This window comes from Coffea eugenioides, chromosome 8, assembly GCF_003713205.1.
Source record: "Coffea eugenioides isolate CCC68of chromosome 8, Ceug_1.0, whole genome shotgun sequence".
NCBI lineage: Eukaryota > Viridiplantae > Streptophyta > Magnoliopsida > Gentianales > Rubiaceae > Coffea > Coffea eugenioides.
Genome location: NC_040042.1, coordinates 1,439,269 through 1,581,010, shown reverse-complemented (window position 1 = coordinate 1,581,010; position 141,742 = coordinate 1,439,269). Strand labels below are relative to the sequence as shown.

The 141,742-nt window shown below is 36.5% G+C and overlaps 17 protein-coding genes and 1 pseudogene across 19 annotated transcripts; 6 read left to right on the top strand and 12 right to left on the bottom strand.

Moving 5' to 3' along the window:
• Positions 1-14,529: 14,529 nt before the first annotated feature.
• On the bottom strand, positions 14,530-16,474 carry LOC113779411. The gene is made up of 4 exons (XM_027324982.1): positions 16,367-16,474; positions 15,294-16,104; positions 14,943-14,995; positions 14,530-14,655 (listed from the first exon to the last, which is right to left on the bottom strand). Exons 1-4 carry the CDS (start codon positions 16,472-16,474, stop codon positions 14,530-14,532), a joined length of 1,098 nt encoding a protein of 365 aa, XP_027180783.1.
• A 17,357-nt stretch (positions 16,475-33,831) lies between these two features.
• LOC113779836 (60S ribosomal protein L37a) lies at positions 33,832-35,955 on the top strand. Its single transcript, XM_027325576.1, has 5 exons — positions 33,832-33,902; positions 34,667-34,706; positions 35,239-35,327; positions 35,446-35,528; positions 35,628-35,955. Exons 1-5 carry the CDS (start codon positions 33,900-33,902, stop codon positions 35,689-35,691), a joined length of 279 nt encoding a protein of 92 aa, XP_027181377.1. The 5' UTR covers positions 33,832-33,899; the 3' UTR covers positions 35,692-35,955.
• Positions 35,956-37,671: 1,716 nt separating this feature from the next.
• On the top strand, positions 37,672-40,584 carry LOC113779279 (pentatricopeptide repeat-containing protein At3g16610). Its single transcript, XM_027324824.1, has one exon. The coding sequence runs from the start codon at positions 37,722-37,724 to the stop codon at positions 40,152-40,154; it is 2,433 nt and encodes an 810-aa protein (XP_027180625.1). The 5' UTR covers positions 37,672-37,721; the 3' UTR covers positions 40,155-40,584.
• An 816-nt stretch (positions 40,585-41,400) lies between these two features.
• On the bottom strand, positions 41,401-45,987 carry LOC113779042. The gene is made up of 3 exons (XM_027324449.1): positions 44,540-45,987; positions 42,446-42,704; positions 41,401-42,086 (listed from the first exon to the last, which is right to left on the bottom strand). Exons 1-3 carry the CDS (start codon positions 45,754-45,756, stop codon positions 41,898-41,900), a joined length of 1,665 nt encoding a protein of 554 aa, XP_027180250.1. The 5' UTR covers positions 45,757-45,987; the 3' UTR covers positions 41,401-41,897.
• Positions 45,988-49,603: 3,616 nt separating this feature from the next.
• On the top strand, positions 49,604-51,026 carry LOC113779410. The gene is made up of 3 exons (XM_027324981.1): positions 49,604-50,191; positions 50,382-50,570; positions 50,796-51,026. The coding sequence occupies exons 1-3, from the start codon at positions 49,934-49,936 to the stop codon at positions 51,024-51,026; spliced, it is 678 nt and encodes a 225-aa protein (XP_027180782.1). The 5' UTR covers positions 49,604-49,933.
• Positions 51,027-55,689: 4,663 nt separating this feature from the next.
• On the top strand, positions 55,690-57,461 carry LOC113779409 (ankyrin repeat-containing protein NPR4-like). Its single transcript, XM_027324980.1, has 2 exons — positions 55,690-56,160; positions 56,619-57,461. Exons 1-2 carry the CDS (start codon positions 55,690-55,692, stop codon positions 57,432-57,434), a joined length of 1,287 nt encoding a protein of 428 aa, XP_027180781.1. The 3' UTR covers positions 57,435-57,461.
• Positions 57,462-64,395: 6,934 nt separating this feature from the next.
• Positions 64,396-65,178, bottom strand: LOC113781747 (annotated as a pseudogene).
• A 2,870-nt stretch (positions 65,179-68,048) lies between these two features.
• LOC113781370 (ankyrin repeat-containing protein NPR4-like) lies at positions 68,049-70,103 on the bottom strand. The gene is made up of 2 exons (XM_027327289.1): positions 69,399-70,103; positions 68,049-68,905 (listed from the first exon to the last, which is right to left on the bottom strand). Exons 1-2 carry the CDS (start codon positions 69,915-69,917, stop codon positions 68,096-68,098), a joined length of 1,329 nt encoding a protein of 442 aa, XP_027183090.1. The 5' UTR covers positions 69,918-70,103; the 3' UTR covers positions 68,049-68,095.
• A 4,585-nt stretch (positions 70,104-74,688) lies between these two features.
• LOC113779407 lies at positions 74,689-79,640 on the bottom strand. Its single transcript, XM_027324977.1, has 5 exons — positions 78,790-79,640; positions 77,268-78,094; positions 76,258-76,714; positions 75,822-75,888; positions 74,689-75,682 (listed from the first exon to the last, which is right to left on the bottom strand). The coding sequence occupies exons 1-5, from the start codon at positions 79,417-79,419 to the stop codon at positions 74,967-74,969; spliced, it is 2,697 nt and encodes an 898-aa protein (XP_027180778.1). The 5' UTR covers positions 79,420-79,640; the 3' UTR covers positions 74,689-74,966.
• Positions 79,641-86,783: 7,143 nt separating this feature from the next.
• Positions 86,784-88,963, bottom strand: LOC113780954 (ankyrin repeat-containing protein BDA1-like). Its single transcript, XM_027326746.1, has 2 exons — positions 88,203-88,963; positions 86,784-87,750 (listed from the first exon to the last, which is right to left on the bottom strand). The coding sequence occupies exons 1-2, from the start codon at positions 88,800-88,802 to the stop codon at positions 87,010-87,012; spliced, it is 1,341 nt and encodes a 446-aa protein (XP_027182547.1). The 5' UTR covers positions 88,803-88,963; the 3' UTR covers positions 86,784-87,009.
• Positions 88,964-91,508: 2,545 nt separating this feature from the next.
• Positions 91,509-93,648, bottom strand: LOC113781134 (ankyrin repeat-containing protein BDA1-like). Its single transcript, XM_027326998.1, has 2 exons — positions 92,962-93,648; positions 91,509-92,736 (listed from the first exon to the last, which is right to left on the bottom strand). Exons 1-2 carry the CDS (start codon positions 93,646-93,648, stop codon positions 91,957-91,959), a joined length of 1,467 nt encoding a protein of 488 aa, XP_027182799.1. The 3' UTR covers positions 91,509-91,956.
• A 2,276-nt stretch (positions 93,649-95,924) lies between these two features.
• LOC113781547 (ankyrin repeat-containing protein At5g02620-like) lies at positions 95,925-97,729 on the bottom strand. The gene is made up of 2 exons (XM_027327504.1): positions 97,265-97,729; positions 95,925-97,040 (listed from the first exon to the last, which is right to left on the bottom strand). The coding sequence occupies exons 1-2, from the start codon at positions 97,727-97,729 to the stop codon at positions 96,249-96,251; spliced, it is 1,257 nt and encodes a 418-aa protein (XP_027183305.1). The 3' UTR covers positions 95,925-96,248.
• A 7,808-nt stretch (positions 97,730-105,537) lies between these two features.
• Positions 105,538-107,508, top strand: LOC113781342 (solute carrier family 25 member 44-like). The gene has a single exon (XM_027327260.1). It carries the CDS (start codon positions 106,275-106,277, stop codon positions 107,301-107,303), a length of 1,029 nt encoding a protein of 342 aa, XP_027183061.1. The 5' UTR covers positions 105,538-106,274; the 3' UTR covers positions 107,304-107,508.
• Positions 107,509-110,336: 2,828 nt separating this feature from the next.
• On the bottom strand, positions 110,337-114,351 carry LOC113779721 (PHD finger protein ALFIN-LIKE 4-like). The gene is made up of 5 exons (XM_027325419.1): positions 114,089-114,351; positions 113,872-113,904; positions 112,151-112,379; positions 111,272-111,404; positions 110,337-110,836 (listed from the first exon to the last, which is right to left on the bottom strand). The coding sequence occupies exons 1-5, from the start codon at positions 114,183-114,185 to the stop codon at positions 110,573-110,575; spliced, it is 756 nt and encodes a 251-aa protein (XP_027181220.1). The 5' UTR covers positions 114,186-114,351; the 3' UTR covers positions 110,337-110,572.
• A 231-nt stretch (positions 114,352-114,582) lies between these two features.
• Positions 114,583-115,515, top strand: LOC113779405 (subtilisin-like protease SBT1.5). The gene has a single exon (XM_027324974.1). It carries the CDS (start codon positions 114,583-114,585, stop codon positions 115,513-115,515), a length of 933 nt encoding a protein of 310 aa, XP_027180775.1.
• Positions 115,516-119,090: 3,575 nt separating this feature from the next.
• Positions 119,091-124,880, bottom strand: LOC113781232 (nuclear transcription factor Y subunit A-3-like). 3 transcript variants are annotated; one of them, XM_027327134.1, is made up of 6 exons: positions 124,542-124,880; positions 123,432-123,778; positions 122,385-122,497; positions 121,221-121,292; positions 119,959-120,129; positions 119,091-119,872 (listed from the first exon to the last, which is right to left on the bottom strand). In XM_027327134.1, exons 2-6 carry the CDS (start codon positions 123,682-123,684, stop codon positions 119,495-119,497), a joined length of 987 nt encoding a protein of 328 aa, XP_027182935.1. In that variant the 5' UTR covers positions 123,685-123,778; positions 124,542-124,880; the 3' UTR covers positions 119,091-119,494. The 3 variants fall into 3 exon arrangements, with proteins under 3 accessions (XP_027182935.1, XP_027182936.1, XP_027182937.1); XM_027327135.1 differs by having other exon boundaries at positions 123,432-123,528; XM_027327136.1 differs by having other exon boundaries at positions 123,432-123,521.
• Positions 124,881-130,698: 5,818 nt separating this feature from the next.
• LOC113781278 (pentatricopeptide repeat-containing protein At1g62720-like) lies at positions 130,699-133,540 on the bottom strand. The gene has a single exon (XM_027327186.1). The coding sequence runs from the start codon at positions 133,283-133,285 to the stop codon at positions 131,612-131,614; it is 1,674 nt and encodes a 557-aa protein (XP_027182987.1). The 5' UTR covers positions 133,286-133,540; the 3' UTR covers positions 130,699-131,611.
• Positions 133,541-133,914: 374 nt separating this feature from the next.
• On the bottom strand, positions 133,915-135,786 carry LOC113779403. The gene is made up of 4 exons (XM_027324973.1): positions 135,420-135,786; positions 134,782-135,041; positions 134,352-134,582; positions 133,915-134,232 (listed from the first exon to the last, which is right to left on the bottom strand). Exons 1-4 carry the CDS (start codon positions 135,784-135,786, stop codon positions 133,915-133,917), a joined length of 1,176 nt encoding a protein of 391 aa, XP_027180774.1.
• Between the last annotated feature and the right edge of the window lie 5,956 nt (positions 135,787-141,742).

The following is a 141,742-nucleotide window of genomic DNA, read 5'->3' as shown; positions in this document are numbered from 1 at the left end:
TCTCCAATTGTTCCCTCCTTAATGCCCCACTTTTTTCTAAGTACCTTTTAGACTTTTTGGACTTACTTTCTCAGCTGTTAATGAATTAGTCTCGTCTGACATCATTCATCCTCGTCCCATCTACTGCCGTCTAACTACCCCAAGACCAATGTTGTCATCTTCTCGCATTAACTCCTTTCTTTTGAACTTAAAAATTATGCAGTTCTCCCATTCAACCAAAATCTATTTTTTTTTACAATCGAACTATAACATCATACCTGTGCATTAACTTCTTTCAGCACTTGAAGAATAAATAGTTCCCCTATTCAACTAAAACCTATTTGTTTCTTATCATCGAGCTATACGATATTACCTATGGAAACCCCCTCTCAATTTGTGAGTTGATTTCTTCCATTAAATTTTGTTTTTTAGTACTCGATTGAGAATTCAAGAACTATTCATCTTTCTTGTTAAGGGCAACTATCTTAGAGTTGGATCATATTTGCATGAACTTATTTTCAACTTGATCATGCTTTTGGTACTTGTTTATATATGTTCTAGATGCCTCGTGATTAACGATATCTAACCACATCATGTAGGTGCCTCGTAAGTAACGACACTTAATCATATCACGTATCCTTTTTTGTGTAACTTTTCTATATATGGGCTTTTTTGGACCAAGATTTTTTTTCTACGTTTTGTCTTTTTCTGCATGTTTATCTCTATTATTTGCCAGTGGTTTTATGGGTGTGTTTATTTAGTCCCTTCATTTTCAGATCGCCGAGACTTAGAACTTGTTGGACGGGAAAAACTTGTCTTGCACCTGCTCATGTAAGGTGCGTCAACTCACAATCATAGGATTTGAGGTTTTATATTTTATTTTTATTTGTTGAGAAATCTGGTCTAAAATTGTTGAGCTAGTAGATGATTGAATTGACCAATTTATATGAGTATAATTGTATGAAGAGGGATGATTAAAAGTGGACAATCTTCTTTCATTTATGGCCTTCCCTCTCGCCACCCCACAAAAATAGTATCTTTGTTCTTTTAAGTACTATTACTCTGTATGTATGTGTGTGTGGAATTTAATGCTTTGTGAATTGACAAGTTTGGTTTCGTGGTTAACAATTAAATTTTCTGGCATAAACTAGAGTTAGTACGAGGTTTATTGGGTAAGAATTAAGGCAAAGAATTGCTATTATTTCTATGTTTTGTGCACATGACTCATCGTTGATAGAATTAAATGTTAAAGTTGAAATGTACAATGCAATTACAACTTAGGTTTTGCATGGTTGTTCTTTTTGATGGAATTTTCTACAGTTCTATCCTTGGTTCAAATGATCATTGTCTCTTTTACGAGGAAAAGGGAGTCTGTAGTTTTTTATATTTGGATTTGGAACTAGTGTAGAATTTGAAGTACATAATTATTTATAGGTATTAATTGTAACTGTATGAAATAGATCACTTAAACTAGACAATTCTCCTTTAATTTAAGGCAACATTAAAGTTTTCTATTCTAAATAATATCTTTGTTCTTTAAAGTGCTGTTACTGTGTGAAAAATATGTGTGTGGAATTCAATATCTTGTGAGCTAAAAAATTTGGTTAGATGAGTATGCACTTTGTGCGCTCTCGATTTGGATGGAGACCTAGAGGAAGAGAAATAATCAAGGGAACTTTGATGCAGATGCAAGTGAATAAAGTAAAGCACAATAAGCAACCAAAAAAAGGAAGAAAGAAAACAAAAAAGAACCCTTCAGAGAAAACATGCACATAAAAAATACAATCATTCACCATGAATAATACTATCAAGACAAGGTAAAAATTTCGTGAAAATGAGATAGTCAAATGTGGAAGATTGAAGAATGTTCAATTTTATGAAACATCTAAAAAAAATATGATAAAGATAATGTTTATGAATCGAAAAGCCTTTGAGCCAATAAGGAATGGACACAAAGGCAACCTGGTAGATAGATGGTTAGCAATACCATGTAACATATTGTAATCAAAGCCAAAGATGATGACAAGAGAAAATTTGCTATGTGACACTTATTAGTTTGCCTTTTTTGCTTGCTTCAGAGAAGGCTTTTTCGAGTTTCTTGGAAAGTTCAAGTTTTAGGAGTTTTAGTCCAATTAATTCCGTGGTCTAAAGGCTAATCTATGGAGATATTGGACCACATTTTGACATGGACAGTTGTGGATTGTTTTCATTAAAAAAGTGGAAGGCAAATTTTTTTATCATAAAACTAATCATATGTGCAGAAACTTGCTTTCAACTTGATCACCTTACATTTGTGGTTTAAAGTGGTATTGGGTTGAAAATATATTTTTGAATCAAGAGATTTTTCAAAATTCTTTCCTATTTTACATTTATATCTCTATCATTTGTTAGATTAGTCGCATGTTCTCCTGAGTAGTCTTTTTTTCTGTTTCTTTTGGAAACTTTTGCTATGTTTTGGTGGACTTTGATTCCAAAAATCTATAGAGGATTAAATGCATAACTAATTTGCTTCCAAGTGATCTTGGAAAGATTCTCGATTCTCTTATTAGATGTATTAAACTCCTTTTTCTCTCTTATTTAATGGAGACTATGCTATGCAGTTTGTTTTGAACAATTTTGTGTTTTAAATGACTTGTATTAAAAGTTGCTAAATGTTCTTTCGGTCCTCTAGGTAGGTACTTTTAATTTTCTTGTATAGAGAAAATTTGTATTAGTGGTTCTCAAAACATGCTTCTTTATGGCCTCGTGACAAATAAGGAGGTTAATACTTTCATTATTGTTGGTTAGGAGTTAAGTACGAGGCTTATTGAGTTAGAATTAAGGCAAGGAATGCTTTTGTTTTTGTTGTTTGTATAGAGGTTCTGCATGATTTGTTTTTTTTATGGAATGGTGCTGATCTAGCATCGGTATAAGTGGCTATTGTTAGGTAGTCTGTGGTTTTAATGCTTGCTATCCAAACTTGAAACTAGTGTAGGATTTGACTTTTTATTCTTTTGTTTTTATTTGTTGAAAAATTTAGTCTAAGATTGGTGAGCTAATAGATGATTGAAATAACCTCATATAATTTGGGGTTGGATGCAATCTACTTCAAAGCAGATTTAACAGAAAAGACACATTAACCAAATGCAATCCACATCACATGATTCTCTCTATACATTTGCTACAATATAGAATCAGGAGTAGACTCTTGAAACTCTTGCACTATTGCATTAAACCTCATTCCTTTGGGTTAGGACCACCTTCCATCCTTCATCAGACCATTTACCTTAGAGGTAAGAGGCAGTCCTAAATTCTTATATAAATATTCAGGATATCTTAAATGTAAAAGCCCAAGTGCATGCCAATTATCAAACTAGAAACAAGTGCTCTTTCTATCACCAATGTCAATTTTAATCCATGGCTGTGCAAGGCGCCTAAGGTGTAACAACTTTCTCCAACACCATGAACAATCAGCATGAATTTGTACTTCCCATTACTTCCCTTTCAGCATCACAGAGTTTATCCGTCTAACCCATGAAAGATTTTTTTTTACACAGATTCCGAACGAGCTTAAGGAACAGACACTTATTCTAGTTGGCTATGTTCTGCACTCCAAGTCCACCTCTCTTTTTTGGTTTGCAAACATCTTTTTACTTTACTTTTGTTGTATAACTAGACAATGGAAATGAGGATAACAGGCTGTCAATCCTTTTAAGTACTGCTTTGGGTAATGTGAAAACCTAGTTCAATAGAGGTAGATACCATTAAGGACAGATAAGATAAGCTGCAACCGACCTCCACAGGTAAGCATTTTTGTTGCCCAACTTTATATCCTCTACTGAATCTTTATAAAGACATGTTGGCAATTCTTGTAGCTGAGTTTTGTTGAAATAAGAGGCAAACCTAAGTATTTAACTGGTAGTTCACCCCTTGGCGTCTCTAATATGTTGCACAGCTATTGTCCTACTTCATCACTCACACTCGCTACATACATGCTACTCTTATGAAGATTAGGCTTCAAACCAGATAAACTTCCAAATTCAGCAATAGTGTCCTTGACCAACAAAAAGAATGCTAAGTAGCTGCTGATATTAACAAATTATCTGCAAATGCAATATCGGATAATTCCAAATTTGAACAATAAAAATGAAATCAAATCCTCTCTCACGAATATTCCACTCTAGTAATGAAGTGAATAAAGTTAAGCAGGAAAAAAATGAAAGAGGAAAACAAAGAAAAGAAGAGAACCCCTTAAGAGAAAGCTACATATAAAGAAAATAACAATTCACCATGAATAGTACTACTACGACGAGGCCAAACAATTTTTAGAACGAGGCCGGCAAATGTGGAAGATTGAAAAATCTCGAATCTTATTATAAAATTTGGACTTTCTGATATAGGTCAATGTTTGTGAACGGAAAAGCAATTCGGGAAATAAGGAAAGAAGACAAAGGCAACCTGGTAGATAGATGGTTTCTAATACCAAGCAGCATTATGTAAGCAAGTCCAGAGATAATGATTAAAGAAAATTTGTTCCATGCCATTTTGCTTGGTTCATGGAGGGGAGGGGGGACTTTTCGAATCTCTTGAAAATTCTAAGGTTTTAGGAAATTTAAAAGAATTAGTTCCTTTGTTTGAAGGCTACTCTATGGAGGCATTGAACCATGTTTTGACATGGACGGTTGTGGATTTTCCTTTTTTTTTAAAACTAATTTTATTAAAATGGAACATAAGTTCTTTATCATAATGTTGGATCATACCTAATAGAAAGTTGCTTTCAACGTGTTCTGCTCACAATTGTGTATATGTAGTACTACTAGGCTGAACATGTTTTTGGTAGTTGTTTCCATAAATATGTATATGCCTCATCAGAAACAAGAGAGTAGCATCTCCACGTCACATACCCTTTATAGTGTGTACTTTTATAAACATGACATTTCTTGGAATCAAGAGATTTTTTCTACGTTCTATTTTGCATTTATATCAACATTATTTGCCAAATAATTTTTTCAGTTTTCGTGTTTAATTTCGTCTTGGTTTCTATACTACCTTTTCCCTATCTTTTTTAAGAAAGTTTGTCTTGATTTTGGTGGTTTTGATTCCTAACACCTGCAGAGAACTAAATGCATGTTTAGTCTACTTTCATGTGATCTTAGAAAGCTTTTGTGTTAGAGGCAATGAACCATTTATTTTGTTGTTAAAAAGATTAAAAATTTGTTACACATTCTGTTTTGAATACTTGGTGGTTTAAAACACACGCATCAAAAGTTGCTGAATGTTTTCTTGGCTCTTAGTACAAGCATGTTAACTACTTTTACTTGGTTAACTTGTAGGACAATGCTTAATTTTTCAATGCTTAGAAAGCTTGTGTTCAAGCTTCTTTCACGTCTCATTAGAAATAAGGCATATTAATACTCGGTAGTGTAGGATAGGATTTTCATTTTTCATCTTTATTTGTTGAGAAATCTAGTCTAACATTGTTGAACTAGTAGATGATTGAATTAACCAATTTATACATATAATAATTGTATGAAGAGGGATGATTAAAAGTGGACAATCTCCATTCATTTAGGGTCGCATTAAAGTTCCCCCTTTCCCACAAAAATAGTGGGAATTTAATTAAAGAATAGGGCCGCATTAAAGAACAATCTTTGTTCTTTGAAGTACTATTACTCTGTGTGTATGTGTGGAATTTAATGTTTTGTGAACTACAAAAGTTTGGTTTCACGGTTAACAATTAAATTTTTCAGTATAAGCTAGAGTTAGGATGAGGTCTACTAAGTAAGAATTACGGCAAGGAATTGCTATTACTTCTGTTTTTGTGCAGATGACTCATCATTACATGTTTTAGTATAGTGTTAATAGAGCCTTACGTTAAAGGCTAGAGTTGGAGCGTACAATGCAACTAAAACTTGGGTTCTACATGGTTGTAAGGGAAAGGTAGTCTGTGATTTTTTATGCTTGCTATTTGGATTTGAAACTAATGTAGAATTTGAATTAACAAATTATTTATAGGTATTAACTGTAACGGTATGAAATGGATTGCTAAAACTAGACAATCTTCTTTAATTTATGGCAACATTAATTTTTTTTTCTAAATAATATATTTGTTCTTTAAAGTGCTGTTACTGTGTGAAAATGTGTATGTGGGATTCAATATCTTATGAGCTAAAAAATTTGGTCAGATAAGTATGTGCTTTGTGCACTCTCGATTTGGATGGAGAACTAGAGGAAGAGAAAGAATCAAGGGAGCTTCGATAGAGCTAGAAGTGAATAAAGTTAAGCAAGAAAAACAACAAGAATGAGGAAGACAGAAAAAAAGAGAACCAATTCAAAGAAAACATGCACATAAAAAATACAATAATTTAGCATGAATAATACTATCAAAATAAGGTAAAAGATTTGGGAAGATGAGGCAATAAAAAATGGAAGATTGAAAAACATTGAATTTTATGAAGTATCTAAAAAAGTGTGATAAAGATAGTGTTTATGGATGGAAAAGCCTTTGAACCAATGAGGAATGGACACAAAGGTAAACTGATAGATAAATGGTTAGCAATACCATGTAACATTTTGTAATCAAAGCCAAAGATGATGACGAGAGAAAATTTGCTCCATAACATTTCTTGGTTTGCCTTTTTTCTTTGGTTGAGAGAGGGATTTTTTGAGCTTTTGGAAAGTTCAAATTTTAGGAGTTTTAGTACAATTACTTCATTAGTATGAAAACTACTCTGTGGAGACATTGGACCACGTTTTGACATGGACAGTTGTGGATTGTTTTCATTAAAAAAGTGGAAGACAAATTCTTTATCATAAAGTTGATTGTATCTGCAGAATCTTGCTTTCAACTTGATCACCTTGTGCTTGTGGTTTAAGATAGTATTAAGCTGAAAATATATGCCATTGGTACTTGTTTCCACAAACATGTACATGCCTCTTCAGAAGTGAGATAACGTCTCCACATTACATACCTTTTTTATGTGTACCTTTGTGCACATGATATATTTTTGAACCAAGAGATTTTTTAAGTTCTTTCCTATTTTGCATTTATATCTCCATCATTTCAGAGATGGTTTTTTGTGTTTTTTTGTTTAGTCGCATGTTCTCCTGAGTACTTTCTTGCTTCTTTTGAAAACTTTTGCTGGATTTTGGTAGACTTTGATTCGTAAAATCTACAGAGGACTAAACGCATAGCTAGTTTGATTTCGTGTGGTCTTGGAAAGATCTCTTGTTGGATGCATTAATCCTTTTATTTCTCTCATTTAATGGAGAATACACTATGCAGTGTGTGTGTTTCGAATAATTTTGTAGTTTAAATGACATGCTTTAAAAGTTGCTTAATGTTCTTTTGGTCCTTTGGACAGGTACCTTTAATTTTCCTGTATAGACAAAATTGGTATTAGCAATTCTCAAAACTTGTTTCTTTCTCACCTCGTAAGGTACATAATACTCTTGTTATTGTTGGTCAGTAAAGATCACTAGTTTATGACTAAATTTTCGATTTGTATCTTTACTTATAGAAATTTGGTCTAGGATTGCTGAGCTTGTAGATGATTGAACTGACTAGTTTTTATGGTTATAATTGTATGAAGAAGGATCATTAAAGTTGGACAATCTCCTTTACTTATGACTGCAATAAAACAATGTTTGACTAGGATTTGGTCTAGGATTGCTGAGCTTGTAGATGATTGAACTGACTAGTTTTTATGGTTATAATTGTATGAAGAAGGATCATTAAAGTTGGACAATCTCCTTTACTTATGACTGCAATAAAGCAATGTTTGGTCAAATATATATTTGTTCTTTGAAGTATTTTGCTGTCTCCAGTTGTTTGCGTGGTATATAATTCTTGTGAACTAAAAATTTGGGTTCATGGTTGATATTAGCATTTTCTAGTATATGCTGGAGTTAGTACGAGGTTTATTGAGTTGGAACTAATGCTTAGAATTGGTTCTATTTTATTATTTGTGCAAATGATTTATCTTTGCACTTTGTACAATAGTGTTATTAGAACATGATAGTAAAGGCTATGTAGATAGAAATGAAGTTTATAATGCAATTATAACAAAGATTCTACATGATTTGTTTTTTTTCATGGACTGTGGTCTGTAGGTCTATTCTTGGATTAGATAATCGTTGTCTCTTTTTACCAAGGAAAGGTTATTAGTGGTTGTTTACGCTTGCTATTCGAAGATGAAAATAGTGTAGGATATGAATTTTTTTATTAAAAACTTTATTTGTTAGAATCTAGTCTAAGATTGTCGAGCTAGTAAATGATTGAACTAACCAATTATTTATGGGCGTGAGGGTAACTGTTACTATTTGAAGAGGATCATTAAAAGTAGATAATCTCCTTTAGTCTAGGGCTGCATTAAGCATTTTTTTCTTTCAGCATTGTATCTTTGTTCTTTAATGCATTGTTATTCTATGTGTGTATGCGTAGACTTCAATGCTTTCTGGATTGAAAATTTTGATATCATGGTTAATAATTAAATATTTTGGCATAAGCAGAAGTTAATACGAGGCTTATTGAGTTAAAACTAAGGCAAGGAATTCTTTTATTTTTGTTGTTTGTGTGGAGGTTCTGCATGATTTGTTCTTTTTGTGGAGTGGTCTCCTGGTCTAGCATCGGTATAAGTGAAAAGGAATCTTTTGGGAAAGGTTTTCTGCTATGTTTTCATACTCGGATCGGGCATCGGCTCGGTTGAGTTCAAAGGGCAGGGGTCAATGGGTTCGACCGGGTTCGATCGGGGTTGAACTGGATGACGTCATAAATAAAAATTATTTAAAAATTAAAATATTGTATGTAAAATACTTAAGAACATGTTAATATTAATAAATGTATATTCATATATATTTGATATTTCAAATATATTTAACAAGAAAATACAAAGAAATTAAAATGATTAAGTAGCAATTTATATTATTCAATGAACATTAACAAGTTTAGAATTAAAATTATGGATTTGATTGAAAGATAACACCAAACTTTAGGACAACATTTATAAAGTATGAAATATTTGAAATATATTAATAATTTTTAACAACATAGGGGCCAAAATATAATATTGAAAATGTTTTGACCTTTCAAAAAAAAATTAGGCTACAGAACTGAGGTGGAGGTCTCCAACTCTGCTGCGCATGCCATGTCAGGTATCTGTTTCAATTAAGAAGGCTGCTATCGTACAAATATTCATGGCCTAGGTGCAATCAAAACAAGGGGAGTTGGTGCCGTGGTGGGGTTTCATGTTTTTTTTTCAGACGCGAGGCGATAACAATATAAATAGATGACGGGATTACCTCGTTAAAATCATTTCTTGCGTCCTCAAAATCTCCAGCTGTCATGTGGGCCATTCCACGTCGACAGAGAGCTTTCACATGAATAGGACTTATGTCCAACACCTACATTATGGATCCGTTGTCAGACTAAAGTTTGACTTGGAATGAAATGATCTAGAGCAATCAAACTCTTTGATATCAGACCGGTTCATCCGGTTTGTCAAACCCGATTTTTGACTAGGGTTGACCGAGTTTTATTACATCCGATTTTTTAGAGTAACTCGGACCGGACACTTGGCTGGTTCCCGGTTCGATCGATCGGACCAGTCGATCGGTTCCGAGTTTAAAACACAGATTTTCTGTCTATTCATGACCCTCAGGCCCAAAATATATACAATCAAAAGGAAACTGGAAAAGGAAATTGATCCCTAATCTACTGCAACTACCAAAAAGTAATCAATCCCTACTCTTCCTCAACTACCAAAAACAATTATTAGAGAATAACTACCAAAAATAACTCCTATCTTCACGCAATTACAACCCAAATATATACATACAACATTCTGCAATCTGCAATAACCCCCTCAAGTTGGTGCGTGGAGATCTCGAACGCCCAACTTGCAAAGAAGATACTCGAACTGTTGTTTTCCAAGCGCCTTGGTGAAAATGTCGGCTAATTGTTCTGAACTGCGCACATATGCAGTTTCTATATTTCCATTTTGAATTTCACTGCGCACAAAATGACTGTCAACTTCTATATGATTTGGTTGTTCATGAAACACCGGATTTGCCGCAATATGCATGGCTGCTTGACTGTCACAATAAAGTTTCATAGGTCCAGAATGCATTACCCCTAGAGAAGCCAGCAACCCTTTCAACCATTTAAATTTACAAATCATGGTAGCCATAGATCAATATTCCGTTTCAGCAAATGATCTAGACACGGTATGTTGCTTCTTAGTTTTTCAGGAAATAGGTGAGTTTCCCAACAAAACAAAATATCCAGTGAGTGAACGATGAGTTAATGGATAACTTGCCCAATCAGAATTACAGTATGCGCGCAACTGCAGGTTGCAGTCCGATTGGAGAAATATACCTTGCCTAGGTCTACCTTTCAAGTAACGAACCATGCGCAAAGCCGCTTCCCAATGTTCTTCTTTTGGCTTTTGCATAAACTGAGCAAGAACATGCACATCATAGGACAACTCAGGTCACGTAAGTGTCAAATAGATCAATCGTCCGACCAACTGTCTATACTTTTCTGGGTCTGTCAATAGCATGCTCTCTGCCATTGCCAAGCGATGATTCTGCTCTATCGGAAAATAAGTTGGTTTGGAACCCAATAACCCAGCTTCAGTAATAAGATCCAACGCATACTTACATTGACAAAGAAAAATGCCATTCTTATTTCTGGCAACTTCCATATCCAAGAAATATTTCAATACTCCCAAATCTTTCATATGAAAGCACTGACATAAATATTTCTTGAATTTCTGAATTGCAACACCATTATATCCCCCAATCACAAAATCATCAACATACACCAGGATACATATTTGTATGTTGTTTTAATTCAGAGTAAACAATGAACAATCAGAATAAGATTGAGTAAAGCCATACCGCTGCAAGGTATTAGTGAGTTTAGAGAACCAACACCTTGGAGCTTGTCGCAACCCGTAAAGAGACTTTCACAATCGACATACGTTTCCTGGCTGGGGAGTTGTAAAACTAGGAGGCATCTTCATATAACTTCCTCTACTAAGTCTCCATGTAAAAATGCATTGTGAACGTCCATTTGGTGGAGTTCCCAGTCCTTCGCTGCTATCACAGACAAGAAAGTTTGAACTGTTACCATTTTTGCAACAGGAGCAAACGTCTCATTGTAGTCAATCCCCTCGACCTGATTGTTGCCAAGAATCACCAAACGTGCCTTATACCGCTCGATTGTTCCGTCAGAATTATATTTGATTTTGTATACCCATTTGCTACAGATCGCTTTCTTCCCCGGTGGTAGATCTTCCACCGTCCATGTCCCATTTTTCTCAACCGCCTCAATTTCACTTGCCATAACTTATCTCCATTAAGAGTCATTCACTGTTTCACCATACAAGGTTGGCTCTCTACCAGTTGTTACCGCTACTAAGAAAGATCGGTGACACATAAAAAATTAATCACAATTCACATAATGCACTATAGGATAAGGAGTACATAGGGATGGAATTGATTTGGGAGAGCATGCAGAAGGGCTTACGCATCTAGTTGTATATGTCACATAATCTATCAAACGACTAGATGAGCGCTTTATTCGATGATCTCGCCCAAGTTGTTCATCAACCGTCCCAATCTCTGCACTTGTGGTGCCCCATTTCTTCATTATTCTCATCACTGTGAACCCGGTTTGTGATTTCTGATACTTCACTTGGAATATCCACTATTAGAATGTCTACTCTTTCATCAACCACTTCCTTTTTGGTGCAATCAGAGGCTTCAAAAAAATTTAACCTCGAAACACCTCGCGGTGCATCTGGTGCACCATCATATGGAAACTCATTCTTTGAAAATACCACATCTCGCGAAACAAAGTATTCACCAGTATCAAGATCATACAATCTCCATCCCTTCTTACCAAAAAGATATCCCACAAACAAACAACGCTGACTCTTGCTTGCAAATTTATCCTTGTCTTGATTCAAGTCTCGAGCATGGCACAGACACCCAAAAATTCGAATATGCTTGTAACTGGGTGGTTTGCCGAACAAACATTTGTAAGGCGTCTTATTCCCCAGGAGTTTGGATGGAGTCCGATTTATTAAATATCCTGCGGTTAGCATACATTCTCCCTAAAATTTAATGGGAAGATTTGCTTGGAATCACAGTGCTCTAGCTACATTCAGAATATGACAGTGTTTCCTCTCAACACGTCCATTTTGCTGAGGTGTTCCCACACATGAAGTCTGATAGATCATCCCATTTTCAGCAAAATAATTATTCAAACAGGTGAATTCCTTGCTATTATTACTTCTAACAATTTTCACATCCCTGTTGTATTGACGTTTGATCATAACAAAGAAATTTTGTAGTATGTGTTCCACTTCAGATTTAACCATTAACAAATAAATCCACATAGCTCTTGAAAAATCATCAACAATGGTTAAAAAATATGATGCACCACACGAAGCAGGAGTTCGATAAGGTCCCCATAGATCACAATGAATCATCTCAAAAATCTCATTTGCTTGATTTTCACTAGAATAGAACGCTGCTCTAGTCTGCTTGGCCCTTAAACAAATATCACATGATTTTTCTTTAACTAAACTATTACTACCAGAATTAACATTAAAAAGTAACTCTACTAGTTTCATAGATGGATGTCCCATTCTTCTATGCCACAGGTCATTGGTATCTAGACGATTTGCATTACATGCCTTAATGTCTGCCATAGACTTGAGGTAGTAAAACCCTTTGCATCGTTCACCTACTCCAATCACCATCCTCGAAGCAGGGTCTTGTATAACACATAATTTTTCAGTGAACAGGATAAAACAATTCAATTCATCAAGCAATTGCGACACTGAAATTGAATTGCAATTCAAGTTTGGGACGTAAAGCACATTTTTTGACTTTATATGTTCGTCCAAACGAACTGACCCTTCTTTTAAGGCTATTATTTGGTTGCCATTGGGCAACCCCACTGCACATCCTAATAATTCTTTTAAATTAGTCATATATGCTAAACTTTCCGTCATATGGTGGGAGGCGCCTGAATCAATTATCCAGTTCAAACAATTCTTACCAGACAATTTCTCACTGGTACCCGATTTGCAAGGATTCAGCAAACTTAGAAAGGCTGCCCACTGTTCACTGCTTATCAATCTATGCACCGCATGTTCCCCTTCTGCAACATCTGCCGACAAGGAGGATTGACTAACCATCTGAGTAGAGTTAGCTTTAGGCGCACTCCTACGTCCCCGTCCTGAATTCTGGTTTTCGCGTCCACGTCCTGACCTGCTTCCAATCTCCTTGGGCCAATCACCCCACCAATCAGGATATCCGATAAATTAAAAACAGTTTTCAGCATCATGTCCATCACGGTTGCAGTATGAGCATAATGCAGGCTTATTCTTTGTCCTAGTTCCAAGTTTCCTGCCTCCTGTGTTGGCATGAACGACAAAGCTGATGGGCTCCCCACATCCCTCCTTTTCTTTTGACATGTTTCGGACACGCTCCTCGTGACATATCAACGAGTATGCCTTACTAATGCTAGGTAGTGGTTCAGTGCTTAGACTGTTGGAACGAATCGTTCCATACATCGTGTCGTCCAAACCCATCAAGAATTGATGGAGTTTTTCTTCCTCGCGCTTCTTGTCAAATTGGACTGAGAGATTGCACATGCATCTTCCACATTGACATGTTGGAATCTGATCATAGTTTGCAAATTCTTTCCATAAGTGCTTCAACCTTCCATAATAGGTCACAATTGGAAGTCCTCGCTGTTTCCACTCCGCAAGTACCCCTTTGATCTGTTGAACTCGAGGCCTGTTAGCAATAGAAAACCTCTCTTGGATATCTTCCCACAAATCCTTTGTGATCTCTATATAAGTTATGGTAGATCGTATAGTTGGTTCTATTGTATTGAGAATCCATGATACCACCATTGAATTCACAGTCCACCAATCCTCCAGATCGGGAGAATCATCATCAGGTTGTTTCACCGTTCCATCAATAAAGCCACACTTCTTCTTGGCTCTCAATGCGGTTCGCATCGCTCGAACCCATTCGTCGTAGTTGTCCCCTTTCAATTGTACCTGGGTGATAATATTTCCAAGATTGTCGTTCGAGATCAAGATGTATAGTGAGACAAGTTTTCTTCCTTCAATATTCTTTTTCTTCGTATCGTCGTCCATGGCTCTGATACCATGAAAGGGAATCTTTTGAGAAATGTTTTCTGTCTATTCATGACCCTTAAGTCCAAAATATATACAATCAAAAGGAAACCGAAAAAGGAAATTGATCCCTAATCTACTGCAACTACCAAAAAGTAATCAATCCCTACTCTTCCTCAACTACCAAAAACAATTACTAGAGAATAACTATCAAAAACAACTCCTATCTTCACGCAATTATAGCCCAAATATATACACAAAATATACACACAACATTCTGCAATCTGCAATAATAAGTGGTCATTGTAGTCTGTGGATCGCCACTCTACATAAGTTTGTCTATCTATAGCTACTACTGCAACTATTACATCACACACTCTATTCACAATTCCCAATCGATCATCAACTGCTAATTCTCTTGAATCCGAGGAGCTTTAGGCCATGAAACAACCACAATTTGGACAACTTTAGTGATAGCTGTAAGAAGTTGTCCAGTACTTGTAGCAACATGTTGTAAAATCCTTCTATTCCTCTCCTGCCAAAGATACGTACTATACAATGATAGTAAGAGATAATTTTCTAATCTTAGTAACAAAGGAGTTTGAACCACCATGGTGACACCACCAATCCATTTCCTGTTCCCAAGGTAAGCACCCCATATATAGCAAGCACAATTTTTGCATTTTATCCCATATTCAGTGTTTAAGATATTCAGTGTCTTGATCGCATAACACACATCTATGAAGTATATCAGTCACACCTCACATGGTAAGTCTATCTTTAGTCATCAACTTTTGCTTTAAAATCAACCACAGTACAAACGCATAGTTGGGAACAAAAACTTTTCCTGAATGCCACTTCACTTTTCTGTCTGCCTGATAAAGTTTCTTCAAAGCAGATTTAACAGAAAAACACCTAAACCACATACAATCCACTTCACATGATCCTCTCTATGCATTTGCTGCAACATAGAATCGGGAATAGACTCTTGAAACTCTTGCACTATTGCATTAAACCTCCTTCCTTTGGGCTAGGACCGCGTTCTATCATTCACTGGACCACTTATCTTAGAGTTAACAGATAATCCTAAACTTTTATATAAAGATTCGGGATATCTTAAATATAAAAGCCCAAGTGCATGCCAATTATCAAAACAAGAAAAAGTGCTCTTACCATTACCAATGTCAATTTTAATCCATGGCTGAGCAAGATGCCTACGTTGTAACAACTTTCTCCAACACCATGAACAATCAACAGGAATTTTTACTTCCTTAAGACTATGTCCTTTCAGTATCACAAAGTGTATCCATTTAACCCATAAAGTATCATTTTTCTGACATAGATTCCAAATGAACTTAAGGATCAGACACTTATTCCAGTTGGCTATGTTCTGCAGTCCTAGTCCACCATTCTTCTTTGGTTTATAGACATCTTCCCACTTTACTTTTGCTACATAACGTGATTTAATTTCACCAGACCATAGAAATGAGGATAACATGTTGTCAATCCTTTTAAGTACTGCTTTGGGTAGTATAAAAACACCAGTCCAACAGAGGTAGATACCACTAAGGATAGATAAGATAAGCTGCAACCGACCTCCATAGGTAAGCTTTTTTGCTGCCCAACTTTGTACCCTCTGCTGCATCTTCATAGAAACAGGTTGGTAGTCCTTGTAGCTGAGTTTTGTTGAAATAGGAGACAAACCTAAGTATTTAACTAGTAGTTCACCCTTTGGCATCTCTAATGTGTTGCACAGTTGCTGTCGCACTTCATCACTCTCACCAGCTACATACACACTACTCTTATGAAGATTAGGCTTCAAACCAGATAAACTTCCAAATTCAGCAATCGTGTCTCTGACCAAACAAAAAGAATGCTCAATAACTGCTGATATTAGAAACAAATCATCTACAAATGCAATATAGGATAGCTCCAAATTTGAACAATACGGATGAAAATCAAATCCTTTCCCTCCAATATTCCACTTCAACAATATTGAAGTGAATAAAGTTAAGCAGGAAAGAAACAAGAAAGAGGAAAACAAATAAAAGAAGAGAACCCCTTAAGAGAAACTACATATAAAGGAAACAAGAATTCACTATGAATAGTACTACTAGGACAAGGTCAAAATATTTTTAGAACAAGATAGTCAACTATGGAAGATTGAAGAATCTCAAATCGTATGATAAAATTTGGACTTTGTGATGAAGATCAATGTTTATGAATGGAAAAGAAATTTAGGAAACGAGGAAAGGAGACAATGACAACTTGGAAGATAGATGGTTTCTAGCACCAAGTAGCATTATGTAAGCAAGGCCAAAGATGATGATCAAACAGAATTCATTCCATGCCATTTATTTGTTTCACAAGGGGACTTTTCGAATCTCTTGGAAAGTTTGGGTTTTAAGAAATTTATTACAATTAGTGCTTTTGTTTGAAGGCTACTCTATGGAGACATTGAACAATGTTTTGACATGGACAGCTGTAGACTTTTTTTAAAACTATTATTAAGGCGGAACACAAGTTTTTCATCATAATGCTGGATCATATCTGTAGAAAGTTGCTTTCAACTTGTTCTGCTTACAATTGTGTATGTACAGTACTAATAGGTTGAGAAAATTATACTTTTGGTACTTGTTTCCACAAATATGTATGTTGCTCGTCAGAAATAAGGGATATTATCTCCATGTCACATACCCTTTATAGTGTGTACTTTTAGCATGTCATTTTTTGGAATCAAGAGATTTTTCTATGTTCTGTCCTATTTTGCATTTATATTGCCATTATTTACCAGATGATTTTCTGGGATTTTTGTTTACTATTGTCTTGGTTTCTATAGTACTTTTTTTTCTATATTCTTTGAGAAAGATTTCCTTGGTTTTGGTTGTTTTGATTCCTAAAATCTATAGAGGATTAAATGCATAGCTAGTCTACTTCCATGTGATCTCAGAAAGCTTCTGCATTAGTGGCAGTGAACCTTTTATTTTGTTATTAAAACGATAAACAATTTGTTACACAATTTATTTTGAATACTTTGTGGTTTAAAAGACACGCATTTAAAGTTGCTGAATGTTTTCTTGGCTCTTGGGGCAGATACTTTAACTACTTGGCTAACTTGGAAGACGGTGCTTAATTTTCCCGTGCTCAGAAAGCTTGTGTTCAGGCCTTTTTCACGTCATATCAGAAATAAGGTACGTCAATACTCAGCAGTGTAGTATATGTAGGATATGTTTGTCATTTTTCATTTTTATTTCTTGAGAAATCTGGTCTAAGATTATTGAGCTAGTAGATGCAAAAGGGCCATGTATTGCTTCCAAATGCTAGTTTGTTATTGGCTTCATCTGCAATGGAAAGTCATCAGGGCAAGTAGATTGATCTTATCAATATCAATGGGCTATCATAGAAAAGAACAAAGTAGATCTTGGTTAACATTTTTGTCATGGGTTTTCGCTTTCAGGTCAAATGCTTGCCTGTGAAGTACTCTGGTTCTGAAAAAGACAATTAATTCCCCCGAAAAGATCGATTTTCACAATATTTACTTCCATGATGCACAAGTCACGATGAAGCTGTATCGAATTTTGAGAGCATGTTTCTCCTTTGGGTCTAAGATATTTTTATCTTTTATCTTTATCTGTTGGCAAATCTGGTCTAAGATTTTTTAGCTAGTAGATGATTGAACTAAACAATTATTTATAGGTGTAATGGTAAGTTTATGAAGAGGATCATTAAAAGTGGACAACCTTCTTTAATATAAGGAGGCATTAAAGCTTTGTTTTTCTTTTCTCCAAAATAGTATTTTTGATCTTTAAAGTATTGTTACTGTGTATAACTATGTGTTTGTATGGAATTCAATGCTTTGTTGAGTGAAAATTTTGTTTTCATGGTTGACAATCAAAGTTTTCTAGTATAAGCTGGAGTTAGGATGAGGTTTGCTGAGCTAGAACGCAAAGAATTTCTCTTATTTTTGTTGTTTGTGCAGATGACTTGTCCCCTGCACCTTTTAGAATAGTGTTCCTAGACCCTGATGGTAAGGGCTATTTAGCTAGAGTTGAAGTTTATAGTGCAGCTATAGTTAAGCTTCTGCATAATTTGTTTCTTTTTCTGGGAGGTCTGTAGGTCTATCATTGGTTTACCTGATCATTGTCGCTTTTACCAAGCAATGGTAGTTTCTGGTTTTCTATGTATTGCTATTTGGGTTTATAATCTTTGCTTTCTTTATTTTCAGGTAATATGGAAGAAAAGAGAAGCACTGTAGTGAAGAGGACAAAAGCTCAAATAAAGCACAAGTTGGAGAAGAAAGGGGAAAGTGAGGGAGCCCATGGTTCTCAAGAAATGAACGCTACTGAAGGGAAAAAGAGGGATGAAGAAATGATTATAATTAGCAGCAGTAGCGGTGATGAAGAGCAAGAGGGAGAAAATGTACACCGGAAGATGTTCAATAGAAAGAGGAAAGGAACTGCTAAAAAGATTTTTTATGATGATGAGAGCAGTGGAAGTGATGTTAGGATTTTGGGGGAAGAGGAAGTGGTGGAAGAAGTGAAATTGAAGGAATTAGATAGGATGAGGAGGAGGAGGAGGAGGAGGAGGAGAGACACTGTTTACAAGGGAAAGAATAATGATGGTGGAAGTGGAAGCGATGTCGTGCTTATGACTGAAGAAGATATCCCCCGAAACTTGAGATGTAATTATGTCAAGGGTAGGAAGCATTTTCCATCTAGAAGAAAGAGGGGTAGAAGTGATGGAAATGCGACAAATGAAAGGATGACCATGGAGAGTGAACCTTTAGGGAATCGAGCTCAGGACAAGGGAAAAGGTCTTCTAATTAAGAATCTTGATGCTCTCGACTCACAATCCTCTAGCTCTGAAGAGGATACTGATGATTCTGATCATACAAACCATTGGGGTTATTGTAGTGAGGATAACCTTGAAGGAGGGATAGGAAAAGATGATGGCTTCATTCAACTACCAAGTCCAAAGTCCAGAAAACAGGAACCAAGACTCGGAACATCAAGAAAGCGCTGCCTTCATGTTTCTGAGAGTGAAAGTTCTGATTCATCAGATCAGGTGCCAAAGAAGAAAAAGGAAGGCAGTAGAATATCTAAACCCTGTAAGAGAAGAGAAAGAGACGTGGATTACATGAATATTCTTCTGGGGTCCATGCTGAAGGATGATGAGCAGACAAAGGAAAATCCATTTTCTTTTGAAGACAATGGTCCTACTAATACACTGCCATTAAAATTCAGATTTGATGACGAGGATCTAACCCCACCGGAGAAAGAAGACTGGCAAAAAGAAATTGATAATCTTTTTACTGAGATGGAAATATGCCTTACATTACCAGATTCTGACTTTACTGAATCATCCAATTCCAAGGTAATGGTGCTTTGTTAATTATGAGAGATTTGACATTCTCTGATTACTACATTGTGATTTCAGGATTTGGAGTTACATAAGTATCTACATAGTTTCCATGACAGGTTGAACAGTTTAACTAATCCTAGAGAAACAAAAAATTGTTTCTTCAGTACGTTACTGCTGGTAATGTTTAGAAAGATAGCTCATTATTATGCTGCTGCCGTATTCCTTTTGTTAGATCCATTATTTGTCTGTCGGCTGATTTTGGAGATTTTAGTCAATCTGCTAACGTTTTGACTTCTTCCCCGGAATAGTGAAGTTGATGCCTTAGAACTTTGAAATGCTTTGGAAACATGCAGTAGGTATCATCTCATGTTGGTCATCTAATATTTGTTTCTTTCTCAGTTATTATCTAATAATCTATGGTGAACAAGATCATATATGGTTATTTTCAAATTGTTATAGTTTTGTTGACTGTATGGTTTCAGTTCTGCTGCAAGAAAAAGGAGTTAATGAAATTTAAAATACTAGTTTTACTCTGATATTTTAACTTGTCCATGCATGAAAATTTGGATTATGCGGAAGTAGGCAATTTTCTCCGCTCTTGTACAATAACTTTACAATATTTGGATTGTAAGACATGTTTTCAATTTCCAAACTGTACAATATTTTGGATTGTTTGATTTGTTTTTCGTCATCGTTGTATTACGTAAATTTGTTCTAGAAATTTCATAATTGTATTCACAATCACATACAGATACTCCCATCTAGTCCTTTGCGAGATCTCAGTCATTAGACAGAAAGACATAAAAGTATTTTCTGTGTGCTATTTGTGTCATAAGAAACCTCCTAAGTTTTTCACCCTTCTGGTGAAATTTACCATTTGTCTTAGATTTGCATCGTCCAAATAACGTTCTTGATATTTTTTGCTGGCTTCGCTGTCAATTTCCAATGATGTTTTTAGTTTCCACACCTTTTGGATTTTAAATTTCTGGGTTTCATTCCTAGCACAAGAACATTGATCGAGTTTTCTTCTTATCATGCATGTTTTACTCTTTTTAATCATCCGATTCTCCAAATTGAAACTCAAGTGAGAAGATTTTGTGTTCTTGTGTTGTTGATCATCAGGATGGCACTCATCATGTCACTGCAACGGCCAAGTGCCAAGCAGAATTATGTCTCTCAGGGAAACATCAGCTGATTCTTGAAGAACCAATTGGAATCGTATGCAGATGTTGTCAAATTGTGCATAAGGAGATGAAGGACATATTTCCTACACTGGTATGTATTCCAACTTGTCATTTGCATTTATATTCTTACTTGAATTCCCTTCCTTTATATATGCTCCTTATAGATGAACTTAAATGAATGAACTTCATATTCCTATATATATTTTTTTTCGCTAAGCTCCTTCTTTTATTGGCTCAAAACAGAAGCGAAAGCATGTAAGATGGGGGAACACCCTGACAAAGATAGAGATATAAGAATTTCTGTTCTAAGTGCATAACAGACACTAGGCTATTCTAGAACTCACTCTAAAACTTTAGGAGAAATGCCCAAGTCTAGGCACAGGCTCAAATTTTCACTAGACTGAAAAACCTAGCCAACCACTAACCAAACCACAAAGGTCCTGCAAAATTTGCTTGCAAACATAGTAAGCTGGATACAACAGACTTTTGGATAAATTGCAACAACAAATCTCACCCTGCACACATTTCTATCAAATGAATTTCTAGCACAGTGTTGTTCAACCTATAACAATTCAATGGACCAACTCTTAGCAACTGTATATCTAGCCAGTTCGTAGCATGATTCAAAGTCTCAACCGAGACCGAGACGACTAGGCCAAATCATCATCGGCGAGAAATCGGCCGAGAAATCTCCGATATAGACAGTCTCAGCCGAATCGGTCTGAGTCATCCCGAGTCAAATTGCAAATTTATATTCTACACATTTTCTTTTGCTAATTTTTTTAATTATTTTTGTTTAGCATGTTTTTAAATATTATTCACAATTTTTAGAATATTAAATGTTTCAAATTTTACGTCTCGCCGAGATCGATGTGAAACGGTCCGGACCGTGACCGAGACTTTGAACCATGGTTCTTAGAGAGTACGGACAAGAGTGTATGCTCAGAGATTCATAGTACCACAACCATGTTCAACAGGCATACCCCGAAACAGTAGCCTATCTTTAGTACTTAATGTCCACTCACATGCATGGTTCACAGCCGCAGTCGTGGTCCAAACCGTTCTACATCGGTCTCGGCATATCGGTCACTGTCTCGGTGAGACGCAAATTTTGAAGCATTTAATATTCTAAAAACTATGAATAATATTCAAAAATATGCTCAACAAAAATAATAAAAAATTAGCAAAATAAAATCTGTAAAATGTAAATTTGCGAGTTGATTCGGGATGACTCGGGCTGAATTGGCCTAGACTATCTGTATCGGAGATTTTCGGCCGAGTTCTCGACGAGTCAAGTATCTCGGAGTCATTTTATCTCGGTATTGTATCGGAGATGTCCGTTTCGATGACGACTCGGCTTAGTCATCTCAGTCTCGGCCGAGACTTTGAACCATCATGTCAACCTTGAGATACAGGAATGTTTAAGCATATATTTCTTTCCACAGACAACTATATACCTTGATAACTATTAGACTGAGATTGAAACTTTTTCATGGTTGATCTGGTAGTGTAGAATCCTGAAGAATCAGGTTTCGATCTACCTAATTGTCAAAATCTACAATAGGCAGAAAATAAGGAGTATCATGTTTTAAAGCAGCAGCACCTCTTAATTTCCTATCAGAGAACCAAAAACAAGCACCATACTTAATGGTAGTGGCCACCTTAGCATCATTTTTACTAGCAAAGAGCTGAATAATCTGGGCTGAGTTGTGTAGCGAAATGGGACTTTACGCAATTACCAGAACTTCATGTTGTTACTTGCATTCCCAGTTATTTTTTAAATTTTATCTAAATTGCTATTGCCCGCAGAAAAAGGAGACTCCACGAAGACGGGATTGGGTTGACCTTCGCAGAGGTGAATGCTTTGGTATTCATGAGCTTCATCTTGATGACCCAGGCTCTGGAAACTATTACACCTCCGTTGATGCTGAAGGCTCTGTACTGGATCTTATTCCAGATCACATTAGGATGTCAATGTATAGTCATCAGCTGGATGGATTTGTCTTCTTGTGGAAAAACATAGTAGGAGAAACCTGCATCGAGAAGCTGAAAACTGAACTTTCTGATGATGGAAGAGGAGCCATAATATCACATGCCCCTGGCACCGGGAAGACCTGCTTGACAATTGTTTTTATTCTGTCTCTGTTGAAAATGTATCCAATGTGCCGACCCGTGATTATAGCTCCTACAAGCATGCTGCTCACCTGGGAAAATGAGTTCCGAAAATGGGGATATAGAATTCCTTTTCATAACTTTAATAGCAAGGATTTGTCAGGAAACGAACTCAAAACTGATGCAGAATTTCTTCGGAGAGTAGGAAGCCGAATGACAAAGCTGTACTCGTGGACAAAGGAGAAAAGTGTTCTAGGAATCAGCTACAAGTTGTTTGAGCAGATTGCTAGTGGACAGAAGGGAAAAGGAAGCGATGAAAAACTTAAGGAAATCTTTCTTCAACTGCCTGGTCTTGTGGTTCTTGACGAAGGGCACACGCCTCGCAATCAACAGAGTCTTGTCTGGAAGGTTTTGACAGGAGTTAAGACAAAAAGAAAGATAATCCTCTCTGGAACTCCTTTTCAGAATAACTTCGAGGAGTTGTATAATACTCTTTGCCTGGTAAACCCAAAGCTTTCTGGTTCAATGAACTCTGAGAGTCGCAGCAGAAGATGGCAGCGGAAGAGCAATGTGGAGAAAGAGAGATGGGTTTCCTTGACCAATGCCATTGATAAGAACTCTGGCAACGCAGTAGAGGAGCTTAAAGCCATGATAGATCCGTTTGTACATGTACACAGAGGTTCTATACTAGAAGAGAGTCTCCCTGGTCTGAAGGACACACTTGTTATTTTGCGACCAACTGATGAGCAGAAGGGCATTCTTCAGCTTATATCGGATGATTGGAGCAGGTTTGACCAAGTACATTTGGTGTCACTCATTTCTGTCCACCCCTCATTAGCTGCTTTCAGCAAACGCTTCTCTGGCGACAAAGACAGACTACGGGTACTTGAATGCAGTCCTTATGCTGGAGTAAAGACGAAATTTGCCATTGAGCTCATCCGATTATGTGATGCATCGCATGAGAAGGTTATAGTTTTCAGTGAATTTATTCACCCTTTGAGATTCATAATGCAGCAGTTGATAGATCAGTTAAAGTGGAGGGAAGGCATAGAAGTGCTGTATATGGATGGAAAACGTGACGAGAAGAATCGCCAGTCATCAATTAGGTCTCTGAATGATCCCTCCGGTAAGGTGAAAGTTCTTTTTGCGTCCACAAAAGCTTGTTCTGAAGGAATAAATCTTAGTGGGGCTTCAAGAGTTGTCCTGTTAGACGTCGTTTGGAATCCAGCAGTTGAAAGGCAAGCAATAAGCAGAGCATATAGGCTTGGCCAAAAGAAGTTTGTCTATGTTTATCATTTGATAACCTCTGGGACCTTGGAGGTTGAAAAGTATGCTCAACAGGCTAACAAAGATCGGTTGTCTGAGTTGGTATTTTCTTCTCGAGACAGGCAAAGGATCAAGTCCAGAATCTCATCTGTTTTCGAGGACAAAATCTTGGAAGGAATGCTTGACAACAAAATGCTGAATGATATCTTTGAGAATGTTATTCACCAGCCAAAGGAATCAAATGTATTTGCAAACTTCAATTATGTTGAGCACAGGGATTAGCCAAAAGACCTTTCGCTGCTGCATCTCTCATCAGTTGTTGATGCTGTCGCCTTTTGTTTGGGAGCTCCAGCGACCTTTCTTCTGATAGCTTTTGAAACTTGCTGCACTTTGTCATTGAGTATACTCTGATAGTGACATGAAACTTGTTCTATGTTTTAAAATTGTTGCACAGTGATGTGTTTCTAAACTTTCATCAAAGGTTTTTCAGCATTGTTTTACAGAATGGTTTTTGGTAGTTTTTCCAGCCATGTCTTTTGTTGCCTGAGAAAGTACTTGTTCTATGATTGATCAAGTAATTGTACTGTTTTTCATTCAATGTTATCACTGTTTTTGCAGGGAATAACTACTCTGTGCTACAGGCATCTAATGAAAACTCAAAAAGACAGCTTGGTTTTGCTCACAGCTGTTTTTATTTACAGGAGGTTGGTGATGCTGTTATTAGTTACCCAATGTTCTACCTGTTTTTTTTTTTTTCCAAAAGACAAATTAAAATTGCAAACAATGGGAGCTCATCCATATATTTAGTATCTATTCTCTTTTTTCTTTTCGGTATCAACTGCATATCATATCGTAGTAATTGTTAAAATTGATAGCTTATGAGTGCTAAGTGCAAATTTATGATAGTTCAAGGGTGCAAATTGTAATTAACCTTTCCTCTTTTTTTTTTTTTACCTACTTTCAAGTTTCACCCCTATCTTCCTGCTCTCTACTCATGCTTTTTCTTTTTTTTCTTTTTTTTCCCCTCTCACTCTTGGAGCACATTCTAACCACCAATGATCCCATAATTCCAAGGTATATTATATGTGCAATTTACACTTTTCTTTCAACTATTTTCCTCTAAAGTTTGGAATATTTGAGGAAGGATTAAATGAAATAACAGGGCCTTATGTCCCAAAGGCAGTATAGGAAGGTTGAAGAGATTCAATCTCAAATGAGTACATAACAACCCCCTAGGAGATCTAGTGGACGTGGTCATCCCAACTTGGCTGCCGACTCACATTCGCCGGTGGATCTCTTCTTCTCAGGGTTGCGGATCCGTGGTGGCGGTGACAGTGCGGGCCTCCCACCTCCTCCTTGCCATCCTCACCAATTGCTTCAACAACGTGGTAATATTTTAATTAATTATGCAACGTTCTGCATGCATGCATGCATACGTGCTTTTTCATTTTTTACTATGATGTACAAGGTAAAATAGGGTTAAAAATGGAAAATTTTGAAAACAATCCTGCTTTCTTTAGTAATAGGGGCATGCCTTGCTTAGAGGGTTTAGTTCTGCTCTATTTTAATAGTTGAATGGGAAGTAGTAATATGAAAAATTCAATGCTTCATATATATATAATGGTAAATGCATGAATTCTAGGGTGTAAATTAAATGAGTCTAATTATGCCATACGTCTGTTTTATATAGTAGATGAAGCTAAGCGAGCTATGCATCAGCTAACTTGTATTTGAATTTGTCTTTGATTATTTTTTTCACTTGAGCTCAAATACAGCTCAAGAATCTCGATTAATGTATACAGAATTCTAATTTTTTGCATTCCAATTGTTATGCATGCTTGAGTTTTGCATTCCAATTGTCACTCTTCACTTGGCATAAGTAGAATGAGAAAGTACTTTGGAACATGTCTAACCTTTGGATGGTGGCCTCTTGGGCAGTTAGATAAATTCTTTGACAGAATTGAATTGTCCATAATCTAACTAGAGTGAAATTCCTGTAGATACAACACAATTATTGCTCCTTTCTTGCTTGGACCTCTACTTTCTCTGTTAGGAAGCACAACTGGAGAATGGTTATATTTTTTGTAGCTTGACACATCGTCCAAATTGGCAAGATATATATGTTTCTGAAGGGTTTTCAATAACCAAGTTTCGAGGGATCTAGAAAGCAAAACTGCAAGCTGGTTTGATTATATTAATAGTACTCGATTTTGTATTCCTTTTGGGGTTATGTAGTCAAATTAAATCCTTGCCTTTTTAAATTCTTTAGATGATAATAGTTCTTTTTTGAACGTTTCAAGAATGAAATTCCTCATCTTCAACCCGAAGCTAAAAGAGACATGCCTGTTCAGGTGGCTTCTGTTGCTCCAGCTATCAGTGGTACACGAGCATTTCTCTTGCTGTTCGTGGGGTCTCAGTGGCAACTTCCTCATTTCAGCAACTAGATTTTCAGTTTAAATTTGGCATGTCTAGGCCAAACGCATGGTCTCAAGGAATAGCATCTGAATCAGTTCAAATGTCCATTCAATCTCCAATTGCAGGCTCTTCCCAATTTCAAGAGTCTACATATCTTCCCAGCTTCCAGCCATATGTTTTGCAGCCACAAGTGATGCAGAATGGTCAGGGATTGAGCTTTTCTACTACACTTGGTCATCATTTTGGTTCTCCATCTGTCAACAATGATGGGATTCTTCTATTGCATGCGCAAAATGATTTCAGCAATGCAAAGCGTAAAATGTCCATAAAGATTACTCATCCAGAAACTAAAGAAGAGTTAAAACTTGATGAGCTTGCAAAACCAAAGCATGATAGTGGTTCTGCTGGTACAAGAGCACAATTTACCATGCAGCTCCAACCCCAGCCTTTCACTTGTGGTAGCTCTCACTTAATGAATTATTTTCCTTATATGCAGCCATATCCCTTTTCTTCGCCCAGTCCAAGTCCAATACCTTTTTCAAGCATGCAGATGCTTCCCGTGAAGTCAAGGGTTAACTATTTAGGTAGGGAAGGCTCTATTTAGTTGATTACAGCTCATATTATGCAGATAAATGCTAGTAGCAGGGAGGAAACTATATTTTTCTCTTAACATGTTTTTCTGCTGCAGATTATCGTGCAGATTTTCATGGTGCAGTTATAGAATCTAGGTCGGAATATAGTTCCTCATTCTCAGTTCCTACTAGTACTGAGTTAGCTTTTCTTTCTGTTGGAGAAAAGATTTTATCTCCAGTGTCAGTCAATTCAGTTGTGAATGATAAAAGTGAAGCAATTAAGTCAAGGAAACCTCAAAGAGTTGGCTCTGGACAAAAGAAATCAAAGATTCATTCAGAAATCGCTGTTAAACCCCCATCTGAAGTGGTTATTAAACCAACGACCTCAATTGTATCATCTCATAGAGCTATTCCTTCTTCTGTATCTGTTGAGGGGGATCTTACTGGGGAGCGCGCCAATGGTGATGGTAAGAAGTCTGTGCCCATGGAAAATTCAGAGTACCTTAGCAAACCCAAGGAAGTGCAGCCTGTCATTGAAAATATTCACAAAAAGCAAATTGTGGATGAGTTTAGATTGCCAGAAACTAGTAAAAAAATGGAAAAAGGTAAACCGAAGGACTGGAAAAATTTTGCTGATATTTCCACTCCAGAATTGCATATTTCAAGGAAAGTTGAACTGCATCAGAACATGAGCAATGCTGCTTCAGATAGCATTATAGTTCCAGGGAAAAAGAGGTATTCAAGAGATTTTCTCCTCACACTTTCAAGTCAGTTTGTTGAACTTCCTACTGATTTTGAATTAGTGGGTGACATGATAAAGGGGATTTTGGTTTCCAAAGTTCTGGATGATTTAGGGTACAGAGTTGAGGATGGTAGCAAGCGGATCAAAATGCTCGCTCCATCTGCATTTGCAGAGGAGCTACAATTTGGGAATACGCAGGGGAATTTTGGTGTTCATTCCAGGCCAGGGACCTATAGAAGGAACTTGCATGGGCAGACTCCTGACCATTGTGATGGTGGTTTTGCAACTTCATTTTTGCCACGGTCATCTCATTCTAGAACAAGAAATAAATGTCCTGAACCTGACCATTGGCAACAAGATGCATTCTTAGATATTGGGCTTATTTCTTCACCTCAGTCTCCTCTGCAAGTTATGCACTTAGCTGAGAAAAAATATAAGGTACACAAAGGGATTGATGGTGAAGAGGCGAAGCAAAGACGGTTGAAGGCTATTCTTAACAAGCTAACGCCTCAAAACTTTGAGAGGCTCTTTCAGCAAGTGAAGGAAATTAATATTGATAACTCAATCACTCTTTCTGGTCTTATTTCTCAGATATTTGATAAAGCTCTTATGGAACCAATGTTTTGTGAGATGTATGCAGATTTTTGTTATCATCTTGCTCAAGAGCTTCCTAATTTTGTTGAGGGTCGTGAGAAGGTTACATTTAGAGGACTTTTGCTTAATAAATGTCAAGAGGAATTTGTGAGAGGGGAAAGACAGCAGGCAGGAGCTAATATAATAGAAGAGGGTGGGGAGGCCAGGCTATCTGAAGAGAAAAGAGAAGAAAAGAGGATCTGTGCCCGAAGAAGGATGTTAGGCAATATAAGATTACTTGGGGAACTCTACAAGAAGAAAATGTTATCAGAGAGATTAATGCATGATTGCATCCAGAAACTACTTGGAAAACATGATTCTCCAGAGGAAGATGACGTTGAGGCTCTCTGCGAGCTAATGAACACTGTTGGTGAGGTTATTGATCATCCTAAAGCTAAGAAGCAAATGAATGCATGTTTTGAGGTGATGAAGAATTTGTCAAACAACAGTGAGTTGTCGTCAAGGATGAGGTTCATTTTGAAGGATGTTATTGATCTTAGAAAAAATAGATGGCAGCAGAGGAGAAGAGTTGAAGGCCCAAAGAAAATTGATGAACTACATATTGACGCAGCTCAAGAACAACGAGCACTTGTCAATCGACTGACTAGTGTTTCAAATGTCAATTCATCAAATAAAAAGTTTTCTGCAAATTTCAGTCCTAGGCAATCAAGTTTCCAGTCTCGTAGAAATATGAGAGTTAGTACATTTCATGCAATGAGATCGCATGTTCCTGGATTCGCAAGTCAGGATGTCCGTTTGGAAGACAAAAATCTATGCAAGCAAGGAACACTACAAGTTCCCTTTCCACAAAGATTGAGCCGGGGTCAACACCTTGGTCATGCCAAGAAAGTCTCTCTCAGGGCACCACCAATGGTTGATGGTTTACATACTGATTTAGGCAAATCTAGGAGTACAGCGGCTTCTCCAAATGGTTACAGTTCTAAATCGGAGCAGAAGCAGTATAACACGGAGCAACATTCAGCGCCAAGAAACGCAACCAATATTTTCAGGCCAGCATCAGGTTATGACCAGCCAAACAAGCAGAGAAATAACCATAATGTAAATAGAGACTTTTACCAACCAAAAATTGTGGAAAACTAATAGCAGCTACCGTGATCATCCATCCCGTTAAACCGATTCTCCTCTCAACTGTTCTATCGAGAAAGGTTTGTACTGTAGAATGCTTTGAAGAAAGATCCGTGGCTGCAATGCAAGATTTTACAGGTAATATCTTGGATCTGATTATGCATTTTTGATTTAAATTGCTCGAAATGTATTTTGTTTTCCACGATTTTATGCTCATATTTGTCCATCAAAATGAGAATGTCGTGTGCTATTTCTTGGTACTTGAATATACACTCAGTTATTTTGCTTAATGTGCAAGGGACGAAATGAGGTTATTTTGTATGTTAGAGGCCTGAACTCAACAAAATAGCATCCATTAGTATTTAAAAAAGAAAAAGAAAAAAAAAAGAGAGAGGAGGTTGAGAATGGATGGAGATAAAGATCTTTTCTCTGGCCTCCTTGTCAATCTGCTTGACTCTAAAACTGGAGATTCTGTTGTCAGTTAGCTTATTAAGAGGCAAGCAATTGTTTATTTAACTTGAATGCTTTTGCACACAGTTGAGGTTATAAACATACACTGCATTAACCTTGATATCTAAGAATACACAATTTATCAGTCATCACCAGTTCTGTGGCCTTAACTTCTATAACTTTTTCAGAGCTAACCTCCTCCTTTTTTTTTCCATGTCTTGGTTCCATCAAATTGTTTGCATGATCAGGTTTAAATTGGTTCTAGCAACCTTGGCAGGGTGCTGATACTGATGCACTGAATGCTGTAGCATCACTGTTGTAAGGTCCTCCCATTAGAAGAGTCAAAAAGCTAAAAAGCCAAAGCGGCAAGGAACTTTTGCGGTGCTGAAAATTGGAAGTTGGGAGAGCGTCTGCTGAAGGAGTTTGAAGGCGTTCCCACATGCAGTTGGTCCATTTTCGCCCGTGGGGTTCTCTCAAGTGACAGTTTTATGATCATTTGGCAGAATTTCCCTGCTATCATATGAATTAAGTTTATAGCACTATCAAGCTTATTGTAGTTCTTAGGCAGAAATGTTTTGTTGCAGATACAGGTATGGTATGTGAATTTTCCTGCTGCTGTAGAGTGCGTCTCTTTTTCAGCTAAATTATACCAATACTCTTAATTTTTTTAGCACGAACTTAACAAATTTTTTTCTCGTGTGCGTTTGATAAAACTAAAATCTGAAAGCTGAAATCTGAAATTTGAATCAATTAAGTTATTAAATTATTAAGTGGATAACTTATCACTTAATTTTGAAAGCAAGTTTTGTTTAGGAAATTTAGTATCACTTAATTAATTCAGATGTTCAATTTTTAATTATCAAACGGTTTGAATGCGTTAAGATTTGAATCTATTAATTTTTGTTCTTTGTTGCTGACAAATCCCTCAATATAGAAATCTTTTTGGTTTATTGACCTGCGTCCTTAGCAATTAGCATTAGTAACTTGACCGCCTCTGCTGGGCCAATGGCTCAGTGGCTACGAGGGGGACTTAAGTCCCTCCTTGGACAGTTGGTGAGGGTTCAAACATCATCAGCAGCGAAAAAAATCTAAGGGTTGTGCCATAGCACTCCCTTGATCTAGTTGGGTCAAATTTAAGGGTTGTGCCATAGCACTCCCTTGGTCTAGTTGGGTCTAGTATACCCACTAGCCCCTATCACAGCCTCCTTAGGCTCCCCCTCCCCTGGATTAGGATAGAGAATGTTATACTCCCTCCGTCCCACTTTAATAGTTCTGGTTCTTTTTTCACACAGTTTAATAAAAAGTAGTTAACTTTGTTGGAACAATCAATTTAGGTAACTATTTTCCTAAAATACCCTCACATTAATTAGAGTACAACTTTATGGGAACTTGAATTGATGGTAAAAAAAGAATCAACTCTCATTAAATGGAGTAGGTTTATAGTAACAACAACTTACATTGAATAAGGGTATTTTAGGAAAATTAAAATACAACTACATTTTTCAATTGGAGAGTGGACTACAATTTGGGACAGACAAAAAAGGAAAACAGGACTATCAAAGTGGGATGGAGGGAGTACAAATGTATCGTTGCTGAAAAAAAAAAAAAAAAAAAAAACTTAGACCGCCTCCGCGGACGCTAGGCGTTTGAAGGACTAATGTTGAGCAAAGAAACCTTGGTGCGATTTCTTTCCTTCCTATTTTATTTTTCTTCCGTGGAACGAAAGAAAATGAGGAGTGCCACTTTTGAAAGACCTCTTTTAATAAGGTCAACATTTTTCGTGCCATCACATCAAAGTTTAGCATGTTAATGCCTACCATCTAACTACAATAATTCTTTTTAAGTGAAATGTTAATATAAAAAAAGATTTAATTTAGCCAATTTTTACCGAATTTATTGCTGCATTATTCTAGTAAACTACTGAATTTATCAAAACTAAATTGTACTAATAGTACACCATTAGATAGCACATTTCTCATTGGATAATAAGTACAAATTCTTTGAATCAATCGAGCAGGCATTAATTTAAAAAATCAAAAGAACTTTGCAAGTAAGAAATTACCTATACAGTTTTTTTTTTAAAAAAACAAAACATTTAAAGCAACTCAGAAGACAAGAGGCCTTCCAAACATATTTTACTAGAATTACTTGGGGGTGAAAATTGTACCTAGTGATAATTTAAGGGGTAGTTTTAGATTGACCTTAAACTGTAGACAACCCGTGCCCAAAAGTGTTCGCCCGGCCGACCCGATCCAAAGTTCTTGTAAGAAAATAGGCATAATTTTAGAAACCTCCTCTAAGGTTTTTAATAATTTTACTAGCCTCCTCTAAAGTTTATAAAATTATACAAACCTCCCTCAAGATTAAGGTTTTGATATTCAATTAGAAAAAATAACTGTTTTGGATTGTAAATTATTTGAGATGATTTTGTGAAAAAGTACTGTAGCACTTTTTTTATATGATGTATATGAGATAAAAAGGTGATTGAAAAATGTATTGATGATGCAAGCAAATCAGTGTGTGTAAATAAGGTGTAAATAAAGTGAAATAACACACAATCCAAACACACTCAATTAAAAAAGTACTTTAAAGAGAGAGATGAAACTTTTATTCCATAAATATCCCTTATACACATATATGAGTCGTATTAGTAAAAGAATAAAAATAATTAAAAGTTAGAAATAATTAATACATACATTTAATCACTCAAAAAGTTCATATTTAATAAATTAAACAATACAAATAAGTAATAAAAATACACTAATGATTACAAGATTTAACAAAACAGACTAGTTATCTCTTTTAATATGATGTTTGCTATAATTCTTGTGATTTTGAACAGAAAATTTTTTTAATTTTGCATTTTTTCCCTCCTTTCAATTTTTTTTGAAACTCTTAAAGTTGTGACAATTGCAAAGTAATTTCACGGAAACAAAGGAGAAAGGAAAGAAAAGAAAAGCAAAATTTAAAAAAAAAAATTGTTCAAAATCACAAAAATCATACTCCCTCCGTCCCATTGAAAGTGTCATGCTTTCCTTTTTGGGCTGTCCCAAAATATTTGTCACTTGCTAAATATAGTAAAGACTTTTCATTCAATTTCACTCTTTTACCCTTTTGGTCTTCACAATAATCAAGTGAAGTGTGCCCTTTGAGCCCACTTGTTCAGTATTCACGTGCTTCAAAACTTCATATGAATATATGCGTGGAGTGAAAAACCATAAGGAACTTGGTTGAAACTTCAGCGTGCAAAGCACGCACAAGACATATGCAAACAAAACAAAAGTTCTGGTCCTGCCTCCAATAGTTCTTTAGACTTTTAATTTGAATTAGCATCAATACCGGATTCCCAGTGCATTTACACGAGAAGCTTAGGCGAGGGACAAAATGGTAAGCAACTCACCTGTGCTGGAACTATTCATAAAAAACACAGTTTTCTAAGTGCGACGAAATTTTTGGGACGGAGGGAGTAACAAATATCATGTTAAAGAATATGGCTAGTCTGTTTTGCTGAATCTTTTGATTATTAATATAAGTTTATTGCTTATTTGTATTGTCTAATTTTTTAAATGCGAACATTTTGAGTAGTAAAATGTGTGTATTAATTATTTCTAACTTTTAATTATTTTCATTCTTTTACTAATTCAATTTATATATTTGCATAAGGGGTATTTATGCAATAAAAGTTTTACCTCTCTCCTTAAAGTACTTTTTTAATGTTACTTTTTCTAATTGGACCAATTTGTTAGGTAAAGCTTAACCTTGGGGGAGGTATGTGTACTTTTATAAAATTTAGGGAGGCTAGTGAAATTATTATAAACCTCAGGGGAGGTTCTGAAATTATCCCAAGAAAATAAAACAGGAGAATTAGGGCTTTTTAGTCAGTCAGTCGTTCGTCTTCCTGTTCAGCAGCCGCTCTCTTCCTCTCCGCTACCAGACTTCAGTCACCAATCGATCAAAAATGGTAAAATTTGATCTCAAATTTGCACCACTAGATTTAAATCTCTGTGCATAATTTTGTTTTCGTTTGACTTGTAGATCAAACATTTTATGGTCTATCTTTTGGTCCGGAAACTTTAGTTTGTCGAAATATTTTTTCCTTAATTTCTACGAATATGGATGACGTAATCCTGTTGTAGCTTGTAATTTGTGGTGAAAATGTAGTTTTTCCGTAGATGATATATTTTGTTTGGCAGCTATGGCATGTAAATTCAACTGATTTTTGAAGAGGAAAGGTTTTGTGAAGTGGATACCTGGGATATGTAGTATGAAATAAAGACGGAGATTTAGGTATTTTAAGGTTCGCAATAAACAAACAGCATGATGCTTAATTTTGACTATATAGATTGGCAAAGGTTGCGATATTCGAGCTTTGGCCTTCCCTTGAATTGTCGAAGGACATTTTAATATCTAAGTTTAATTTGGTTTCTTGGGGATGGCATGAAATTATTTGGTTTGCTTTTGGTTTACTGAGCAAGGAAAGCTTCTTTTCGGCTATCTGATGCCCTTGTGGAAAATTCTTATGAACTAGTATTCTGCTTGCAATTCCAAGATTTCTGTGTCTAACTGGTTTTCAAAGGATGCTGAGAAATTAAGAATTTCTTTTCCATGTATGCGTTTTCTGCTGTATTTACTTGTTGGGTTCTTCAACTCATTGTGGATAGAGGAGTAATTGTTCATAACTCTGAGAGGATTTATAATTGTGGAAATGCATTATCTCTGGTGCAGACGAAGAGGACAAAGAAGGCTGGAATTGTTGGAAAGTATGGTGAGTTTAGCTCCTGTCCTCCGCAATTATCTAATCTTGTGATTTCTCACAGTGGATTGTGGTTTTTTAAGTTTGCATTTTCATGCGGATGATAATAGACTTACAGGATGTCATATAGCGTGTAATGAATGAGGGTATAAATGGCATGCTGCAAGAGTAGTCTCACTTGTTTGATGAGAAGACTCTGCATCTAACTTCAAAATTTGGTAATTAGGAACATGTTGACGAGAAATAGCCAGTGTAATTTTTAATATAATCAATATATCAATTTATGCTGTTCAAAATGGTCGGTAGATTCTTTTTCTATTCAATGAATATGGTGGCTTGACGTTCCATTAATCATTTACAGTTATTTTCTTAAGTTGCTTTGACTCTGTGTTTTTGAACTGATGTTCATTCTGGTTGTGGTTGACCGTTGCATTTTGATACAACTTCAGCTCTCTTACGATAGCCTGTATTTGTGTGCTGAATTTATAGGTGCAGGTTCGAGTTTAAATTTTATGTAATTGCTGACAGCTTTTTTAATATTCAGGTACACGCTATGGTGCCAGTCTGCGGAAGCAGATTAAGAAGATGGAGGTTAGCCAGCATAGCAAATACTTGTGTGAATTTTGTGGAAAGGTTTGGCTTTTCTTGTTGATACGTGTTGATTAATTTGGAAGACAGTTTGGCTATCAAAATTTGAAGTTTGTTCTATAGGATGCGGTTTAGTTCTAATGAAACGTTGATGATCACGCAGTACGCTGTGAAGAGAAAGGCGGTTGGAATCTGGGGCTGCAAAGATTGTGGCAAAGTTAAAGCAGGAGGAGCATACACATTGAAGTAAATTCACTGAAACTGACATGTTTACATTTTTCTTTTTCCTCTTGGCAATTAACTAATTATGTTTTCTCTGTTTTTCCTTCCTTTGCTGTGTAATAGTACTGCAAGTGCTGTGACAGTCAGGAGCACAATTCGGAGGCTGAGGGAGCAAACCGAGAGTTGATCTCGAGTCAGATTTTCTCATGCTGATTGTAGTTCTTTTCCCAGTTTTGCTGAATATGTGGCTGTAAAAACAGCTGGTTAGTTGTCAACCAACTGTTGGAGCTAGATTTTGTTAGACAAAATTTCTGTTATCTTACCATTAATCGATGTTGAATTACTATTGTGCAATTAAATGGTTTCACGAGGTGGCTTTTGGAATTCTTATTTTCACCTTTGTGATGTGTACTGTAGCTGTACTGTTGACAAAACTACCGCGTGAAAGCAAGCTCCAGTGTGAAGCAAATCTTGATTTAACCCCATAACCATAAAGCACACTACTATTCTGCTAAACTAGGCCTGTCTTGAAGCTCAGAGTATGGATGTCAAATAGCAGAACTGCCCTTAAAGCTGTGAAGCCCTGAACCGGTGGTTCAATTTTGTTGCTAAATTTCACACCTTGAAAAAGTTAGATCGGTTTTTAAATCCGGAAATGCTTGCGTAGGGAGAAGGTGCGCTTTTTGGCAGTGTCGAAGGTGCCGGATTATGCTGCGGTTGCTATGATGCTACTTTTCTGTTTTACTAGTAATAGCACTATCCAATGCGAAGCAAAAGCAACCGGTCTACTTTTTTTTTCATATGAGCACAATAATTTTGATTTTAATATTAGTTTTTTTTATGATGATGGAATTGGAATGAGAACTGTGGCTAATTAGTAATTTTAATATTAATTTTTTTTTATATTGCAGTGTTTTATTTTTTAATTGTCAACTTTTAATCCATAACTACTATCATTATTATCAATTATTGGAATGCGTTAAATCTATCTAATTACAATTGTCAGCATAAATGAAATTTACTTAATTTTAAAGCTTTTTATTTCACTTTCATTATTCACTAATATTGCAATACAATAAATATATGTAATCATTAGAAAAATAAGGGTATTTTGGACATCATTAAAAATAATTTGGATGTCATTTTCATTTTATCGTTTTTTATTTTAAATTTACTCTTATTATAATTTTTATTTTATCATTGAAAATGGCTTATGACTTGATAGATGGATTTGGTTTACTCAAACCAATACAAATGAAGCATTACTATATTATTGTCAATAACAATATTTGTCTTCCCCTAAATATCAGTGATTTGGATGATGTTTTTGGTATTATTTGAATTGTATTCTAACTTTTTAATTCATTTGCTATTTATTTTATGTCACTTTATAAATAGTTTTCAATTTTTTTTTAGTTTTTTCTTGTTTTGATCGGTTGCTATTAATGATAATAGTGGTTTGTATGGTGTTATTTCAAATTTCTTTTTTCTAGTTTAATACTACTATTTCAGTTATAAAGGTGTCATCATTTTTTGTATATTGAAATTTCATTGAATGTAACATGAAAAATTCTTCATATTAGTAAAAAGTGCATAATTGTAAAATTACTCTTGATATTTGTATGAAGATATACAAATAAATAAGGGTTCTCCTATCCTCGTATGTTTCTTCATTTTCTAGAGACTATCTATTTTTTGAAATTTATTTTTTTCTTTTTACAATCTCAACTAATGACTAATGAGAAATTTTTCATGCTTTAATTAAGATATTTTGATACGTATAATAATTGGAGATGGAGTCCAAGAGTAGGTAAATAGTTGTTAATGAATAATTTTAATTATAATTATCAATACCATTAAAATGTAATCAATTAGAGTGTTTTATTTCTTTTAATTAGTGTCATATCAAAATATAATAATTCTAATTAAAAGACATAAAGGTAATTTAGAAATAACAAAAATTAAGATAAAAAAGTGCTTACACTCTCACTCCCGAAACCAACATTCATAATTATTTTAGCTGGACATAATTTACGCAACTAAAATTATCCTCAATGTGAAGGCGGTGATTTTGCACGTAAATGAACTCCTCCATTTCGAACGTTGAGAATCGAAGGAAGTCTGTGAAAGAGAGTTGCAGCTCCTTAAACAAAGGGGGAAGAATTGAAAACTTGAGTATGTGATCACGCGCATCAGATCAGCGGAAGGCAGGCGGAGATGCCATGCCCAATCCCAAAGAAATCAGTTAACGCTGTCCAGAGTTATAAACAAATCCCCTCATATCATTTCAATGATTATCTTCATCTCCTTGAAGATTGCATATCATCAAAATCATTAACACCAGGCAAACTAATCCATCAAAATCTCCTCAAAAACCCGAACTTTAACACCAAAAACAAATCTTGTATTACGTTACTGGATAAGCTTTCTAAGCTCTTTATTACATGCAGCAAACCAGAACTAGCTCATAAAACCTTCAACTCAATCCCAAGCCCAGAAAGGCAAAAGAAGGGAATTTTATGGAACCAATTGATTAGGTCCTACGCTTGGGAAGGACCCTTTGAGAACGCCATCCATTTGTACTATGAGATGGTGGATATTGGAGTCAAACCCACAAAATTTACATACCCTTTTGTCCTTAAAGCTTGTGCTGCATTGCAAGATATAGATAATGGTGTGAAGATTCATGATCATGTAAAAAGAGATGGGCTTGCCTCAGATGTTTATATTTCTACAGCTTTGGTTGATTTGTATGTTAAATGTGGGTGTTTGCTTGAGGCGAGACAGGTGTTTGATGAAATGCCTGAGAGAGATGTTGTTGCATGGAATGCAATGATTTCAGGGTTCTCGATTCATGGGATGTATGGGGATGTGATTCATTTACTTTTGGAAATGCAAGAAGTGGGAGTGAGTCCTAATTCTTCAACTTTTGTGACCATTTTGCCAGTGATTGGGGAGGCGAATGAGGTGATTGCTGGAAAGGCTGTTCACGGGTTGTCTGTGAGGAGGGGAATTGATAGTGATGTCATGATGGGAACAGGGCTTTTGGATATGTATGGAAAATGTGGGTGGTTAGTTTATGCAAGGAGGATATTTCATGCAATGACTTTCAGAAATGAGGTGACCTGGAGTGCGATGATTGGAGCTTGTATTGCTTGTGATTGCACTCAAGAGGGGCTGGAATTGTTTGAGCAAATGAGGGTGGAGGATGTTGGAAGTCTTTCACCTGTAACACTTGCAACTGTTATCCGAGGTACGGCTAAGCTGATTGATCTGAAGGTAGGAAAACAGATACATGGTTACACTGTTAAGTTAGGGTCCAATTTGGTTTTGATGGTTGCTAATACACTTCTTTCAATGTATGCAAAATGTGGTATTCTGGATGATGCAACAAAGTTCTTTGAGGAAATGAGTTTCAAGGACTCTGTTTCTTATAGTGCTCTTATCTCCGGATGTATTCAAAATGGAAGTGCAGAGGAGGCTTTGCAAATTTTCCGTGCAATGCAGTTGTCTGCAGTTGAGCCAATATTAGCAACCATGATGGGACTCTTGCCAGCTTGTTCACATGTGGCAGCTCTACGACATGGGTATTCTTGTCATGCTTATTCTATAGTGCGTGGATTCACTGCAGATGTGTCGCTTTGTAATGCTTTAATTGACATGTATTCCAAGTGTGGTAAGATTGACGTGGCCAGAGTTGTTTTTGATAAGATGCATAAGAAGGATTTAGTCTCTTGGAATGCAATGATCATTGGTTATGGAATTCATGGACTTGGAGTCGAAGCTATTTCAGTGTTCCAGAATATGCAGGTTGTCGGACAAAATCCAGATGAAGTAACTTTTATTGGTCTTTTATCTGCTTGCAGTCACTCAGGACTTGTTGCTGAAGGAAAGCATTGGTTTCAATCCATGAGTCAGGAATTCAGCATCAAACCAAGGATAGATCACTATTTGTGCATCGTAGATCTTTTGGGTCGTAATGGACTTTTGGATGAGGCCTTCAATTTCATCCAGGGGATGCCATTGAAACCTGATGTGCGTATCTGGAATGCGTTGCTTTCTGCTTGTCGGGTCTATAAGAAAATCGAACTGGTAGAAGAAATATCAAATAAAATTCAGAGCCTAGGGCCTGAAAGTACAGGCAATTTTGTTCTCTTATCAAACATTTACAGCACTGTTGGGAGATGGGATGATGCTGCTGACGTTAGAGTTATGCAGAAGGGGTTGGGTTTCAGAAAGAGCCCAGGAAGTAGTTGGATTGAAGTAAATGGGGTTATCCATGCATTTGTTGGTGGAGACCGATCTCATTCACAATCAGCCAAAATAAATGAGAAATTGCTGCAATTACAAGCAGAAATGAAAAAGTTGGGCTATATGGCAGAACCTGATTTTGTTTATCAAGATGTTGAAGACGAAGAGAAGGAACACATCCTTCTTTATCATAGTGAAAAGCTTGCTGTTGCATTTGGATTGCTAAACCTGGATGAGGAAAAAGCCATTTTTGTCACAAAGAATTTGCGGGTGTGTGGTGATTGCCACACTGCACTTAAATTTATGACTCTTATCACGAAGAGGCAAATAATTTTGAGGGATACGGTTCGCTTTCACCATTTTTCGGAAGGAAGATGCAGCTGTGGAGATTTCTGGTGAAAAAAAAAATAAATGATGAAGGTTGGTGGTGTCATGAACCAGAGTCTCTCAGTCTCTCTCTCCCAAGCTAAGCTCGGAAATCCAGGGCCTCAAGCTAGGTACTCCAAACACTTCCTGTTGATCTTTTATATCCATATGACGTTGACTGATTTCTAGAAGCTTAAGAATGCTTCAACCGTGACATAGGTTTTATTTTTAGTTTTTTCACACGCGCTTAGTTACATGGTAGTTCTGTTCTAGTCCTGCAATATGTATATATGTTGAGTCTGAAGGATAGCCTTGTCATTAGCCTGAACGATCGGAGTTATGCTGGCACTCGACATACCTGGTACTAGTTTTCAGGAATGTGATGCGTAACAGATCCCTCTGACGTTTCTTTTTCTCCTGGACAGACTTGTTTTTGTAGTTAACAGAGTGCTTGCAATAGGCACCTATAGTCTGGTCAATGGCTAATATAGATTACATCTTTGTTTAACAGAATAATTTTGCAAGCTCCAAATACCATTTAAAAATAGCTCTAAAATCTCTCAACCCTATCCTGGTATTTAAAAAAAAATCAATTTGCAAACTCCAAATACCATTTAAAAATAGCTCTAAAACCTCTCAACCATATCCATCTCTACATTAAAAATAAAAATAAAAATCTCTCAACCCTATCCAGGTATTCAAAAAAAAAAAAATCTTGTTATCTTCAGCCGTTTTGAGTCAATATTTGACAGTTTTCTTGTCTTTTCCACCGAAGTTTCTTGTGTTCTTTGTAACACATACATTGCAAAGTAGCACCAACCTCAAAATTTCATAATCTTATTCAAGTTGTGTCAATCCATGCCAATTATGGATGGGGGCGCCAGCTTGAAACAAGAAATAGTTCTGTAGTTGCCTTTGCCTTTTTTTTTGCAGTACTATGTTGTATTTTTCCGTAACAAGTATCAACCATGCCCTACAAGAGAAAACGTATCAACGGCTTTTAAGTGACTTGAGAGTTTAAAAATTAGAGATTTTGGATTCTAATTCTCCTTCTCTCCGCCCACTTCTTAAATTCCGTTCCTCTCCTACTAGGAAAAAAAACATAAAAATGCTTCAGAGTTTCATCACAATGTTCATATTTTCACTTCTTGGTTGTCTACAAATTGTTTATTTACTAGATGGCTCGGTAGTGTAGCTCGATTCATCACGAATCCAAGGAACACAAAATCGAACACGATCCAATTTCTAGTATCTTGCTTCACCTTTTGTTCTTGCTTTCTGTTAGTGATCAATTTGCATTAACAAGCAAAAGCGTAAATACTGCATTCACAAAGGCAGTGCTACATTGTGTAACACTGAGCATTTCTTTTACAGACATCAGACAAGCTCTGAAAAACCATCTAAATCCCCAACACACTGGGGTTCCTGCACATACATGTAATTACATTTACAGTAAGTGGACCAAAAAAAAAATCCTATTACTGAAAAGGGCACTTCAGTGCTCCACACATTGAGTGCTCTTATTATGTACATTTGGTAAAAACTTCAGTAAGTGAAGCATCCCTCTTGCTCCACGATCAGTCTTTTGCTTGAACTGACGGTGGTTCCAAGCAGGTATACTTCATAGTTTCTTCACCTCTAGCAGATTCAAAACTTAGAAAGGTAAAATTTGATGACGAGAAGGGAAGAGAAACAAGAAAATCCACATTACATGAGCATTCCCTTTGCTGTTCTGATGGAAAAGCAACTTCCAGCCAGCCCTAGACAGTTTCTGTGCTATTGAGACTCACAAACTGGTTTTGGAACATTGACATTGTTGTTGTTCTGGGGCATCTGATTTTGGACAGCTTTCACAGCGGCAACTCTTGCTGCGTTGGCTGCTTTGTTTGCAGCTGCTACAGCTCTCTTCACTCTTTCCTCTGTATTTGGCAGCTCAGCTGCCTTTTCTGCAGCTCTTCGTGCTTCCTGCAAGTTATAGTAAATTGATTTCCTTCTTATGCAGAACTAACACACACCTATAAAGCAAGGGTAGAAGAGCAGCTGATCCTAGAAGCTAAACTATTCTGGCAGCAACTTAATGGAGCACCTAGCCTTTTCACGAATAAAAACTATCGGGAGAAAACAAACAGTTAAACAAGTTGTGCAGGCTACTCAAATAAATTTGATAGAGAACTGTACAACACTTTCATAAATATCTCTTTTCACTATACTGCTTTTTGAAAACATTTTTATTCATATTCCATGAATTAAAAGTAAAACCATTTTACTTTCATTTTGAAAAATCAAAGTAAAAAGGATAGAAAAGGGAAACATGCTTTAATTACCTGAACAGCATGAAGGACTTTTGAGTTGTCAAGTGCAACGGAAGATCCATTAAGGATGCCTTGAATGCTTGAGGCATTAAGAATCCCATTTTCCCAGTGGCCAGACTGTGTTTCTCCATTTCTGAAGGTATATGTACCAAAACCTTGCCTTCTTCCCTCGTGCCAGGCTCCCTCATAACGGTGGCCATTTGCAAAGTTATAGACCCCAAAACCATGCATCTTGTCTGCAAAATATTCTCCAGCATATGTATCCCCATTTCTGCATAGTGATAAACAACAAAGGAAAAAGCTCAGGCAAAAGACGTTGCAATGATCATATTTCAAAGAATAAGCAGAGCTTCATATCAAATATTCTACTGACATCCTATCATCAATACAAGAAAGAATGGTGATAATATGCTTCACCTTCATACAAATTCTTTTCCTTAAGATAAACAAATTGAAACAAAAAGCAGTCTGATGGAATTAAGTTCAAAGCCACTCCTTACTCCTTGGAGTCGAGAAAGTAGAAGCATGGTAATCAAAGCAAATTGAGTGTACTGTATTTTCTTAAGTTTAGGAACTTTCAGTTTCTCTTTTTGCAATCTCTGGTCCCATAATACATTAATAAATTTTGACAGAAGTTCAATGCTCTACTCTGCCCAATCAACTCAACTAGCAAGCTTTCTCTCCAGCTGTATATCTCTAACCCACTTGATCTTTCAAATTTTCAGCTTTTCAATTTAGTTTCTATTTGTAGTTTCAATTGTTGCAGTAGACCACTTAACAAAGACAGATTGCTAAGCCTCGCGATTTCCTTTCAAGTTATGGGAGGATATGCTACAACCTTTAGCATAACATGAAATCAAAACAAAACTATCAGTTAGTCCTTGCATCCCACAAAGATGGTTTAAAGTTGACTTTCATGCATTAGTATTAGAAGTTTTCCTTCTAAGAAAAACTCGTTATGCCTAAGCAATAAAGGTATAGAACATAGCTTCTTCAACCAAAGAAATTGAAAATTTTAAACCAATGAATTTAATGAAAAGGGTGACCCACTAAACTCTCAATTTGATCAACATCAGCTCTTTATTATTTCAAACTTGTTCTTAGTACTTAATAATTACTATCCATTGGGCTTTAAGAACTGTTTGCCAAGTCCAAGATCCAGAAGTAAAATAGGCAGAATAATATTTCCATTCAAGAAATAATACAGTTTGAGTAGAAACCATTTGCATGAGATAAAAAGCAGACATGGACAGGAAACTTCAGTAAAATGATACACTATTTTCTAATGATTAAAAGCCTCTTCAATCATGAGAGCCAACAAAGAATTAATCTTAATGTCCTGGCTTTAATTGCAGGTTGACACTAAGTAGATGCTAAGATTGTGGGACAACAAAGTCATTGATATATGGAGAGCTACAAGATCCAAAGACAATCCAAATACGCACAGAGTTCCTGTATGAATGGGCAGTTCACATCAGTCAAAACTTTAACTACCAGTGTTGCATGTTAGTGGCATGACTAATGAAGCACAGTTCTCAAATGGACTTCAAGCAATGACTCTAGGTTTAGAGTGTCTAGGAAAATCCTAACGGTTCTATGCACTCAAATCATACTCCTTTTTGGAAAAAGTGATCCATCACTTTCACTCACATGAAAAGATGCCAATAACCATGGTATCCTAACTTCATCTTTGGACAAAATAAAAGGAATTACAGAATTATTCTTGCACCTAAAGTCATAGTTAAAGACAGCTTAATCGTCCAATTCCTTTAGAAAATAGAGATGTGCACTATTCCCAGAATACGCCACAACGCACATCCACATTAAAGCCACAACAAGATAAAACAAGAGTTTGCACTATTTTGCCTGAGACAACTGAGAATGGCCTGAAAATTCAAGCATTCAATGCATCAATAGGTGCTCAAGATTCCTCCATATAGATCTTAGAACGGCAAATGAGTCCAACCCCAAAGAAGTAGCTACTGTATTATGAAGCCCAAACATCACCCCAAATGACAATATAAAAATGGTTCAGATTAGATATCCATGGACAATAAGTTCAAGAACACAGTACTAGGATTTAAAAATCAAAGTACAAAAGTTTACCTAAAATGGTAACGGCCAAGCCCATGTTTAACCCCCCATTTGAATTCTCCAATATAACTGCTTCCATCCTCGCAAGTAAGGAATCCACATCCATGACACTGCCCGTTACACCACTCCCCAGAATACACATCGCCTGTATAAGACCTGTACAACCCAACTCCATGTCTCAATCCCTGCCTATACTGCCCGCGATACCGACTCCCTTTTGCCCATGTTTCAACACCATAGCCGTCATACTTCTCATCGACCCAATCACCTTCATACCTCCCACTCAAATGGTAATAATAAACCCCACTTCCAGAGCATTTCCCCTTATAAAACTCCCCCTCATAAACATCCCCATTGCTATACACCTGCACCCAAGACCCTGAATTCTGCCTCTTTTCAGATTTAGGTTTGCTCCCAATAGACCAAACAACTGGTGGACTGTGATGATGCTTTGGTGGAGGGGCTAATGATTTGAGCTTAATACACAAAGTTTTCTCAAGAAACAATCTAACTGAGGGAAATCTAGGAAGGGCTAAATTGAGCGAAACTACAATAAAAGCAGAGAAAGCAAGAAGATAAAGAAAGTGAAGCAGGAAAGGCCAGTGATGAGTTGAGGTGAAAAAATAAACACCAGGCAAGGAAAGCAGGATAAAAACCTTTAAGTGGACTCTGAACCATGAGGCATGACAAGAATGGTGAATAAATCGGAGAGTGATTCTTTTTGTTGCCAAAAGTACATGAAACGAAGGAGAACAAAGGTAAGATTGGTGGTTCGAAGAATCAGACTTCAACACGGCCAATTTCTTGTTAAAATGGTGAGGCTGCAGCGGCAAGGGTGCTTGAACAGGAACATCATCTTGATTGACATTGTGATGAAGAGCAAAAAGAGTTGGAGAACGAGAAAGACTGGAGCTTTGGGACATCATAGGCCTCTTATGGGGCGAAGAAAAAAGGGATTTGTTCTTTGAGGAATTTTGACAAATGGGTTCATGGTAATTTGAGAAATTTGAAGAAAAAGGTGGGATCTTGATATGAAGATGACTGGGCTTCTGTTGGGTTGGTGAGTGTTGGGTGGCAGATGGTAATGGTGGCAGTGGTGGAGGAGTTGACTGGCTCTGTGATTGATGAGATTGGTGAACAAGATGAGTTGGGACGGTGATATTCAAATCGGAAGAGAGGCCATTATTGGTGTCTTTTCCGATCTGAAGTTCGAATTTTTTCTGATGCATTAAAGCCTATACAACACCTGAAAAATGTGTACTACTAGTACTCTACTTGGTCTGTTTTTATCCTTCTTTTCCTTACGATTCTTCTTTATATTTTGTGCAAAGTTTCTGTGGATTTTCGGTGCTGTTTCTTTAATCTCTTCAACTTTGGTGTGTCCGTGACTGTGTGTGTGTTTTGGCTGTGGGTCTGGTGGTTTGAGTAGTTCTTCTAGGCTCAGGGGGAAGCGATGATGTCTGGACTCTGGACGTTTGCAGGGACAAAACCAAGTGGACCTGAATAAGTGGTGGGGTGGGGTTAAAGGAACTGAATTTGAGATTTGGATAATAAAAGTAATTAAGTACCTCGCCTTTGTTTAAAGACCCTTGGATTTCATCAAATTTACCAACTAAATTGAGGCTGTTTGGAAAGCAATTTTCCAAAGAAAAATTGCTACGTTCTCCTCCGTGATTACATTTTCCAATCACCTTGTTATCTCACATATATCAAATCGTTACAGTAATTTTTCTATAAAAAATTCAAAAAAATGCAATCCAAACATGAATATTCAGATATATATAGAAGTTGACCTTTGACAAAAAAAAAAAAACATGAATATTCAAAGCCTTTCCAAACAATTGGAAAACCAAAGGGGGAGGAATAGGGAAAGAGAAACTTGAACCTCTCAAAGTCTCCATGAAGGAACAAAAATAATTTTAAGATAATTATACATTTTTTTTTATTGAAGCAAGTTTTCTTTATAGATAAGAAATCCACGTCTTATCTTAATCATGTTACTAAAAGTGATGAATTTTCTGCTTATGCATTTTCGACAAGTTCATAAAAACTCGAAATCTTTGATTACACATATAATCACTACATTCTATTTGCACTATTTGTAATTATTGGCAAGCATACAATATGGCAGTATTTCATCTAAAAATGCACTCATTCTTTGAAATCATATAAACTGCATCATGTTTCATAATTCTTACACCAAATTATTGTGTCAAAATTCACATATTTTTGCAGTTTTTGAGAATAAAGCATATGTGCAATTGCAATAAAATGTCAATTTGCATACTTCAAAAGAATGAAATTCTCCATCATTTCATAACTCGAGCATTTTACAAAAGAAATTGCAAACTTACAATTATAGAGATATTAGTGTAAATTTGAGTGACTTGAGGGGCAAATAATGGAATACAGTGTGCTTTATTTGACTCCAAGTTTCCGCATAGCTTAGCTGCTTTTGAGATTTAATTGGTCGCTTCGCTGGGTTCACTTGCGCCACACAAAACAAACGCAAAGACCCGTTCAAAAAAGGATGCTCTCTGGATCAACGGCCCGCCATCAACATGGTCTTCGGCCTTTTGGGCAAGTATTTTTCCGAAAACACCCTTTGACAATTTTTCATTTTTGAATTCAGTATAGCAAACCCAACCCCCCCCCCCCGCCCGCGCAAAAAACAAACAAAAAGACATTACGAGGAAGAATAATACTTCTTTTGTTCTAAAATATCTAGAGAATACAATAATGCATTTATCTGATTTGGACGTTTACCTTCGACCTCCATACAAGTTCAGTTGAACTCCCTCTTTTCCGTAATGTAAGAGTAAAGTAGATTGTTGCCGTTGCTGAAAAATTCAGTATATCGAATAATACTAAAAACAAAGACGAGAGTAAGATCCTAATCTTCAAATACTTATCAATTAAGCATGTAATAGGGATTGATCCATGAAAATGACTTATATTTTCTTTTTTTTAATAAATAATAATATCAAACTACTGCGATGGCCGTGCACAAGACAAGACAGATACTACAAAATGATGGAGACTCAGACCGTCAATACAATTAGGAACAAAGAATGTTTAATTAGCTATTTTCTTTTTGCAATTATAGACTGAAATACACATTTTATTTGTTTACAAAGGTGTCTAATCCAATATGGATAATGACCTGAGATTTGCCTATATGTGTTGTCATTACACCTTGCTTCTTTCCTAAATTTGACCTTTCAAGCATCCCTTTTAAAATTTTAACTTACAATTTTTTTCCCTTTTATTTTATGAGCAGTTGAGTACTGGTAACTGAAATGTGAAAATTTTCCGAGTGGCATTCATCAAACTGAGGAGAGTGTTTGGTATTGATGTTTCAAGTTTGCTGCTCAAATTCTTTGTAAGAGTTCCAATCAAGATTCCTTTCTTTTGTTTGAGGGAAAAAAATTGAAGGGTAATTTAAGCCACAATAAACAATTGCAAAGGTGGGTTTTCTTTCTTCACAAAATTTTTAGTGTTTTTGGTAGAATCACATAATTTTCAATATCAGCAGAAGTGATGGCATCCATGGAGAACACGAGGAGGAAAATTGTTTCTTTTCTCTTTTGGCAGTCAAGTACCTTTCTAAAGAGTGACAAATATCAGATTAGGTTTGGATGTTGTCTTCCCACAATTAAGTGTATCAAGTGTCAAATTCGGTAGATATTATCTTCCCAAATTCAGCAAAATCATCTGTAGCCATGAAAAGGAGTTGTAATATTTTTTATAAACAAATAGGGAAGATCATTTTACTTTTATAATCCAACTTAATACATATTTTGCATACACAAAAATAGAAATAGTTCCAAAACCTTAATGATGACATTGTTATCATTGTTGTAAGCTTAGTGAGCTTTCATGGTAACTAATCACATGCCTTCCTCCACATCCACATCTAAATGCTAATTCAAGAATTGCATACTTGTAGGACCACAAGATAAGATTAGATGATTTGGTACATTTAATCTTTAAGAGATTTTAATGTTGATTGTTCTTTCCTTACAGTTGAAGCATGTCTGCGTCATTATTATGGCTCAGTCAGCTGATTATTCTCCTTTGACAAATAGTAGAGGTCGCTAATTCCAACACTTTGACAAGACTAAAAAATAATGGACTCCACAAGCCAAGATTATGTTTGCTGTGTTTGCACATTGATTACCATAATTAAGTGGTTCTACTAATTTAGAAAAAGGGGTCCAAATCCAAAAAAAGTATACAGTTTTGGTTCTTTCCCAGTTGTAGCTACTAGGATGTTACCACCAGGGTTACATGAATTCTGTAACTTTCAAGATGCAAAGGGGATGCTTTGATCATATTCTGGGAGGCAGACAATTGTTTACGGAACTGCTACTTATTCCAGAAGCAGAAAAAAGAAGACTGCCCCCAACCCCACCAACGAAGGAAAAGAAAAAAATAACCATTCAAGTTGGAATACCTTTTTTCCTTTGGATCATTGAACCAAAGCCCTGGAAAAGGACTATTGAGCTTTCTTTTCTTACATTGAATCAAACCTGAAGGATACCGATGAAAGGTCACATAGAGGTCACAGTACAGTTTGTTCTGTAGCCAAATATGCTGTTCCAGTTCACATCAACAGTTCTGATCAAGCAACATATACGCCGGTGAATATGGTGAAGGAAAATGCACATGAGATGCTAATTTGGATCCCAAGAATTTTTGGAGCCTTCATTGTCTTGCACAAGAGTACAAACACATGCCTGATACGATAGACAGCAGCAAATCTTACATATATAAAGCGTCCAACGCCTTGTGAACAGTGCAGATGAGCCGGTTATGCCGTGATTTGTCTGGCTTTGAGGGGCCTTTTGGTCCTTTGATGATGGGTGGCAGTGGTTTCGTTGTACATTCCCACTTATGTCCAGGTGGCTCTCTTTTAATTTACACGCGTGGTTGGTCGTTGCTGTCCGAAGCGGTTTGTGGGTCCGCATGGCTCTTATTCTCTTTTGCTCGTTCTCGGTCACCAATTTGCTCTCATTGTTTTCTTGCTTGTGTTCTCAGCTGTTCAGCAAATATAACTTGAGAAAGTTTCTTTTGGTTTTGAAGTGCTTTACTGTTCAGCAAACTTAGGCCGTGAGCTCAATCTCTTTTTGGCTCTGATTTTTTTTCTTAGTTTTCTTTCGCAGCTTCGGAAATAACTTGAACAATTTATGCGGTCAGCAGGATCTTTTTTTTTAGCTTTCACTCTTCTTTTTGGTTTTTTTTGGTAGCTTCGGAAATAACTTGAGAAAGTTTCTTTTGGTTTTGAAGTACTTCACTGTTTGATTGGCTTCGCTGGAAATTTTTTTTTGTTGCTGTGGTTCTTTGTATAGTTCATTTTAGGCGTTGTTTGGTTTCCGCTTCAGCTGTGTATAATATGCTTTGAGAATGGGTCGAAATAGAGTATATGGAAGTTTGGAAGAGGCTCGTGCTGAGAAAAATCGAAGGAGCCGCGAGCAACGTGCTGCTGCTCGGCGTGGGACAAAGAATGATGCGCCATTAGGAGTGTGTACATTAGCTGTCACAGCTTTTAATATACATGACCGAAATGCTGTGAATCAGCCAAATATGGGTGTCGTTGAATCTTCATTAGGTTCGGGCTCAGTATTGTCATTTGCAGAGAACAATGCAGAGCACTTTCGAGCTGTATGTCTGTGCTTATTTTGAGCATGTCTCATGCAATATAAATTGTTGTTTAAATCTTTTGGAATAAATGTTAAATTATTTATGTTAACAGTGGTTAAGCCTAAGCATGTACTTTGGTAAGACAAACGAGATTGACTTAGTTAAGCATACTAAACTCACAATCTTTAACTATGCTTTGGTTGTTTTAAAGGAAAATCAAGGAGATATATCTAGGTCTGCTGGTAATGGTGCTAGCGAGGTTCCAACGACTAATTCAGATGCTGGTGAATCATCTTTGCATAGGCGACGTCGGCGTACAAGACGCTCTGTGACTAATCCATTGACCACAATAATTACAGAGCCTGCAGTATTGCTCAGTGATGCAGAGCAATTTCCAACCGTATGTTTGTGCTTATTTTGAGCATCTTTCATGCAATAAGATTGTTGTTTAGACCCCTTGCAATAAATGTTAGACTACTTATATTACCGGTGGTTTTATCTAGGCATGTACTATGGCTAGACTAACCAGTGGGTGAGATATTAGTTTTTGTCTATTACAATTCAGATTGACTGATTTAGCCACACTGAATTCATGGTCCTTAAGTATGCTTTGGCTGGTTTGCAGGAAAATGAACAAAATGTATCTGCGTCTATTGCTGATGGTGCTAACGAGATTCCATCAACAAATTTAGATGCTGGTGAACCATCATTGCGTAGGCAACGTCGGCCTAGAAAACGAGCTGCGACTGATCCATTAACTACAATAGCTACAGAACCTGCTGTATTGCCCGATGTTCCAAGTTGTCCATATTGTCATGCAAAACAATTTCCTCTCATTTTGGCCGTTCTTGTTTAGAAATGTTCTACTACATCTATCATTTTATCAGGTGACAGTTTATCTATTTCCTTTATAAATATATTTTTTTATCCTGTGCTCCTATGCCTTACGACAAAAATTGTAAAACTGGAAAATAATTAACACTCGTATTAAAATTCTCGCGATGCCACTTCTGAGGTGACTCCATCATTTTAACATTCTTTTTGTTTGTATTAAAACCTTTAAATCATAATTAAAATTCTCATTAAATCTATTCATCGATATGTCCATTCCCCATGCACATACAAAAACACTATATCTAACAAATCCTATTGTAGTAAATTAATTACTCCTCTCACACTCCAATTTTCCAGACTAATACCCATTATAGTAAATTAAGAAATCCCAGCTACCTGACGCACAGCGTCAGGGCAAAAAACTAGTGTCATTAGAAAACAAGGAATTGGACCTATCTATTGGTAACATGTTCTATTCAGAGTTTGTCAACCTTGGAGCCCATAATATCACACGATTTTCCACCCTCATCCGGGTTATCTTGTGGGAAGAAGAAAGAAAAAATAAAGCAGCAGAATATGGTACCTCACTGGCTACTTATTGTTATTGTATAAATGTGGCTACGGGTCAAATGAACATAGCTTTCTTTTTTTCTCCTGTCGGTTTTTCTGCAATTTGGCAAGGGGTTTGAGCAAATCATAAATGAGTCGGCTAGCCATGATACTGGAGAAGATTCATGAGATTATGATTGACGTTCAGAATAGATGGCTGAGTAGTGTTTTAAGCAACAGTAAAAAATGCAGCCTATGGGTAAAAGTAAAAACTTATTAGAGCATATTGCAGGGGAAATTTTTTTGAAACCTAAATTGTATCAAAATTATCATGTGAATATATATAAGGGAAAATTACATTTTACCCCCCTTATGGTTTAGTGTTTTTTTTGTACATAACCCTTCTATGGTTTCAAAAGTTATACAAAACCCCCCTCATGGTTTGAATTAAAGTATCAAAGTGACGGAAATGATCATTTGTAATGGAACCTTATAAAATGTTCAAATTACCCTTGTTTAAAAATTAAAATAGCTGAAATAACCAAAATATATAAACATAATATACATGGCACACTAACCTGTATGATTTTATATTTTACCAAATAACCCCCTTAAAATTTAAAGTTTTACCATATAACCCCCTTATGATTTTTAAAATATACACATAACCCCCTTGTGGTTAATAAATTATTTTCAACTTTACATAGGGATATTTTTTACATTTTAGGTGACTCCATTATGAAATGCAAATTTTATTATTTTGACACTTTAATCCAAAATATGAGAGAATTATGTATAGCTTTTGAAACTATAAGAGAGTTATGTATAAAAATACTAAATCACAAGGAGATAAAGTGTAATTTACCCTATGTATAATCACAATTACTGTACCTTTACATTTAAACACGTTCTCGAATCATATATATATATATAATAAAGTCGTATTCTCATTCTTATTCCTTTATGTTTTCTCTTTCCTACGTGGCTTAACGAGACGGCAAGTAGTTTCCTAATAGGATTCTTAATAAATCATATATATATATATATAATAATGTCTTATTCTCATCCTTATCCTTTTAGTTTATCTCTTTCCTACGTGGCTTATCGACATAGCAAGTAGGTGCAACACGCTCTATGAGTTAACCCCCTAATAACCTACGCTATTCTATTTCTCTTTTTTCTCTTGACTTTACAATTCTAGATAATCCTTCCATAATTATCTCTTCCATTTTCTCACCTTTTTTTCCCTTAACCCTAATCGTCAAGCCTAAATTTCCAGGGGATTAGTATAAATAATTTTGAATTATGTTTTTAACTCTCTCTCATCTTCAACTCAAAAGTTCGAAATATCAATTCAAATATTAGATTATCTTTATCAGATTATCGCTATCGAAGATACTCTGCATTTTTACTCATATGTATGGTTATCGATCTATTACTTATCACTTTATCAAGCAGTGCAGATGTTTACACTTTTCCACAAGGACTGGATTTAGAACTTCGTTTTTATTCCCTTCAATGCAAGGACCGCATCTGGAATTTGTTTATACTCGCTGTATGTGGTCTGTAATTTCCTACACCTTTTTCATAGTTAGGTTATTGAATTTGAATTTTCTAACTCTTCAAAAGTTACAGTTTGGTTTTTATTTCTGGCAAGGTTTTTGTAATTAATTTGTTATTTCAATTTATGGATTCACTCTTCAATTTAAGTAGAACACATATTATTGTTTTTTTGGTTAGTGATTTAGAAGTCACCTTTTAAACTATGTGTTTTCACACGATTTTTTAATTGCCTTTGACAATTTATTAATTGTCTTCAACAACGTATTAATTTTTTTTTTATTTTCTAGGTTTCTAGGGTTAAAAAAAAATTTTGTACAGTTTTCAATGTTTTTTTTTTTCAGACTTTGATAGAAAGCTTCTAAAGAACAAGAAGGTGTCATTGATTACATAAATGGCAAGGCATCAAGTTCATTGTCATACAACAGTTCACGTCATGCAATAGACATCAGACTATTTAGATTTTTTATGTTTTTGACTTAATAGCAAAATACATCTTATGTTTTTGTTTTGGTTTCTATTAGCCATGAACAGATTTAGAAGGTTGCTATGTTCCTGTGACTTGATTGATTCTGAATTATTATCTTTTATTAATATTTCACTTGGTTTCTTTTCTTTTCACATTAACCTTTAAGCCATTTATATTAAGTACCAAAATTGATGTTTTGGTAACGGATTGGCCATTCTTTTGTTTACAGAAGATCAGCCAAGATTTGATCTTCCCTATTTTCAAGTTTTTGAATGTCATCATATTGTCGATTTTTTTTTTGCATTTCGAATTATTAATCACTGAATTAGATGTTTAAATATACATTATAAGACTATTTTTTAATAACAATGTATTTAAGAAAGGTTATAATAGATTATACAATAAGTTTGTATTTTATGAAAATATTTTTATGAACTACACTAAATAATTTATTATTTTTAGACAATTCTCATTCAACGAATGGATACAAAACTAGTTATTTCATAAAGCTAATAATATCCGATACTTCTCTCAACGAAGTTCAAGTATTTTGGGCCTGATCCAATCCAGCCTGAAGCCCAGAGCCAGATGCCCGAGTTCAGCAACCATTTGATCAAGCTACAGATCTCATACATAGAGAGATGAGACTGTATTACAGTTGAACATCATGACCACAACAAGCATAATCAGACTTACAATTTTTTCTTTTAAAGAAGTAACTTTTAAAATTTTTTTGGCTCATTCCTATTTATAATTGTAACAATTTATTTATTTGTTAATGTTTATACAATAGTTTATTTGTTAATGTTTATACAATAGATAAAGGAAGAATGTCACTATACGGTGTAAATACATAATATCATTTTTTTGAAATTTCTAATATATCCTTAATCATAAGGGCAAATTTGTCCTAATTTAATCCAAAAAAATTCTCCACAATCAGCAGAGTCCCATCATCTTCTTTATGTATGATTATCTACATTTTAATTATAATGGAATTTGACCTATAAATCCCATAAAAAAAATTTTAAAAGATAATTTTAATAAATATATTTTTTATTAATTGCACACACGTTAGAGTATGCCTTAAACACTAGTACTAATTGTGCGAGTAAACATTAAATCATGAATTTCCACAATTAATCGTTAAATTTCACCCGAAACAGAAAACCACAAGTCAAGGTTGTAGGGTAGCTGGGGTACAGGGAGTAACTCCGCCACTGGACCTAGGTGCCCGCAGGCTGACCCAAGAGAACACCTGACGGACAAAATCAGAAATCAAGTAGCTTCTGCTGTCCAATATGGTTTAAAGTCTGGCCGAGTCGTCACCGGAATGGACCCCTCCGATACGATATCGGGACGAGATGACTCAGATTTATTTGATTCGCCGAGAATTCAACTGAGTCATCAAAAATTTAGTCAAGAAGTCTCTTATACGGATAGTTTCGATCGAGTCAGCCCAAGTCATCTCGAATCAACTCTCAAATTTACATTTTACAGATTTTATTTTGCTAATTTTTTATTATTTTTGTTTAGCATATTTTTTAATATTATTCACAATTTTTAGAATATAAAATGCTTCAAAATTTGCGTCTCGCTGAATCCATGACTGATATGTCAAGACCAATGTGGAACGGTGTGGGCCGCGACCACAACCGCAACTGCAACTTTGAACCATGGTCATATATGGTTCTGGGACAAAATTATAAAAACTGTTCATCTGAGTTTCCTCTTGTTTCTTTTTCTTAAACATTTGTTTGAATTGCTTTACCAATCGCAGACGCCCAGTTTTTTGGTAGAAAGTATCCTGTTAAACATGCATCTGCTATAGTTGAAGGCAAATTTCCTATTTGTCCTAAAAATTTCGAAGTTGTATTAAAGAAGCTTCTAATACTCAGCAGGTCCTCCTCGCTCCCGTAAAAGTCTTGCCCTAGTATTTCAACTGTAAGTTTCTCCCGTAAAATTCTATGGCTTTACAAAGTCTTGAGATTACCATAAGTCAACCAGGACAGCCACCCCATATTGTAGTATAAATCTTTGCTGCGTTGCGAAATAAATATGGGATGCTTAAGTTAAAACCATAAAACAGGGAATTTGAGGGTTACAAATGGACAGAAGGCTTTGTGAGGCAGCACTGGAAGGAGATGTTACCACTTTTTATCAGTTAATTCAAGAAGATCCACTTGCTCTTCATAAAGCTGCTTTGAAGTGTGAGGATAAGAATCCTCTTCACCTAGCAGCAATACTGGGCCATGTAGATTTTGTAAAAGCAATCTTACAAATTGAATCTGCTCATTATATGTGTTGGGCCCGTGATCGAGATGGCAGAAATCCTTTACATCTTGCTGCCATGTATGGAAAATTGCCGGTCCTGTTACTGCTAATTCGTACCGGATTTCGCGCAGCTCTAGAGAAGACAGACGGCGGGGGAACCGTTTTGCACCTCTGCATCAAATACAATCAGCTGGAAGCATTGAAGATACTGGTTGACAAATTAAAAGATCCGGAGTTCGTGAATGCCAAAAATGAAGATGGCATGACCATATTGCACCTGGCCGTGTACTATGAGCAATATGAGGTACAAGTCCCAAATCATGTTGGCTTAGTTTGAAACAAAAATTGGGATTAAATTTAAAAAAAATAAAAAGAAAACTTTTTCCAAGAATTGTCCAGAACTAACAAGTAGCAAATCATCTTGGCTTAGTTGAATTGGGATACAGTCTTATCTGGTGCAAATATTTTAACAGAGGGCCAAAGGCCCTTTACAAAGAAATTAGACTAGGAGTAGCTAGTCCTATAAAATCATTGCTTAACACATTCTCAAGTACATTCTCTGAGGGTTCTCTGAACACTTTCAGCCCTGGTTCCAAGCTCTGACTCAGTCTAGCTAGACAGTCTGCACTTGCATTGCCTTCCCTGCAGACATGCTTGACCTCAAAATCCCAGTTTTTATCCATTCAGCTTCTAACAAGTTTGATGAGGTTTAGGTGTGAGCTATTCTCTGTAATTCATCAGTTCCAAAATTGGTAAATGCAGACCATCAAATACTTGCTATTTAACGCTGGAGTAGAGGTGAACATCAAGAACGCAAACGGGAAAACGGCGTTAGACCTTTTGTTTGGGCAGGGAGTCACCAAAAGTTCAGAAATTTCAAGCTGTCTTCAGGAGGCTGGTGCCTTGAAAGCCAAGGAAATTCGCTCCCCTATTGACGACCGGAAGCTCAAGCAGCTAGAGTGGTTCGAGAAAAGCAGAGAAGCAATAATGGTGGTGGCCATACTTATTGCAACCATGGCTTTTCAAGCAGGGATAAGCCCTCCAGGAGGTGTGTGGCAAGATGACTTGTTAGAAGGACCAAATCCACACACAATAGGAGAAGCTGTTATGGCACAAAAGCATCCAAAATATTACTGGCTTCTGATTCGGGCAAACACGATAGCATTTGTTTCATCTCTGAGCACAATTATTTTGCTCATTCGTGGGTCGAGCATCCCCAGCAAGTGCTTAATGCCGTTGTTGGCCTTTGTCATGTGGCTAGCCATTGCAACCATAGCCATAACTTATGCTATAGCACTTATTACAGTAGCACCAAAAGAAGCAAGAGGGCGGCAATTGGGTAATACAAGTGAGATTCTAGTCATCGTACTCATGGTCTGGAGCGGTTGGATAGTCACAACCCTGTATGAGATAAACGCTCTGTTCAAGAAATGGCTGAAAATTCATCGGATGGATAGCAGAGGCTACTTGTTTTCTGATTTAGTCCGTCAGGTGTTCTCTCGGGTCAGCTTGCGGGCACCCAGGTCTAGTGGCGGAGTTACTCCTAGTACCCCAAGTGGCGACAGCACTCGGGTGTAAATGCAAGACATGGAAAGCATGTAAATGCAAAATGTGGCAATCATTATTGGTATATAAATTCATATGCAGTGTAAAACAGAGATTTTTATAACAAAAATATTGTATTCATCTATCATTCATATGAATTCCTACAAGTTATTTGAGTTAGAATTGCATGTTATGTTATTTTTTTCTTCGTTCTTGCAATTTGAATTTTTGTCTTGTTGGTAAAATCTGAACCCTTGCAACAGTTATTAGTTTGTTCACTAGTTCTTAAGGTAAACATGTCTGATGCTGTCGTGTACTCCAGAGCGGGCAGATGCCGAGAACTTCACAGGTGATAGAAGGGCAAGACTTTTTGGGGAGCAAGGGGGACAGGACATTAATATACTTCTAACCACGCATCAACTCCTGCAGACAATTATAAAAGTCAAATTTTCTCAGCTAGAACACTTCTGGCTTAAAAGGACTTGTAGCTTTACTCTGGTCGCTATATCAACAGGAGGGTCCATTTATAAGTGTATGCCAACTCATTATTTGTAATTTTTTTATCACATCTTTACTTTCTTTGCTTATGTTCTTGTTTCCAGCTTTTATACACTCTTCCTCTCTTACACCTTATTGCCACCGTGTTTCTTTCTAGAGCAAATGCGCGAAATGTCACTAAATTATTGCAATGTACCGCTTATGGTCACTAAACTTTTTTATTAGCCAAAAATATCACCGAACTAGTAAATTTGTACCGTTTAGATCACTCCGTGTATTTCTTCTATTATGAGAGACGGAAAGTATTTTATGGACAATTTCGTATGCACAACCGTTTTCTTGAAACTCTCCAACATAAATTGCCCTTAAAACGTGTCAGACAACTCCTAAGTTCAAGAAACTATTCTAATTAATCATTCAAATTCCAAGTAAAGCCAAATAATCACAAGAAAAAAATTAAAAGAACAAAAGAGGATACCTCAAGAATTTAATAATATAGCAAATCATATGTTTTAATATTTATCCTTTAGAAAATCATTACAGCTAATGTCGTTGCCCCTGACTATGGACACTGACGAGCAAAAAGACAAATGAATTTTGTAGCCATGCATGAAATGATAGAAATAGTGAGACAAAATTGTGAATGAACTAATTGTGCCTAGCCAAGACTGAACATTTCTAAGAAGTGAAAGGAAAAGATGTGTGATTCCACCAAAAAAAAAAAAGTTTCCCATTTGCATAATTTTGATAAAAATGTGCATGTGTAGGAGAAAGCATCAAGGTCAAAGTTCACAAATGTCAAAAAGAGTAAAATAAAACAAATTATGTAGTAGTGCATGGGAAATGATGATCATTAGTCATACTTCTCCACTTGGAATATATGTTAGACCTCACCTAACACACCCCAGCAACAAAGAAACTACTGACAAAGGCAATAATCTCAAAAGTTTGATACTTTTGAAAGAAAAAAAAAATGCCCATTCATTTTCCAATGGCTTTCCCTCCGACTTCCTTCTTTCCCCACCAATTCATTGAAAACAAACATAAGAAAGACAAAAATACAAAATAAAAAAAAGTCAAAAATAAAAAGCAGATCCCATTTTATCATCCAAAAATAAAAATAAGCATTTCTTTTTTTTAAAAAAAAAAGAATGTGAAAATTTCTAGTACTCATTGAAAACAACAGCGAGAGTCTCAAAGTTCATAGGTTCCTCCATGAAAAACTTCAACTCTGCAGGCCTTTTGGCAGTGGCAAACCTCGCCACAGGAGCTTTGGTCATCCCATCTCTCAACAACATGCTAGTTGCGCCACCAGAGGCCATAGTAGCTTTGTAACCCCTGTTGGTGCTAGCCACCAGACACCCCTCAGTTGTCGCCATTAATCAAACCTGAAGGATACCGATGAAAGGTCACATAGAGGTCACAGTACAGTTTGTTCTGTAGCCAAATATGCTGTTCCAGTTCACATCAACAATTCTGATCAAGCACCATATACGCCGGTGAATATGGTGAAGGAAAATGCACATGAGATGCTAAATTGGATCCCAAGAATTTTTGGAGCCTTCATTGTCTTGCACAAGAGTACAAACACATGCCTGATACGATAGACAGCAGCAAATGTCATTAGAAAACAAGGAATTGGACCTATCTATTGGTAACATGTTCTATTCAGAGTTTGTCATCCTTGGAGCCCATAATATCACACGATTTTCCACCCTCATCCAGGTTATCTTGTGGGAAGAAGAAAGAAAAAATAAAGCAGCAGAATAGGGTACTTCACTGGCTACTTATTGTTATTGTATAAAGGGCAAATTATTCAATTGACCCTTTAACTTTTTATCTAGGTAAAATTAAGCTCCTCATCTATTTTTTGCTGACTTTAAACCCTTGAACTTGTAAAAGTGGGAAACCGTGACCATTTTAACCAGTTTCTCTGGTTTTGCAACCGGAGAACCAATTCACACGAATGCAAGTGTGCTTCTTCAAAGGGCATTTTTGTCCGCATACTCTAAACAAAAAGGGCACAACTCCTCCCTCCCTCCATTTTCCTAACCCAACCCAACCCAACTGCTAGTCGAAACTTCACAGCAACAATGAAAGCAACAATGGAGTGGCAAGAGAAAATCTTTCCTACATTTTTCTTACCCATTTTCATCTTCCCTTAAAGATCTTTGTGGAGGAAAAAGAGCAAGAGAGAATCAGCACTGTCGGGTTTGGGTATCATCGACATTGAAGCAACAAGGAGTGGCAAATCAGGCAGGAAAATCATCGACATTGAAGCAAGAGAGAAGTCTGAAAGGAAAAAAATAAAAAAAAAAGGGGGAGAAGGTAAAAGCTTTGTGAAAGGAAGGAAAAAATGCGCAAATATCGCGGCCCTCTGCTTCCTACTTGTCGTTGCGGTAAAGTCACGAAGATGATTACTTCTTGGACTGATAGAAATCCAGGAAGAAGGTACGCCGTTTGCTCAGAAGAAGTTGGTGGCTGCGGGTATTGGAATTGGATTGACGACGAGATGTGCCGTCGTTCTATTGAGCTGATACCAGGCCTTCTAAGGAGGATCAATGCAACAGGAAAGCAAAACGACGAATTTGAAACTGCAGCTGCGAGATCCGAGGCAAAAGCTGCAAAGTTGAAGGCAAAATTGAGAGAAACAGAGGAGTAGCTGCGGTGGCAGAAATGGTTGAATAAGTTCCTTGTAAAGGTTCTTGTGGTAAGTTGGTTGGTTGCTGTAATAATGGTGCTTACAGAGAAAAAAATTGCAGGTGGAGTCTCTCTTGGGATGCTCCAAATTGGGAATAAATGTAATGGGATTATGCAAATTGAAGGCAATACATAAGGGCAGTGTGTAAGTGTAACATATTGCCATCGGTACTGCCAGTTTTGAGGACCATGGTGGAGCAAATGGATCTATGGTGTATGATGCAGATAGTTAGGGAGAACTATATTGTATTGTTTAGTTTAAACAAATCTTTGTTGTACCCACAGATTAGTGTAAAAGTGTGGTTGAACCCAATCAACGCTAACTGTAATTTTCGGCAAGTAATGTGATGAGAATTATTTATCCCAATTCGCATGTCATGGGCTTTGTTGGATGTATTTGATTTACCTAGTCAACAAAAACTGCTATACCAAACTATACAAATATAAGATAACAACTACATAACATTAGAATATAATTAGCAAAAGGAAATTACAATGATGTTTGCCTGTAAATACAGTCAACAATCACTTTCATAGGAAACAGACAAATACACAAAAAGCAGTGACCTGTGTCCATATTGCTAGATACCAAGCACAGGCACATGCTTTGATTCCCCACAAAAGCCTATTCAAAAAAATATCATTTATAGTTTCAACATTCTAGTTACATCCATTTGCAGTCAACAAAATCACACAAAAATATTTGCAGGTCTAACAATACTTCAAGAACTTGTTCCAGATGGACCCTTTCCTCTTCCCCTTCCCCTGCCTCTTCCTCTTCCTCCACCTCCATTGTACTGCCAGGATGAGTCCTTTTAATTTCTTCACAATATTACCATATTTTCTTGTATTGTGACTCATCTGACTCCTTGATCTTCTCTATAGCTAGTGTCTTCACCTTAGCTGCAACATGTTTAGATTTTTCTGCCTAGTAGTCTTCATGGACTGTTTGCCTTAATTCTCTTGTTGGCAAATTGTTATTTGATCTTATCCTCTCTACATACCTGTCAGACAGCCACTTGGCTGTAATATTCTTATTTTTCCATGTATGGTTGCATGTTTCATGGACATCATGCAGAGACTTTACTACCAAGTACTTTGTGCCCAGAGCCTTTTCTATTGAAGCAAATACAAACCATTTACATGATTCCCTACACTTGGCCCTCACCCTGGTGGGCTCATTTTTACTGGTCTAAACAGGTTTACCCATCCTAATCTCATACTCAGTCACAGCATATTTGAATTGTGCTCTTGACTCAAACTTCATCCCAATCTCGAATTTGGAATTCCTGAGAAATTTTTCTAGGACAAAGTCCTTGTATCTCCCTTTGAATTCATCATCTGATGAGTCATTGTCACTGCTCAGGTAATCAGGGATGTAATCTTGTTGGAGTGAATCTATATCCTCTGGTTCCTGGCTAGTTTGTTCTGCTGATTTGGTTCTCTTTCTCCTAACTTATTTCTTTCTCGCACCTTGCTGTTGTGTTTCCAGGTCAGTTTCTGTTTACCTTCCACAAACATTCTCCTGTTCTGAACACTGCGTCTGGTCAGTTGTTTCATCTCTCTGCTGTTGCTGTGAAGTTTCACCACAGCCATCAGCATTCGAATTCAAAATGTCCAGCATAATCTCTTCACCACCATAGTCATTGGCACCACTAAATCTATCATTTTCTTCCTCTACTTATGATTCAGATTCATCATCTATGTTTTCACCCTCTGCTTCATGTTCACCTTGCTGTTCGCCACCATAGTCAGCTTCATGTTCACCCTTTGCTTCATATTCACCTTCGTGTTCACCACCACCATAGTCAGTTTCATGTTCACCCTCTTCTGTCCCAACATTACTAGTTGCATGAGTGCTTTTTGCTGTTTTTTCACCCCCTACCTTTTCAACCGTATCTACACCCTCTGCTGGCCTAACATTACTATCCCTTTGACTGTTTTTTGCTCTTTTTTCACCCACTACATTCCCAACCATACAATCCCTTCTACTACTCTTCTCAGTACCTACATATCTAGTTATGCATTCTTCCTCATCTACTTCCTCTATGACAACTCCAGTTTTCTTTTTCCTCTTGTCTGGTGACTCTATTATTACAACATTTTTCAGTTCTTCAATTTCTGGATCTGTCAGATGATGGCAATACACTTCCATCACCTTGAATTTATATGCCCAGTCACAGAATGTCCTAACATGGGTATCAGTAGACAATTCTCTCAAACCAGTCCTCATGTCTGCAACTGGTTCAAGGTAATAGTACAAAATGGCTGCATTACGATGACCAACTTTTTCAACCATTTTATTCAACTCATGGATTGACATACGTTCAGTGTCACACATATCTATGTAGGCCACTTCTCCATTTTCATAACTGACATAATTTTCCCAATTTATTCTTCCCCCATGGTGTAATCTTATGCTAAATATTTCACATTATGGATCTGCATATCAATATGAATATATTGTTTCAATACAAGTTGGGCTACAACAAATGCAGATAAATATACTATTCAAATTCAAATATAATTAATTAAAAATTCAATTTCTTTTTCACATGCTTTTTAAAAAAGCAACCCTAATGTAATGCTTAAATCGAAAAACAATAAAAAAGTTCCAACTTTTAATGAAATGCTAATTATTCGTAAATCCTTACACTTTTTGAACAACTAAACAATAAACTTCGGTGCCCACCACCATACCCCCCACATCTAGGACCACTGGCACGTCACTTTCAGTAATCTCCACCACCAAAATTTTACTCTCTTCACCTATCCGACCACTAAATATGCTACCTATTTCACATTTAAAGGTTCAAACGAATATACATACCATAAGCGAGAACAGGATCAAAGTATTCATTTTTCGGCCTGATTTGCCATCCCTCCATTGTTGCTTCAATGTCGTTGATACCCAAACCTGATAAGTAGGAATTAACTCTCTTGCTCTTCTCCCTCCGCAAAGAACCTCAAGAGAAGATGAAAATGGGTAAGGCTGTTGCTGTGAAGTTTCGACTAGCAGTTGGGTTGGGTTAGAAAAATGGAGGGAAGGTGGAGGAGTTGTGCCCTTTTTGTTTAGAGTATGCGGACAAAAATGCCCTTTCAAGAAGCACACTTGCATTCGTGTGAATTGGTCCTCCGGTTGCAAAACCGGAGAAACTGGCTAAAAGGGCTACGGTTTCCCACTTTTACAAATTCAAGGGCTTAAAGTCAGCAAAAAATAGATGAGGGGTTTAATTTTACCTAGACAAAGAGTTAAAGGGCCAATTGGATAATTTGCCCTTGTATAAATGTGGCTACGGGTCAAATGAACATAGATTTTTTTTTTCTCCTGTCGATTTTTCTGCAATTTGGTAAGGGGTTTGAGCAAATCATAAATGAGTCGACTAGCCATGATTCTGGAGAAGATTCATGAGATTATGATTGACGTTCAGAATAGATGGCTGAGTAGTGTTTTAAGCAACAGTAAAAAATGCAGCGTAAGCATAATGCAGGGGAAATTGTTTTGAAACCTAAATTGTATCAAAATTATCATGTGAACATAGAAAAAGGAAAATTATATTGGGAAAAGAGTCCCAATGGCCCTCTAACTCTTTCCCAAGTAAAGTTTTATCCCTCCAATAATTAATGTTAAGGTTTTGGCCCTCGATCTAATAAAATAGTATATTCGTGGCCCTTTCTGTCAAGCCTAACAGTTAAAATTGACGGAAAGCATCATCTCATGAGATGCACGACCAAATATCAAGGACATTATAGTCTCTAAGCAAAAGGTTTGGGTCCACTGCTGGAGCATTCAAACTCAAGGCTTTGTCTCTTTTTCATCCTCTTCAATCTTAGGCGTCAGGTAAAATCTTACATAACCCATCTCTGCCAATGGGCTTGCCTTGGTAAAAGAGTTCAAATACCTAAGGGCAAACGTCAAGGACACTGGATCATTCATTTCTATAATAGTTGCTTCCTCTGACTTGTCAACAGTTGTATTCTGCTGGCAAACAAATTATATTAGCAAACCCAATATCACCTCTTGTTGAAAATTTTATGCCTTCTTTTGTCACAGATATCACCACTGTATCACCAATACTGCTGAGATCTTTACAAATTCTAGCAAACTCAACTGAAGGCATCCTAACAATAGCTTAGTACTCTGTTTCTGGAATTCCAAGGTGCTCACTGTCGATGTCCATAAGCTTCATTTCAAAATCAGCTATCTTATCTTGAGTGGGACTTTCAAACATGAAGGTAATAGTACCACTGCCATCGTCGCCTTTAATGGTGATGATGTCATCGTTTCCGGCGCACTTGAGCATCTTAGCCATATTATTAGGATTCATCCCCATGGAAAAATTACGGTCCAGCGGTAGTGCTCAAAGCCTTTGGATCTGAGCAGCAGAGCCACCAGCGCGATGTGGCTGGAGTCCATGGCTTGCAAGGAGAAGCCACTCGAGGAACAGTCGAAATTCGCATCGTTCACCAAATCTTTTATGGCATCCAGAACCTTCTTTAACAAACTACCCTGAACCAGCCTTAATTCAAACATCTCTGATGGGAAATTCAGAGGAAAAATGGCTAGGGTTAGGTTGTAGAGAGGTCGGAGAGTTCTTTTTTTTTTTTTGGAGGGAAAGTGGGAAAGAGTAGCCGATAAAGAAGCTCGGCCTGTTTTACCACTAGCAGAGGCCGATGTAGTGGTTCTTGGGCTTCCACTAGCACCCTTCAAGATTGTTGAAGTTGAAGGCGACCCGACCATCACTGGAGAGGCAAGGGACTGATTAGTGGTGAAAAAGAAGTGAAAATTGTTGGAGAAAAAATCAGTGATGAAAGTATTTTTACTTTTCTTTGCTTAGAGACTATAATACCCTTGATATTCTCACAAGATGATACTTTTCGTCAATTTTAACTGCTGGATTTGACAGAAGGACCATGAATATACTATTTTATTAGATCGAGGGCCAAAACTTTAACATTAATTATTGGAGGGCTAAAACTTTACTTGGGAAAGAGTTGGAGGGCCATTGGGACTCTTTTCCCAATTATATTTGACCCCCCTATGGTTTAGTGTTTTGTTGTACATAATTCTCCTATAGTTTCAAAAGTTATACATTCCCACTCATGGTTTGCATTAAACTGTCAAAGTGACGGAAATGACCATTTGTAATGGAACCTTATAAAATGTTTAAATTACCCTTGTTTAAAAATTAAAATGGTTGAAATAACCAAAATATATAAATATAATATACATGACACACTAACCCGTATGATTTTATGTTTTATCATATAATCTCCTTATAATTTAATATTTTACCATATAACCCCCTTATGATTTTCAAAATATACACATAACCTCCTTGTGGTTAATAAATAATTTTTAACTTTACATAGGGATATTTTTGATATTTTAGGTGATTTCGTTATAAATTGCAAATTCCGTTATTTTGACACTTTAATCCAAAACATGAGAGAGTTATGCATAGCTTTTGAAACTATAAAGGGGTTATGTACATAAATACTAAATCACATGGGAATAAAGTGTAATTTACCCTATATATAATCACAATTATTGTACCTTTACATTTAAACACGTTCTCGAATTAATTACATTTTTTATAAAGCTAATATCCGATACTTCTCCCAACGAGCGCATGTTATTTTTAAGCACCGATGTTATTTATACTGCGGCCAACATTCCAACAAATGATTAATGTTCACTCACGCCACCCCACGGCCTGCGTGAGGCCGACCAGCCTAGTTTTAACCAATTCAAGTATTTTGGGCCTTATCCAATCCAGCCAGAGGCCCAGAACCAGATGCCGAAGTTCCTCAACAATTTGACCAAGCTACAGATCTCATAGAGAGATGAGATAATATTAAGCTGAACATCATGACCACAATAAGCACAATCACACTTAACTTTTAAATTTTTTTTTTGGCTCATTCCTATTTATAATTGTAGTAATTTATTTATTTTTTAATGTTTATACAATGTATAAAGGAAGAATGTCATTATACGGTGTAAATACACAGTATCATCTTTTTAAAATTTCTAATATATCCTTAATCATAAGGGCAAATTTGTCCTAATTTAATCCAAAAAATTCTCCACAATTAGCAGCAGATGGTTATTTAAATCAGAAAGTATTTATGGGTTCAGTTATCCACTAACGACAACTCCCTCGCATCAGCACAATCACACACGTAGTCTGCTCTAGTCCCATCATCTTCTGTGTGTTTGATTATCTACATTTTAATTAGGGTTATTATTACTTTATCCCCTTCAACTATATCACTACTATCAGTTTACTCCCTAACGTTATCTTTTAATCACTTCACCCTTATAAGTAATTTAACTCAACATGTTAAGAAATTTTGGATAAAAATACACTTTTATTCTGTAGCATTACTATATTGTTATTATTACTTTATTCCTTTAAATTATAGTTATATAATCGTTTTAATTCCTAACATTATTTTCTAGACATTTTACTTCATCGTTAATCTAACTAGTATAGTCAAAAATTTTTAAAAATATTGACCCTTTTATATATATAATTAAAAAAAAGTTGGAATGATTATTCTTCTTTTTTACTTTAAGATATCGAAAAATATAAAAATAAAGGATTTTGTCAAATTTCTTTTTTCACACTTATTAATACTAGGAAAAGAAAAAAGATAGAAAAGAAGGAGACAGAAAATTAGATTTCGCAAAGAAAATAATAAAGAAAAGTGTAACATTATCGTATTAGTTAAAGGTTGTTGGAATTAGGATTGAAATTTGGTGGTAAACAGTAAAGTAAAATAATTTTAAAATAATAAAAGTATTTAATTCTTTCTTATTTTTTTTTAAAAAGAATTGAGTTCTCTCTCTCTCTCTACTCTCTCTCCCCCTTTCCCTCCCCCTCCCGATCTTTCTATTTGTTTTAATATTAATAAGATTGCCAAGAAGAAAGAGATTAATACTTTGACTATTTTCTTGATATTAAAATTGAAAAGAGCCACTTTAAATTTTTTATTATTTTTATTATACAAAAAGAAGGGTACTTTCTCTAAAGTTTTTTAACTTGTTAAGTTAGTTTAATGGTGAAATAAATTACCTAAAAAATAACTTTATGGGGTAAATAGATAATGAAACTATAGTTTATAGAGGTAAAGTGATAATAACTTTTAGGGCTAAACTTGTCTTTTTACTTTACTTAACAAACTCCGTTATGTTTAACCGTTAGTCTTAGAGGTAAAGTGACTAAAAAATAACATTAAATGGGAAATTGATAGTAGTACCAAACATTAAGGGGGTAAAGTGATAAAAACCTTTTAATTATAATGGAATTTGACCTATAAAGCCTATACAAATTTTTTAAAGAGATAATTTTAACAAATATATTTTTTATTAACTGCACATACGTTAGAGTATGCCTTAAGCACTAGCACTACTAATTGTACGAATGAACATTAAATCATTAATTTCCACAATTAATCGTTAAATTTCACCAGGAACAGAAAACCACAAGTCAAGGTAGTGGGGTAGCTGGGGTACATGGAGTAACTCCGCCACTGGACCTAGGTGCCCGCAAGCTGAGCCGAGAGAGCACCTGACTGCCAAAATCAGAAAACGAGTAGCCTCTGCTGTCCATCCGACGAATTTTCAGCCATTTCTTGAACAGAGCGTTTATCTCATACAGGGTTGTGACCATCCAACCGCTCCAGACCATGAGTAGGATGACTAGAATATCACTTGTATTACCCAATTGCCGCCCTCTTGCTCCTTTTGGTGCTACTGTAACAAGTGCTATAGCATAAGTTATGGCTATGGCTGCAATGGCTAGCCACATGACGAAGGCCAACAGCGGCATCAAGTACTTGCTGGAGATGCTCGACCCACGAATGAGCAAAATAATTGTGCTCAGAGATGAAACAAATGCTATTGTGTTTGCCCGAATCAGAAGCCAGTAATATTTTGGATGCTTTTGTGCCATAACAGCTTCTCCTATTGTGTGTGGATTTGGTCCTACTAACAAGTCATCTTGCCACACACCTCCTGGAGGGCTTATCCCTGCTTGAAAAGCCATGGTAGCAATAAGTATGGCCACCACCATTATTGCTTCTCTGCTTTTCTCGAACCACTCTAGCTGCTTGAGCTTCCGGTCGTCAGTAGGGGAGCGAATATCCTTTGCTTTCAAGGCACCAGACTGCTGAAGAGACCTTGAAATTTCTGAACTTTTGGTGACTCCCTGCCCAAACAGAAGGTCCAACGCGGTTTTCCCGTTTGCGTTCCTGATGTTCACCTCTACTCCAGCGTCAACTAGCAAGAATTTGATGGTCTGCATTTACCAATTTTGGAACTGAGAAATTACAGAGAATAGCTCACACCTAAACCTCATCAAACTTATTAGAAGCTGGATAGAAAAGAGCTGGGATTTTGAGGTCAAGCAGCTCTGGAGGGAAGGCAATGCAAGTGCAGACTGTCTAGCTAGACTGAGTCAGAGCTTGGAACCAGGGCTGAAAGCGTTCAGAGAAACCCCAGATGTACTTAAGAATGTGATAAGCAAATGATTTTATAGGACTAGCTGCTCCTAGTCTAATTTCTTTGTAAAGGGCCTTTGGCCCTCCTTAGACCCCCAAAAAAAAAAAATTTTTTCCACTCGGAATCACATTGTTAAAATTTTTGCACCAGATAAGATTGTTGCATTCCAATTCAACTAAGCCAAGATGATTTGCTACTTGTTAGTGCTGGACAATTCTTGCAAAAAGTTTTTTTTTTTTTTAATGGCAATTTTTGTTTCAAACTAAGCCAACATGATTTGCGACTTGTACCTGATATTGCCCATAGTATACGGCCAGGTGCAATATGGTCATGCCATCTTCATTTTTGGCATTCACAAACTCTGGATCTTTTAATTTGTCAACCAGTATCTTCAATGCTTCCAGCTGATTGTATTTGATGCAGAGGTGCAAAACGGTTCCCCCGCCATCTGTCTTCTCCAGAGCTGCTTGAAATTCGGCACGAATTAGCACTAACAGGACCGCCACTTTTCCATACATGGCAGCAAGATGTAAAGGGTTTCTGCCATCTCGATCACGGGCCAAACACATAAAAAAAGCAGAATCAAATTGTAAGATTTCTTTTGCAAAATCTACATGGCCCAATATTGCTGCTATGTGAAGAGGATTCTTATCCAAGCACTTCAAAGCAGCTTTATCAAGAACAAGTGGATCTTCATGAATTAACTGACAAAGAGAGGTAACATCTCCTTCCAGCGCTACATCACAAAGCCTTCTGTCCATTTGTAACCCTCCAATTCCCTGTTTATGGGTTTCACTTAAGCATCCCATATTTATTTCACTGCGCAGCAAAGATTTATACTACAATATGGTTAGGACGTGCATATTAAATGAGACAAGGACACAAACTTTTTCTGGTAAATATCCCGGACGCTGTCATATTATTCAAGGCAGCTCCAGAGAAACTTCGGTTGGCAGACAAGGGCTTTAACAGCCTCCTCTCCATTTCCCCCCCTGTGGTTCCCCTTTTTACAAGGCTTTAAAGTATCTCACACTTGTTTTCAGGACGCAGGAAGGATTTATCCGGGATAGGGTGACTGCTGGTTGACTTGATAGTCATCTCAAGACTTTGTTAAGTCCAAAGGATTTTCTTTTAAATTTTGAGCATTTGACACGGTCTTGGTTCAGTAAAGAATGACTACATCGCATGAGAAATGGAATCAGGTCCTTAAAAAGGTAAAGGAAAGGGGCGGAACAATCATTGGTGTAATCGTGTCTAGGCAGTGTAAAACAGAGATTTTTATGACAAAAATATATTGTATTCAACTATCCTTCATATGAATTCCTGCAAGTTAATTGAGTTAGAATTACATGTTACATGTCATTTTTTTACTTTGATCTTGCAATTTGAATTTTTTGTCTTCTTGGTAAAATCTGAACCACGAACCTTTGCAACAGTTATTAGTTTGTTCATTAGTTCTTAAGGTAAACATGTCTGATGTTGTTATGTGCTCAAGAGGGGTACTCAGCGGGCAGATTCCGAGAACTTCAGTTGATAGAAGGGCAAGTCTTTTGCTTTTCGGGGAGCAAGGAGGACAGGACATTACTATATTTCTAACTACGCATCAACTCCTGCAGACAATTAGAAAAGTCAAATTTTCTCAGCTAGAACAGTTCTGGCTTAAATGGACTTGTACCTTTACTCTGTTTAGGACCACAGGCAGGAATCTACATTTTGCACGGCGCGTAACTTTGTTTGCATATAATATAACTTACTTTCAATAACGTGTAATTTTAAAATAAAATTTTATGAGTCCCACACATATTATTAAAATCGAGATACAAAATAAAATTTGGACCGTACAAATTTTTTTGGCCATATCTTGACCATAAATTGCTCAGGAACGATCCTTATGATGATCGTTCTTGTCCCATTTTCCTTTACTCTGGTCACTATATCAGCAGGAGGGTCCATTTATAAGTGTATGCCAACTCATTATTTGTGATTTTTTTTATCACATCTTTACTTTCTTTGCATATGTTCTTGTTTCCAGCTTTTATACACTCTTCCTCTGTCTCACCTAATTGCCACCATGTTTCTTTCTATGTAAAATCAAATTAAACTAAAGAAAAATAATAAATAAAAGACATAATGGAGGGTAGTGTAGTATATCAGCACTGCAAGAGTGGCTGGGGCCAAAGATGACCGTTTGGAAACTCTAGATCTCCACCAATACGGTATGGTAGTGTATCAGCAGGAGCCTGGAGCGTCTAGGGCCGTGAATCCGACATGTTCTTGAAGATCTGATGCCCGCGGCCACGGGAAGGCGGGAAGCCATTAGACCATAGTTATAAAATCCGACTCGGTTTGGCTGTCGGACCCAGATAATCCCGTGAACCAATCATAGGATCGAATTGAATTGCTAATTAAACTAACTAAGTATTAAATTCGTTGATCAGTCAACGATCCGACGGTTCAACCGATGAATCGATTGAACCGTCAATTTAAAAATTTTACTATTTTAATAATTTAAAATATATTATTATGTTACATAATATAGTTATTATGCAACCCTCATTCGAACTGAAATAAGCCGCAAACGTTTCATGTGTCCATGATTGGAGATGAAAATGGGGTTAAGGATTAGAAGAACCGAGAAAATTCAAAATAGAAGGTTAAACCAATTGACTGAAATATTAACGTACCTATAACTTTCGACCAAAATTTAACTAAAAATGTGACCACTCACTAGGGAACGAAAGTGGCTATTTTTTTCTAAGATTAAAATCGCTTATTTTGATTCTTACATAATAAAATTTTTCATTAACAGTATGCGAGGAATGATTGGTATTACTTTCCTTTTTGTGCCTTTTTTGTGCTTGAGAAAGAAAAAGTCCCTGCAAAAAATAAAAGACCCAAGCCAAGGGAAAATATATATATATATATATATACACGTCAATCTACTAGTTAGTATATTTCCAGATACAATATTGTCATGGCATCATCATTCTTGGCATTCACAAGACCGCGATCACTTATAGCCTCGGCAACCATCTCCAATGCTTCCAAGCTTATTATACTTTGAACAGTTGCTGCCAGGACTTCTAGTTTGCCGCTCATGGCAGCGAGGTGTAAAGCCTTCCTTCCATCCTCATCACCTTTACAACAAAATTTAAGGCATACCTTTATACAGCAATATTAGATCAAGAGAGATGGTTTGAAGGGGTGTTACAAATGTCACTGTCCTTAAACTTTTGCCCCTACAATTTTGGTACGAAAAAGGGTTCCACAAATTAACTTTCAGGATATAACGAAATCTAGTGATTGATTGAGTTTTATACTAACGAAATCATTTCACTAAAAGCACTCAAGAGTTTGACATATTTGTCTATATTTATGGAGAACTTTGGAAGAATACTTGAATCCTATACATATATAAAAAGGAGTTGGTGTTTGACTGATCGATAAGGTTAGAGTACCAGCATGGTATGCGTTTTGGTGTGTGCATTACCCACCATACCCTTAGTGCGATGATGCTTACACTGTGAATGTGTGGTTATGGAGTGATTGTTTCGACTTTACTTTTCAAAGTGGCTGTTAGCTGTGCAGTCAAGACAAAGAGGTTCTTCCATGGATTTGTAATTGCTGCAAATGGTCAGATAAGTAATTGAGCTTGTGCAAAGACTCCGAGGGGTTAATTGAATTATTGAAGCATGTTTACATGCTCACATGAATGCAATGAGAACAAGATTAATTCAATGCTTGATGGTGGAAATGTAACTGCAAACATTTTCCCTTCTAAACTTTTACAAAATCAATTGAGTTGCTCTAAAAAGTAGGATGATTAGAGCGAGCAATTATGGCCTCTTTGATACAATAGCAGTGGATGGAAGATGAGGGACCTCTTGGAAAGCATCTCTAAACTGAAATGGAAAGCCTTTTGCTCTTCTGAAGCATTTGTTGAGCAGTTTTTTAGGAATCTACAATAATGGAGGTCGTATACACAAAGTATGGTTGGATGAGTCTCTTAAGCTTCGTATTACCAAGATGGTGTCTGAAGAGATAAGGTTTCTTGCCCTGTGTTTTTTAGGTAGATTCTATATGTGTGTGTATCCAATTTTCCAATGTAACAGTTACTATATTGGGGAATTTGCAATTATATTTGTAACTCTATCCTTACATGTTTGCCGGTGACTCGAGTTCAAAATTCAAATGTGAGACAAGGGGTTCATCCAGCAGCAGATTTGTCATCAATGTACTTTCTAAAACAATTGTTCCATTTAATTAGAGGTGGCAAAATGGGCGGGATGGGCGGGATTTGCTTGGGTTTGAGATAGAACCGAGTTATATGGGTTTGGGCCCAACCTTACCCATATGTGTTTTGGAACTAACTTGGGCGGGATCACTTTAGGATGGGTTTAGATTGATCCCGCCCAATACCCAAATCCATTTTCTACATATTTTTTTTCCTTTAATTCATTTTTTATTTTTTATATAATTTTAATATTTTTGATTTATTAAATTTCTTTTAGTTTTATTAAATAAACATGCAAGTGCTTTATACTCAAGATTCCCACCAAAAATTGGATTAACAAATAAAGGAAAAGATAGATATACAACCATATTCCAATATATATCAAGATGGCCAAGGTCCTTAGGATGTTGAATATTTACCCTCATCATTGTCCAAGGATGACAGGTCTAAACTGACTAAAATGCTGGAAATTCTTGTGGATAATGACTAGGAAGACTACTAGATTATATTCGCTGGTATGACCATAAAAATTGTTAAAGATAATTTTTGAATCTAAGACTCCGTTTGGATTGGCTATTTTTTCAAAAAATAAGTTTTTCAAATACAATGTTACAGTAATATACAATAACTCAAGAAACATCCCATCCATATTAGTATATCAAATATTTCAAAAAAATTTTATAGTAAAAATTTTTCATATACACTACTACAATAAAATATTTCAAAAACACTCCCCAAAAACAGCTAATCCAAATGGAGCCCTTGCTATTTGAGCCCAATGGGTACCCAAGTATTTCCCACCCTTTCCCATTCATTAATGGGTATAGTTGGGATGTGTCCCAACTTAAACCCAATACCAAATTATAATACCCATCCCGCCCAAAGTTCCTTTGGGCATGGGTAGCCCATTGGGACTTGGGACAAATTGCCAGCTCTACATTTAATGCATTATTTTCATGCATTGGCTACAAAGCCTACAATGCAAGATGGTCTATATCACCTACTTACAGAAGAAGCCACCAAGCATCTAACCAAATGCTGAAACTCCACCTAAGGCCATGCTGCCTCAACTATGACTCTGCACTTATATAGACGATTATGCCTTTGCTATGCTTGCTATCATACTATGGTATCCTTATATATTTTAACACTGTTGCACTGTGGTGTCCTTATAATACTTTGCATTTGCACACATCTTCAATTACAAACTGCTTTCCCTACAAAGGTTACAATTCCTGCGTCGAGCGCGGGTGCCACCCCTAGTGATTATAATAATCCAAATCACTCCATATACAAACTAATTGGTTGGTTATATTTAAAGAGCTATTCATGTCCCTTGAAAATGAACATACCCATTCGCTAATCCATGGCTTTAGTGAATAGGCACCATAACCAACTACTAGTCATTAGAGTTGCAACTCTTTATTTTGAAAATTCTTCAACAATCACGCACTAAACACACGTAAGAGAATTCTTATCCTCACACTTCAAATCAGCTTTACGAAGAACAAGTGGATCTTCTTGAATTAACTGATAAAAACTGGTACATCTCCTTCCAGTGCTGCATCACAAACCCTTCTGTCCATTTGTCACTCTACAATTCCCAGAAACAGAAAACCGCATGTCAAGGTTGTGGGGTTGGGGTAGGTGGAGTAACTCTGCCATTAGGCCTGGGTGCCCGCAAGCTGAGCCGAGAGAGCACCTGACTGCCAAAATCAGAAAACAAGTAGCTTCTGCTGTCCATCCGGCGAATTTTCAGCCATTTCTTGAACAGAGCGTTTATCTCATACAGGGTTGCGACCATCCAACCGCTCCAGACCATGAGTAGGATGACTAGAATATCACTTGTATTACCCAATTGCCGCCCTCTTGCTCCTTTTGGTGCTACTGTAACAAGTGCTATAGCATAAGGTATGGCTATGGTTGCAATGGCTAGCCACATGACGAAGGCCAACAGCGGCATAAAGTACTTGCTGGGGATGCTCGACCCACGAATGAGCAAAATAATTGTGCTCAGAGATGAAACAAATGCTATTGTGTTTGTCCGAATCAGAAGCCAGTAATATTTTGGATGCTTTTGTGCCATAACAGCTTCTCCTATTGTGTGTGGATTTGGTCCTTCTAACAAGTCATCTTGCCACACACCTCCTGGAGGGCTTATCCCATCTTGAAAAGCCATGGTTGCAATAAGTATGGCCACCACCATTAGTGCTTCTCTGCTTTTGTCGAACCACTCTAGCTGCTTGAGCTTCCGGTCGTCAATAGGGAGTGAATATCCTTGGCTTTCAAGGCACCAGCCTCCTGAAGAGACCTTGAAATTTCTGAACTTTTGGTGACTCCCTGCCCAAACAAAAGGTCTAACACCGTTTTCCCGTTTGCATTCTTGATGTTCACCTCTACTCCAGCGTTAACTAGCAAGTATTTGATGGTCTGCATTTACCAAATTTGGAACTGATGAATTACAGAGAGAATATCTCACGCCTAAACCTCATCAAACTTATTAGAAGCAGGATGGATAAAGGCTGGGATTTTGAGGTCAAGCATGTCTGGAGGGAAGGCAATGCAAGTGCAGACTGTCTAGCTAGACTGAGTCAGGGCTTGGAGCCAGGGCTGAAAGTGTTTAGAGAACCCCCAGATGTACTTAAGAATGTGTTAAGCAAATGATTTTATAGGACTAGCTACTCCTAGTCTAATTTCTTTGTAAAGGGCCTTTGGCCCTCTGTAGAACCGCAAAAAATTTTTAATCGGAATCACTCTGTTAAAATTTTTGCACCCGATAAGACTGTATCCCAATTCAACTAAGCCAAGATGATTTGCTACTTGTTAGTGCTGGACAATTCTTGGAAAAAGTTTTTTTTTAAAATTTAATGCCAATTTTTGTTTCAAACTAAGCCAACATGATTTGGGACTTGTACCTCATGTTGCTCATAGTACACGGCCAGGTGCAATATGGTCATGCCATCTTCATTTTTGGCATTCACGAACTCTGGATCTTTTAATTTGCCAACCATTATCTTCAATGCTTCCAGCTGATTGTATTTGATGCAGAGGTGTAAAATGGTTCCCCCGCCGTCTGTCTTCTCCAGAGCTGCGCGAAATCCGGCATGAATTAGCACTTGCAAGACTGCCACTCTGCCATACATGGCAGCAAGATGTAAAGGGTTTCTACCATCTCGATCACGAGTCCAACACATAAAATGAGCAGATTTAACTTGTAAGATTGCTTTTACAAAATCTACATGGCCCTGTATTGCTGCTATGTGAAGAGGATTCTTATCCTCAAACTTCAAAGCAGCTTTATCAAGAGCAAGTGGATCTTCATGAATTAACTGATAAAAAGTGGTATTGATACTACAATATGGGGTGGCAGTCCTGGTTAACTTATGGTAATCTCAAGACTTTATAAAGCCCATAGAATTTTCTTTTAAGACGTACGTTTACGTATCACTGAAGGCAAGGACACATTTCTTTCCCGGTAAATATGCCGGACGTTTACGTATCACTGAAGGCAGCATCAGAGAAACGTCAGTTGAAATACTAGGGCAAGACGTTTAGGGGAGCGAGGAGGACCCGCTGAGTATTAGAAGCTTTTTTAATACAATTTTCGAACTTTTTAGGACAAGTAGGAAATTTGCCTTCAACTATATAGCATATGCATGTTTAACAGGATACTTTCTACCAAAAAACTGGGAGTCTGCGATTGGTAAAGCAATTCAAACAAATGTTTAAGAAAAAGAAACAAGAGGAAACTTAGATGAACAGTTTTTGTAATTTAGTCCCAGAACCATATATGACACGGGACGAGTGGGTTAGTGTTATTCAATATTATTACAACATTTTTCAGTTACTTGCTCCCGAAACAGTTCTTATACTGATCACTAGTACTATTAAATATTACCTAAATGATGAGCTTCATCATTATAGCTCATCATTCTCCTCTTCTGCAATTGTAGGTTCCCTCTCTTTTTCCTTAACATATCCTTTCTTTCTAAGCACATGGAGAACCCCTCTAACGACGTTACTGATGAATACAACTCCCATAAGACAGAACCATACTAGAACTGAAATCCAAGTCACATGGCTGAGGGTGCCTTTCAGACGACCAGGACTCAAATTAACAAAACTAATGAAGTACGTTATGCTTTGAGTACTGATGGCAATCCACATTATGACCAGTTGAGTCCACATCCACCGATGTCGTCTTAGAGGCAATCCACTAACCTGTAATAGGATTATGCTCAAGGAAGCAAGGAAAGATATGGTGTTGAAGATCAAAAATTGACCATATGCTTGATGGAGATTACTTGCCATTACTGATTGACCTGCATAATGTGGGTTTTCCACTTGGTTGCCATTGGAATCTACAACATAATCGCTGGCCCATACACCCCCAGGAGGGGATAGTCCGGCTTGAAAGGCCACAGTAGCAACCAATGATGCTACAACCATTAATGCGCTTCGCATCTTAGCTAGCCAGTCTGTTTGTTTATGCTTGTTGGGCTGCTTGTTTTTGCTGATAGTCGGCAAATTCTGCAACCTGGCAATCGATGAAGTAGTTCTGGCTGCATCTGCCACTGGTACCCTTAAGGGTGTGTGTTTGATATATGAAGAACTACCGTGTTCAAGACATTGTTTAATGTCCATGTTTCTCAAGTCTTCTTGGCTTTGTAGCAAGACATCCAGAGCAGTTAAACCAAGAACGTTTCGAGCATGAACATCAATTTCTGTATTGATCAGCAAATATTTGATGATCTGCAGAGAAATCGTTATTCAGCCTGTTACCACCATATTACAACATATATTTTTTATGCATTCAGCAAAATGCATATTAGTACTAAGGAACAAAACCAGCAGCAACTAACAAAACAGTTTCCAGAAAGAAGAATAATAGAAGGAAAAGAATCTAGTGAGAATAATGAAAATTGTTGATCACAAACTAAGAGAAAGAAATGATGGCAGATTTTTAAACTAGTCTGACTGCCAATATCACATCGAGCAGCCTTAAACGAACCAGAATTGTTAACTGGTTGCTGGCAGTAGTGAAGGCATTTGTTTGGTAAAAAATTTTGTATTTGCAGACTGCATTCTACAATTACAAATGTTTTCCCGCCCTTTAAACGGCTAAAGAAAGATTACTGATACATCCAACATTTTTGGCCTCCAGGTGATAAGACCAAATTTGGAATAGCCTTCCATGTAGTATCTTCATATACTAATCCCGTTTACCATCAGCAGTCATTTTACACAATCTTGAGTTAGAAAGCTAAAATGGTTACTCAAAAATAGCTGAGCAGGCTACTTAAACGCCAGCAATAAATCAAAAATTACAAACACCAAGAACCACTACCCAACCCTAGCTCCAGAACACAATCTGCATTTTACCAAACATAGGGCAGGATTAACGCCATATCAGATTTTAGCGACTATTTCCCAAACCACAAGCTTACCTCAATCTGCTTTTTGGCCACGGCAAGATGGAGAATGGTATTCCCATTCTGATCTTTCCAGTTGACAAACTGATCAATCTCTTTCTTCAATCTTTCAACCAAAACCTTCAACACCTCAAACCGATTATAATTCACACACAGATGCAGACAAGTCTCCCCTCTACCAGTCAAAACCCAAGCCGCCTCCGGCTTAGCTCTGATCAACTCAGTCAAAACTTCAACCCGGCCTTTAATCACAGCTAAATGAAGAGGGCTCCGCCCATCATGATCCAACACAAAACACATGTCTGGGTTCACCAAGACCAACTCTTTCACTATCTCCACATATCCTTTTGCCGCAGCCAAGTGCAGAGGTGAGGAACCCCTAGAATTCAGTGATTTAGCGAGCTCGGGCTTCTGGGTCAAGAATCCTTTCGTGATTTCTAGCCGACCCAGAAGGGAAGCTACGTGTAAAGGAGTTTCAAGCATGGAAGAAGAAGATACGGGGAATGAATTGAGAATTAGAGGATCTTCTTGAAGGATTTGTGATAGAATTGAGACTGTTCCGTTCATGGCTGCTTGATAAAGCCTTGTTTTTCTGGTTTGAAGCTCTTCCTCTTTATCATCAATTAACAAGTTCATAAGCTGCATTCGGTTTCACTATTTTGTGGGGCAAATGATAGAATTTGAATGAACTTTGGAACGAAACACGGTTTGATGACCCATGAGATCTCCTCCTGCTATAGCAACTATTCTTTAATCAACAGCTGTTTTATGAATTATTCAACTCCTTTACTTCTATGCTTTCCTCAAAAGTCACAGTTGAACAACCTGCTCAATTCTCTAATCCACTGACGGTTGACTACTTCTTAGGTTACCGATTTTTCAAACAAATCTTTTGGGATTCGGTTGGAGTCCACCGCCGTAAAAACAACAACGTAGTCAACCCGACAATTCTCTTCCTTAAAAAATAAGGGATAATATCACAAACATCCCCTGAGGCTTATGATGATTGCAGGAAGTACCCTCTAGGTTTACAAAATTATGTAAACCTCCCTTAGAAAATAGTTTGGCCTCAATTTGCTGATGTAAGCAAAATATTCCCATTGATAATCCTATATTACTCTTAGGGGATTTTTCTCTATATAAATAAAATTCTTTTGTAATTTTATACTTAATATATTGCCACATAGCTTAAGAAAACTATCTAAGAAATTCGTTTCTCTTTCCTCAGATTAAAAAAAAATCACATGGACAAATCAAAAAAAAAAAACTTGGATACTAATTGAGTAGGAATCTAGAATAATGGATACTAATCGAAAGTAACCTATTTTTGTAGGAATCTAGAATTTTTTTTCCAAATTACTACAATATTAAGTAAACTTGGATTGAGCTGTTTCGAGTAGTTAGGACAAGAGAGAATCTTTGACTCTTTGTTCCTCTTTGTTTTTTCTCATTTTTTTTAACAATTTGTTAACTTTAATTTTAAATATGTATTACTTCACTTCATGGAATATTAAATTGAGTAATTCATGAAGATTATTTTTGTTGTTTTACATCTTGAGGGAAGGTAGGTGTAATTTTTTAAACATAGAGGGTACTGTATAAAACTAGCATAAACCTCAAGGGAGGTTTGTGAAAGTGTTTCTAAAAATTACAATATACGTGTTTTTTTTTGGGGGGGGGGGGGGTTCAAAATTACTTCCATACGTTACACATTCGAAAAAAAATTAAAAAAATGTGTTCCCTTGATCCAAATAATAAATGTTGATTTTGGCATTGCGGCCTCGAGGTGTTCAACTGGATTTGCTTAATCACTTAAATAAAGAAACCAATTGGAATTTGGTTCAAATGGTTGTTCAAGTGGCTAACAGTTCAGTTAACATTTAGAACTTTCATAATTGGTGATTTAGCTATCAAAACCTAAACTAATAAGGGATTACCTATTACATATTTTATATATATATATATATATATATCTGTGTGTGTGTGTGTGAGTGTAATGTCTAATGTGGCGAGCTTTTGCTTTGTGATGGAAAATTTTATTTTGAAAAATATGGGGACGAAAAAATTTATTTTTGCTAAATGTGAGGAACTATGAATCGGGTTCAATAAAATTTGATTTGACAATTTTGCCCTTAAAAAATGATGGATTCCAACCAAAAACTAATCGGAACTTAGGTTATGACCAAATTTGATTAATATGAATTTGTAAGGGATGTAAAATTATACTTTTAAAAGTGAGGGACGAAAAAATTTATTTTTCAAAATGTGAGAGATGTGTTCAACGATTTACCTTTTAATAATTTTATACAAAACAATCAATGTGTAACCCAATTGAATCGTCTGAACAAGAGAAGAAACGACCATGGGAATTTGATTCCTTGTTTTCTTTTCTATCCGTTTTGTTCTTGTTTGTACTTGGGATTTGGCAGATGTGAAACCAAAAAGTGTTCCCTTCTACATTTTCCACCGTAGGAGGTAGACTTTAACATGCTAATTCTAACTTTCTCATTACTATAATCATGATCTAGAAGCAAAAATAGATTAATTCCTAAGCTTTCAATTTTCTTGTGGGCAGTTTCTCATGTAAAATATTAAATATTCCTAACCATTGATTCTACTAATCTCCAGAAATCAATACATGTCCATACCACTTGCACTGCTATATAAGACTAATATTATTCCCTTGTCTGAAGCAGTAAAAGAGTGAAACACTTTGCATTTCCCCATAGAGATAGTTCAAATCATCAGAACATGGCTTCTGATTCCAAATTCTCCCTTTTCAATTTTGATCAACTGGAAATTGCCTTAATGGATTTCCGTGCCCAATGGCAAACTGCAGACTTTTCAGGTCACGCTGAATTGCACCATAAACTGGGTAATCTCATCCTCCAACTCGACCATTGGAGCTGTTTGAGAGGAATCCTGATTTACATTCACAGGTGCATCCATGGTGCAGAAAAGGTGCAGAATTTGGGATCTCTCATCGTCAAACTTGAAGCTGCATCAGACGAGATCGCAAAGGAACTTGTGATTGCTCGTGCCCAGAATCTCATCCCAGAAAGGCCTCGGAAAGCTCTGCATTTGCTCCGTTTGCTGGAGAAAAAGATTGAGCCTTTCAAGCCAGAAATCGGGCAAGTTCTTCATCATCTGCTTTCAGTTAGCTTACTGGAATCTCAAACTTCTTCCTTGGACCATTCTTTTGAATTTGATAGGTTCCTCCGGTCCATACAAGGGGTTTTGAGATACATCTGGGCATTTGTTGATGACGATCAAGAAGAACAACTGGATGCCCTGGCGACCAAAGTATCATCCCTCCAAAGTTTCTTGCTTGGAGTGCTGGATTTTGAGTTCGAAAGCTGCAGCGACACTGTGATTGACATTTACCTAAATCATGTTGCGTCTCTGGCTGTACGCATAGCTTATCAGTCTTATCATTATTGGGTCAGGGCAATCGATGAAACTCCGGCACAAAGTAGTAAGGCGCTTGATCCTCTGTATCTTCAACATGAGATTGATCCTACTACTCCAGAGGTATTAGAGTCCAATCTCATATTCCTACAACACGAGATTGATCCCAAAAATCCACAGTTCTGGGAGTTGACTCTCAATTTCCTGACATCTCTCAACAAGATCAGCCCTGGCCGAAATGAAGCTTTGGCGGATTACTTTCTCTGCTCTCTCTTAAATTGGGAACAGGGACACGGAATTTTCCCGATGTTGAAGTCCTTGGTAGCCTTTGTTATTAATGAACCAGAGGAATCCAGTGAAGATATGCAGAGTCTCTCAGAAGAAATAAAAGTTCTGCTGCCATTAACAGCATCAATCTCGGCCAATGTGGAAGAGTTATACTTATTCATTTGTCTTCTCAAAGTAGAAGTCTTTCTTAAGGAGCAACTGATACTGAGCAGCAGCAGTACCTTCATGAAGGAGAAGAGTCAGACTAAAGACCTAAGGGAGGTTTTGAACTTCGTTGGAAACTTTACAATGTATCTGCCACAGGCAAAGATAGAAGATGGGGAAGAAACCTTTGCAACTATTCAAGAAAAGACTGAGAAAGTAGAAAATCTTTATCAGTCCTTTCATGCCAATCTAATTACCGAAGAGGAGGCCAGGAGTTTACTTTACGCATGGCTTTTGGAGGTTGTCTTTACCAAAGCAGAAACCGTTGCTTCTCAGTTGTTGCAAAATGGTGCAAGTTTGATGGCCTTCGGAGAATTTCAAATTGAAACTGTTAATCAAGGGCTGGGGTTGTTTGAAGCGTTTATTGGCAATCACTTGAAGGAGATTACAACAGAAATGAACTCAATCGTCATACAGTTTGAAGCAGCTGCCAGGAGAGTAACATCTCTCTTTTACTCGTTTGTTTTTGAGCAAACGACAGAAGTGATCATCCAGAAAAGGATTATTTTGTTCTCTAATTTGCTGCACAAGATGGAACTCATCAAGTCAGAGCTAAGGGAGATGTCGACACATTTTCATAAGTCTCATATCCCGAAGACTTACAGGACGGGCTTCCTTGATTCTCTCTTATATAACATAAAGGAACTGCACCAACGTGATCCAAAGTCAATAGCTTTAGTGAAGCATCATATTGAAGAGATGCTGTTGGATCTGGAGTCTTTGAAATTGTCTCTCATGAATATTCTTCAGCAAGATAGCCAGGATCCAGATTTGAAAGACCTCGCTGCTCATTTTATCGATGTGGCGTATGAGGCGGAATATGTCATCGACTTGATAGAAGTTGGAATTGGTGCTCATTGGCAACATCAGTTATGGATTACTGATCTTCTTCAAGAGATTAAATCTATCAAGACAAAAGCCTCTCAAATTTTTGAGGGGAAAACTTGTGATGCCCGAGCTCCAAAAGTCACCAAGATCTCAAGCCCCAGACTAATGCAAGCTAGGACCCCTAAGATTGATGAAACTGTGGTATGTCTCGGTGACCAGATGAAAGATACTATTGATCGACTAACAAGAGGATCTTTGGAGCTGGATATCATCTCTATTATTGGTATGCCAGGCATTGGCAAGACAACTCTGGCCAGAAAAGTTTACAATGATCTCAGAGTTGAACGTTGTTTTTATTTTCGGGCATGGTGTTCTGTTTCACAAGAATATGATAAAAGGGATTTGTTGCTCGAAATTTTAAGCAACGATACCGGGCTTAAGGATGGCATTCACCAAATGAATGATGAAGACTTGGAGATGAAGTTGTACCAGTGCTTGAAAAATAGAAAGTATCTGATCGTGATGGATGATGTTTGGGATGCTACAGCTTGGAGGGAATTACAAAGGGCATTCCCAAATGATAAGAATGGCAGTAGAATTTTGATGACGAGCCGTGTGTCCTTGGAGGAAGCCGAGCTAAAGACTAATCCATACAGCCTTCGTCCATTTTCCAGTGATGAAAGTTGGAAGTTGTTACAAATGAAGATATTTCATGGTGATTGTCCCGAGGAACTATTGGAGGTTGGGAAGGAAATTGCTGAAAAGTGCAAGGGGTTGCCTCTTGCAATTGTTGCAATAGCTGGTCTTCTTGAAAGGGCGGAAAAGAAACAAAAGGTTTGGAAGACGATTGCAGAAAGTTTAAGCTCAAGGATTGTTGATGATCGACAAACGCCATGCATGGAGATCCTCCTGTTAAGTTACGAGCACTTGCCTGATCATTTAAAAGCATGCTTTCTATATATCGGTGCATTTTTGGAGGACAGAGATATTCCTGTGCGCAAGTTGATAAGGTTGTGGATAGCCGAAGGGTTCATTCAGAAAAGTAAGCTGGAAGGCTTAGAAGATCTTGCAGAGGACTATTTGATGGATCTTATCGGCCGAAGCCTTGTAACAGTTTCCAGAAAAGGAACCACGGGACAGGCCAAAGCATGCCGCATCCATGATCTTCTGCGCCAAATGTGCTTGTCAAAAGCAAAAGAAGAGAACTTTCTACAGCTGATCACCAGGTATGATGAACCATATACTGTATTTGATGATGTAGATGGTGGTTCTGATTTTTATGAGTATCGTCCTCCAAATCCTGTAACATACGAGAAGCACCGATTGTTCTTCAATCTGAAACGGAAGCATTTTGTTAACTCAAGCCCTTCCGGTCCTCAAACCCGTTCCTTGATATTCTTTGCCACCACGGACACAAACCCCAGACGTCCATATGATATCTCCTTCATTTCCCACCGCTTCAAACTTCTGAGGGTGTTGGATTTAGAGAGCATCAACATTGGTATGTCTTTTCCTAAAGGAATCGAATTGTTGATTCAGTTGAGGTATTTGGCTGTTAGTGGGGATCTGGAATCAATTCCACCTTCAATTGCCAATCTCTGGAAACTCGAGACTTTTATTGTTAAGGGATTGACAGATAAAATTCTGTTGCCAAGTACCATTTGGTGCATGACGAGCCTGAGGCACCTCCATGTAAATAACCAAGTTGTCTTCGACTTGGAAGATGAGCCTGAGAATTCCTCTGCGTTAGCCAATTTAGTTACCCTTTCCTCACCATCTTTTTCATATGGGAAAGATACAGAGAAGATCTTAAGCAGGTTGTCCAATCTCTGCAAATTGAAGTGCATATTCAAAGAATCCTGGGATTCTTCTGAAAACTGCAATCAATTTCCGGGATTGGAGTTGCTAACAGAGTCGGAGTCGCTGAAGATATTTTACTTAGGCAAGGCTCTACATCCAGGTGAACTCAGCTTCCCAGTGAATCTCAAGAAATTGACACTCTCCAATTTTCGCCTACCATGGGATCGAATATCTGCTATCGGAGGACTAGAACAGCTTGAGGTCCTAAATTTGGTTTCCAGAGCCTTTGAGGGAAGCGAATGGGAAATGAATGAAGGCGAATTTCTCAAACTCAAATTCTTGAAGTTAGACAGTCTGAACATTGCCAGGTGGACTGCCTCCGCTGAACCCCTTCCCAACCTTGAGCACCTAGAGTTGCGAAATTGTAAGGACCTTGAGGAAGTCCCCTTTGAATTCGCTGATATTCCCAACTTGCAGAAGATTGAGGTGCAATTCTGTGGACAATCTACTGAAGAATCAGTCAGAAAAATTGAAGAAGAAGGTATTGAGGGGCTCAAGATCGTTATTCACTAAGGGCCTTGATGTGTGAGATGAGATCACCTTCGCCTGGTCATTCTACTTGATGACATGTGAGTACAATTATCAAAGTTGAAATTGCCTTTCTTTTTTTTTTTTTTGGCTTATTCGATAAATGCAGCATAATATTGTCGTTAAATTGGGATGTTTTGTTGAATCCAAGCAGTTACTTTATTCATTTTACCCTGTTTTGGTGCTTCAAATTCTTGCTTTGGCTGTTTTTCGACTCAAATCTATATCATGATGAGTAGTCAGATGTTTCTTTCTATTAAACAGTGAACTTTTATACCTAAGCCAAAGGTTTGCATTGTGAAATTAATTTCACAATTTTGCCCTGGTGCTTTTGTTTCACTTTTAAATTCTTTGAATGCTAATATTTGTCTTACAGAACCTAAACTTTTGTAATTTGTATTAGTTTCTCTCTTTTTTTTTCCTCAGGGATCTGCTAGAGTCATCTGTGGTTCCTAGTGCCTTTTTTTTTTTTTTTTGAAGAAACTAGATAATGTTTGCAATGCTTTTGTGGATTCTTCTGCTTTTATGGATTCAGTTGTTCGAATTTAGCTTCTTCTAAAATTTAGTTGTGAAGAGTGAAGATAGTTATGGATTGTGATGTGTGGAAACTTTGTTGGAAGATATCAAATGGTGGCTCCTTTGCTCCAGTTTATGTTTTAGTGCAGCAGTGAAAGTGTGAAACTAATTGGCAGCTATTGTCCATTACTCCAGTCGTGTGAACTAGCTAGCAAATATGCTTAATTTCTGCTCCTTTTTACACTTAAAATTCACAGACAAAACTCTCTGTTTTCCTGTTCCCTTTCTCTTTAGTAAAACTCTGCAAGTCTATGTTCCCAGTGTTAAGTTCATGAATTTGACAAAATCCCTTTATAAATGCAATAATTCTTCCAAATGATTCCAAGAAGATTCATATCTTCCAGCAAAAGTTCGGCTCCATATGGTTAAAGAAGGTTCCCCACGTCCTTCCAAATTAGGACTTAATTACGTTTATAATTCTCTCACACTTACAAAACATAGATGGATTTTCACCAATTCTTTTGCTCATCTTAAAAATATTACAAACTAAGTTGTACAATCTACAGAAGATTAGAATTGGAATTGCAGGATAGTACATAAAAATCAACTGCAATGTATTTGTTGCAGATTTTCTTGGTTATGGTTGGTTTGTGGTTGAACATCCCGATTCCGATGTCTTACTTTCTTGAACAAATCTATACCACGACGTTTCAGCCACCTGTTTGCCAATCGCATCGTGTTTCCCAGCAGCAAGAGCGCCATCACACCACACCACACCGTGACTGCAGTCTCAATTACATGGCTCAGCTGTTTCCTGTGATCCTTTGGAGTTACTATAGCAATCGATATGCCATAAGCTGTAGCGATGGCTGAAATCGTCAACCACATGATCACCATCAAAGCCCACATGAAGAACCTGTGCCTGAAGGGTAATCCACTGATGAGAAACAAAATTGTGCTGAGAGATGAAACAAAGGCTACCGTATTAGTTCTGATGAAGTTTCGATAGTATCTTGGATGTTTATATGCCATCACCGCTTTTCCTGCAGTATGTGGTTCTGCACCTGGTAACGAGTCGTCTTGCCAAACACCTCCGGCGGGGCTTACCCCAGCTTGAAATGCCATTGTTGCAATTAGTGAGGCCACCACCATTAGTGTCTCCCTTTTCCTAGACAACCAATCGCTGCCGGCTATGTCCTTTTTGGCTCTTTCAGCTCCAGCGTCTTTGAGGTATTGTGCAATTTCTGAGTTAGCTTCTTCATGGAGGAGGTCTAATGCGGTGTTCCCATTTGCATTCGTCGCGTTCACATCCACTTTCTTGCCGTCTAACAAGTATTTGATTGTCTGCATATATATATATATATTTTTCAAGCTAATTAGATAAAAAAGTCACTGGATAGACCAAGTCAAAGTCAATCATATAGAGCCAAGAAGATTCAGAAACTTCCACTTCCATGCTTGAGTTGGCACTTTCGTGTTCATTAGCTAGCTCATTCAAGTGCAATTTTTACCTGCCCAGTTCATCAAAGTTGAATGCAAATTTCATTTGTTGAAGATTGCAGGCGTTCACTGTTCAGTAAAATCACTTCTAGCAGAAAACTTGATATGTTACTGGCAAGATGCAGGATGCAATTAAGGAAGATGTGAACGGGTAAAGTGATTGTATTAACTGAGAATTAAGAACAAGATTAAATTGCACTAGTCATTCAAATGAACTCAAGATTGAGGTGAAGCTTAAAAATTAAAAGAGATTTACTTTAACAAACGCCCACTTATCAGTACACTTAAAAACACACCTTATTTTGCTCATCACAAATTGCCAGATGAAGCACGGTCATTCCATCACCATCTTTCAAATTGACGAACTCATCATCCTTTATGGTCTGGAGCAGAAACTTCAAAGCTTCGAGCTGATTATACTTGACACACAAATGTAACACAGTCCCTCCTCCGGCAACCTTTTCTCGAGCTGCTAGGGGTTTGGCACGAATCAGCTGTTGTAAGACAGTCACTCTGCCGTGGATAGCTGCGAGATGCAATGGATTTCTCCCAAGTCGATCACGAGCCAAGCACATTTCACCATTGACTTCTAAAATTTCTTGTACAAACTCCTCATGCCCAAGACTTGCTGCTATGTGCAAGGGATTCTTATCCTGGCAATTCAAACTAACTTTAGCAAGAACAAGTGGATCTTCTCGAATTAGCCGCTTAAGGGTTGCAGCATCACCCTTAACTGCAGCATCACGCAGGTGGGTTTCAGCATCACCCTTAACTGCAGCATCATTAAGCCTTTCCCCCATCTCTTCCTCTCTAGTTTCCTGTTTGAGCCTTTCCTGATTTTCTCCCTCTCTAGTTTTCTGTCTAAGCCTCTCAAATTGGGTTCTCCTTATTGCCATTCAAGACAGATTTATACATGGTGGAAGGTATTTGCTGCTCGGCTCGTTGACTTGACTTCTCAAGAAGTCTTCTACTATTCTTTTCCATTTATGCATTGACAGAGTCATTGAGCAGAAAGAAGAAAATGCCATAGTGCAATGTCACACCAGACGCGGACACAGTATTTTGCCGCCAGCAAACATCTAGGAGATCGATCGTAGTAACTTACATGGCAGCTTCAGAGAAGTGTCTTCGAAAGTGACGACGAATTAGCAATCTGTAAAATAAAAAGCGGGAGGTTTCCACTTTCTACTCAGAATTATTTTAGTTTATGATGATGACTAGATAGATTAACACGCAGTTTGGTAAACCTTGAGAGAGGCTTAGACCAGGACGCGTCAGTCAGGAAGGACTGCTTTTGAGAGACGAAATGGAGATTGAATTTCTCAACTCTTGCTCAACACTACTGATTTTCTGAAAAAGTCACGGCTTGTGAACGCAACGTGTGAAATCAATCCTTCTTAGTCGATCAATCGGACTTAATGAGCGGGACTTTAGCAAGTTCAACTCAGCTCTCAAAAGAATTAGAGTTTGGAACTTTTGAGCTTAGGGGTTGAGTAGTTCATCATTATAAATTTATGAATCTCATACTCGACTTACAAAATTGTTAGAGCTTTAGACTTAGCTCGGATTCAATCGAAATTCACCATTAATGCATAACTACGTGTGGTAGTATATGTTTAATATTGGTGTATCACTATATGATTCTCTTTAGACTAATAATTTTTTAAGACATAATATGCATAATTATAGATTACATACATTATTATTATGTATTTTATATACTTAAATATATATAATTACTTGGACCAGGCTATAATTGGATTGAGTTTAATAAGGTTCAAGGTTAGCTCGCTTTCAATCGGCCTAATATTTAGGTCCAAACTATATCCAGTCTAGTTAAAATATAAGGCACAATCCTCAATTTTCAAGCTGAACTCAAAGGAGACTAGTCAGATTGACAGTCTTATCTAAGAGCTCATACTACACCCATATAATCATGTTTAAATGAACATATATTCAGTTTATCTTCCTGTTGCAATAAATGAATTTGGATTTTATGAATTATTGGAAATGAATTCATTTGAAATTTGTATTAATTCAGTTACACTGTTTAGTTGGCAATTATAATAGGATTAATCTTCTATACACTGACAGTGTATACACTTTCACCATTAAATACATGACATATAATTCGAATTTAAATTTCAAACTCAAATTTTGCATATGTGTCGTATATCCAACTGTAATAGTGTATACACCGTCAGTGTATATAAGATTTACTCATTATAATATGATAGGTAGAATCTATTTTATATGTGTATGTATATGCTTATTTTCTCTCTCTTTTGTGGCATGCTTAATTGAAGAAAATTAAAGGGCTAGCTCTCGCGGGGGTGGTCCAATGGTAAGCGGGCTCTTCAGGACTCTTGTGGTCCTAAGTTCTAATCTTACCTTGAATTTGAACCGTCGTGACTCGCCTGAGATCGCTGCATGGGGCTGTGGTGTACTCCTCCGGTTTGGTGTGCCGACTCGAGTCCTAAGGGTTCGAGTCGGAGTATGTTCCGGGTTACAAAAAAAAAAAAGAATTAAAGGGCTAATGAATACTTGGTTTTTATTTACTTGTGTATCACACTCTCTTCTAACAACTTACATCTGTTTCAATAAATTTGAACTACTTTTTCTATCCATATATAGTAACTTTTCTTAGTGCGAATTTAATTGTTACATTGGTAATATTAATATTATAATATTGCTAGAAATTGAAAATTCATTTTTGATAAAATTGATTGTTGCATTTTTTTTTCTTTAACTAAAAACTAATAGGTAATTGTAGGTGTATACTCAATTTAAAGTTTGATGACCATTTTAAAGAACACCTGTTATGCATCCTAAGATATAATGAATACTATCACGTTATAATAAATTTACATAAAAAAGTTTTTAAAAATTGACAGTTGGACATTTGGAATACAATATTTTTTGAAATAAATATGAATCAATAAATAAGATACAATTAGTGAATTATTCATGTCTTGCTAAGATTCATAAGTAACCAAAACAACAAATAATCCATGCTAATGTACGGGCAAAATACTAGTGTATATAGAAAGTCGTTAAGGTTTTGTCCAACCAGCGCCGGGCACTCGTTAAGATGTGGTTCATGTATTACATTTTTTATTTGATAAAATTAAAAAGAAAAAGTATATAAATATAAGAGAGGATAATATTTGTTAACGTGCAGATTCACATGGAAGGTTGTGTGTGGTTTAAGTGCCTTAACGAGTGCCTATTGAGCGCTTGTTAAAAAAAATCAAATTAAGAATTTGGTTTTCGATTAAGTGATTTATCTCTCCTATGTACCATAATTGAAGAGGTTTAGTAACTCAATTGCTTAATAACGGGCTTTACCTATTTTGTAGTCAAGTCTTCCCTTAACTAACTAAACAAGTGAAAATTTTTCTTCGAACAACATTTATCTATTCATTTGAGTTATGTTCTTTTTAACTATGTCAAGTAACTTAGTTTGGTAAATATAGATTAAATAATATATTGATACATATAGCAATGTCACACAATGTTTGCCAATAAATATTCACTCAACTAATTTGTTTAACTAACTTTATAAGATAATTTCTCCATAAATTTAAAGATAATTCAGATTACACATGGCAATTGACTATTTCAAATTCACTATTTTAAATGACATAAACAATTTCTAGAACCCAATACTATCACAACCAGCATATGCAGGTGAGGTCTAAAACCACACTCTAACAATACAAAGTTAAATCAAATACTATGGTCATTGCATGCTATCCATTCTTCACTACTTACAGAAACAAGATGCATTACTCAAAGGGAGAGACTAAGAGATGTAAAAGAAAGGATTCGAAATGATACCCTAATCCAACAACTTTTTAAGGATTTCAAATCCAACACTTAGTAGAGTGGATTTGGGTGAGGATTTGAAACCAAGTCCAGCCAAATCCATCAATACACAGACTCTTCTTGTTTTGAGTTGGAATCCAAGCAGCATTACTCAATCAACTGGCCGATGGAAGAGTATCACTTGGCTAGCTTTGATATGTCAATTTCTACCACAAAGTAGTATCAACACATTTGAAGACCCTCATTCTTATCATTGCTTTGCGATTGAACTGCACGTTTAATTCTTGGATCCACATTGTTACCACGAGTTTTGAACCACCTGTTAATCAACCGAATCGTGTTCCCCAACAGCAAGAGTGCCATCACACCGCACCACACTGTGACAGCAGTCTCGATGACATGGCTCAATTGTTTTCTATAGTCTTTTGGCGTTACAATCACGATCGAGATGCCATAAGTTAAAGCAATTGCTGAAATGGTCAACCACATGATCACCATTAAACACCACATGAAGAACTTCCTCCTGAAGGGCAAACCACTGATGAGAAACATGATTGTGCTCAGAGATGAAACAAAGGCTACTGTATTAACCCGGATGAAGTTTTTGTAGTATTTTGGATGGCTGTGTGCCATCACAGCTTCTCCCGCGTTGTGTGGATTTGGATAATCTGTTTTGTCATCTTGCCAAACGCCTCCAGCCGGATTCACCCCAGCTTGAAATGCCATTGTCGCAATAAGTGAGGCCACAACCATTAGGGCATTCCTTGTCCTTGCTAGCCAATCCCCGCCCTGTGAAGGCTGGCTGTGTGATTTATTTTCTTGCCAGTCATTTCCCGCAGTAGCAGAGGGAGATATGTCCTTGGCTCTTTTGGCTCCAGCGTCTTCAAGAGATCGTGCAATTTCTGAGTTAATGTCTCCATGAATAAGGTCTAAAGCAGTGTTCCCATTTGCAGTTTTCGTGTTCACGTCTACTACCTTGTTCCGTAGCAAGTATTTGATGGTCTGCAATTCATTTCCATTTCAAGTCGATTAGAAGCAATACTGAATAACTAAACTTGATCTTTTCAGTTTCACACTAGCTGTCTCCAACTCTCCACCCAACACTTCCTCGAGATAGTAGTATTTTAGCAAAGTTTTAATCTATATCGTAAAATCAAGGGTTTCATCTAAACATTTCATACTATGGGGAGCCAGTTCTATAAAAACAATAAATAAGAACAGAGGTACCTCATTTTGCTTGTCACAAACGGCCAGATGCAGAATGCTCATGCCATCATCGTTCTTGGCATTCAGAAACTCATGATCTCTTATAGTCTGGACTAGAAACTGCAAAGCCCCCAGCTGATTGTACTTGACGCACAAGTGCAAAATGTTGCCTCCGCCTTCTGTTTTTTCTCGCGCTGCCAGGGGTCTAGCATGAATTAGCTCTTGCAATACCGCCAATCTGCCTTTGATGGCTGCAATGTGTAGAGGGTTTCTCCCAAATCGATCAGGAACCAAGCACATATCAGAATTAACTCCCAAGATTGCTTGTACAAAAGCTACATGCCCCAGCATTGCTGCTATGTGCAGCGGATTCTTATCCTGGCAATTCAAACTAACTTTATCAAGAAGAAGTTGATCTTCTCCAATTAGCCGCTGAAGGGTTGCAGCATCACCCTTAAATGCAGCATCACACAGATGGGTTTCAGCATCACCCTTAACTGCAGCATCATTAAGCCTTTCCCCCATCTCTTCCTCTCTAGTTTCCTGTCTAAGCCTTTTCTGAATTTCTCCCTCCCTACTTTTCTGTCTAAGCCTCTCAAATTGGGTTCCCTTATTGCCATTCAAGACAGATTTATCTATGGTGGAAGGTATTTGCTGCTCGGCTCGTTTACTTGACTTCTCAAGAAGTCTTTTACTATTCTTTTCCATTTGTGCATTGACAGAGTCATTGAGCAGAAAGAAGAAAATGCCATAGTGGAATGTCACACCAGACGCGGACACACTATTTTATTTACCACCAGCAAACATCTAGGAGATTGTAGTAACTTACAAGGCAGCCTCAGAGAAGTGTCTTCGAAAGTGACGACGAATTAGCAATCTGTAAAATAAAAAGCAGGAGGTTTCCACTTTCTACTCAGAATCATTTTAGTTTGTGATGATGACTAGATAGGTTAACACGCAGTTTGGTAAACCTTGAGAGAGGCTTAGACCAGGACGCGTGACGAAATGGAGATTGAATTTCTCAACTCTTGCTCAACTATTGCTCTGCAATGGGAACGCTACTGATTTTCTCAAAAAGTCTTGTGAAAGTCACGGCTTGTGAACGCACCGTGTGAAATCAATCCTTCTTAGTCGATCAATCGGACTTAATGAGCGGGAGTTTAGCAAGTTCAACTCAGCTCACAAAAGAAATAGAGCTTGGAACTTTTGAGCTTAGGGGTTGAGTTCATCATTATAAATTTATGATGCCCGTACTCGACTTACAAAATTGTTAGAGTTTTAGACTTAGCTCGGATTCAATCGAAATTCACCATTAATGCATAACTACATGTGGTTTAATATTTGTGTATTACTATATGATTCTCTTTAAACTAATAATTTTTGTAAGTTATAATATGCATAGTTATAGATTACATATATTATTATTATGTATTTTATATACTTAAATATATATAATTACTTGGACCAGGCTACAATTGGATTGAGTTTAATAAGATTCAACCTTAGCTCGCTTTCAATCGGCCTAATATTTAGGCCCAAACTGTATCCAGTCTAATTAAACATAAGGCACAATCCCCAATTTTCGAGCTGAACTCAAATGAGACTAGTCAGGTTGACAATCTTATCTAAGAACTCATAATACACCCATATAATCATGTTTAAATGAACATATATTCAATTTTGTCGTCCTATTGCGATAAATGAATTTGGATTTTATGAATGATTTGAAATGAATTCATTTGAAATTTGTATTAATTTAGTTACGCTGTTTAGTTGGCAATTATAATAAGATTAATCTTATATACACTGACAATGTATACACTTTCATCATTTAATACATGACACATAATCCGAATTTGAATTTAAAACTCAAATTTTGCATCTGTGTCGTATATCCAACCGTGATAGTGTATACACCATCAATGTATATACGATTTGCTCATTATAATATGATAGGTAGAATCTATTTTATATATGTGTATGTATATGATTATTTTCTCTCTCCTATGTGGCATGTTTAATTGAAAAGAATTAAAGGGCTAATGAATACTTGGTTTTATTTACTTTTGTATCACACTCTCTTCTAGCAACTTACATCTGTTTCTATAAATTTGAATTACTTTTCTATCCATATATAGTAACTTTTCTTAGTGTGAATTTAATTGTTACATTGGTAATATTAATATTATAATATTGCTAGAAATTGAAAATTCATTCTTTATAAAATTGATTGTTGCATTTTTTTTGTCTTTAAATAAAAACTAATAGGTAGGTGTATATTCGTTATAAAGTTTGATGACCATTTTAAAGAACACCTGTTATGCATCCTAAGATATAATGAATACTATCACGTTATAATAAATTTACATAAAAAAGTTTTTAAAAATTGACAGTTGGACATTTGGAATACAATATTTTTTGAAATAAATATGAATCAATATATAAGATCTCATTGGTGAATTATTCATGTCTTGCGAAGATTCATAAGTAACCAAAACAACAAATAATCCATGCTAATGTACGGGTAAAATGCTAGTGTATATAGAAAGTTGTTAAGGGTTTGTCCAACCAACGCGAGGCACTCGTTAAGATATGGTTCATGTATTACATTTTTAATTTGATAAAATTAAAAAGAAAAAGTATATCAATACAAGAGAGGATAATATTTGTATACAAGAAAAAGTGTCTGTAAATATAAGTGAGGATAAATACAAGAGAGCATAAATACAAGAAAAAGTATTCATTTGAGTTATGTTCTTTTTAACTATGTCAAGTAACTTAGTTTGGTAAATATAGATTAAATAATATATTGATACATATGGCAATTTCACACAATGTTTGCCAATAAATATTCACTCAACTAATTTGTTTAACTAACTTTATAAGATAATTTCTCCATAAATTTAAAGATAATTCAGATTACACATGACAATTGACTATTTCAAATTCAGTATTTTAAACGACATAAACAATTTCTAGAACCCAATACTATCACAACTAGCATGTGCAGGTGAGGTCTAAAACCACACTCAACAATACAAAGTCAAATCAAATACTATGGTCATTGCATGCTATCCATTCTTCACTACTTACAGAAACAAGATGCATTACTCAAAGGGAGAGACTAAGAGATGTAAAAGAAAGGATTCGAAATGATACCCAAATCGACTGGATTGAAAATTCGTTATTTGTAAACTTTCTAAGTCATCCTGACAGGAGAGTGGATTTGGATGAGGATTTGAAAATACACAGACTCTTCTTGCTTTGAGTTGGAATCCAAGCAACATTACTCGATCAACAAAGTAGTATCAACACATTTGAAGACCCTCATTCTTATCATTGCTTTGCGATTGAACTGAAGAATCAATCCCACGTTTAATTCTTCGATTCACATTGTTACCACGACCTTTGAACCACCTGTTAATCAACCGAATCGTGTTCCCCAGCAGCAGGAGCGCCATCACACCGCACCACACTGTGACAGCAGTCTCGATGACATGGCTCAATTGTTTTCTATAGTCTTTTGGCGTTACAATCACGATCGAGATGCCATAAGTTAAAGCAATTGCTGAAATTGTCAACCACATGATCACCATTAAACACCACATGAAGAACTTCCTCCTGAAGGGCAAACCACTGATGAGAAACATGATCGTGCTCAGAGATGAAACAAAGGCTACTGTATTAACCCGGATGAAGTTTTTGTAGTATTTTGGATGGCTGTGTGCCATCACAGCTTCTCCCGCGTTGTGTGGATTTGGATAATCTGTTTTGTCATCTTGCCAAACGCCTCCAGCCGGATTCACCCCAGCTTGAAATGCCATTGTTGCAATAAGTGAGGCCACCACCATTAGTGCATCCCTTTTCCTTGCTAGCCAATCCCCGCCCGGTGAAGGCTGGCTGTGTGAATTATTTTCATGCCCGTCATTTCCCGCAGTAGCAGAGGGAGATATGTCCTTGGCTCTTTTGGCTCCAGCGTCTTCAAGAGATCGCGCAATTTCTGAGTAAATGTCTCCCTGAACAAGGTCTAAAGCAGTGTTCCCATTTGCAGTTTTCGTGTTCACATCTACTACCTTGTTCCGTAGCAAGTATTTGATGGTCTGCAATTCATTTCCATTTCAAGTCAATTAGAAGCAATACTGAAAAACTAGACTTGATCTTTTCAGTTTCACACGAGCTGTCTCCAACTCTCCACCCAACACTTCCTCGAGATGGAAGTATTTTACCAAAGTTTTAATCTATATCGTAAAATCAAGGGTTTCATCTAAACATTTCATCCTATGGGAGCCAGTTCTATAAAAACAATAAATAAGAACAGAGGTACCTCATTTTGCTTGTCACAAACTGCCAGATGCAAAATGGTCATGCCATCATCGTTTTTGGCATTCAGAAACTCATGATCTCTTATAGTCTGGACTAGAATCTGCAAAGCCCCCAGCTGATTGTACTTGACGCACAAGTGCAAAATGTTGCCTCCACCTTCTGTTTTTTCTCGAGCTGCTAGGGGCCTAGCATGAATTAGCTCTTGCAATACCGCCAATCTGCCTTTGATGGCTGCAATGTGTAGTGGGTTTCTCCCAAATCGATCAGGAACCAAGCACATATCAGAATTAACTCCTAAGATTGCTTGTACAAAAGCTACATGCCCCAGCATTGCTGCTATGTGCAGAGGATTCTTATCCTGGCAATTCAAACTTACTTTATCAAGAAGAAGTGGATCTTCTTGAAGCAAATGAACAAAAGTGGAAACGTCACCGTCCGCAGCGACATCATAGAGCCTTTTCTCCATTATTTCTGCCTCACCTAGCTAGCTCTCTGAAGTAAAACAGATTTGGTAGCTCATGAAATGCATATGGAGTAGCTGCTGGTTGACTTCAAAACTCGGTAAAAGGCTTTCATGTTTTGCGTTGCACAGGAGTACTTGTATTTGGTTTGACACAGTCTATTTTCCCAAAAAATTAAAAAACACCCAATTGACCAAAGAGTTTTTTTCTATGAAATAGCTAGGATGTTACCTAAAAGCAGCCTCAGAGGATTTCAGGTCCATATGAGGGTGAGACTTTCTGGGGAGAGGGACAGAAAACGCATTAAAAATCTCTGGGAAAGTGAGCATGCATAAGCTCTGCAACGGAAATCAGAAGCTTTATTCAATTGTCGTACAATTATATTAAGGTGGAAGTTACCAAGAAAATCTTGATAACAATTGACCAAGACCAGGAATAAGTACTGAACTACATATACCTTCTTGAGTCAGCATCGATTTGATTTCTATGTCTTCTCGCATGTTCATTTAGCCACAGAGGTGTGTGTTTGTCTCTCTCTCTCCCCCCCCCCCCCCCTCTCTCTCTATATATATATATATATATATATATATATGTGCGTGTGTGTGTGCGCGCGTGCATACATGCATGGATGCATGCATGTATATAGCGAATTCTTAATGGTGAACCTAGTCCTCGGAGAACTGAACATTTTGAGACCCTGATGACGGAATAAGACAGCAAAGGAGAAAATAAGCTGATAAAAGTGATTAATCAAGTATAGTTCCTTCACCAGGCTTGCCTTCAAGTAAAAAATTCTTACTAAACCCAAAAAATTGAACAAAAACTACAGGTTTTTGACTTCTTCTCTGGAATCTGAAGTGCATAAGTATAATTTTATTCCAGGCTTGGTTTGGTGCAGGGAAGTTTATAGTTGAATAATTCCAACGTACTGGTTGACAATTCTTTAATTTTGAATGGAATTGTTCAAAGTGTTAGACTTGATGATGAGGGCACTTGGCATTACTAACATGAAGATAAGAGGCTAAAAAATGAATCCAGTATCATATTGTAGATGGAATATGCCAAAAACTATTGACCTGAAATTATTTGTTTAATTAAGTTGTGTTTTATGTGATTGCCGGATCAGCTTGGCATTTGGTAGTCTATCACCAAAAAGATAGAGTGGCATATTTGGGTATTTGATTACGTAACAAACCAACTTCCTCTGGATGAGTTGGCCACCACGTTAATTGTGGGATGAGAGGTCTCAAGGATTCAAACCTTACCTCTCATCAATATGCCTCTATATAAGAATTGTTCTAAATTCATACGAATGCATGGTGGTTCTGGTGGTTCAATACTCTTTCATGATAATGTCAAAAGTAACCCTAAAAGAAATGGTATTTAACCATTTATGTTGTCCGTTGCACTTAATTAACCTCAATCCATGAGTTTGCCTTTTGCAATTGGGGTTGATACGCTTGTTGTTTGTTCCTTTTAGAATTTAATATACACTAGGGAGTTTTTGTAAACAAATTAAATTTTGTGTATAACCAAATTACATTAAGGGATAATTTTAGAAACCTCCCTTGAGGTTTCTGACAATTTCACCCGACTCCTCTCAGGTTTAAAAAATTACACTTACCTCTTTTGACATAGTAAAATACCTATAATGCCCTCCACTTGATAGACAATTTTAAATTTAAGACAATAAATTTACAAAATAAAAAAAATCTATTTTTCCATCTCTTGTCTATTTTCCCCCCTTTCTTTTCTAGTTAATATAACCTCTTTTTATCATCTTCAATTTTGTGGATACTAGCAAATTGAAATTACAAAATCAATAGAGGGAGTAGATTATGTGTCAAACTAGAAGAAAATGAAGAGACTCGTAGTGATAGAGAAATAAATAATGATATTGATGATTAAAATAGGAAAAAGCATAAAAGATGTGAAATTTGTCATAATTTGTTTGTTGACAAAAAAATTTATATAAAATGTCAATAATTACATAAGAATTTATTTTAATTAGATTGGAAATTTATTATTATTATTTTATTGTGAAGGTAGAATTTATTCTCTACTTTTGAGATATTAATATTTTTAAGGCTACAAGAGTTATAAGTCAGATTAAGTTGTATCGAAAAGGTATTTGAGCATTAATATTTAATTTTGAGGTATAAAATTAGTTGTCAATGGAGGTTGTGTGTGTTTTCTTCTTTTTTATTTGGATGGCAAGTATTGATATTGTACATGCAAATTGGGATCTTTTGAATGGTTATTTGATTTTAAAACTTATGATTGGATAATTGTTAAGAATTAGGCTTGTTGATTTGTGCAAGGTGTGGAAGAAAATGATTGTATATACTATATTTTTCTTTCTTATTTCTGTACAAAAGGGCAATTTGAATTTTTGTGAGAAAATCTTTCTTGTTGGACCTATATTATTACCAAACAGTAAAAGAAGGGAAGGTATATGTAATTTTCAAAATCTGATGAGAGTGCTCTGTAATTATTAAAAACCTTAGGGGAGGTTTGTGATATTATCCCTTACATTAAACGTACATTAACTCACTTAGTGATAATTATATTTTATAGTATCTTTTTCTAATATAATAATAATATAACTGCACCAAAGTCTTAACCATGTACCAGCACGAAAGGAGATCTCTTCCCATCTGCGTCAGAAACAAAGCACATTTGTAGGGATCTCAACGAAGCGGTTTTGGGGCGGAACCCCATTATACAAAGGGATAATATCAGAAACCTCCCCTGAGGTTTCTTAAAATATCACTAAGCTCCCCCCACATTTTGGAAATCTCTCTTACCACCCTTTGAATTGACATTTTCTTAACAATGTCAGCCCCTCTAAGCAAAAGTAACAATAGAAAATGCATTTTGGAGGAGGGAGAGTATTTTAGTTCCCTTCATACCCTTAGGTTGACTGATACAGTGACATAAGAAAGTTGCAGTAGGTGGAAAATGTGAATTGGAGAGTATTTTTCTGGCATGAGCACTGACCGTTGGACATGCGACGACTACTTTGAGTGCTTCCAGTTTCTCCTTTAAAAGGTGAAACTACCGCTTGAAATAGCTGCGCAAATGGAGAGGTAACTGGGCAAAGAAATGGCTAGTTCATCCTTTAATGAGGACACTCATACAATTAAACTAATTAAACTCATCCTTTAGGGTTTATGAAATGGATGCATTTAATTAAGTAACTAATTAAACTAATTAAATTACCTACGAGTATTACTTTCACATAATTAATTTATATTAAATACAAAACCTATCAGTTTCCCTTTCGTAAAAATATGAGCGTAATATTTTTTGAATTTTACTTACAACCATTTGTATATTTAATATAAATTAAATGATTCAGAATAAAATACTCATAAATAGCTATTACTTTGTTCGTGTAATAGAGAAAACCTATAAAGAGCTGATATATTATGGGCAATTTCTTTTTTTTTTTTTACTTTCACGTATTTAATTTATGTTAAATACAAAACCTACTAGTTTCCTTTCGTAAAAATATTAGTATATCACTCTTACAGTATTTAATAAATTATATGATTAAATGCCTACTAAATTCACCCGTACTAGTTTTCCTTTCGTAATAATATTAGTGTAACACTTTTTGAATTTCACTTATAAACATTTATGTATTTAATATAAATTAAATGATTTAAAGTAAAATGCTCATAAATAGCTAGTACTTTATTCATATAATGGAAGAAACTCGTAAAGAACTGGTATGTTATGGACAATTTTTTTTTACTTTCAAATACTTCATTTATATTTAAGGGAGGTTACTGCTATTTCTGTAAAAATATTTGTGTAATGACTTTTGAATTTTATTTGCAAATATTTATATATTTAACATAACTTAAATGATTCAGAATAAAATGCCCATTAAAACCTGATACTTGGTTCATGTAATAGAGAAAAGCCATAAAGAATTGGTACTTTATGGGATATTTCTTTTTTAAAAAATATTTAATTTATATTAAATAAATAACCTACTAGTTTTTTTTCGTAAGAAATTACAGTAACACTTTTTGAATTTTACTTAAAAACATTTATATATTTATTATAAATTGAATGTTTGAGAGTAAAATGTCCCCAAAAAGCTTTAAGCGTAAAATATTTAATTGTTTTAATTTCTTTACTTTAAATTTTTTTCCTTTTATAAGCTGAATAAGGTAACAGCAGAAACAAGGGTATTATTGGCAACTGATGAAGTCAACTAGCTACTTCTGACCCCACAATCACTTGAGGGGTGGTAAAAGAGATTTCCAAAATGTGAGGGGAGCTTAGTGATATTTCAAGAAACCTCAGGGGAGGTTTCTGATATTATCCCTTATACAAAAGTTTGCCCCGCCTCTGTCCTTGTCCAACCCCACTAGTTCCATGGGTCCACCTGCCCCGGCCCACTATCATTATTATTGTTTTTGTTTGATTTAACCTTTTCAATCAATATAGATCTAATAATAATTTTATCAATCATTCTTTTGAAGTTTTTATAAAAAAAATTATACGTCATTCCATTATAATTAACATAACATGTTACTTATTTCATACAATATATTTAAATAATAATAATAATAACATAACATTTATTTCATATATTATACATATAAAAATATACATATATATATTGTATTATATTAAAATATAGGTGATATGTTGGGCGAGGGTAAGTTCCCTACCTCCTGCCCCACCTCTCGTCAACCACCGCCCTTATTGCCAGGAAGACTCTCGTTTAGGCCTCTCTCCGAGAGTCCCTTAACATGTTACTTATTTCATACAATATATTTAAATAATAATAATAATAATAATATAATATTTATTTCATATATTATACATACAAAAATATATATATTGTATTATATTAAAATATTGGTGATATACGGGGCGAGGGTAAGTTCCCTACCTCCTGCCCCACTTCTCGCCAACCACCACCCTTATTGCCATCCCTGTGCATTTGAGTATCAATGCACGCCAAGTTTTATTTAGGTTGGATGGAAGGACTGTGGCCCAGAATCTAACGGGTCAAACAGAATCCTGTTCGTGGGGGTTAATCCGCAGAAACATCCTTTTGGGCTAAATATAGTGCTCTTAATGAAAATAGATGCTCAAATTATTGCCATTGACATAGAATCACACCCGTAGCCCGTAGAGTTGCTCAATCAAGTTTTAGTCTCCCGCTCGAGCAAGTAATCTTGCAAGACTGTAGGATAAAATAATCTAAGTTTGATAATGACAACACTGACTGATTTACCATACACCAAATTCACAATTTTTTTCACATTCAAATGATGCCAAAAGAGGAAAAGAATCCTCCAATACCAACAAAAAAAAAAAAATGTTTGATCATATTTGATTGAAAACTAACCTAATTCCCATCCCAATTCATTTTATGTTGTTCCTAGTTTCAAAAATTACGTCTGGTGATTTAACTCTACCTAACCACTAATGCAGCAAATGTCTTACACACTCCCAAAAGTATCTTTATTCTTTACCGAATGCGACTATGGATAGGCCAACACAAGTTGGTTCAGTTAATAAAAATAGTCATTTTTTCACAAAAGGTCGTGTTTGCGAATCCTATTGTTAATGCGAGAAATGTACTGATAAGCGATCTGTAAGAATCTCTATAAGTGACTTATAATGCTAGAAGCATACCCTAACTCGTGGTGATTCCACCCAAACTATTTTTTTTTACCAAAAAAACATAATATGGATAGTGGAGGTCATTGTAGACCAGAAAAGTTACTTTACCAAGAAATAACTAACATTAGATATCGAAGTCATTATGACAAACTTAAGAAAAGGTTTGCTGTCATTTTGTGAGCTTGCCTCTCCCATTAAGTGGTCAAAATCCAGCCAACAATGCTTCAAGTTCCTATAATGAGCCCTCTATATTGTGCTTTATCAAACATATAATAATCCTGCAAGTGCAATGGCCCAACAATGCTTAATTCATTTCCATCTTTGTCATTAGCTACATGACCATCGGCATTTGGTTAAACTAAAGTGAAAATAAGTTGTAGTGTAAACTCCCAAAAGTAGTTCCATTAGGCCTTATCCCACAAAGGTTTCATCATGGCTGCCCAAATCGAGATAAGAGTAATGTGGGTTTTTGCAGGAAAAAAAAATAAACAAATGGTCAGCCTAACGGGTGCTTATGGATAGGACACTCATTAAGATATATTTCAAATATTATATTTTTAAAAATATAAAAAAAAAATAATAAACATATAAATGCAAAGGAATTAATTAGAAAAATTATATAAATGTCAAAAAAATAATTATTATTAATTTATATATATATACATAATAAATTGAATGAAATGTTTGGATGTCGCTCACGGGACACCGTCAGAAAAACCCAGAAACAAATAATGCGAGTAATGGGTGTCAACTATCGTCTCTGCCAGATTCCTTTTTCCCTGGAATCATGGGGGAGCCAACAATGAACGTGGACTCTGTTTTCTCAAACATAAACAGAAGCCAATATGGACAAATGGGATGACAAATCTCTTGCAATGGATTATTTCCGGGTTAATTTACAAGTGATTGTGGAGGTGTGAGTAATTTCCTCTAGCTTCTTCTTGGGAACCTCAAGATCATTTATCTGTTGTTGCCTGCAATTTTCAACTTTCACCATCTTAAATAAAAGCTTTTCGTCAAATAAAGAACATCAAAAATAAGTGCGGTATTCATCTTACAGTAATAAAATGTTTAAAATAAGTGATCGTCTGGACAGCAAGAAGTACTCAAGATATGGTAAGGATTTGACAGTATATAGGTAAGGATATCCTATCACGATTAAGAACAAAGCAAGAAGGGAAAAAAAAAATACCAAATGGGGAAAATTTGGACTACAGATAAGGAAAAATGCAAATAAGTTTTATTTAAGCATTAGCATTCTTTCATACCAAAAACCAAGATGTATCAAATCCATAAAACTTAGCATGTGAATACACACAATCTCAATTATTGCATGCCTTTTATTGCAATATTTTAAAAATTAGCTATACATTTAGAAAAAAAACTAATAAATTCAAATCCCTTTTAACGAGGGTTCTATTTAGGGGTGCAAACGAGTCGAATTTAATCAAGTAACTTGCAAGGTTGCTCAGTTAAAACTGGAACTTGAACTTGTGTTAACTAAATTCGACCTACTTAATGAGTCGAGTTTGAGTTAAATATGTAAAACTCGAAAGTTTGTCGAGCTTAATTGAGCTTCGCGTATATCTTTTTTCTTTCTAATTTTTTTATTAGTATGAATGCCTATTTTGTCAATTATTTAAAATTATATAAATTTATATTCTTAAATTCGATTAAACTCGATTGAACTCAATTTAAGTTTGATTTGGGGTTGATGAGCACGAGCTCAAATAATGCAAAACAAAATCGAACTCAACCTCGAACTTGATGAGCTTGAACTCAAATTTTTTAACTCGAATCGAGCTTAATTCGAAGACTCTTGATAACCAAACTGAATGAAAAAGTTGGGAAAAAAAAATAATTTTGTTGATTTATTTAATTATTTACTACGAGTGAGTAAATGAAGATGGATCAGAGCACCTGGACGCCCATAAGGAAGGAAATGATGAGCCCATTGGTCCCATTGCCCACAGATTTTATTTCGAATCGACGGCCTCTGCTCTAACTAACGAAACCACGCCCCAGCAATTAGTACACCCAAATTCGGCCACTTTTCGTCTCGGTCCGATCAAAGACCCCGAAAAAGGTTCTCGAAAAGCTAACTGACACGTGTCCATCCTATCTTGATCCGCAAAACCCTCAAGCCTCAGCCCAGCTCTCGCATCTCCGCCACCTTTCCTTTCCGTTTTCACTTCGTCACTCTTTCCCTCTTCCTTCCTTCCTTTTTATATCTCCAACCCCATCATCTCCGATGCCAATCATCTTCTTATCTGCTTCTCCTTCGTTTCTTGATTTTGCTCCCAAAAGCTTCAGATCTTTCCCTCACCTGCTTTCAGCTCATTCAATCGCATATATCTAACTATTTAACCTGTTTCTTTTGTGGCTAGAACAGTTCCGCACCTCGCCTGCGGGATTTCTTAGTTTTTTCTTTCAATGGTCTGGTTGGATTGTTGGGTGAGGAAATGTTTGATCTGTATGCGCTAACCCACTTTCGTTCCCAAATCTGTTTGCGCAAACGCAAAAAGTAGCCCACAGCATCCCCTCACGCGTATATATATCTGTACAGATGGTTTTATACTAGGAGCTAACATTTGTGCTGTTGAAAGAAGAAAAGCCGTGTCTTTTTTTTGTTCCTTTTTTGATAAATTCTCTTTTTGGAAGATTTGAGCTAGACCCACCATTTGACCACTCCAAAAATCAGGAAGAGGGGTTTTATTTTTTGTTTTGGTTTTGAATTTTTAGTGGGTTCTAGACATTTCTTTTCTTTTCTTTTTTCGTAAATATTGGGGCAATTCGTGTAGATATTTGTTAATATTAGAATTGAGATTGTTAGATTTGGAACACATTTAGGTAGATACGTGGACTGATTTCGCTGAACTGAAGAAAGTGGCGAAAATGAGCTTGGGAGCCGCCGAGGAAGATTCAGCATCAGAAATCCATCTTCCTGCCGATATAGATTGGGAGATGCTTGATAAATCTAAGTTCTTCTTCCTCGGCGCGGCGTTGTTTTCCGGTGTTTCAGCCACGCTTTACCCTGTCGTGGTGTTAAAAACCAGGCAGCAAGTGATGTTGAATGGAACCCCTTGTCTTAAAATGGCAGCATCCATACTAAGAAACGAGGGATTGAGAGGGTTTTATAGCGGATTCGGGACTTCCCTTATGGGGACCATCCCTGCGCGTGCCCTTTACATGGGAGCCCTTGAGATGACTAAGAGCAATGTGGGTTCTGCCACTGTTCAATTGGGATTGTCTGAGGCTTATGCTTCCGCTGTTGCTAATGCTGCAGCTGGCCTAAGTGCAGCCATGGCTGCACAGTTGGTTTGGACGCCGGTTGATGTTGTGAGTCAGAGACTAATGGTTCAAGGAAGCTGTTGTTCTAATGGTCGTTCGGGCAATGCTGTTGCTCTGAAGAGTTACAGTGGTGGGATCGATGCATTTAGGAAGATAGTGTACTCGGATGGAATTAGAGGATTGTATAGGGGATTTGGGATTTCGATACTGACTTACGCCCCTTCCAATGCTGTATGGTGGGGTTCTTACTCTGTTGTGCACCGGACGATCTGGGGCTGCGTTGGTGGTTATGGTTGCAAGAAAGATGAGAATGGGTATAGGCCGGACGGAAAGGCGGTGGTGGCCATTCAGGGGATAAGTGCTGCTATGGCTAGTGGGGTTTCTGCATTGGTTACAATGCCACTTGATACGATCAAGACTAGAATGCAAGTTTTGGATGGTGAAGGAAGTGGGCGTAGCCCGCCTACGATTCTACAAACTGTGAGGAACTTGGTGAAAGAAGGTGGATTTAGTGCTTGCTACAGAGGGTTGGGTCCAAGATGGGCTTCAATGTCTATGTCTGCGACGACCATGATCACCACTTACGAGTTTCTCAAGCGGCTATCGACTAAAAATCAAGACAGCTTTGCTTGATGAGTTGTGCTGCATGATCATCATTGAGCAGACTTGTTTAGGGGGTTCTTTTATGCCGTTTCTGGACCCCTACGTTTAGTTAGGCAAAAGTAATACTTCCCTTGGGCCATTTTGGTCTGCAAAATGGAATCTCAATGTAAATGTGTAAAAATGTAACAACCCTTTTCAAGGTTTTAGCAATGAAGATGTTTAATGTTCCCTTCAACCTATATATCTCTAGTAGCCAAATCATTATTCAATCTAGAAACTCCCTAGCTAGCTTGTGCAGAAGTTATCAAGGATGGCAGTTCTGATTCTTGTGAATCTTGATCTTCAGGGTTTAAGATCCCAATCACCAAAAATCAGTACTCAATTGGTGAGGATTTGAATCGACTATTAGCAGCACTTGCTGTTATCATGTCTTTAGTCTCCGTGCAAGAGTTTGTATCTGTCTTTCACAGGACAAACAGGATTGAGGTTGGCTTTTGGCTGGCTTTTTCCATTGCCATTGATTGGTAGGAAAACTCCCTTTTCCTAGCGGTTGGTTTGATTCTGCCCTTCAATTAATTGAAAAGACAAAATTGAAGGCTAACTTCTGTAGCCATTTGCTGGTCTCCCCCCATGCACAAATTTGTCCAAAAGGGTGCTGAGAAGTCAAAAACTTCCTCGTTAATGTGTCTCCTGATCGTCCAAACTGTCGATAGATGTTAAGGACTTTTGAAGAGTTCTTTTCCATTAAAGTGAATGAATAATCAATTAGACAAGAATGGAGATCGTGATGGCTTAATATATTTAACCCTTTTCAACATTATGGTGCTCAAATTTCAATTGAGGAATCAGATGAACAACCGAATTACTTGTCCGAGGTGGCATTAATTACGAAATCAGGTTCTATTTGAGCACTTTCATGATGCATTCGTCCTGTCTGCACTTGGCTTTGATACAACGATGATACGGTGTTCATTTTCACTTACCACTTGGGCACCTTTTACAACATTTCTTACAAGTAAAATTCTTAACAAGGAATGGTTAAACCCCAAAAGAAAAAAACATGTAAAATTAAGAAACAAACAGACAAAGATAATCACCATTTCTACCAAGTTAAAGTTGCAGATGCTATCTAGTGGTTTAACTAAAGTGAGCAGAAATATTACGATTATTATTTGAGGGGATTTATCATTTATCATATGTGAAATTTACAGTTTATCTTTTTTATTTTTTTTTTTACAACGATAACAATTGTATAACACATTCTATCCTAATCTATGAAGGAGAGAGAGTCCAACAAGTATGCAGACTTGACTAGATCAAGGGAATGCTATGACACCACCTTTGAATTTACAGTCCAAGGAGGGACTTAAGTCCCTCCCTGGCGGCCACTGAGTTAAGCCCAGTGATTTTACAGTTTATCACTTGGTGGTTTTTTTTTTTTGCTGCCTCGAATTATTCCTTTTGTATTTTTTGTAACATTGTAAAGCATAGTGTAGTTCTTAATTGGTTAGGGACATTCAATTGTAGTATAGCGAGGGTTAACATAAGTAAAGTTGTAAAACTCTGTCATTGTAGGATTTGGAGTTACAGTCATCGTAAATGCGACAGCAGGGGGCGGCAAGGCAAAAGCAGAAAGAACGGCCCAGTTCTTCTGCGCAAAACGACAGCCGGGAAACGAGAAAAGCAAGGACACTGACGTGAGAATCCCTTGGAATTTCCCTGTTCCGAAATGGCAAAAACCCAAAAAAAAAAAAAGTACAGTCCATATGCAATATGCATTGCCCACTTGCCATATCAATGAGTAAAACATGGACCACCTTATCCGATTCCAGTTTGAGCAATTCAATACCTTCGCTATCCTGTCACTCTTCCGACAATACCACGGCCTAGGACCACCCACGACACCCCAAGAAAAAAAAGGGTTCTTTCACTTTACATTTAGGACTCCATGTTGCCTTGCCTACGATAAGGGTGCTATTGAGCAGAGTTCAGCTCGAGCAGCATCATATTCAAGTTGAACTCAAAGTGCACGAGTGCCATTTGAGCTCAAAAGAGGAATTTGTAGAAACATTTGAGTTCGATTTGATAAGGCTTGAAAATAATGCTAAACCTTATCGATGCCAAAAACTTGACTCAAACTCGAATATTAGCTTGAATAATGCTAAGCTTGTATTAGTCATTTCGTGTGTGTGTACTTAATTATTTAATGGCTTGTATTAGTCATCATGTGTGTGTGTATTTAATTCTTTAATGCAGTACTCGATTGAGCTCTCAAGTACCTAATCCGTAAACTCGGAAATGACTTGATAGTAATTTCGAGTAACTCGAGCTCGATCAAAATGAATTTAAATCAATCTGTTGATCGAATAATTCACGATATACTTGATTCAGCGTTACCCCCATCTACTATCTTTTTTGGGTTACAATTTTTCTCAATAGCCATCGGGTATCTTTCTCTATCTTTATTTTACTTTTTATTTTTTCTATGGCAGCAACTTGGGGATCTTTCAATTCTATTGCTCTATTAGTATAATGGGAAGCGAGAAAAGAACTCTACAAAGATGAAAGGTTGAACAATCCCTTCATTATCAACAGAAGTGTAAAAAGGCTGGGTAGGAGAGTAATTTTCGAGTGGCCATTATGCACCTAAGTTATTTACTGAAAGTTTTTACAACACCCTTCATAAATCCAATCATTGCTGGACCGGAATACAGAATATATACCTCGGGGCACATAATACTTGCACGTAAAGATAAACATGAATGATTTTCAGGAAATGCAGAAAGGCTACAATCATATTAATTGGTTGACATCATTGAAGCTCAAACTAATTCACAAGAGATTTTGGTAAACTGCGGGATGTACCAGCAAAGTTAATGGTTTAGAAAAGCCAACAAGGTTTCCTCATCTTGTACGTGGCATCGTAAGCAACTTGTGACTGAGTCTAATAGCTGAGGATTCAGTTACACTAAGATCTTGCACAAATGCAATTATAAACAAGCAATGGAAAGCAAGTGTCCAGCATGTAATCAAACAAGCAAAGCATAGAGTCCGTCCACCATATGACAGGAGGTCACATGCATTCAATTTAAGAAAAGGCGAACATAAACTATTTCAAATTGAACAATCAAATCCAGTTTGCAACTAAACAATTGATGTAGCCTTAAATCCTACACATAATACGCCAGAAAATTTTAGAAACAGCAACATATATCCACTGCTGACACAAGTACTTGACCTACACCAGACAATTAGCAACTCAACTTCAAGACTACTAAGGCACATATAACCTTCTAAGGTCAAGGGCGTGCCCTTTTGTTGCTACAAGATGGGCACTTGTATTGCTTGATGTGCTCAGCCCTAGCAGGGGTGATCTTAACACACTTCCCATGGAACCATTTCTCACAGATGTCACAGCAAATCCAGAATTCGTCTGCTCCATAGTTCTCACCACATGCACCACATAAGGTATCGCCATGATCCTCATCTTCCTCATCAAGACCATCCTCCTCCTCACCTTTCAGTACCCCTCTTGAATACTTGCCTTGGGTATCAGAGCCACGCTGTTTCAAGAAAGAAACTTCAAATTAAACTACTAAACCTGAGGAAAATGAGACATATCAAAAAATTCACGTTAGGCTTTCTCTACAGTTCAAAACTCCTCAAAGTTAGGTTTCTGTTCTCATTTCAATTCTGCCGTGCATAACAATTCAATGGTAACATAAAAACCATCAAGATGACCACCCAAAGAAAGAAACTGGCCATGAAACGTAAACAGGTATGATGCTTTTTTTTTTAGCAACAACATTAATTTTCTGTTGATCTGCATTCAAGATAAATTAAAGACCAGTTGCCAGAAATCTGTAACTTCCTGTCAGTATCCCCACTCCATTAATTATCTGACGAATAAAAACCACCACTAACCACGCATCTCCGAGCAGCTTTAATCTATAGTACAGAGTAAACATATCAGAAAAGATTTTGGGAAGCTCTGGTACCGTAGAGTTTGTCTTGGATTTGTTGCTACTGTGATTTGAGACTGATGACTTCTCCTTGGATTGTTTCTTGGCTGACCCAGTTACGACTTCAAATACGGTTGGCAGATCATTTATCATATTGAAAAGTCGTTTCCTGCATTACAAAGACACAAACAATGATATTAACCAATGGATAATAAGATCTTCAAACACAAGAGTACAACAAAAATGAGAAAAAAAAAAAAAGAAAACTTTTACATTCGGATGTCTTAGAGGGGAAAAAAATCAAAAGAATAATATTTTCATAACAATTAATGTTAACCTAGTATTTTGCCTTTTCCTTCAATGAAGCAAGCTTTTGAAGAGACAATTGAGCAAATCATAGACAACCGCATCTAAATAAAAAGGGGATTCTTGATTTACAGGTGAACTAATGCTCTCCAAACTTGAACATAAATTGGGGATATTAGAAAAATGACACTCATTTTAGACATCACAGAAATATGAAATTTGCAGATTTACAAAATTATAATTGCCATAAAAATCATGAGTATCAAACTTCATCCATTAACCAAATTGAAGCATGTATTCATTCTGATGCACCAGTATTAACAAGTAGGCGAAAGCAGAGAGCATAGCCAGGCACAAAATTTACTGGGCAGAAAAGTGCTAAGTTGCAATGCAAAATCATCATATAACAAATCCAAGGAACAACGAAATGCATGGTCGCACACGAGTCAACACACTTCTATCCATACATGTACAATAGCATCGACTCACTTAACACAAGAAGATAATGTCATTTTCCATGTTATTGTAAATTAATACTACTTCAAGCACAGAACCAGTTGCAAAAATCTCATCAAGGAAACCTAAACCAATATTGTGAGGATTAGTTACCTATCAGCTTTGTCAAATCCAAATCTAGCACCAAAATAGAAAGCAACAGCAAGTAACCATGCATCGCTGTGCACAGCAACCAGGGAAAGCCAGTCCTTCTCTTGCATGCCATCTCGAGCAAAGTTAATACCAAGAGCAGGCTCTGGAAGCTCTGGAGGCACCTCTTCAGCAGGTAAATTAACCTCCCACTGCTCGTCAGGAAGTCCATAAAGGCAAAGATTTTCCTTATCTGCAGTTCATACACAATAGAAAGAAGAACCTTATTATGTTCTTAAACTGAATGCAGTCTTTTAGTTGTTAAATCCAGAATGTGAGGCTACCTAAAATAGTGCAAATCCAGATCTACACATAACTCTTGATAATCAAAGTACAAAGAAAGACAGAAACTGCAATAACAAACAGCACATTTCAATCAGAGTAACAAAAAGCGAAATTTAAAGACTTGAAAAACAAAAATCATGGAAGAAAGTAAATGATTAAAGTAAAAGGGAGGGAGCAAAAAGAAGCAAATAAAGTACAGAAAAGAAGAAAATGCAAATGATAATAAAGAAAGTCAGACATGAAAAACTAGTAAAGAGCAGAAGTACTTATCATTTTCTGAGAAGGCTCAGTGCCTGAAAGGGTACGTATGCAAGTTATTTGTAAACAGTTATAAGTGAAACTATTAGTTTGTAAAGGCAAATCTAACATCCTTCATTAAAGATGTTTTTGTATTCATGAAGCACTTTACAAAGAAAAGCATGTGAAGAGGTTAAATTTTCTCTAATAATGTCTATCTCAAGAACAAATGGAAGTTTGGAGTTCAAAGCAAAAACAAAAAGGCATAGAAAAGGTTGCTAGAGAGGGTATATAACCAGGTAGACACAAAGTATCACATATGATAGCTTCAAGCACTTCTTCCACCTACCTAAACAGATCCTGAATAGAGTTTCAATGAAATCAATCTGCACTTAAAATTAAAATATCCACCGATGGAGTATGCTAAAGAGATTGTCTGGCCATTCATAGACAACTCTTCTCTATTTTCCTGGACCACAAACTCATACATAGAGATTAAGCTTGAGACCAGAACAAGTCAAATCCAATATGTATTGAAGAATCCCGCAAGCAAATAATTGCTCAGGAACTCTCCAATCATATGAGCTCACCTTCTCTTTCCCCCTCTACACAGATGTATATATGGTACACAAACAAGTATAAGGTAAGCATTAAGCATACATGAGTAAATCATGGTAAAGTTCTTTTTTCTGTGTATGAAACAAACATTTAATTTACGATTAAAAAGTAGCAAACAACTCAAACGAACTACGAAGCAAAGGCATGTACTCCAACAATTCATAACATTCAAAATTTGAAACCACTGTGGAATTGACAAAGGACTCGTAAAAATGAAATGGGAACATGATGCATCAATCTTACAAGCAGAAAAGAGGCGCTAAAAGGTTAGACAATTTTCACTGTTTCACACACACAGCTGCAATTAAATGTTGGTCCTCAGTCCAGGCAAAAAAAATTCATGCATACATGCACTCAAATAATCAACCAAATTTGCAGCAAAAGAATAATAAATAACTCCGAAAATTCACTAGAAGATAAATTTCAAATAGACGGGGAAAAACCCAAAATTCATTCAGCCACAAAAATAAAATACTTCGCCAAAAAAAAAGACATTTTCCAGCCAGAAGAAAAGGTGCGCAGAAAAAAAAAGAAGAAAAATATACCAGGGTCGCATTGCTGATAGAACCGTTCAACATCTGCAAACAAAAAGCATAACCCATTTAAGAATCACGACAATTGGCAAAACCCCAGAAAGAAAAAAATCAAATAAACACAGAAAACTGACCAAAATGAAAATTCAAAAGCATATGCCATCACTAACAACTGACAATTCAAACCAAATAGAAAAAATTACGCTAATCGTTTTCTGAAACATTTTACCAGAAGTGAGTGCCTTAATTAAGCCAGCTCTTCGACCCTTGAAATCCCTAAAAACCTCTTCCACGGTCCTCGGACCGTATTGGGGATTAGCATCCATATCTTAACTCAAAATTCAATTCAATTCAATTACCACTACTTTGAACAATTAGTGTTTAGTAAAATAGGGAGACAGAGAAACTCTGAGAATATGGATTGAGTGAAGTTTGTTTGAAAGAGAGAGAGAGTAAAGAGACGTAGTACTAGTTTTAGAGAGAGAGAGACAGAGAGAGAGGGGGGGGGGGGGGAATTGGGGCGACCCTTTTACCACCTTCACCTTGTTTATCTTTTTTAACTGCAGTTAAAATGACAAGGGGCATCAGTGGACTTGAAAACTGAAAATTAGGTTGATTTGATTGCTCATTTCTCCGGCTAAAAATAGCACGCCCCTCCCACATGGTCATATTTTTAGGGGCAAAATCGGAAACACATTTCATTACCCGTCGAAAGTAAAAGGAATGGCCATCTCTTCCAATCTTCCTCTCCTCCCTGCTGCACTGTTTCTCTTACTCCTCCCAACATCATCTGTCTTAGCCACTGAAAGAGAGCGCAAGACCTTCATCGTACGAGTTCACCCTGATGCTAAGCCTTCCATCTTCCCCACTCACCAGCACTGGTACGAGTCCTCCCTCACCTCTCTCCTCTCATCTCATCATTCCACCGCTGCTACTGCCACTTCCCCTCCCCCTCCTCCTCCTCCTCTTCTTCTCCACACCTACAGCACCGTCTTCCACGGCTTCTCTGCTCAGCTCACTGTTTCCCAAGCTCACGCCCTTCATTCCTTCCCCGGCATTCTCGCTGTTATTCCCGAGCAAGTCAGGCAACTTCATACCACGCGATCCCCTCAATTTCTCGGCCTTAAGACCTCCGACAGCGCCGGCTTGCTCAAGGAGTCCGATTTCGGCTCCGATCTTGTCATCGCTGTTATTGATACTGGGATATGGCCCGAGAGGAAATCCTTCGACGATCGGGACCTTGGCCCCGTTCCCCCCAAGTGGAAAGGCGCCTGCGTCCCCGGGAGGGACTTTCTGGCCACTTCCTGCAACAGGAAATTGATCGGAGCTAGGTACTTCAGCAATGGCTACGAGGCCACCAACGGGAAGATGAACGAGACCACCGAGTATCGCTCGCCCAGGGATTCAGACGGCCATGGCACCCACACCGCTTCCATTGCCGCCGGCAGGTACGTCTTTCCTGCGTCGACTCTGGGGTACGCTCGCGGCGTGGCTGCTGGGATGTCCCCCAAAGCTCGCTTAGCTGCGTATAAAGTTTGTTGGAACTCCGGCTGCTTGACCCTTCTGGCAAGAGTTCCGAAAGGCCTGAGCTTGACCTTGAAACCCTCCAGAAGAACATTTCTGGGATTTTCGCCACCATTCGGGGATGCAATTTAGGGTTTCTTGAAACTTTGAGAGTCAAAGGTGAAATGTGTATTTTGGTGGTTGTGCATTCCTTTTACTTTCGACGGGTAATGAAATGTGTTTCCGGTTTTGCCCCTAAAAATATGACCATGTGGGAGGGGCGTGCTATTTTTAGCCGGAGAAATGAGCAAAAACGAGCAATAGGACCACATTGGCTCACAATTTAAATGTGAATGACCATTCTGGCTGATTTTATATGTAAAGGACTAAAAAAGTGTTTTTGGTAAATGTTAGGGACCAATTTGGCAAATTTCCCTTCTTTTTTTTCCTTATATTATATTTGGGTTATATTTGGTACTAAGGCAGAAACTTGGTGAATCCGGTCTACGGTCCCACTTGTAGACCGAGTGGTCAGGCAAATACACAAAATAGACAAATAAGCAAAAATTGTGTTTGGATTGAGATAATTTGAAATAAAATAATTTACTGCACAAATTTCAATCATCTTTTTATCTTATATATCACATCACAAAAAATGTTATAATAATTATTTCAAATAAATCATCCAAATAAACTCTTATATAAACAAACTATGTCTATCCAAATTTTTACCAAGTGTCTAACCAATTACTTATAGAGAGAAGGATTTTATTTTCCTCTCGATAATCAACTTGATTTTGGCATTTTTCTTTTCTGTCTATGATAGGTAGTGTTCAATTTACCAAAAACATACTCCATTACATTAGGGGTGCTAGCAAGCTGAGCTGCACACAATTAGATCAAACAACCAACTCGAAGTCACTTGGCTTGAACTCGGTCAAATCAAGTTCAAGTTCATGTAACTTGATACAAGAATCAAGTCGAGTTTGAACCTCTCTTTGTGCTATTTCAGTACTCGTCGAATAGCTCAATTAATTTTATTATTCATATAATATATTTAGTTTGATTATGAACTAACCAATAAGAATTTCTATTTTAGATAATTTACACGAAATTTAGTATTTCGAGTTTTTGAATACTCGAGTTCGATAAGGCTCAGGAACAAATATCAAACCCTGTCGAATCAAGTTTTATCTTTATTAATACAGTATTGACCCTTATCAAATCGAGTTTTAGCCTTATTAACTCTTCTCTCAAATCAAGTCAAGCAACATAAATTTCTGCTTTGGAGCTTGAATAGGCTTGCTTATCATACATCTACATTACACTACCAACTTTTCCAAGGCATTGCTGTCATTCAATTTACCAACTGGAAATGATGACAAAAGCATATTGTGTGAGAACTAATTTTAAAAGGGTTCAAAGTCCTACTAGATTTATAATTACGACAAAAAATCAATGACTTCCCATGTAATTAATTTACCGAAGTCTTTAGTAATTGCACATTAAAGAATGCAATTAATGGGCAGTTCTGGTATTGTATGTTGATTTAAAGGGTAGGGATAATTTCAGAAACCATCCTTGAGGTTTCTGACAATTGCACTCGGCTCCCCTCAGGTTTAAGAAATTATACTTACTTCCTTGACATAATAAAATACCTATAATTCCCTCCACTTAGTAGACAATTTTAAATTTAAAACAATAAATTTACAAAACCTAAAAAAAAAATCTATTTTCCTGTCTTTTGTCTACTTTCAAGTTAATAGAACCTCTTTTTATTATTTTCAGTTTTGTGGATATTAGCAAATTGAAATTACAAAATCTACAAAGGGAGTAGATTATGCGTCAAACTAAAAGGAAATGAAGAGACTAGCAGTGATAGAGAAATAAATAATGAAATTAATGATTGAAATAGGAAGAAGAATTAAAGATGTGAAATTTGTCATATTTTGTTTATTATCAGGAAAAACTTTTATAAAATGTCAATAATTACATAATGATTTTTTTTCATTGGATTAGAAATTTTTTATTATGATTTTATTGTAGAGGTAGAATTTATTTTCAGCTTTTGAGATATTAATATTTTTAAAACTATAGGAGAATTGTAATTGTGGTTCTAGATCAAATTAGCTTATATTGAAAAGATATTTGAGCATTGATATTTACTTTGGGAGTATAAAATTGGTTTTCAATGGGATTTTGTGTGAGTGTGTGCGTGTGTTTTTTTTTATTGTGACAAGTATTGATATTGTATATGTAATTTGGGATCTTTTGGGTAGTTACTCGATTTTAAAACTTATACTCGGACGGTTGTTTGGCTTGTTGATTTATACAAAGTATAGAAGAAAATGATTGAGTATACTATATTTTTCTTTCTTAGTTTTGTACAAAAGAATAATTTAGGATTTTTGAAAGAAAATCTAAATTCTTGGATCTACATTGTTACTAAATAGTAAAAGTATGGGAGGTATATGTAATTTTTAAAATCTGAGGGAAGCTCTTTGTAATTGTGAGAAACCTTAGGGAGGTTTGTGAAATTATCCCTAAAAGGTAAGTAGTAATATAATTCGAGGATATATAAGAGACATTTTCCTTGCATGGATCCTATCAATCACACACTCCTCAAGTGGAAAAAAATATACTACTTTGTCACCTACAAGAGACAGAGATCAGTTTAACTATAAGCTCTTCTATGGTAATGACACTACAAATCTCAACCTTTACAGTGTAAAAAAGGTGCGCAAACAAGTTTTACTTCTAATACATCAATTAATTTAGACAATGAATTTTTGTTTTATCAAGTGTAAGACATTGGTTTCGTAATCCGACCCTTTTTGCTTTGGGTTTTAAACATATTCCAAAACGATTACATTTTTTTGCCCACCATTTGGAAAGTTGAACTTAAATGGATTGAAGTTACTGATTCACTGGATTCCTCGTAAAGGCAAATGAAAGAGATCTTAGGCTCCTAGTTCATGTTGTAGCTAGCTAGTGCAGACTATGTGATGGCTACAGCTTTAACCTCTTTTTAGTCTCAATGAATATTTTACCTTTTCTGTCCCTGTGGGGTTTCTGTCCCACATCGGCTTTCGGGGTTTGGGGTTTGGGTAGTTAAGTCCTTGGGAGCAATCCAAAAGTTGCCGGCTTTTGGGTTGACTTCTGGGATTAAGGTTTAGTTAGTCAAATTCCGTTTCCGGAAGAAGAATATTTTACCTTTTCTGTGGTAAAACAACCATATGTATTTTTAACTTGGGTTAAAAATAAAAAAGACCCATGTGATATATCTAATACACAAAAAAATCCTCCATAGTTTCAAAACATACAAAATGACACCTTATATTTTGAACTAATTATAAAACTGATAGAATCCGGTAAATTTAATGGAATCCGATAAACTTAAGAGAAAACTTAACGAAATCCGATAAACTTAACAGAATCTCCAGTAAGTTTAATAGTCAAAACCATCATTTTCATTAAGTTTACTAAATTCTGTTAATTTACAATTTAGTTCATTTTTGTATGTTTTGAAACTACAGAAGACTTTTCTGTGTATTAGATATAACACATACGACTTTTTTGTTTTTAACCCTTTTAACTTTGGAGTTGTCAGCTCATGTTAGATGAATTGACAAAGACATTAACCTATGTGCAAAATGTGCCAAGAATTAAAAAAGAATTTTAAGGGGAGGGGGGAGGCGCAGTAAGAACTTTAGGCAGGCAATTACGAATTACACAAGGTAATCAAAGTTTTTATTAGTACATCTTTGCGAGTGCAAGACATAATCACCAACGATGGCCAAACACAGCCATACAAAACCAAATGCAAGAAAAACAGACTCTGAAAAACATCAGACAAAAGGAATTGAAAGCACAACCATTCCTTGTCTGAGCAGTAGTTAAGGATCATTACCTTTTATTGACACTAAAATTAAAAGCACACAACATTGGTCCAGCTATGCGTTTCTTCTTTATCTGGAAACCATAATCATGGAACCATCGAATGCCTGAATGGGACATATCCTACGAGGAAGTCCCCTCTTTTATTCCAAGTCTGGAACAAAGAGTAGTGAAATAGCCAAGGATGTCCTGCCAAATATTCATTGCGAGTTGCCCAACAGAGCTGCAGATGCAGTCAGTTTCGAGCACGTCCATCAATGGATAAGAAAAGCAGGTTGCCAGCTTCTAAATGTGTTGAATCTTTTCCGACACGCATGCCCATGTGGAAAGAAGAGGCTGACACCTGATTCTCTGGGTGTTGGAAGATGTCATCACCATTGAATATGCTTGTGACATCAGAGCCAGATGGGGTGGAAGCTGCCCAACTACAACTTTCTGAGAGCCGAGCTTCGGAGCCAGATATATCTCCAGCAAGCATTTTAAGAGGAGCATCCTCAGTATAGCTTGGAGATGAAAGGTTGGATGGCTTTATATCCTTCGTATTCAAAAAGCGCCCTCCAGAACCCCGAGGTCTCCTTACCGCATGTTTATGTCGAGATTCATGAAGGTAGGGCTGCAAAAAACAAAATTAACACTTTCAAGGATGAAAACCGAACTTATTAGTTGAGGCACAAAGTGATGGCTTTAAGCTACAAGTACCTTTCGGAACTTGAGCATTTTGTTCTGAGCCTCGTGCTTTGCACGGATTCGTCTTCGTCTGAGGATTGCACGATATTGCTTAGCATTGACCAAGACAGGCATGCCCTCTGCACATTGAAGAGGAGGAAGTGGAACTCTTGCATGCAGCATCCCCACCATAGGAGGACATACCTGGTCATATTGCAGCAAGCATTTTAATAAGCTACATTGATTGCTGAAAAGACCAAATTCATGCATCTCATTAAATTTGATGAAGCGTGTTTCAGCTCAAAGAAGACCTTCTAAAGTAAAAAAAAATGACAAATTCATAGTTAAATGCAACTACAGCCAAAAGCCATGGTAAAGTTCATGGATTTAGTTTATCACAGGCTCTCAAAAGAACATAGGTACTTGTACCACTAGATGACGCTGCTAATTCCCAACCTTCGCCTGCCAATGGGATTCTTCTTAATCTCCCATTCAGAAGATTCAGAAGCATCTTCTTACGGATAGAAGACACACATTCCATCCACAAGTAAATAACAAAAACCTTCATTCAGCATCTTGCAAATTTTTTTATCATTGTTTTTTTTAATTAATTTTTCTTTTTACCTAGATAGTAGATCCTTTTCCAGCATTCAGTAACAAGCCTAGCTATAGTGAAAGAGCAAACATATCATTCAGAAAACATGGTCTATTTTAACACAAAACAAATAACAACCAATTTAGAACTCCCAACAAATTCCAACTCAGGAATCCTACAGCAACAAAAATATTAAAATGCAAATTATCAATCCCATCACATGAGAAGTACCTAAGATACTCCAGAATAGAGAAGAGAAAGAAGAGGCATGATGAATTATGAAGTGCATGATGTATTATGCACATCCACAACACAAACTGTAGTAAATAGCTGGATTCTCTTCAGATTATGCAGAAAACGTAAATTATGATTCTAAACATCAAAACCAATTGGCATTCTTAAGCTGGAGAGTGCTCTGCATGAGTCCTATTTACCATCTTGCTTCATGAACGATTGAGAACCTAAGCTTACTACAAACTGCATTATACGCCAACTGTTAGACAATAGTTTCACTTTGAAATTGTTTTTGTCCTTGTATCCCACAACCTTTTGCCTTCTCTATTTTCTGCTAAGTTCCATGTCAAACAAAAAATCAACTTACTTCATTGACTCCTCATTTTTCTAATAACAAGCATCAATACTCCCAAAAATATGTAGAATTAAGATGTTTGTTATTACAACTGATGAATGAAGGACTTACAAGAGCATTTGGCCCATAAGCAGCTACAAGCCCGCCAAAGTAGGATTCACTGCTGGGGAAGGGTATGCAAGCCTGAAAGCACAAAAGACCATAAATTCCTGTGTTCCATTTTTCATTGGATTTATGCAATAGCCACATGCCCATTCTTCCTAGTTCAGATTGTGCTTAAGCATGTTTCTAGTCTCCATTTGAGTTGTTAATATCACCAATATTTGAAGCATGGAGTGGTCAATCAGAGGCAAACAGAAGCCTTCAATTTCTGGTTTTCTGCATTAGCCTTTTATAGATTTAACTATGAAATGATTAGATTACTTTGTTGCTTCCAGGATTAAATGAATATCTATAATAATAAAAAAGACTAGAATAAACCAATTTCATAACTTGGATGTAGAACTGGCACTGGACTGTCTTCCTTTGATATGGGAGAGACTTTTGATCAGTTTCCTTCCACATAGGAGATTAATTAACAGACCAGTCTTAGACAAACTCTTCTAGAGCTGAGCCAAATTTGAGAATTAAGTATGCTGGTTTGTCTTCACCCCAACTTCCACAGTTGTTGGCATTCCATTATAGTTATTGCCACTGTTATTGGTGCATTACAATGTGCATATACACAGTGTTTTCAACATGCCATGACTAAGTCACGCACCTATACTGTGGATTGTAGATTAGTCATGACCAAGCTACTCAATCTGTGCATGGGTAAATAATCCTACCTGTTTCAGTGACTACTTAGTTAATATACTTAAAGCGTTGATAAAGTGTGGCTGCTCTTGCATATGTAGATCTAGAATAAGATTATCTTATCTACATGGAAGAAGGGAGGAGCTTCCGCTCATGACTTATGATGGAAATGGTCATCTATGCATCTATAAATGGCTCTTCTACCCTTCCTCCACCTCCCCCCCCCCCCCCCCTCCCAAAAAAAAAAAAAAAACCATCCCAAGTTTGTCTTTCTCATAAGAGATGCAAGATGTAGGTGCTAAGACTAAAATCATTAAAGACATGCCAAGGTATCAATTTTATGCCATGCCATGTATTAGAAGGCAAAATTGAAGGTCTCTGGATCTCCGATATCAAAACATGTCTAATCAGAGTTAACATTTTTCTACCAAGCCAGAAGTCCCAAGCATTGCACTGAGGAAAGAATGGAGATGGACTCACCAATGACTTGTTATAATCCAACTGTACTTGGCTAACAGTAAAATCTGCACTGACACACAAAAGAGGTGATCTCTGGTACTGCTCTGCACGCCTTCCATGAGTTTCATCACCAGCTGAGAAAGAGAGAACTTCCATTAATATAAGTTGACAAAGGCTGAGACAAAAACAAGCTAGTACTCTGAAGGTGGAGGAAACATTTTCGAGCTCATGTTGGTAAAGTGGATGAAATACATCCGAGTTTAGGTTTCCAAAGAAATTATTGTATATATGTTGGATCACTAAGTATCAGGTATGTTTTTTGAGTATATAGAACAGAGCGTGCAGAAATGTAAGTGGATGAGTGACCTCACTGATTTAGAAAGTGAAAACACAAACATGCAATGTACAGAAAGCCTTCCTAAAAGCCACAAAAATGTTGATTTAGACCATGCACAAAGTGATTCCAATTACAATTGAGAAACATCTTTGCCTCGTCTGCATATTTTCAAAGATTATGGTTTATATAAAAGAATAACTTTTGACCCAAAAAAAAAAATCTTCACCTTGTCCGCTTATTTTCAACATTTTGAAGCTAGTTACCACCTTAGCAACAAATAGTAACACTAAGGAAGAAAAGAATCCAGATTAACAGTCAAGAAACCTTATATGTATCAAATGAAGTGGTAGATTACTTCACATGATACTAAAAGAAATTGTTACTGTTTCCCCTACAATTACACCAGAATTTAAATTATGCAAGACCGTAGGTTATTCATTCTGCCAGTCAAACACAAATACAAAATTTAAGTCCATTGTGACGTCCAAATTTCACATGTCATGCAAATGTATTGGAACTTCAACTTCTATCTACTCTTTGTAAGGTAATTAAAAATTTTGAACCATTTCTCAATTTGTGCATAACTTTTAGTTTGGTGCAGTAAACTCTAATTATATGTCTAATCATAAGAGTTTATTAATTTACAAGGTTTCATTTTGAAAAAACAAATATCAGAGAATATGACAAGGAATAGCAAGTATGACCACACTGTGATCCGATGGTATGCATACAAGTGCTGTTTCTTGCAGCATCAGCCATAACGTATTGAGACTGACAGGTTGACAGAGTTGATAAGGAATCCAGTTCTTGAAATAGCAAGTCTGATTGCTTCACATGGAAAAATTCGTTGTTAGATGATTCTGGTCCAGTAATAACACTCTTGGAAGGAGAAAACTTTGATTGTTCAGTAGAGTTCCATAGAGAAGAGCAAGTAATAAGAAAAGGTGCCAATGATTGGCCATCTTTGTTGCAAGAGCTTTGCATCCTTAATACTCGGTAGCTCTTTACAACCTCTCTTCTGTTACGTCTAAATCCCTATTGCAGGACAGTGAACACTGCAACTGCAGTTGATGTTTTCCTGGCTCAGTTAACAACAACAAATCCAATGCATGTCAATGACATTTTTTAAAAACTTGACATGCTAACAATCATGCTAAGGAGCAAAGAATTAGTAGTAAAGATGATCTTACTTCCTTTTAGAACATACCAAGAATTGTCTGTGTATTTATGGCCACATGGGCCAACAAGATTGGAGCTGCTAAACTAGGAAAGGTAAAACTATTCTCGAAATGTTTAGTATAAAAATTACCGAGTGCACTGATATCGGAAAGCAACAAGCAAAACAACTACAATCAATTGCGCAAATAACTTCACCTATTAAAACTTAAAAGGATTCCTTTATTTACCTTCTTCTCTCAAGGCCAACTATCTGACACAACATATATTCTCTTCAACTTAGAACATCAACAGTTTAGAACAGTAAATCATTAATCCCAGGATGGTTTTCAATATTTACTAAAGCCAGCCAATTTTCAAAGTCATTGAATTGAAGGCACGTCACTCAAACAAAAGATGCGTGTTCCAGAAATATCAAAAGTTGTTGAATTTCCAGACTGCGTATGAGTATAAAGGAGACAAGACGAAAAACCCAAAAAAAAAAGAAATTTTTTTTTTTTCAACACATCTTCAAGAACCAATGGTAGCTAACTGTTCAATTTCAAATCAGGAACAATTGGCAATCCTGAGATACAAAGACAAAGTAACTATACGATTCCAACGAAATGAAAGATAGACACAAGAAGAAAGAAAGAAAGGTCATTTGGAGGGAATAAGAGAGACACCTGTGCAACGCTGGAAGAGTGAAGTTTCCCAGACTGACAAAGAACCTTCTTGTTTGGTTAATAGTTCTTTGGATTTGATGCTAACAAAGTCTTTCTGCTCCCTCCCGAAAGCTACTAACTATTGCTCCTTTCACATCAAAAATAAAAGGAAAAGGAAATACTAAATGAATAAAGCCCTTTAAGCATGGAAGCGACAAGCTCTCATTAGATACTCCATCACAAGATACAAACAATCAAATACCACTCACAAAACCATCCTATTTCCACCTCCACCACAGCCACCACCATCACCACTACCTTGTTTGCTTTAACTGGGGAGTATTTTTTTAGAGAAATACCTTTACATTTTCCCAAATGGGCGCTTCTAGATTGGCTAAAGCTAAAGAACCACTCGACAGCATGGGAGGACATGCCTACCCGTACTTACCCTCGAAGAAAGGTTATGGATAATGCCACAACACTTTTGGCAAAAAGGTTACATCAAATATTTCTTGAAATGACAAATTCATCATTTCCAAAAAGGTTAATTTTCGCTTTGCACTCTTTAATTATATTTAAATTTCTATTTTGGTCCTTAAATTTTAAAATAGAACACGTTAGAGCATCAAATATAAAAGTTGTTCCCTTCAAATAAAATTATTGACGGAAGTGAAATAGATTTTATAATTGAGTGGGATGAATTTTATACTTTAAATACTAATATGTAATAGATTCTATACTTTTGGGGATCTAAAGCGTCTCGTTTTAATATTTAAGGACCGAAAAAGAATTTGAATATAATTAATGGGCACAGAGTAAAATTAATCTTTTTTTAAATGAATCCTGTCTTTGGCTAGCAAATGGTACAGCAAATGGCTAGCAAATGGAGTCATTTTTTGAAATGACTCCGTCAGCAAAAAAAAAAAAAAAAAATGGTACAGCTATCATTCTATAAGAATTTTGTTTTGAAACAAAAATAGAAGTATCCACTGTATTTTTTTTCTTTCCTTAAAAAAAAAAAAAGAACAAAGGGGAAGACTTTTTCCCAAACTAGTGCCAATTTGGTAGGGGTGAGCAAATTCGGTTCTTACCGAATTCATAACCGATTTCAAATTCAATTCGGTAATTTGAAATCGGATATTTGGTAATTTGGTACAAATTCGGTACGTACCAAATTCACCGAATTCTAATATGGTATGAAATAGGTAATGAGATTATGAATTAGGTAATAACCGATTTCGCATTCAAATTCGGTAATTGAAATCGGGTACCGCATTACCGCATTCGAATTACCAAATTGGTATATAAAATTATATAATATATAGATAAATGCTATTTAGTATTAGTATATACTACTAATACTTTATTATATTATATAGGTAAATGCTATTAATAATAATTAGTATATGGTATTATCAATTTATCATCATATCATGTACTTATAATAATAATAATATATAATAATGTACAATATATTATTTTAGTATTTGTTAATTGTTATATGACTATAATAATACCAATATATAGTAATACATAACAATATAAGATAACTATAATACTTATTATTTTATACATGAGTAACATGACTAGAATTAGATAATAATTAACACATATATGTATAATACTAAATATTAAACAATTAACATAATTAGTAATTAAATTTAGATATTGGTAATTTGATACATCATTCATGTTTGAATTATTGAATATTTGAATGCGTAATCTCTAACTTGCAAGTATTAGTGTACTCTACATATTTAACATAAAAATTCATATTATCTATTCACTAATCTTAATTCTTAAGACTTTAAGTATAGATAAGACAACTAAGTAGTTAGCAGTGTAAGTGAATGCATATGAATTGCAAATCAATGTACTAGTGTATTGACTTTCACAATAATATATGTAAGTAAATAAGTTTTATTTTGATTTCAAATAAATTATAAATTTGTAAGTAATATAACTTATCACTACTCATTGTAATTTGTAAGTTTGTAACTAATATTACTTATTATTAATCATTGTAAATTATAAATTCATAAATTATCACTAATCATTGTACAGTCTAAGGTTTATTCTAGTTTAAATTAATCACTTTTTATGTGTTGCTTAAATCATAGACTAATGATTTTAGGCATAAGTTATCAAATAAGTTAAAATTCATATTATCTATTTACTAATCTTAAGGCTTTAAGTATAGACAAGACAACTAAGCAGTGTAAGACTGTAAGTGAATGTATGTGAATTGCAAATCAATGTATTAGTGTATTGACTTTCACAATAACATGTGTAAGTAAATAAGTTTTTATTTTGATTTGAAATAAATTATAAGTTTGTAACTAATATAACTTATCACTAATCATTGTAATTTGTAAGTTTGTAACTAATATTACTTATTATTAATCAGTGTAAATTATAAATTCATTGTAACTACTAACTAATATTGCTTATAATTAATCATTGTAAATTATAAATTCATAAATTATCACCAATCATTGTATAGTCTAAGGTTTATTTTAGTTTAAATTAATCACTTTTTATGTGTTTCTTAAATCATAGACTAAGGATTCTAGGTATAAGTGATCAAATAAATGCCAATTAAACCACAAAATGATTAGAACATAAGTAATGTGTTCAATTATGAATAAATTTAGGGATCAAATCAGTAATAATTTATAAATCATAGATGAATTCGGTTTAACCGAATTCATTACCGTTTTCGAATTTGAAATCGGTTGCGGAATGAATTCGGTTATGCCCAATTCGGAATTGAAAACGGTTTAAATTTTTACAGGTAGAATAACCGAATTCACCGAATTCAGTGCACCGAATTACCGAATTTGCACCGAATGCACACCCCTACAATTTGGCACTTGTATTCTTCTTTTTTAACTGAATAAAGTTTTATTAATGTTGATTTATCTTGTAAAATTTGGATTAAGTATCTCTTTTTTTTTTGTCACTTGTTATCATCTACATCTACACCTACTCCTAATTCTAATATACTCTATACTAGGAGAGTGACCCAACAGGGTCACGGAAAACTGATGGGGACTAAACCACCATCGGACCATGCGGATGCAAAGCACCCACATGGATCTTAAGTAAAGCCACATTAAGTGGTAACTTTTTGATGACACACTAAAGATGGTGGCCAACTCCACTCTCATTATATATAATATTGTGCATCATAAAATAGCGAAACATAAAAAAGAAGGAGATGTGATAGAAATAATGTGAAGTTGTACTCTAAAATATTCCCTTGTGTACCAATTACATTAGTCCAACCTTATAAACATTTAATCTTTCTCAAAACTAACGTCATTTGCGATACATCCAATCAAAATGTCATTTATGCCCTATTTAATAAGCTACTTTTGCAATTTATACGAACAATCTTGACTCTTTTTTTTAAATATATATTCAAATCCATCTTTCTAACTCTTTTTTGCAAACTAACTGTTTTTCTTCTTACACCTCCCAAAATAATTGCTAAAACCAACCCTCTAACCGCAGGATCCTTATCCCCATACCCTTTGTGCTTCTATTTGAAAAGACCCCCTCTAATAAAAATAAAAACTACCTTTGATGAATAAAAATAAAAAATCACCGACCTTTGGACTGCTAGCCACCATCAAACTTTTAAGGTTTGGTGGGGTGGGAGGCAACCACCAAATGTCACAATATGTGGCTCTTCAAATCCAAATCGGTGTGTAGTGCACCCGTCTAATCTGATGGTGGTTTAGTCTCTGTCAATCCCCCCATAGGTCTAGTTGAGTCCCCCCTAAAATAGGTTAAAGTAGAAGTAGAAATAAGTCTAAAATAGACTATTATTGACTGTTGAAAGAAAAGAATAAAAATAAAAAGGTACAACTGTTTAAAAAAGCATCTTTGATAAATGAGATATTTGAGAACAGAGGGTTAATTATATTTCGGCATGATGCAAAAATGGAATGTAGATATTTGGTCGAAGACAATTTCAGAGTGTTTTGGGCAACATTGGAGTATAATCGACAAAAATGAGTACTTTGATGTGACTGAAACATGATGATTAGCAAAAATGAGTACTTTGATGTAACTAAAACTAAAACATGATGAGGAGGGGACAAATGATTTTGGCACATACTTGGAAGGAGGGATTTGGAGTTGACATAAAATCGGGAAATGAGGCAAGCAACCGTTCCAGAAGGTTGATAGCTAAAATTTGATCCAAAAAAAAAAAAATATCGGGAAATAGGGCAAGTAACCGTTCATCTTGTACATTATTTTACACATTATGTGTGGGATTCATAAAATTTTGTTCTATAGTTATATATTGTGCAAAATGAGTTATATCATGTGTAAACTAAGTTACATCTTGTGCAAAATATACAATATCGATCCGAATGATTTCTCCGTTGACTGCTCCTGCCTTTGGTCCATAAAATCGGCCTTCATACACTCATTTCTGGTAATGTTACCAATTGAATTTTCACCCAAAAAAAAGAAAGAAAGAAGAAGATAACTCATTTCTGGTAAAAGGGAAAAAGTGCCCCTTGTGTTAGAAAGGTCTGAAGTGCGCCAATTACATCACTTGCTCCCAGTTTAGTAGTATCTTAAAGGGGTTAAACATCAAATAGGTCCACGTTCACTCCAAAGGAAGTTTAAATAAATACCCACTACCATTATCCCCCCCCCCCCCCCCCCGGGGGGGGCAACATAGGAAAGGGTCTTTTTACATGGAAATATGATCTTTTTTTGAATGGACAAAAGGTTGCATTGTTGGACTACAAGAAGGAGACGAAAGTGTTGAGTTTGCAGGGAAACAATGCTTCGTCAGGTTTTACAAAAAAGTTAAGTTACAAAATGATTTGGGAACAATAATTTTGTGCTTGGACTAAGGGGCCAGAATGATGATGCCATGCCAAATAGAAGAAGCTCATTCGAATTTTTTTTTTTTTTCCGGTCTCATTGCATTGCATTCAAAGGCATGTAACGCTTTGCTGGGATCATCGTACAAGTTTCGTGAATTGTGATTTTTAGATTCAACATTTCAAAATGGATTCATTAATTTGGTTCTTAATTAGTCCAAATCAATAAATTTAAAATTCTCACTCAAGTTGGACCGTTATTCCCTCTTGCTAGGAAAAAAAAGGAAAATAATTAAAACCCCGTCTGGATTGCAAGTTTTTAGAAATTTTATATACATAAAAAAATAACGATGTAATATGTGTGAAATAAAAAAAAATAATTAAAAAAAATGTCAGAAAGAACATTTCTGCAAAAACTCGCAATTCAAACAAGGATTAAGTCTAACAAGTTATTCAAAAAAAAATATATATATATATATATATATCTCTCTCTCTATCCTTCTTTTCTTTGTTTCTGTAGCCTTTTAGACTTGGCTTTTGAGGCTAATGCCTCTTGGTTGAGAAGCACAATGGAACTAAGCTTAAACAGGTCATTTCTGCATTAGTTTAAGTTAATGGTACAACTTTGATAAAACTAATGCAGCAAATGACAAAAGTAGTCCACAGTCCAAACATGATCTTATCAACCTGCCAGAGTGCCCAGATGAACAAAATTCATTTTTGACATAGCTAATATTGTCCTCTACTGGTATTCTTGGTAACCGCCAGATCGAATCCACATAAAACTAATAATTGAAGTTCACATCACTGACGCAAAGGATAATCTATTTTAATTGGAGAAAAGCCTTAGTGGTTGAAACCTTCCAATCTCAAGAATTCTTTACCCATTTATGGTTTCAATCATAGGTGGACGACGTTTTCTTGACGACAAATTCATTTAGGTATTTGCAGTCAATTTGTTTGGAATCATCCAAGGACAATCACAAAATCAAAGTTTTAAGAAGATTTTCTCCTCAACCCAGTTAGGCCCCATGGAATGGATATTTACTAAGCTTTGTTTTGTGCACACCACCAAGTATGATTTTTGTTTTATTTTCCTGGGATACAATAGAAACAATTCCGGCTGTGTTTCCTCAATCTAGGAAACATCATATAGCTCCAACTTCTTTGTTGTCGTGTGGACAAAAGATTTGCAAATAGAACATCAACTTTTTAAGTAATGATAACGAACAATGATCCAACTGTTGGTCAATCCAGGGCATGATGAACCAGTAGTATTAGCTAGACTCCAGAATTATTCAGGGGAAGGCTAGGTAATCCATCAAAGTTTGACATGCTCAATTATCGCTTATGCCAGTCGCCAAGAAATTGTAGAAAATTAATCAAAAAATATGGGATCTGTTGAAAGTAGTCTGTCATCTTTCAGTCAGAAATTATTTAGGAGAGCCCAGGCAATATCACAAGGATAATCAATGACTTCAGTCAAAAGTTACAGGCCAGGCAAATTTAGAACAGAGCTTGAAAATTGCCACTCTATGCAGATTGAAAACACTTGGAAACGCAGCACCAGATAAACAACTCGTGAAGGATGGTGAAATACCCTCAATCAGTATCAGCATTTTCTTAATTGTACCCAAGATTGAAGAGGTTGTCGCGAAACCAGGAGCGCAAAGAGCTCCTTGATCTCCGTGGAGGTCTCCATGAAGTGCAGAAAAGCATTTTTGGCTTGTGTATAGCAGATAGATTGGGCATAAGACAGATTAGAGCACAAGTCTTGCTCAAAACTACTAGGTAAGAATTTCTGCGTTCCAGGCTTTCGGCTGCATCTGGTTCAGAAGCACTTGGGTGAGGAGCCATTATAATGCTAGGCAGCAGCATGCTTGCAGGCAGAGGCCCTCAAAGATCTTCTCGTTGTACTTTGAAATTCCTTCCACATACCGCAACTGAAGATATTCAAAAGGAAATGTCTGATGGAATATACTTACAAGAATAAGGCTCTTGCTTCCTAGTTATGTACCGAGTGTAGTAACAGGTCACAGTTCATACTGAGTAGATGAGAAATTTGCCAATTTGAAACCTTGGTAGGAAGGGTGTTCTATAGATTATTTTACAGCCACATTCCAAGTGGGAGCTTGAAGGAAGAAATGAGTCTCGTATGAGTACCCTTGTTCCAACAATTCTTCACACTACATTGCAGCAAAGAATTGACAGACTCGATAACTTCATCACTTAGCTTCTTTTTCACCTTAAAACCTCATCTAGAACCTTTTGATAACTGTGGATCTCCTTCATTGGGCAGCATTTTCTCATCTGCTCAAAAAGCTTTTCAATCTCAAATAACTTTCCTTCAGCGACCAGTTTCTTGACAAACACTTCAAAGCATTCAAGATTAATCAAATATCTCTCATCAATCATTTTCAAGAAAAAGTTCATAGCCATTTCCACATTTCCATCCTCGCAAAATCCCCAAATTAAGCAATTGTATAAAGTGGTATCGAGCCTATTACCATCCTGAAGCATGTTGTTAACTAGCATCCATACATCTTGCATCCTTCCTGTAGCCCTTACCAGGCCACAAATCACTGCACTATATGATAAAAAATTTGGATGGCAACCCATCTGTGGCATCTGTTTCAAAAGAAGTACGGCTTTATCAAGCTCACCCAGCTCTACAAGACTCCTAAGTACAGCATTATAACCATACATAGGTGGACTAATGCCTTTCACCCTCATTTCCCTTAATAGAGCAATAGCCTTATCTGGCATTTTCAACTTGCAATGCTCATTTACAATAACTGCATATGATTTCTGATCAAGCTCCAAACCAGAACCAACCATCTCCCTGAAATGTTGAATAGCCTCATTCGATCGCCCTGCAGCACAATATCCCTTCAGCAAACTCGTTTGAGTCGTTACATTATCCTTCACTCCACTAAGTCTCATCCTAGTCTGCATCTTCTTGGCCTCGTCAACCATTCCATTCAAACACAATCCATTGATCAGAGCATTATAGGTCGACACATTAGGCCTGACATTCCTCTTCCCCATCTCATCAAACCACCTCATGGCCTCGTCTGTATTCCCTATCCTACAAAACCCATCAATCAATGTGGTAAAAGTAACCATATCAGGCAAATAAACCCTACTCTCAACCATTTTATCTACAATGCTTCGAGCATTTTCCATTAGACCTTTCTTACAGAACCCATGAACCATAGTATTGTAAGTAAACAAATTTCTCTCACACCCCATTCGGGACATTTCATCAAACACCTTCTCGGCATGCTCAATCATGCCTACTTGACAAAACCCCCTAATCATTGTTGTATATGTGGAAACATCAGGCTTTACAACAGCCTCTTTAATCATCATCCCGAAGAATCCCCAGGCCAAGCTAACCCTCTTAGCCTTAACCAAAACGCCTAAGACTGCATTATATGAAAACAAGCAGTCCCCAAATTCTCTCTCTTTTACATGATGAAAAAGCTTAACAGCCCAATTTAAATGGCCTAAATCCCCATGAGCTTTGATAAATTTCCCCACCATAAAATCAGAATATCTGTCGTGGGATTCAAGTAATCTAGTTGCCAAAGAAAATAATCTATGGGATATTAGCTTGTCAGCAATGGCAATGTAGCAATGGTGTGTGTGGAAGTAATTACTGGGGTTGGGGTTTAAGTTAGCAGCCCAGTTGAAGAAGTAAAGAGAATGGTAAGGGGTTGTTTGGTTGTTAATAACTTGGATGACTAATTTGGGCGTCAAATGGGGTGAGAATTGGCTGAGAATATCGGGGAGCTCCGTCTCTGGGTATTCCGTTTTCTGGAGGATTGAGGTTATGGTGTTGACCAGCCAACGGGATTCAGGGACTAGCGGTGACAGGCGTTTTGAGAGGTGAGAATTGGCGACTGTGGCCATTGCTAGCGGCTCAGCTCTTCTCTGGCATCGGCAGCAGCCCGGTTGCCGTTTAGCGCTTGAAAAATTGGCTCCTTGCCTGAGTTTCTCAGGCCAGGAAATTAGGACGTTTAATTGCTTCTAGGCCCTCAAAATGGTCAAATATATAGTACTTTCCAAATTCCAGTAGAAAACCTGAATTCTTGTTTATATGTTGCCTTCCGTACTACTAATTTTGTATTGTAACAAGAAGGTGCTTGTTTCATGGGAATTTTTATAGTTGACTCTTTCATTCAAGTAATCTCATATCCAGATGAACAAACATAAGGCTCCAGGTTTGCATTATACAATTGAAAGACGGATAGTTTTGTCAATGTTTAGGTGCTTAATAATTTAAGTTGGCAAAGTTGCAATGGTTTCTTAGCTCAACATAATTCTTTGTTTGGATTCCTGTAGATGAATATCTGTTCAATTAATGAATCATTACGAATATCAACATGATCTGAAAAGCTAACTTTCGGTATAAGTTGCATATTTTGTGCTGGCAACTGGCAAGCATTAATCAGAAAACTTGCATCTTCCTGAGAATTTTTTGGTCAAGTACAATCCATTGTTGGTCCAGACTGAGTGAGAAGTGCTGACTTGGTGTAATATTAGTACTGTGGAGGCCTAAGAGTAGAAACATCAAGTGGTTGTGGAGCTTGGTGAATCATGTTATTGGGCCAGGACATGATATGAATCCGGATGCTATCCAATTCTTCAATTGCTGAAGTGAGTGTATCCTTAATTTCAGCATTGTCACCACAATGTATTAGACCGTCAGAGCTGACTGTTGAAGGCATGAGGCTCCTTCCTTCTAACCGCGAGATCACGACCAGATGACCAGTTTTGTTTGCTTGCTCAAGTAAGTCCCCGAGACCAGCACGTTCAGCGGCTGTTTCTTTTGTTACAGAATGGACATAGACGAAACCCTGGAATGAACAACAGCATGAGTAAATTAGCAGCTTAATTAAGAAATGAAAATTTTGTCAAAGTAGTTCATTGTAGGTCTGTCAAGGACTTTTGTCTAATCCCTGGTTTTGATCCTGACAGAAGACTGCTGATATTTATCAACTGTAAGGGATGATTTTTCTGTCACCTCATCAATTCTGCTGATGTTCATTCCGAATCTGGTTTCTCCATTTTCAGGTGCCAACTTGAATGACACCTCTGCAACGCCTGGGAGAAACCATAATCTGATACCTTGCAATCTTTGGACATCTGTAGTGTATTTCTGTTGCCTGATCCTTGCACTCTCTTTTGCCGGGATGTTACTTCTCTTCTTTGAAAGGAAAACAGAAAATATAGAGGGTTCAGATTAGTTCCAAAGTTCCTTTGGGGAATTCGAAGCTTAAAGCAACAAGTGCATTAGTATTAATTAGAAGGATGAGGCATGTGGGTAATTTTATACGTTCTCGTGGAAGAGTGAATTGGGTGAAGCAAGCTGCTAAATTAAGGATGTGAGTAGACAAGAACAATACCGAGTTGGTAATTTGCTCTGTTTGAATGTTAACAAACACAAGCGGAGCCCCTGAAGAAACAGCTGCTGAAAACCAGGCCATGGTTCTCGTTGTGGTGGCTTCAATGTTGTGCTCTTTCTCCAGAGGCATGAAAAGAATGGAACTAATAACTGTAGACCCCTCATCCGGAATATAGGTCCCAACTTTCATTTTCCAGTCATACTTTATCGCTTCTTTATTGAATCCCCTGGAGTCCATAGTCACAATCTTCCTACTCATTTCTGTATCAAGTTGACATGTTACTGCATAGTTTCTTAAATTTCACTTCATACAAAATGCAAGTAATTTGGGGGCTACAATCATACATGAAATGCATAACGTTCCCTACTGTAGCCAACCTATATGGATATTGTAGTTTGGCCCTGCAAAAGGGGTAGGAGAAGGCAAGAAGCTGAACCTAGGTGGTGACCTAATCAGCCTTTACCTATTGGAAAGTGGTTCTAGATAGGACCAGCATCAGAACAGACATGTCATTAGCTACGATAAACTTTTCAGAATCAGATGGGAACTGTAGCTGAAGTTTTCTGATCTATGCATCACTTGATTATCTGAGAAAGTTAACTGTACAATTGGCTTCTAGAGAGAAAAATATCACGTACCTTGGAGTGCAGTACATTGTTCATGAGTTAAATCTGCTAAACCCACAACATGCCTCTCATCAGAGGCTGCTCTAATGGTAAACCTCCTTTGCAACTTTGAACATCCCTTTTTCACCACACATGCTTGGAGCTTGAGTACGCTATCCCCTCTCCTCACCTTCAACCAAATCACTTCAGTCTGTCGACTAAAGCTTCCAAGTTGTGAACTAAGTACTGACCTTGCCTTGGCTGGTATGAATGTGTTAGCAGCAGCACCTGCCGCTATGCCTTCTATAATGTCTCCAGGCAATGGCATGCTCTCGTCCCATTCTTCTGCCACTTTTTGCTTCACTTTCTTCACACAAACCACTCTCTGATCACTGCCCATTTTACTTCGGCCTTAAAATTGAGCAATGTTAGCTCTTCTTCAAAGAGTCCGACAAATTTATACTATACTCTTCCAAATATGTAGTAACTCTGAGATGCCATAGATTAAGCATAATACGGACAAATCAAAGTGAATTTATAGTACTCAACGTTTAGGTTTATCGTAAAATGATCTTGGTTTGATGCTACGTACATTTGGCATCATAGTCGGCACTATGGCATCTGAAGTTTAAAATCTTAAAAGATTTCCTTTAAATGCTGTGTCATCCCTACCATTAGATGTTAACAATGTTTTTGCTTTCTACTTATTAGCTGGCTTTCACATTTCTTGTTACTAAGCTTAGCAACCATTATTTTATGGGAGAATGGCATTGATTGACCTAAGACAGAGCTTTCAGGTTTCTTGTTACTAAGGTTAGTAAACAATATTATACGGCAAAATGACCTTGATTTAAGAGAGTGCTCCAACAAAGGAGCACATTTCTTGTGCTCCTAATCTCCTGCAAGCACTTCCCGTTTATTTTTATTCATCAATGCCTTCATCTTGTATTAGATGGAGTCATTGTAATTGGAAAAAAGAAGAAGAAGAAGAAGAAGAAGAAGCAGTCTCACGCCTTTCAGATAAATAATCATCTGAGTCATTAACTGATATATGGATACACACCACAGATAGCTCAGGATTCAGATAGAAGACTCTCTGACTTGTTGCAAAAGCAATATAACATCCTTATGAAATATATATACTGCAAGGTACAAAATTGTTGTACCTTTTAAGGGATATCGAGAACATCTATCTACAATTTGATCCTCCATTTACCCAGCTAGCGAGGTGCCATTGATACATACTCGTTACATAGTATTTTTTATGAGTCATACTCATTACAGAATTAACATACGAATCCAACTCTATTATGCACATTTGGATTTCCTTTTTCAAATGGAAAACAGAAGGCTCTTCTTAGATCTCTAATTATCGAGCCCAAAATTTCCTAAAAACTGTAGGAGTTTTATTACATTGGTGACTTTCACCTTCACGTACTGAGTTCTGCAAAAATGTTTTCCAGCTTTTGCTCAAGCACCTGTATTTCTGCCAAAACTTGAGCTCTTTCTTCAGCAGTAGCAGCGGTTAAACTCTGTTGTTTCATTGATATTTTTCTCTTGATGCCTTTTATCTGAAACAATGACGCGCACACACACAAACAGACAGATGAATTATGTAATTTATGTGTGACAAGAAGAAGAGAAAGGAGACAAAATGAGGTAGATATGAAGAGGAAGGTAGGAAAGCGAAAATAACCACAAGAATGGAGCAGCATAACAAACAAACACACACACACGCAAATGAGTGCATGTAAGTAGGCACACACAAGATCGTGGACAGAGACCTTTCTGTATGGCCACCTTGACAATCCACCCTGCCTGCATTTCTTCTTGATCACAGTAGGGCAGACTTTCAATTTTCTAGCTGCAACAGTTATGGGAAGATGGAAAAAATCTGAGAAATCTTTCAATTTCATCTTGCCTGTCCTTTCCCTCTGCTCTACTCAGCAGCACAAATGACAAATTAATCAGAAGAAAGATTGAGGGATAAAGCCATATTCTACAATTAATTCCCATAACACTATAGTCAGGAATGTGCTACAGATGTCCAAGACGAGTACAACTAACCTGTGCGGCAAGTGAGCTCTTAGAAGGTTGTCTACCGCCCTCTTCTCCCTTGTCTTGGGTAAGAATTTCTTGCCTGTCATTCCTAGCAAGTCTTGATCCATAGTTCTCTGGCTTTTGTAGACTTGCAATGTCTTGTTGGTTCATCTGACCAATATCCGTTTGAGAACCGCCTATTAGAAAAAGTTCATCAGTGGACACAACACAGTCTCATGCAGCTCTATAGACAGTATATTGGACCAATTCATGGGGTAACTCTTAATCATCCTGGCAGGTTTCTTAAAGTCTATCAAGCAAAAAGAGAAGTTAAATAACCTGAGAACACTGAAGATGGTTGGAGAAAAAGGTCATCATGGTTCTGTTTCTCATTAAATCCAACACACAAGGCCTCATAGAAAACTGATAGTGGATCTTGTATCATTGTGTAGCCTTCCCGCTTGCGTTCTTGGCAATACTGAACTAAGAAATTTTTCACACTGTCTATGCTTTCCTTGCAAAAGCTGAAGGATCAGATATAAAGAGCAAATAAGTTAGTTAGTTGAATATGAAAAGGACTACACTATAAGCAAGGCAGAAAAGTGAAAAATTGCTGGATAAGTTTCATATCACTTACTCGAACATCCGATACTGATGGTTTCGAGTAGACCAGTCCATTTCATATGTATCAAGAACTCCATGACTGATAACTCCCAGTCGTCCATGAATCTCAAAATTTGATACTTGTGTACCTATCAAAAAAAAAAAAAAAAACCAATGTGAAAAACGTAAATCGAACTATCCTCCATTAAAACTTCGATAAAACTACAACTGGCCCAACGAAAAAAGAAGGAACAGTGGCAGGATTTGGCAGAAGCTCACCATTGATGTGAATAATTTCCCTAAGTATATGACAGCAAGAACAGTTATACGGAGAGGGAGGAACAGGCCAAACTGACAGTTGCATTGGATCCCCAAAACCAGAACTAGTCTGGGGAGGCATGGCACCACTAAAATCGCACGAGTTATTTCCTTGGCCAATAATCCTTTCTCCATGAATTCCGGAAGAACCCGCCTCACAGTTCCCTGCTGCTGCATTGCCTCCAGTGGACTCACTGTTAATCACCTCCCATATGAATGGATCAGAGAGGGGATCATTAGGATCCAAAATGTTATCGATACCAACTCCCTGAGGTTGAGATTGAGGGAATAACATAGGATGGCGAGAACTGGGCTCTGCAATTTCAGGAAATTCGGCTAATCCCAGACAAGGAGTTTCATTGTTAAACATTAGGATTTGGTCTGCACTGGATGGATCATCGGTCGGGTCATGGTAGGGAACAATGGAACAGTGCTTATTTTCCATTTCTTTTTTCGCCATGATGATTATTTGTTGGCGACGCTTGGTGGAGACCAAGCGCCGCAACAAGAAGGAAAACAAAGCGCAGAAAAATCTTGTGTCTGTAATTTGTTCTGGTTTTAAAGATGGAGAGAAGCGGGAGTTGCAGTACAGGCGGTTGAGTACCGTTGAGAGGATGACGACGTTTGGTTTGATTTTTAAATGGGTTAATTTCACATACCTCCCTGAGGTTTTTAACAATTGCAGAAAGCTCCCCTTAAATTCTAAAAATACACTTACCTCCCCTATTTTCACTATTTAAGTAACATTCTAGACCCAAAAGGTTATACTTTTTTTCAAAATTTATATAATGCCCTTGAGTTATAATTCACAACAAAAATGTAAAGGAAAAAAATGGTTCACAGTTTCTATTTCATTTATCTTTATTTCCTACAACTATTACCTACTCATCAACATCCAAATTACCATTAAATAAATGCTTATCTTTGTTCTAATGTTAATCTTTTATCTAAAATTTCTGATGCAGACCATTGTATCAACTATAAACGCTACCTCATATACCCAAAAACTTACCTACAATCTCATAACAATATCAGATTTTACTTAATATACTACAATATTCATCAATATCCTAAATTTTAATTCCATGATTATTGGATTGCATAAAATAATCTAATATCAATATCCAATATACTCTATTGGCACAGAGTCTAAAATCAATCAAATTCTCTGTATAGGAATAATATCAATAATTGTAAATCAAAAATAGAAACACAATGCAATTATAAATATATATCAAAAACACTTTTTTTCATGATAACCTATACTTGGTTCCGATCCACTTCTTATACTTAATTTTTATTTTTTATCACTGTCACTATTTTCATCTCCATCTAGTTTGATAATGAAATTAGCACTCAATTTGTCATTTGACAAATTTAATTTGCTAATACCTATCAAAAATTGGAAACAAAAATGGGCGCAAGGAAACCATTTAATAATAATGAAAAATCGAGAATTGGGAATAGATACCAAGATATATAAGTATTGGTGGTTTACCATGTATGATGATTTTATTAGTAGATATAGTACACATTTAGTTGATAACAATAAAACGCAGAAAAATCGTGTCTGCAACTTTTTTCTGGTTTTAAAGATGGAAAGAAACGGGAGTTGGGGCACAAGTAGTTGAGTACCGTTGAGGAAGACGATGTTTGGTTTGATTTTTAAAGGCCTGTTTCATACGCGGAAATGGATGCCAGTGTTACGAAAAAAAGTATGGAAGAGGTGAATAGTGAATTGGTAATGTCTATTTAAGAAGGAGGTGAAAAAAAATGCGAGAAATATGAGAAATAACGGAAGGTAATATAAAAGAAACTAACTTATGTATTAAAGAATTGTAATATACTCAATTTGCAAAACTCACTAAGTAGAACAAGAAGTTAGTGCAAGGACGAAAAGAAAATAAGAATAGAAAATAACACAAAGATATAAGAAATTATTGACATAACCGCATAATAATTCATAATTTAAAATTATCTTTGACCATAATAATTTCATACAAATTTCAACACTTAATGCAGCCATTGTGTGTAAATTTATCTGAGGATGAATTGCCAATGAATATAGTTTAGAAGCATCCTTGAAATTTACTTCAATTACAAATTTCTCTAGTGAATTTTTCTAGATTGTGCCTAGAACAAAAACATATAACATAAAATGGCTTCACAAATGATGCTACTAAAAGAAAAAATCGTTGTCATTCTTTTACTCTGGTACTCATGGAATGAAGTACACAATAGTAATTCCTTAATATCAATAAAAATATTGTTAAATAACTTACTAATTTTTTACAAAATTTTGTACCATGATAAATGAACCACCAAAATATAGATGTTTGCTACTCAAAATCAAACCTAGTTTCTGAAGAAAAGAAAGTTAAACAATTTAATAGAAACAGTTAACAATAAAGCAAATTATAGTTAGATGGACACTTCTTGCACCAATTCTCAATGATTATAATTCACATACCAAAAAGAAACAGTAGGTTTTTTTTAAGAGAGTCTTATTAAAATTTTATATCTAGTATTATCATTTTAAGTGGATAAGGAATGTATGCATACTTTTTAAAATCTTGAGAGAGTTTAGTAAAATTATTAAAAATCTCAAGGAAGGTGTCTGAAATTATCCCATTATATAAAAGAGAAAAACTTGGATTTGCACTAAACACAAACACAAGTATAGTTGCACACTTAAAAATAGAGCAAACCACTAATTTAGTCCCTAAACTATTTTACTAAAGCCAACATAGTCCCTAAACTTGATTACGACCTAATTTAGTCCCTTAACTATTTTTACAAAACCAAAATAGTCTTTAAACTTTATTATGAGCCAATTTAGTCCTTCAACTATTTTGCTTAAGTCAAAATAGTCCCTCACCTATGTTTACATGGCTCATCCACCCAATTTACTAACTTTTTACACTAACAATTAGGGGCAAAATAGAATATTCAATCATTGCCCTTATTAAAACAATAGAAAAACATATATATGTGAGAAAATGGACAATGAAATTCAATCATATAGAGAGCAAAAAGACAAATTAAAGCTTCTTAAGGTGAAAAAATTAGAGCAGGTGCCTAAAAAAAATTTCATAGGGATCAAATCAATCCATTAAATGGAAAATAGGGGAAAATAACATAACAAGATTATGCAAAAAAGAAAAAGAAAAAATGTGCTAAGTTGGAAGAAATTCTTTTCTTTTTTTTTTTGCTTTCCATAAAATTCAATTTCATTATCAATTTCTCAAAAAATATCAATTTGTTCCATGGTTTTAGAAAGGGTTATGGCTAGATTTCCTCTTTTGCCCTTAATTATTGGTGCAAAAAATTGATAAAATTAGGTGGATTAGTCGTATAAGGACTGAATTGCCCACATAAATATAGGTGGGGGACTA

Excerpts from the sequence above, each read along its gene's own strand:
- LOC113779411 (XM_027324982.1), bottom strand. The coding sequence starts at position 16,474 with ATGGCATGGAATGAATTCTGTTTGATCATCATCTTTGGCCTTGCTTAC. Across the intron at positions 16,105-16,366 it reads TGTCATTGTCTCCTTTCCTC|TGGAATATTGGAGGGAAAGG; the intron begins GTTTCCTAAATT and ends ATATTGTTGAAG. Across the intron at positions 14,996-15,293 it reads TAAAATTGACATTGGTAATG|GCAGACAGAAAAGTGAAGTG; the intron begins GTAAGAGCACTT and ends AAACTTTATCAG.
- LOC113779836 (XM_027325576.1), top strand. Across the intron at positions 34,707-35,238 it reads TGGAATTGTTGGAAAGTATG|GTACACGCTATGGTGCCAGT; the intron begins GTGAGTTTAGCT and ends TTTAATATTCAG. Across the intron at positions 35,529-35,627 it reads GGAGGAGCATACACATTGAA|TACTGCAAGTGCTGTGACAG; the intron begins GTAAATTCACTG and ends GCTGTGTAATAG.
- LOC113779279 (XM_027324824.1), top strand. The coding sequence starts at position 37,722 with ATGCCATGCCCAATCCCAAAGAAATCAGTTAACGCTGTCCAGAGTTAT.
- LOC113779042 (XM_027324449.1), bottom strand. The coding sequence starts at position 45,756 with ATGCATCAGAAAAAATTCGAACTTCAGATCGGAAAAGACACCAATAAT. Across the intron at positions 42,705-44,539 it reads CTTGGCCGTTACCATTTTAG|AAATGGGGATACATATGCTG; the intron begins GTAAACTTTTGT and ends ATCACTATGCAG. Across the intron at positions 42,087-42,445 it reads AAGTCCTTCATGCTGTTCAG|GAAGCACGAAGAGCTGCAGA; the intron begins GTAATTAAAGCA and ends TATAACTTGCAG.
- LOC113779410 (XM_027324981.1), top strand. The coding sequence starts at position 49,934 with ATGGGTCGAAATAGAGTATATGGAAGTTTGGAAGAGGCTCGTGCTGAG. Across the intron at positions 50,192-50,381 it reads ATGCAGAGCACTTTCGAGCT|GAAAATCAAGGAGATATATC; the intron begins GTATGTCTGTGC and ends GTTGTTTTAAAG. Across the intron at positions 50,571-50,795 it reads ATGCAGAGCAATTTCCAACC|GAAAATGAACAAAATGTATC; the intron begins GTATGTTTGTGC and ends GCTGGTTTGCAG.
- LOC113779409 (XM_027324980.1), top strand. The coding sequence starts at position 55,690 with ATGGACAGAAGGCTTTGTGAGGCAGCACTGGAAGGAGATGTTACCACT. Across the intron at positions 56,161-56,618 it reads TGTACTATGAGCAATATGAG|ACCATCAAATACTTGCTATT; the intron begins GTACAAGTCCCA and ends TGGTAAATGCAG.
- LOC113781370 (XM_027327289.1), bottom strand. The coding sequence starts at position 69,917 with ATGGGATGCTTAAGTGAAACCCATAAACAGGGAATTGGAGGGTTACAA. Across the intron at positions 68,906-69,398 it reads TATACTATGGGCAATATCAG|ACCATCAAATTCTTGCTAGT; the intron begins GTACAAGTCGCA and ends TGGTAAATGCAG.
- LOC113779407 (XM_027324977.1), bottom strand. The coding sequence starts at position 79,419 with ATGCAGCTTATGAACTTGTTAATTGATGATAAAGAGGAAGAGCTTCAA. Across the intron at positions 78,095-78,789 it reads TGGCCAAAAAGCAGATTGAG|ATCATCAAATATTTGCTGAT; the intron begins GTAAGCTTGTGG and ends ATTTCTCTGCAG. Across the intron at positions 76,715-77,267 it reads GCAGAAGAGGAGAATGATGA|GACTGCCACCCCATATTGTA; the intron begins GCTATAATGATG and ends TAAGTTAACCAG.
- LOC113780954 (XM_027326746.1), bottom strand. The coding sequence starts at position 88,802 with ATGGCAATAAGGAGAACCCAATTTGAGAGGCTTAGACAGAAAACTAGA. Across the intron at positions 87,751-88,202 it reads TTTGTGATGAGCAAAATAAG|ACAATCAAATACTTGTTAGA; the intron begins GTGTGTTTTTAA and ends ATATATATGCAG.
- LOC113781134 (XM_027326998.1), bottom strand. The coding sequence starts at position 93,648 with ATGGAAAAGAATAGTAAAAGACTTCTTGAGAAGTCAAGTAAACGAGCC. Across the intron at positions 92,737-92,961 it reads TTTGTGACAAGCAAAATGAG|ACCATCAAATACTTGCTACG; the intron begins GTACCTCTGTTC and ends AATGAATTGCAG.
- LOC113781547 (XM_027327504.1), bottom strand. The coding sequence starts at position 97,729 with ATGGAGAAAAGGCTCTATGATGTCGCTGCGGACGGTGACGTTTCCACT. Across the intron at positions 97,041-97,264 it reads TTTGTGACAAGCAAAATGAG|ACCATCAAATACTTGCTACG; the intron begins GTACCTCTGTTC and ends AATGAATTGCAG.
- LOC113781342 (XM_027327260.1), top strand. The coding sequence starts at position 106,275 with ATGAGCTTGGGAGCCGCCGAGGAAGATTCAGCATCAGAAATCCATCTT.
- LOC113779721 (XM_027325419.1), bottom strand. The coding sequence starts at position 114,185 with ATGGATGCTAATCCCCAATACGGTCCGAGGACCGTGGAAGAGGTTTTT. Across the intron at positions 113,905-114,088 it reads AATTAAGGCACTCACTTCTG|ATGTTGAACGGTTCTATCAG; the intron begins GTAAAATGTTTC and ends TTTTGTTTGCAG. Across the intron at positions 110,837-111,271 it reads AATCCAAGACAAACTCTACG|CGTGGCTCTGATACCCAAGG; the intron begins GTACCAGAGCTT and ends TTCTTGAAACAG.
- LOC113779405 (XM_027324974.1), top strand. The coding sequence starts at position 114,583 with ATGGCCATCTCTTCCAATCTTCCTCTCCTCCCTGCTGCACTGTTTCTC.
- LOC113781232 (XM_027327134.1), bottom strand. The coding sequence starts at position 123,684 with ATGCAAAGCTCTTGCAACAAAGATGGCCAATCATTGGCACCTTTTCTT. Across the intron at positions 122,498-123,431 it reads TGCTGCAAGAAACAGCACTT|CTGGTGATGAAACTCATGGA; the intron begins GTATGCATACCA and ends TCTCTTTCTCAG. Across the intron at positions 121,293-122,384 it reads TGGATTATAACAAGTCATTG|GCTTGCATACCCTTCCCCAG; the intron begins GTGAGTCCATCT and ends TTGTGCTTTCAG.
- LOC113781278 (XM_027327186.1), bottom strand. The coding sequence starts at position 133,285 with ATGGCCACAGTCGCCAATTCTCACCTCTCAAAACGCCTGTCACCGCTA.
- LOC113779403 (XM_027324973.1), bottom strand. The coding sequence starts at position 135,786 with ATGGGCAGTGATCAGAGAGTGGTTTGTGTGAAGAAAGTGAAGCAAAAA. Across the intron at positions 135,042-135,419 it reads ACAATGTACTGCACTCCAAG|AAATGAGTAGGAAGATTGTG; the intron begins GTACGTGATATT and ends AACTTGATACAG. Across the intron at positions 134,233-134,351 it reads ATAAATATCAGCAGTCTTCT|GGTTTCGTCTATGTCCATTC; the intron begins GTCAGGATCAAA and ends TGTTCATTCCAG.